Source organism: Arachis stenosperma, chromosome 9 (genome assembly GCF_014773155.1).
Source record: "Arachis stenosperma cultivar V10309 chromosome 9, arast.V10309.gnm1.PFL2, whole genome shotgun sequence".
In the NCBI taxonomy this organism is placed as follows: Eukaryota; Viridiplantae; Streptophyta; class Magnoliopsida; order Fabales; family Fabaceae; genus Arachis; species Arachis stenosperma.
In genome coordinates this window covers 12,794,569-12,938,747 of record NC_080385.1, presented here as the reverse complement: position 1 = coordinate 12,938,747, position 144,179 = coordinate 12,794,569, and the positions used below count along the sequence as shown (strand labels likewise).

The 144,179-nt window shown below is 33.3% G+C and overlaps 4 protein-coding genes, 2 long non-coding RNA genes and 1 pseudogene across 6 annotated transcripts; 4 read left to right on the top strand and 3 right to left on the bottom strand.

Annotated features, from left to right (window-relative positions):
- Nucleotides 1–47,309: 47,309 nt before the first annotated feature.
- On the top strand, nucleotides 47,310–47,888 carry LOC130947507 (uncharacterized). Its single transcript, XR_009072699.1, has 2 exons — nucleotides 47,310–47,534; nucleotides 47,636–47,888. It is a non-coding gene; the product is annotated as an uncharacterized LOC130947507 (long non-coding RNA).
- Nucleotides 47,889–54,725: 6,837 nt separating this feature from the next.
- LOC130949086 (transcription factor TCP7-like) lies at nucleotides 54,726–55,346 on the bottom strand (annotated as a pseudogene).
- Nucleotides 55,347–70,166: 14,820 nt separating this feature from the next.
- LOC130951766 (uncharacterized) lies at nucleotides 70,167–73,605 on the top strand. The gene is made up of 3 exons (XM_057880490.1): nucleotides 70,167–70,846; nucleotides 71,149–71,220; nucleotides 72,221–73,605. Exons 1-3 carry the CDS (start codon nucleotides 70,229–70,231, stop codon nucleotides 72,272–72,274), a joined length of 744 nt encoding a protein of 247 aa, XP_057736473.1. The 5' UTR covers nucleotides 70,167–70,228; the 3' UTR covers nucleotides 72,275–73,605.
- Nucleotides 73,606–96,690: 23,085 nt separating this feature from the next.
- On the top strand, nucleotides 96,691–97,268 carry LOC130948213 (uncharacterized). The gene is made up of 2 exons (XR_009072974.1): nucleotides 96,691–96,920; nucleotides 97,032–97,268. It is a non-coding gene; the product is annotated as an uncharacterized LOC130948213 (long non-coding RNA).
- Nucleotides 97,269–115,097: 17,829 nt separating this feature from the next.
- LOC130949084 (uncharacterized) lies at nucleotides 115,098–115,499 on the top strand. The gene has a single exon (XM_057877911.1). It carries the CDS (start codon nucleotides 115,098–115,100, stop codon nucleotides 115,497–115,499), a length of 402 nt encoding a protein of 133 aa, XP_057733894.1.
- An 8,784-nt stretch (nucleotides 115,500–124,283) lies between these two features.
- Nucleotides 124,284–127,272, bottom strand: LOC130949083 (protein FAR1-RELATED SEQUENCE 5-like). Its single transcript, XM_057877910.1, has 4 exons — nucleotides 126,537–127,272; nucleotides 124,933–126,419; nucleotides 124,749–124,829; nucleotides 124,284–124,475 (listed from the first exon to the last, which is right to left on the bottom strand). The coding sequence occupies exons 1-4, from the start codon at nucleotides 127,270–127,272 to the stop codon at nucleotides 124,284–124,286; spliced, it is 2,496 nt and encodes an 831-aa protein (XP_057733893.1).
- Nucleotides 127,273–130,658: 3,386 nt separating this feature from the next.
- On the bottom strand, nucleotides 130,659–135,848 carry LOC130948657 (aldehyde dehydrogenase family 2 member C4-like). The gene is made up of 9 exons (XM_057877497.1): nucleotides 135,625–135,848; nucleotides 134,032–134,174; nucleotides 132,913–133,296; nucleotides 132,147–132,233; nucleotides 131,905–132,078; nucleotides 131,672–131,809; nucleotides 131,428–131,565; nucleotides 131,282–131,343; nucleotides 130,659–131,050 (listed from the first exon to the last, which is right to left on the bottom strand). Exons 1-9 carry the CDS (start codon nucleotides 135,740–135,742, stop codon nucleotides 130,777–130,779), a joined length of 1,518 nt encoding a protein of 505 aa, XP_057733480.1. The 5' UTR covers nucleotides 135,743–135,848; the 3' UTR covers nucleotides 130,659–130,776.
- Nucleotides 135,849–144,179: the final 8,331 nt, after the last annotated feature.

Here is a 144,179-nt window from a genome sequence, read left to right as displayed (position 1 = left end):
GATTAAATGACGATCCGACTTGTCAAGTCGGGGAAAACAGACCCTCTCTTCAGGGTCAACTACTACATTTTCATTATTTCCTCTCATCTTCCTGATTTAGACATAACCTATGATGCCTACTAAAGATTTCAGCATACTTATTTATGGTTCATAGTTACCAGGGTAACTATAGAATAATGTGTGCAACAAATGAGAAGACATAACATTTTTTCATTTAAAACACGTCGAACACCCAACATAATTTTGGGAAAGCAGTACAACCCGACCAAAGGCACTGATCTATATGAAAGCAATTGAGATCCACAAATACTTGGATCCGACGTCCTTGGAAAGACCGGACTCAAGCAGGGGCGCTATTCATACCTAGGCAAAAAATGAAGCTAGACCCAAAATGAATAGAAACCCACTCAAGAGATCTAACTACTACACCTACCTAATCTCATAGAGGTCGAACACGATAACAACAATTCGGCTTTACCTAGTAACTAACTCCTAAGATATCTCTCACTTATCTAGAAGGAATATCTCAACAACTTTCTTAGAAAAAGAGGAACGGTCATTCACCATCAAAGGTGGAACTACTTTAAAAGGTGGTTATCTATTCTACTATAAATACACTGACACTCTTAGGTATATTAAGAACCCAATCTACCAAACAAACCTGCTTAAAATCCTTGCTAACTTAAGCATCAGAGTCCTTTACAGGTACCACCCCCACCTCTACACGAGGAACTCGGATGGCGGCACCTCAATACCAAAAGAAGTCGGACGCTACCTCGAAAGGAGTCTAAACATCACGTTCAGGTTCAAAAGCAACCCAATTTCAAGTAACCCACATAACAATTATATTTTATGTTAATAGTTCAAATCTAAAATTTAGTATTTATTATTGAATTTAAAGGAAAAAGTTCGGTAATAAAAAATTTTCAGCCAAAATTAGCCAAAATTTTCCATAATTTACTTCATTTATATCACTTAATAATAGTTTTATTTTTTATCCCACTATCTTATTGATGCGTGAGCATCTTTCTTATCTTTTCCTAGTGAATTTGCATTTAAATTATTGAGTTTAATCAAGAATTAATTATCTTTTAGCCATTATAGATGCTACTTTGAGTTTCGTGCAATTTTGTGTATCTTAGGTAGTATTTGGCTGGATTTGATAGAAAGGAAGCTTGCACAAATGGAAGGAGCACAAGAATTAAAGGAGAGGACAGCGAAGAGCGACGCGCATGCGTACCCGATGCATGCGCGTGATTTAGAGCTTTCCATGGCGACGCGTGCGCGTACCCGACGCGTACGCGTGGATTGAAGATTTGTGCAGCGACACGTGCGCGTACCTGATGCGTATGCGTGACACGCAGAATAGACTATCGACGCGTACGCGTGACTGGCGCATACGCGTGACATACGCCACGTGCACAGAACACAGAAAACGCTGGGGGCAATTTCTGGGCCCCATTTTGTCACTCAAGTGGTTCCCACGTTACAAGGCGTGGATTATTTAATTAATTCTGATTCAAATTTGAATTTGAAAATAGGAAAAGATATTATCTTAATTTTAGATATTAGATTTTAAATTAATTAGGAATTAGTTATAAAAAGGAGAAACTTTTTTTCTTTAGGGGGATTCCAGGGGGATTCCATTAGGAAATTCTATACTAATTTACATGCCGCATTCTATGAGCAACTAAACCCCCATTGTTAAGGTTAGGAGCTCTGTCTATTTGTATGGATTGATTTTATTACTTTTTCTATTTTAATTCATGTATGGATTTATAATTTAAGAATTATTTTCGCTCTTTATCTTATGAATTTGGGTGGAACGGAAGTATGACCCTCTTTCTATTTGAGTTCTTGGAAAAGCTCTTTACTTGAACAACAGTTTGAAAACATATTCTCCTAAATTTTAATTATTTGGATTTAACAGGATACGTGACATATAATCCTCTTATTTTTGGATAATTAGAGTTTTTGTGGCATATAAACTGGGATTTGATCATCACCCTCTAATTAGAATTAATTGACCAAGGAATTGGCTGTTGATGAATTTTAGAGGAGACTAGAAAGGTCTAAGGAATTAGGGTCTAGTCACATATAGTTTGCCATAAATTAAATCCTACATGATTAAAATAGTTAGTAAAAAAAAGTTAATCCAGAAAAATAGATAACTCTAAAACCTTAACTGTTTTCTCCATATTTTATTTCCAAACCATTTACTTTACTATTTTAGTTTCTGCACGATTGTTTAATGCTCTTTGAACATCCAACACTCTTTTCTGTTTGCCTGACTAAGCTCATCAATCAACCATTGTTGCTTGATCTATCAATCCTCGTGGGATCGACCCTCACTCACCTGAGGTATTACTTGGTACGACCCGGTGCACTTGCCAGTTAGTCTGTAGTTGTTAAATCACCGCACTAAGTTTTTGGCGCCGTTGCCGGGGATTGACTGTGATTAACAACTATTAGTTGTTTGAATTCTTAGATTAGGCATTTATTTTAAATTTTATTTAAATTTTGCTTTAAAATTTTTCAAAAAAAAAATTCTGTTCTGTCTTCTTTGCTTTCCTATTTACCACATGGTGCGTTTAATCCTTTTTGGTGTTTTGTGCTGAGGAAAAATAATGGAGAGAGATGACATGGGTTACTACTCACACCCGAGTAGTGATTCATATTATGGTGGATGGAGGAACTATCCAAATTTTGGTTGGCAAAGTCAAAACCAAAGAAACTTCAATGCTCCATATTCCAACTAATAAGAGCCACCACCTCCATATTCGTATCAAAAACCACCATCTCCATATTCATACCAAGAATCACCACCTCTCTATCCATATCAAGAACCATCATCCTTCTACCCATATCAAGAGCCACCATCTCCCTATTCATACCAAGAACCATCCTCTTTTTACACTTATCAAGAACCATCATCTCCTTCTTATGCATATCAAGAGCCACCATCTCCTTATTCATCTCAAATACCATCAGATCTTGAGCTTCTAATGAAAAAATTCCTACATAATATAAAGACAAGTGTCAAAAATGTAGAAAAATATGTGCAGACAATGATAAAAAACTAGGAAGAAGAACAAGCAAATTCCTTCCCAAGAGATACAATGCAAGATCCTATGGAAGAAAGTGAGGAAACCAATCAAAGGAGTTTATACTCCAGTGAATTAGAGAACTTTCCACCCTCACATATGGAAGAAGAGGAAGATGCACAACCTCCCATGCCTTTGGTAAGCAATGAAGAAGAGATTGAATTAGAAGAAAGCTACCAAGAGGAAGAGGTTGAAATTGAGGAAGCTTGCAAAGAGGTAGAAGAATTCAAAGAAGAACACAAGGGAGTGAAGCTTGCAAGACCTCTTCCAAAGCCATCACCATCCAATACAACATTCAAGTGGGTAAAATTCCTATTCTTAACCTTTACTTTCCCACTTGAATATGGGGTATTGGAGACGGATGGTCAACTTAGAGCTCTTTGTGGCATTAAGAGTAAGAGAAAGATGGTTAGTGGCAAGAGTTGTCAAGCAAGGTTCAATATGGTTGCATGCTCCAAATTGAAGTGCAAGGATTGGTGTAGAGCTCAATTGAATGGGTCTAGAAGGTTGTTTGGATGTCTCTTTGAGAATTCAGATTGCTTGCCACCCAGTGAGAACAATGGTGATCCACAAGAAGACGGGTGTAAAAGCAAGGTTTGGGACCCTGGAATTCATTCCCACAATCAACACTCTTGGGGCCTTGTCACTTGTTTCAACTTGCTCGAAGGTGTTATGCGCCTAGCTTGGAATCCTGGTGGACATTGGAATTACAAATATTGGTGGAGATTCCTGATCAGTACAAGCACAAGCCACCATGACAAGGAGCTCACCACATGTCCAACTTAAGGACTTTAACTAAAAGTGCTTGGTGGGAGACAACCCACCGTAGTATGATCGCTCCTTTTTATTCTTAGTTGTTTTTCGTAGTAGTAGTTTTCTTACTTATTTGATTTTTATTGAGTTTTCACTATTTTTCTGATCATGCATCTATTTTTTAACAGGAACCGGACACTTAAAAAAAACAAAAAAATGAGCACACGACGCGCAAGCATCGCTGACGCATACGCGTCATACGTGTGTGCGTGAAAAATAAAAGTGAACAGAGAGTCACGCGGGAGTGGTGAAGAAAGTGCGCCTTGCGTACAAATTAGATCACGTGTGTGCGTCAATTACAATTTTGGCACTCCACGCGTACACGTCAAGCACGTGCACGCGTAGATGAGTGAAATCGGCGTAATAGGTGTTTTGGCAAGAAAGTTATCCTGGTGTGGGGCTGGAACTATGCTGGGCGCACAAGCCCCACCATGTGGATGCGTCCCTGATGCGTTCGTGTCGTTTTCCCATCCTGGCCGTCCACGCGTACGCGTCCCTGACGCGTACGCGTCACTTGAGTTCTTCTTTGCTTGAGGACAAGCAAACCTTTAAGTTTAGTGTTGATGCTTTGCTTATGGCTTTTCTGTCTAGCACCAAAGGGAGATGAATGTGCTTCATGAAGGAATGAGATAACCACCAGCATAACTGAGGTGGTTGAGTTCCTTTCATTCTATTTCTCTCCCATTCTTATTGTGTTGTCTCCTATTTTCTGTTGATTTGATTGCTTGCATGATCTTTAGTACTTTTAGTCAAAAAAAATATGCCTCATGTATTGCTCACTAAGCTTGAATTCAAAAGAAAAAAAGAAGTGATATATTGCATGAAGAATTGAGTTTATATTTAAGAGTAGTCTTATTTACTTAAATGTGGTGGTATTATTTGTGATTTTGAATGCATGACATGAACAGTGCATATTTGAATTTGAATCAAAGGATGTTGATGTATAAGGAATAGGAATTTAGAAAATTATTATGACTTCTCTACAACAAACAAAAATTTAATCTTTGAAGCAAAAGAAACAACAAAAGGAAAAGAAACTATAAAAGCAATGTCTAAGACTCTGAGCATCAATGACTAGGGAGGTCAGACATGATTAAAAGTTCAAAGAGTTGTTTTCCTAGTCATATGCTTGTGGTGTGATTGTGTCAAGTAATCCTTGAGACAGAACACTTAGAGTCGAGACCAAGTGCGTTTAACAGAGTATGCCAAAGGCTTTGAGCACCAGTGTCTGGGAGTAACTAAAAGAAAAATCAGAACTTAAAGGAAGTTCCCCAGTTAAGTGCTTGTGGTGTTTCTGTGTCAAGTAACCCTTGAGACAAAATATTTAAAGTCACGGCTAGGCTCAAGGTGAAAAGCACCAAAGAAAAATAAATTAAAGAAAATCATGTTGTGTTCAAGGATTAAACTGGAGTATAAGGATCAAAAAATTCATAATATGATCCGAATTCTAATTCCAAATGACACTGATATTCCTCTGATTCAAAGGAGAGTGAGATGCCAAAAACTGTTCAAAATTACAATGAATAAACCCCATTTTAAGAATAAACTTGAGCTTAATCGAACTATTATTCTCATATAAATTTACATCCTAAGCTTGTATTATTTTGGTTGCTTGAGGACAAGCAACAATTCAAGTTTGGTGTTGTGATGTGTGAGCATCTTTCTTGTCTTTTCCTAGTGAATTTGCATTTAAATTATTGAGTTTAATCAAGAATTAATTATCTTTTAGCCACTATGGATGCTACTTTGAGTTTTGTGTAATTTTGTGTATTTTAGGTAGCATTTGACTGGATTTGATGGAAAGAAAGCTTGCACAAATGGAAGGAGCACAAGAATTAAAGGAGAGGACAGCGAAGAGCGATGCGCGCGTACTCAACGCATGCGCGTGATTTGGAGTTTTCCATGGCGACGCGTGCACGTACCCGACGCGTACGCGTGAATTGAAGATTTGCGCACCGACGCATGCGCATACCTAACACGTACACGTGACACGCAGAATAGACCATCGACGCGTACACGTGACTGACACGTACGCGTGACATACGCCACGTGCAGAGAACGCAGAAAACGCTGGGGCGATTTCTGGGCCCCATTTTGGCACTCAAGTAAGGTGCAGCTCTGTGCCAAGTTAGGCGCGGATCCAGTGAAGCCAAATGGTCCCCACGTTACAAGGAGTTGATTATTTAATTAATTTTGATTCAAATTTGAATTTGAAAATAGGAAAAGATATTATCTTAATTTTAGATATTAGATTTTAAATCAATTAGGAATTAGTTATTAAAAGGAGAAACTTTTCTTCTTTAGGGGGGTTCCAGGGGGATTCCATTAGAGAATTTTATACCAATTTATATTCTGCATTCCATGAGCAACTAAACCTCCATTGTTAAGGTTAGGAGTTCTGTCTATTTGTATGGATTGATTTTATTGCTTTTTCTATTTTAATTCATGTATGGATTTATAATTTAAGAATTGTTTTCGCTCTTTATCTTATGAATTTGGGTGGAACGGAAGTATGACCCTCTTTCTATTTGAGTTCTTGTAAAACTTGAAAAAGCTCTTTACTTGAACAACAGTTTGAAAACATATTCTCCTAAATTTTAATTATTTGGATTTAATAGGATACGTGACATATAATCCTCTTATTTTTGGGTAATTAGAGTTTTTGTGGCATATAAATTGGGATTTGATCATCACCCTCTAATTGGAATTAATTGACCAAGGAATTGGCTGTTGATGAATTTTAGAGGAGACTAGAAAGGTCTAAGAAATTAAGGTCTAGTCACATATAGTTTGCCATAAATTAAATCCTACATGATTAAAATAGTTAGTAAGAAAAGTTAATCCGAAAAAATAGATAACTCTAAAATCTTAACTGTTTTCTCCATATTTTATTTCCAAGCCATTTACTTTACTATTTTAGTTTCTGCACGATTGTTTAATGCTCTTTGAACATCCAACACTCTTTTCTGTTTGTCTGACTAAACTCATCAATCAACCATTGTTGCTTGATCCATCAATTCTCGTGGGATCGACCCTCACTCACCTGAGGTATTACTTGGTACGACCCGGTTCACTTGCCGGTTAGTTTGTGGTTGTTAAATCACCGCACCACTTATCATTCTACTTATCATATTCTTATCAACTCCACTTATTAATGATATTAATTATAATATCATATTCCTTACTATTAGGCATTCTTATAATTAATACTTAATATTTTCTTTTATAATTTAATTTTTATATTTAAGAATATATTAAATAATAATAATAATAATAATAATAATAATAATAATAATAATAATAATAATGGACAGTAATGATAATATATATTAATTGAGTTAATTGCACTTGATTCTTTGTATCCTTTAAGGCATTTAATATCAAATAATGGAAATACGAAAAAATCGTTAATTCTTTGTTTCCGTTAAGGCATTTAATTGTACTTGATTCTTTGTAATATATACATTCCATTAATTCGATTACAATCATTCAAAAATCATGACTCTAACTCCATTGTAAGCACAATAGTGTATAAGCCAAGAAATTTTACAAGAAGTTGCGTTTATCATAGCAAATAGTGAGGCATTTGAATTCGACCTTAATACAGTACCTATGGTAGAAGGTGCTGATGAGGAATTTGAACAACGGACTCACCCAACGAAGTTGTTGTCAGTCAACCAATTTTCAGAATATGGAAAATTGCACTAGCTTTGATGAGGTATGGTAATAAACTGATTTAATTTTTTTTGTGCTTTTATGTGCATTTATAATTATATTATACTAACTAAGTTCATACACATAACATTCATACGTTCGTATACATAACATCCATAATTACATACAACTAACATCTAAAAATTAAATTCATGTTTATTACATATTACATCCGTACACATATCATTTTTTAGTTATTGCATAAGTAACTATAAAGTTAACACAGATGCTTTTAAATTTTATCATAATTGAATTTAAAAAATATCAAATTTTTTAAATTAATTTATTCAATTGATAAATTTACTCATAACATCTATAATTTTATGTTAATAACATCCACAATTTGTACTTATACTATTCATAATTTTATACTTATGATATTTATAATTAATAAATTTTTATAATTAATATTATCAAATTTTAAACTATACGTCTCATTGTATTTTTCAAATTATCTCATACGTGCACTAATAGGTCATTATTTTAATTATTTTAATATTTTTATTTAATATTCATATATATGTTTATTTATTAATTTTAATATGACGAGTTAATAATTATTTTTAAAAATTTATTTTAAATTTTTGTTTATATTTTATATTTTATTTTTTAATAGTCTATATGTAAAATATAAGTTGTATAATAGAAATTGTTAAAAAATTTTAATTTAATTTTTATAATTTTTACAGAGAATTATTGTATTTTAATGGATATTAATGTGATTGAAAGATGTTAGAGATTTGATTTGAGAGAAACTGAAATTGATTTTGGAAAGAATATTAATAACTCTAAACATACAACAAAATAGTAAGTGATAAGGAGGATAAGAGATAAACAAATAGGTGTATAAAAACTAGGTGTTTAACTCTCTTAACTCTTAAGTGCAACAAAACCATATCGTTTGGCTATGCTTTTTCCAATCTCGTATAAAAATGTATTATCCTTCTCTTTCTATGGTGATATGTTTGCAAGTTTAGCAATGGGATCCAATAGCATTATTTCTTTTGGGGGTCGTTATTCCTTTTTTCTTGATCTTTATTTTTTGGTCTGATCTTGATCTTCTTTTGGATGCTTATAAAGATAATAGAATGGACTAATGGGCTAAAAGACCAAAACTGCTGTTAAGGTTCTAGTTTGGCTGCTTCTAGTTGTAGCCCAATATTCTATATGATAAGCCGAATAAAATATAAAAAAAAAAACGCACCCGTTCTCACAAAAACAAAAAGAACATAGGTTAAAATATTGGAAAAAATACCAAAAAAAAAATACTGGAAAAAAAAATAGCAAGGATTAGATAAAAGTGTCTATTACGGTCTTTATAACTAACTTGAATTGATGGAATGATCAATTCATTTATTCACTTCAACAAATGCTAGAATTTAAATTTTATTACAAATTAATCTTTAATTTATAGGATTAAAAAATACTATCTTTATACTAAGATATTAATATGTATTATATTAATTTATTTAGTCAAATATATTAAATTATTTAATAATTTTTAATTATTATTTTCATATAAAGATATTTTTATGCAAACAGTCCTCTTAGAGAAACACCTAATTTGGCACTTCTTTTTTGTCTTTCAAATCAGCCTTCTTACCCACCAAAAACATAGTCAATGTCAAATTTGGATTTGCTGCCAGTTACAAGTCATTGATAAATTGAACCTCGCTAACAAGCTCAAAGTCTCGAATTATGGTGTACGGCAGACACCGAAGGAAATGGAAAATTCAAGAGAGATTTTCCTGACATATGTAACGTACTCCATTAGATGTTCATAAATAATGAATTAGGAACCAGGAACCGGAGATAATTGAGCCTTTTCGTGTAGCAAAAATGAGTCTGAATAAGAATATTACAAAATAAGTGGTTGAGTAGTTAAAACATCAGAATATTTTTTCATAAAATATTTGGTTCATAACTCAGAAAGAATCCTAACTCATGACTCATGAGTGACAAATTTTTTATGAATAAATTGACAAGTGAATAGAAAGTGTCAAATATTTTGAACCAAATTTTTTATTCCCGAAGGTAAACCACTTTGTTCGCAAGAAAGAATCCTAAGCAAATGGATCACTCTTTCTTAGACCTATTCAATAATATTTTCATTAAATACTGCTAAATTTAAAGGATATTTTATTTTTAATCGTGCTCCTATTAGTAACAGCGTTCCAAGGTTTACTATAGTAGTTTTTTATTTTCAAAATTAAACATTAAATTATTTAAATTTCAAAATAAATAAAATTTATTTGAATTTTCAAAATTCAATTGACGTTAAACGCTTAACTCCTAATTAGGGGTGGTAAAGCGGATCGGCCCGTCCCGCCCCGCCAATGCCCGCCCTATAAATGCGGTCCGCCCCGCCAACTAAAATGGGTTTAAAATGGTAGGTCGTCCCGCTTTATGGCGGATTGGCGGGTTGGCAGGTTAGCCCGCTTGACTTTTTTTTTTTTTGAAAAATAAAATTCATTAAAATTAACCAAAAAATAATAATTAAAAAACTAAATACAAATAAAAAATAGTCAAATTATAATATAATTTTTTACTATTTTTTTTAATTTTTAACTTCAATAAAATTGTTCAAAATAATATTTGTCAATAGAATCATTTTTATTTTAAAAAACAAGTCACATAATTTGAGCATATATACGAAATTGTAAAATAAAATAAATAACGTTAATAACTAAAAGAAGAATAAAAACAAAAAATAAAGAAAAAGGTATTTAAAAATTCTATAATTATTAATTTTATAATAGTAATCACTCTTTTATTTAATAAAAGAGTGATTACTATTATAAAATTAATAATTATAGAATTTTTAAATAAAAATAAAAATAAAAATCTTTGACCCGGCGGACCGGCCCGCCCTGCCCCACCAAAATCCGCCAATTTGGCGGTGCGGGGTTGGCTGGTTTTTTAAATTTGGCGGGCTCCAAATCCTAGCCCGACCCGTCTTTTTTAGTGGGTTTAACGGATCAACCCAGCGGGCTCGACCCGTTTTGCCACCCCTACTCCTAATATAATAGGAGTTAATATTTAAAATAGTCTTTAAAATTTGAGTCGCAATTTAATTTAGCCTTTTAATTTTTAATTGACCCAAAATATCTCCTGAATTTTAAGGCGTGACTCAAGTTAGTTTCTCTATTTATTTTCGTCATCGAAAAAATAATATAGTACAATTAAATGACGTTATTTTGCTGTTCGCGCCAAAACTACATTATTTTACTGTTCTTTCCTTACACAAATACCCATTCTTTTTCCTTCTCTTTAATTTGAACAGTAAATCCTCGAGTTTTTTCTCTCTCACACACCTTGGTCCACCATCGCCATGTCTCTCGTCGGATCCATCTCATCGTGTGCTCACAAATCACGTCTCGCCTCTCGCCTCTCTCCTCCATCTTGCCCCCCTCACTCTCTCACATAGTCACACTCACAAATCTACTATCGTCCACTGCATGGTTGCTTTCACGTCGCCAGCTTCTGTGAGTCTCGTCCCGACTCCTGGGCATCTCCGGCACTGCGTTGTCGCCTCTGTCCGTACTGTGTCATCATGTCTCTTTGTTCCTATGTTGTTGAGCATATCTCGTCATCGTCGTCATGTCCTCATCCGGTGGGGCTTGCGTCATGCCTTTCTCTCTCGCCAGTCTTTGCATCTCCGTATTTGGTGTCTCTTTTATTCCTATGCATTTTGTCTTCACATTATCAAGTACGTTTTTAAATTTTTCTTTTTAGTTGTTAGATTATGTAAAATGACATCATTTAATTGTGCAACATCATCTTTCTAATAACTTATGAAGCACAGATACGGACACGGACACGGACACGGACACGGGACACGACACGACACGCGACACGGCGACACACGAATTCTAAAAAGTTGTCAGATACGGGGACACGTATATATTAATAATATAATATATTTATTAAATAGAGATATGTCATAATAGAGATATTTTCAAAAACAACTATATGATATGCATTTCTTCCTAAAGTGTATAGGTATTCAGAAGATAAAATCCTAAACTCCTATGTCTTAATAGAGACAGTAAGAATTTTGTACATCACATGTACACAAAAAAAAAGTTATCTAAAGTCATATTATTTCTCCATCATATATGGTTGATATCTTCATCATTAGAAAAAGTCACTATTTCCAACTCCGGTTCATCAAGAGAAAGGTGAACAACTTCAAGAACACCATTTTCTTCATCAATTGGTGAAAAAGCATCTCCAGCAATATCCCATATCATAGTTTCTCCTTTATTGTATTGTGGAGTTTTTCTTGAAATAAGACGAAGATTAGTGTGGACAAATACTAAATTTTTTGCACGTTTAGGCTTCAACTTGTTTCTTTTTAGGGAATGGATAAAAGAATATGTGCTCCAATTCCTTTCACAACAAGAAGATGAAGATGGTTGCCCTAGTAGCCTAAGAGCAATTGGTTGAAGAAATTTTACTTTACCACCATGAATTAGCCACCAAGACTTTGCATCAACTATGCCTCTATCATTTAAAGAGTCATAATCATCAAAGACACCTCTACCATCAGAAAAATTTGCAAATTTAATGTTTACCTTTCTCTTCTCTTCTTCATTAGGAAAATACCTCTTCAAGCATTTAACTCTCTCATTAGTGATCTCAATATCTTGATGAGGAGAAACTCGTGTAGGATCTTCTCTCAACCATTGGTGGCTATAATACCTATATAATTAGTGTTTAAGCAGAAATTAATAATAATTCAATTATCTTCACTTATAAATAAAAGTTATAAACAATAAATATAAAAAATTACTTGGATTCAATGAATGTGCTAAACAATGAAGAGGTGTGCTACTTTTTGTCCATCTTTAAAATTATATTGAGTGCACAACATTGTAGAAGGATGATGACTCTTATTCATCTTTTCTTTCATAGAGATATATAGCACTTTTTACTTTCTTGATCATTGAATCCCACATCTCATGGACCAAATGAAGAGTAGATGCATCCGTGTCTGTACTTCTTAAAACATCATAAATAGGATTTGTGAAATCAAGAATATAATCAATTTTTTGCCACCAATTTTCACTCAAATTTTTTTTTTGTAACAAATTCAGCTTTGCCAATACTATCTTCCTTGTATGAAGACTACTTCTCACTTATAACCCCATCTCTTTGAGACCTTACTTTAACAACCTAAAATCTTTTGAGCATCATAATAGTAGAAGCAAATCGAGTAGGAGCAACATTAAGCAATTTCAATGTATTAAATTCATTAAAAATAGATAATCTCATATGATGATTAACAATGAAATTTTTTATAAAAGAAGCATCTTCAGCAATTTGAGTAATCCATGAGCATTCTTGATAAACAAAATTATTCTTCTCTATATTCTTAGCTGCACAAATGTCCTTTAAAGCAAAGTTGAAAGTATGAACAACACAAGGAGTCCAATAAACAGATGGAAATTCAGCTTCAATCAATAAACCAACCGCTTTACAAACTGGCGCATTATCAGTCACAATCTGCACTACATTTGAGAGACCGACTTCTCTTATCACATCTCTTATTTGCTTTGCAACATAATCCTTGTCTTTGATCTCATCTGAACAATCTACAGCTTTCAAAAACATAGGCCCACTTTCAGTTACAGCCATAAAATTAAGAAGAGGCCTCCTTTGGGGATCACTCCATCCATCACTTACAATGCTCACTCCCTTTCCACTCCATGAATTCTTAGTAGGTTCCAACATTCTCTCTACATGTTGCTTCTCTTTCTCATGCAAAGTTGTCCTCAATTTATTATATCCAAGAGGAATATAACCATCAATATAATTATTAGCAGCATAAGAAAAAGCTTTAACAAAATACAGATTTTTTGCGAGATGAAAAGGCAATCCAGATGAAAAAAACAATCTAGCAATATGTAAATCTAGAGTCTCCCTTGAATTCACATTAAAAGCTTTCTCCAAAGGTCCAGTAGCTCTTCTTTTTCTTGAATCAAGTTCACTTGCATTAGATAAGGGTGGAAGAGAAATTGACTTAGCCTTTTTACTTTCATGCAACAATGTACTTTCACTATCAAGTTTCTTAAGTTCTTCAAGCTTTGTTGATGTAACTTTTGCACAAAATCTAATTCCTTTTCCTGAAATCTTCAATAAATGTGCTTTTACTCTAGTATAAGAACCACTGAATAAAACCTTACAAAATTTATATTGAAATTCAAAATTTCCACCCCCTTCAATTTTGTCTTTCTTTATTACAAATTTTCATAAAGGCTTATCAACACTTTCTTCAAAATTGTTTTGGACACTCTCTAAACTTATCTCTCACAATCCTACAATAATTTAAGAACCAAAATTATTTTTTTACAATTTAATTTGTTGAACAAAACAGAACAAAAAAAAGCATAGAGAAAAAATATAACCAAAAAAATTATTATATAATAGTAACTAGACTTGTTCAAAAAAATCAAAATCTGGCCTCAAAAGTCAGTAAGTCACTTAGTCTCTTTTATCACAAATAACACCTAAAACATTTCTCTTTTTCATACACGAAGCTTGAACTCTATAACTTAGATATCTCTATTTCTTTAATATTTATTATATTAGACCCAAAATACTCGATCTATTTAACTTGCGGTATGGTCTGAGTTTGTGTTTGTGTCTTCCTTACCAATGCACACTCCATAAATTGTGTTATTTCCACCACACAAAATCTTGAGTGCATCTAAATCTTGTAGTCACAACTCTCGCTTTATTTCAATTTTTTTAATCACTTGATACAGGAATAATTGCCAATGCACACACTGTCCTTTGTGTTATTTCACTTATATGTAATGCCAGGGAAATAACGCAAGTCAATTTTCACATGATGACTTAATGAGATATAATACAGACAGAAATACTAGACAATTTAATTCCAGAAGCACAAAATAAAATAAAACCAAACCAAGGAGATGCACAGAACAAAATAGAAATCCAAAATCAAATGGAAGCACAAAATTGACAAAACAAATCAGAACCAAAGAGAATCACAGAGGGCCAGAACAAAATAGAAATACAGAACTAGAAATTAATTGATGAAAGAATAAACATTCTCCCTTACTTGAAATGGAGAATGCAGAAGAGCACGGCAGAAGAGCACGAGAGCAGGGCAACGGTCACGGTAGAAGTGGTGACTGGGGAGGCGGCGAACACGGCAGCAAGAACTGGAGCAATGACGACAAGTGGTGGCTGGAGAAGTAGTGAACGACAACAAACAGCGATGACAAGCACCGCAAAAGAAGTGGCGGTAGTGAAGAAGAGATGTTGAGATTAAGAGTAAGTGGGTGTGGAGAGGGACGATGAACATCCACGGCGGTGACGACCGGAGGTGGTGGGGATGACTGGAGGTGGCGATAGACTGGCGGTGAGGAGAGGCCGAGAGGGTGAGTGGGTGTGGAGGAGCCACTGAGCCAGAAACGAGTTTGGGGGTGGAGGTGGAAAGTTGGGTTTCTAAGTTCTAACTTTTGTCAAAGTGAAAGGGTAAGGTAAAACTGAGGAGAGCTTTTCAAAATACAATTGGGCCGTGTCTGGGCCGTGTCCAGGCCGTGTCCGGTTGGTTTTTTGTTTTCTTGGATAGGAAACGTTTGGACACGGGAGACACGCGTGTCAGACGAGTGTCTCTGTGCGTTGTGTCCGAAATGTGTCCGACACGCCGACATGGTAATTAAACAAAGTGTCCGTGCTTCATAGCTAATAACAAAAATGGACGGAACGAAAGGTTAACATGAATCACACTTTAAAATTTTAAGGTATAATTTGAATCAATTAAAAATAAAAGGAATTAATTAAATCGAAAGTCAAATTTTAAGAACTATTTTAAATATTAATTCAACATAATAGTATTGAATATGAGCTAATTTTTCACATAATTAAAAAATAACGCCTAAACTTAAGATTTTTTTTTTCATGCTATCGTTTTTATCTATAAAAAATATCAGCTTAAGACGTTTTTAGAGGAATAATTTGATGATAAATTTTATGGTGTCTTTATTATGGTATTTAAATTATCTAATTTATTTTTTAAAATAAAAAATAAATTTTATAAAATTTATTAAATATTATTTATTTACTATTTTTAATAATTTAAGTACAATATGATAGATACATAGTATTCATCTCATTTGATAGTCAAATTCTATCAAATTAGAGAAGATAATATACAATTGAGTTAATTTTTGACTTCGATATCAAAGACAACGAAATCATGCGGGTATTAATGATTTTCACTATCATTTCATGGAATTTGAAAAATAAAATAAATAAAAAATAGACTAACACAAAAAGCCAAAAATACTTTCAATGAAAAGCTTAAAATTTCAGTTTCAATGGAGACATTATAAGATGTTTATAGGTCAGGTTGATTTAAATTTGAAAAATAAAAAAATTCGAATCCATAAAATTTCAATTGATTTAGATTTAAGCTTTTCAATAAAGTGAAACCGAATTGCGATTAAATCCGAGTTGAATAAATTTACGTAATTGGATAATTGATTAAAAATAAAAATAAAAAAATTATATAAATAATATATAATAATAAAAAATAATTGTAATATATTATCAAATTTATACTTAAATAAATATTATAATTTGGCACACTTTAATATTATATTTATTATTTTAAATTAAATTAATTGTATAATTGGATTTCAAAAACCAAAAATTAATTAACATTAAATTTAATCGGGTCTGATCTAATTACACAGAATTATTTGTTGGGTATAAAATTATAATTGTATCGGATCGAATTTTAATTGGGTGATCAAATTATCGATATCTATAAATATTTTTATTTATAAAAGACATTTTAATATAAATCAAAAGTCATTCAAATTGCGTCTTTGAAAATTCAACACGTATTTAAAATAAGATTTTTTTTTGAACAAATGGAGTTCGACATACTGAAGTGGAATAAGGAAACAACATAGTAACAAAACCAAAACAAAAATCATCGTGCAATATCTGTTGTCATCTCCGACATTGCCATCAACGACCAAACGGATCAACCTGACACCATTCCTTGTAACTCAAAAACGACCTATTCTTGATCCCATCAACACCTATCTCACAGCTCTGGAATACTCTGCTATTTCGTTTCAGCCAAATGTTTCAGATAATCGCAAAGAACCCTACCAGCCACTTCCTTTGTTCAGTGTTACGACCAGACACTTCAATCCATCTCTCAAACAGCTCTTTGACAGACCCCAAAAAAGACCAAGCTCTATCAGCACGTAACAACTAAGCGCACCACACCTGTCATGTAAACTCACATCCAATAAACAAATGATGCACAAATTCTATTTTCTTTTTGCATAAAACACAGATGTTATCGCTATGATGTAAGATTTTTAGTCTACTCAGCCTCTCTTTAGTATTGACCCTGCCTACTAAGACAAACCATGCAAACAGTTCAACTCTTGGAGGAACCAATCCTCTCCATATGCTACTAGTGAAACTGTAGCTTGTGATATCCTCCGAGAGAGTCTCTTTTTGCAACACCTGCACAAAAGAATTAGTGAAAAAAAATACATGTTCTGTCAAATTTCTATATAATTGTATCCTCTGTATCAGATGATAGTTTGGCTAGTGGTAGTCGGTCATGAAGTTGATTAAACAACTCTAACTCCTATTGGAATAATTTTCTCCTCCACTGAAAGTTCCATACCCACTCAAACCCATCCCAAAACCCATATTCCCCTATGACAGATCCTTGTTGATTTGAAATAGAGAAGAGTCTCAGAAAACTATCTTTCAAAGAACCACTTAGTAACCAATCATCCTCCCAAAATCAAATTCGTCTACCATTTTCCACTTCCAAAGACAAACCACTGATCATCATATCTCTTGTATGTTGTTTTGTAATATTAAGTTGACAAATATCTTTTCGCAGGCCACCTCTTGATGATAATGGCTGCTTTGACAACATTAAAGTTGGGTTCAATTGGTTACACAAACATACAACCTTCTTCCACAACGGGCAATCTTCCTTCGAAAAGCGCCACCACCACTTGAACAGAAGCAACGCATTTCTGATTAAAGCATCCCCCACTCCTAGACCACCCAACTTTTTCGGAGCTTGCACCATCTCCCACTTCACAAGTGGTATACCGTTGTTCCCATCATCTTTACTCTACAAAAGCCTTCTCTTTAGCACAATTTTCTTTTCTGCAACCGCTTTCGGCATCTTATACAAGCTTAAGTAGTACACCGAAAAGCTATTAAGAACAGACTTTATGAGCACCAACTTACCAGCTTTGTTAAGTGACTTCGCTTTACATAAGCTAAGATTTTCTTCCACCTTGTCAATGATCGGTTTCCAGGTCTTCACAAACCAAGGGTTTGCACCAAGGGAGATTCCTAAGTACCTAACAGGTAAAGTAACTTCAGCACAATCCAACAAACCACACATATTCGTCACCTATTCCTGTTCACAATTAATCGAGATCAAGCTTGACTTATTAAAGTTAATACTCAGGCTAGACATCAACTCAAAGCAACGTAGTAATCTCTTATAATTCACTAGTGTCTTCGTTTTCTGAGGGCAGAATAAGATTGTATTATCTGCAAATTGGAGGTGCGACACTTCTATGTTGTCCCTTTCCACCAACAGTGGAGAGAGGCATCCATTTCTGACTGTCTCACCCACCATCTTGTGCAAGATGTCGACAACAAAAACAAACAAGAAGGGAGAAAGAAGATCTCCTTGTCTCAGTCCTCTCTCCATCTTGAACGGCTTGGTTGGTGACCCATTAATCAACACCGACATAGATGTTGTATTCACACATTCCTTCACCCATGTCCTTCATCTAAGACCAAAAACCATCTTTTGTAGCACAATATCTACGAACTCCATCTCACCCTGTTGTAAGCTTTCTGAAAGTCCAATTTGATAACTGCCGCCTGCTTCTTGTGCAACTTCATCTATTGGACCATCTCACACGCAATGAGAGCACCATCGTGTATTTGTGCCCCTTCACAAACGCCGACTGAGTCTCCCCTACTAAGCTTGGCATCACCGCACGCATTCTTCTCACCAATACTTTGGATATCACCTTATAGACACAACCAACCATGCTAATAGGCCTTAGGTCTTTGATTTCCTTGGCACCCACAAATTTTGGAGCTAGCGCCACCCATGTTGCATTAGCATCCGTTGGTAGCTTCGCACTTTGAAAAAATCCCAACACAACTGTAGTAAATTCCTGACCAATCTCATCCTAACATTTCTTTATGAAATTCATATTGTAGCCATCACTACTTGGTGCTTTACTAGACTCACAATCCTAAATCGCCTCTCGTATTTTCTCAGGCAATGACATCACCTCTAACACTGCTGCCTCTTCTTCATCAATCCACTTTACCAACCCATCACGGATCCCAATCGTAGTAGCCAATTCCTGCCGATAAAGATCTTTATAAAATCCTGTGATTGCAACCTTTATTCTAGACTAGTTCCTCACTAGTCTGCCATTAATTACCAGAGAATCGATTCTGTTGTTCCTCTTTCTAGCCAATGCTAGGTTATGGAAGTATCTAGTATTCTTGTCCATATCACTAGCATGTTTGGATCGAGAGCCTTCCGTCTAGCCTCCACTGTTCCGTCATAACTACCAACACTTATCATATCATCAATCTTCTTAATCTCTTCCTCAAACTTCTTTATCCTGTTGTCCATGTCTTCAAAATTATCCTTATGCCATCTCTTCAGCGGTATCATCAAGGCCTTCAGTTTATTAGTGAATTGATCCTCACCCAAATTCCTCCATTCATCCTTCACCATCCTCAGAAACCCTTCATGTGTAAACCAGGAATCCAGGCTTCGAAAAGGTCTTGGACCACACTCAGCCTTGTATCTTCTAATAACAACGGGCAATGATCTGATAGGCCTCTAGGACCCCCTTTCAACCGAGTATTTGGAAACTCTTCAAGCAATTCCACATTGACGAGAATCCTATCAATGCGGCTATATGATCGGCCTCTAAACCATGTGAACTTCCGAACAGTTAGCGACAAATCCACTAGTTGTAGATCTTGCACCCATTCCTTAAATTCTTCCGCAGATGCCAGTAAACTAACCACGCCCTTCCTTTCCTCCAACTTTAGTATTTCATTATAGTCTCCCATAAAACAAAATGGAACTTGACATAAACCTACAATGTAGCTCAACTCCTCCAATATCACCATTTTCTCACTCCGTACATGTGCTCCATACACCAAACAGAATGCACAGTTAAAGGTATTTTTTGTCAACACACCTTGAACGCATAGCCAACCATCTCCTTTATAACAGTTCAACCGTTTGAACAACAAATTATCCCACATTAACAATAATCTGCCAAAAGCACCTACTGATTCCACATAACCCCAATCTACTTGTCACAACCCCATAATCGTACTACATCAAACTTAGTCACCACCTCCCTCTTAGTTTCAATCAAATCTAGCATATTCACCCTATATTTTTTCTTCAACTCTTTTACCATACTTAACTTTCCATCTCCTCTTAGTCCTCTAATATTCCAACAACCATAAATTATTTACAAAAATGTTTACACACCTTGTTATGTTGTTTGGGCCTGCTCCTCCTGACTTTCTCTTTTTTTGTCAACTCTCTTTTTGCCGCAATTGCGTCATTCTAACTTTGTAAAATTGACATTATGTCTTCTTCTTCGTCATAAAAAACTGCACCGGATTCCACTACTAACTTCCAGATTTCCTTGTTTTTGGTCATCTGTCCTTCCTGTGTAATCCTCGGATTAGCATTTTGATTTGTATCTTTTGCTTCTATTTCGGACACAACATCATCTGTAACCCGGACTTTGACCTTTTCATGTCTCACATCTTCGTCTTTGCCCGCTACTTCCATCACATTCTTCTCTCTTTCCTATAGTTGCTTCCTTTCGCCCCCTGGTTTGCTCGGTCCATTGTTATTTCAACCAACCCCTCCGCTTCCAGCCTTTGGTCATGCACATCCATGTTGTTCGGCCCCGCCACACTGTCGACAACCACACTGCAAGAATTCGGTGCCTGACTTTCGTCTGGCATCTCCAGTCCTTTCCCTCTCGTCGCAAGTCCACGCTGCGCAATGGAGAGGGGTTCGCACATCTTGGGATCAGTGCGATGCAGGAGTAGCGGTAATTGTAGGGTTCCATCCTTCCCATGCTGCAATTCGTCTCTCAAAGAGGGATCCACCCGCCCCGAACCAGACCCCATGATGAACCTCTAACCCAGCCCACAATCCCTGGCGCGCTGGTGTTGTCCTTCTCCCAAACCGAATTCCGTGAAGATCCCCCGACCCGACCCACCTTCCCTGGCGCGCTGCCGTTGTGTCTGCTCATGCTCCCATATAATCTCGTCTTGGGTATGTTGTACAGGCCCACCTGTTTCATGGCCCAGTAGGAGCGCAACATTATAGGATCTTTTTTGGGCTTCCAATTTTTTAAAACCCTGCCCTATTTCTTTCCCCCTTGGATCCCTTCCTCAAGCTTATTGGACCCACTCCCCTTATCAAAATAAAAGTCTATTATCGTTCTTTCCGACTCTGTATCCGTACTATCATCAAATCCCTCACAATCAGCCTCTCCATTAATATCTTTAATTTTGACAGAATCCGTTATCAATTGCAATTGATGCGAATAAAATTGCTCTTTATTGCATTCTTTCAAAAAAAATATCTGGTGTTATCATTCTACCTTTATCTTCATCACCTTCTTTATTCCGTGCTATGATTAACTCAGCCGCCAAATCCCACCCTGCCACCATACCTCTGGCATGTGAAATAGAACTTTCGCACGTTGGCCTTACAATTGCACCTTCTATCAAGCATTTTTTTTCATATATCTCACGTCCCACCTCCTTTACGAACACATGGAAGCCACTAGTGTCTACAGTGATATGCACACATTCCTTAATTACGCCAAATACACAAGTATCAACTAACACGCGGTCAGCACTGAATGACAAGGCGGACTTTGTTATTTCATCGCACTTGGCTACTTCTCCCCATTAACCACCTATTTAAAATAAGATTACATGAATCTCTTTAAATTTACTCACACAAAATAAGATGTATTTAAAATAAGATCACATGAATCTCTTTAAATTTACCCGCACAAAATAAGGGATAATACCTCGCATCTAAAATATGACATTCTAATTCTAATTTCTATACTTCTCGAACCTAGACTCACTTGAATATCAAACTTTTTTCATAATATTAGGGAGAAAAGAAAGCTACAATTTACTTTATTTAATATTTATTAATTGTTACAATAATTAGTAAATATTAAATAGAATAAATTCTGATTATTTTTTACTAAGAGTAATTTTTGACTTATGAAAAAGTTACATTAATATTGTTTGTTACAATTTTTTAAATATATTTTTAACTTTTTAAAAAATTGTTTAAAAATTTTTTTAAAAAATAAAAAAATTTAACTTCTTTTCTTAAAAACTATTTATCATTCCTATTTATTAAAATAATTTTAAAATAAATACTTTTATAATAAAAATTTAAACATAAAATAATTTATAAATTATTTTTTAATATAAATTCTTATATTTTAATTAAATTATTTATCCAAACTAATCCAAATTTTTTTTATTACAAAATATTTTCATTTTCGTAAGTACGGATTCGGAGAAAATTTAAGCCTCCTTAATAAAGAGTTCCACCAAGTAACCCTTAAATCGTTCATGATCACATAATAATAAGGCCTTTTTTATTAAAATAAATAAGAAAAATACTTTAATTTTCTAATTACGCATGGTTGAGAATAATTTCAAAAGTACGCAGTCCCAATTCATGTACGTCATCTACGAAATGGATTTACATACCAATTCAGGGTAGCCGGCCACGAAATGGGGCAAGGTTCTAACTCTTGGACAGCAGACACGAAATGGCACCTCAGGAACAGCATCCGCAAATTGGTGCTATTTCGTGCCTGCTGTCCAAGAGTTAGAATCTGTCCCATTTCGTGGCCGGTTATCCTAAATTGGCATGCAAACCCATTTCATGGGTGACGTACATGAATTGGGATTATGTATTTTTGAAAGAAAAAGTATAAGTGAATAATGAAAATATTAAACAATATAAACAATAGATATATTAGATATTCATTTTACTAGTGTACGGATAATTATTTTAATATTAAAATTTAGAAAATTAATTTAAAAGTGTAGTGTATTTTTATTTGATTAGTAGTTGTTCATATTATTCAATAAAATCATTGTTCATCTAGTATTCTCCTTCTTGAAATTATTCTCAGCGTAATTAGAAAATTAAAGTATTTTTTTATTTATTTTAATAAAAAAGCCTAATAATAAACACAAAAATGACAAGGGGAAAAAGTGTTAGGTTTTCTAATCATTAGCTAGCATTTGAAATTTTGAATGGCTTTTTATGTGAAGCAGCATCCTAGCACGTGGCAGTATTTGAACTCAATTATAAGAATAGTCCGAAGAGGATTAGTATATATATCCAACACACAAAATGAAATAAATTTGAACATGATTTTCTCAAGACAATGAATACAACACAAAAAGTCAAGAATGAACTTACAATAGATAAAAACATTATTGTGTGTTAGTGAGAAAGAGATTGATCATGATGAGAGGATAACGGCGATGACACAAATGCAACTTAATTATAATAATTGTCATTATTTTTTGTGTACGATTTTTGGAATTCCAATTCAGGTTAATCACGGTAGTAGTATCAATCGAAGTCAAATAATTTATTACAATTATTGAATTCGTCAAGTAATAAGCATAAGCTCGTCTCATTCTCTTTCATTTGTTTTGAGTTTATAATAACATTTAAAAAATGTTTATAAAAAACACTTGTTAAAAGAATGAATTATAAATTTTTGAGCTACATTAGCCAAATTTCTAATAATAAAATTCGTAAATCAATTGGCAACGAAAATGAATTCTATAAAAAGCAACAAATAACATTAAAAGTAGAGAATAAGTTCCTTCCAACTAGTACCACTACTCTTCGAGTTGAAGGATATTATTGTTTGATAAAACATTTTTTTCACTATGCATACTTAGCATTATTTATTCAAATAATAGATATGTAGAAAAGAATTGGACACGCCACCAATTAATTCATTACTTGGAGCTCTACTCTTGTCTCGCATTTCAGGTGCTGCATTATTGGAATTCCACTTATTAGATATTTATTTATATCTATATATCTATCTATTAGAAAACAACGTCATTGCAATTTAGAATGACACGTATCTTCATACATTCCATCTTTATCTATTTTTGTATATATACTTTTCATGGGACTACAATTATTGGAGCTTATTTATTTTTTATTATTCCGAAGGACCAGTAATAATGTATATTATTCTTCATAATAAGTTGGCTGGCTGGCTTCAAGATTCTAATTTGCGGGAATAAAAAAAAATTAATCAAAATCAGTGTATGCAGTTAGATCCCAATTATTTTTTCATAAACGAAAATTCTTATCGTATCATCAATAGTTAATTATAAATTTATTGTTAATTTACACGCAAGTAATTTATTGTTCATTTTTTTCTAATTTAATGAATTATATAATTATTTAGTTTTTTCTTCATGCTTTTCTTAAGAGTCATAAACATAAGAATTGATTTATGTTTTTAATTGATGAATGAGCAGGGAATGCATAGGAGTTACTCTAGAATAATATAAATAATAAACTTATTTGAATTTATACTTTAATTTAAAAAAAAAAAAACAACTATTTTTTATTACTTAATTAGTGACCCTGTACACTTGCAAAAATTATCAAATTGATTTGTTTATATTAGTAACACGCATGTGCCAAGCAATTCGTTTTATGGACAGTATGTTGAACTACAATATCTTTCTATTTTTTTTCCAGAAAAAAAAAAAGGAGTATTTTGATAGACACTGCCATGTGTCAATCAGCCATACCATCGAAAATCATGTGCTTATCACATGCTGATTCCCTATTTCCCTTCTATTCATTTTGCCGCTCCCATTTCCATCATCATCTTCTCTTGATTTGATTCCTCATGGGATATTTGGGTCCCTTACAAAATAATTATAATAATCACCTTATTCATCAATTAATTAATTAATCCCATATTTTAATGAATTAGTTAGCATCACGTCAAATGTTTTATCTTTTGTTTTTTATACTTCTTGTTATTATACTTTTTATAATGTCTGAAATATTATTATTATCATAAATGATGATAAAATTATATTTAACAAAAATAAATTTGTTGTATTTATTTTTGCACAACCAACTTTTATATATTTACCGAATGAAATAAGAGAGATAATAACGCTAAAAAATTTTATAGTACATACAATTAATCAATAAAACATGAAAAAAATAATAAATTAAATGCAATAAATACAATAAATTCATCTTCATCAAACGTAATTTTATCATTATAATAAATTGATAATAGTAATATTTCAAACATTATAAAAAGTATAGTAATGAGAAGTGTAAAAGAGAAAAGGTGAATGAAAAAATAAGAAATAAATAAAGAAATTAGTGTATGCGAGTATATACTGGATGTGGAGGAAAGTTCACTCAAAATTCACCGCTCCAATGGGCGAAATTCATAAAAATATTAAAGTTTGCACGTTGCAGTGGACAAACTTCATAATAATTAACAGATTTATTGTTGCAATGGGCAAATTTACTTTAAACTTCAAAAAAAAAATATATATCCTGAAAATTAAAAATGAAATCATTTATTTTTGAAAATAATTAATTTTTTATTTATTTTAAAAAAAATTCTTAATAAGGTAAGAAATAGTACTAACGACTTTTATTAATAATTTAAACTGCATTTGGTTCTAAGAATAAAATAAGATAAGCCATTGAAAATAAGATATAAAAGCTAGTATTTTTATATTTTGTTTAGTAATAAACTAAAACAAAATATAAAAGTCTAATTTATTCACATTTTTTTTATTTTAAAAATTTGAAAAAATATAACAATAAAAAATATATTTATAAAAAATTAATAAAAATAATAAAATAAAAAATAAAAAATAAGTTATCTCTCTTGTTAGTGTCTTTGTGTCTTTTCTGTCATGATGGATACAATACTATTTTAGTATCTCTGGACACAATATTGTTATCTATATTTCATCTGCCAACATGATTTTATATTTCTTGTTTCTGTCTCAGTGTCTTGTACCTATAAACAAATGTAGTTTTATGTATGAAATTTTATTTATTTATTTATTTTTATATATATGAACATAATAAATGATTAATTTTTATTATAAATTTATTTTATATTTAAACCAATATTAACTATTTTTATTTCTTATTAAAAAGATTAATTTCTGATATTTTCTTTTTTTTTTAGAAAAAAAATATTAATTGTGATTGAGTGTGATAGATATACGGGGACTAGGCGCTAAGAGATACATGGGCTCTAGGCGCCAAGTTTAGTAGGTTTGGGCGCTAGGTGCTGGTTTGATTAGCTCGGGCACTAGGAGTTATTCTAGAAGTTTTTCTAATATGTTCAGTTAACTAGAAGTTTCTCTATTCTATTCAGTTAGTTACGAGTCAGTTATAGCTTCTCTATAATTCTAGAAAGTAGTTATGATTTAGCTATAAGTAGTAGACTTTTCTCATTACACTGTAATTATATTCTTCATTTTCACATTATTATGTTATTTTTAATGTAAATTCTCTTAACTTCTTTCTTTCTCTTCTAGTCTTCTTGAAATTTAACAGCTCTTGACTCTCTTCTCAATATACACATAAGTAATGATATCTTCACGGTATCAAAGTTTATGGTGCCGCAGCTTTCGTGCATTTCTGCAGCAAGTCAATCAAACCAGAATTGAAGTCAAGTCGAGAGTACGTGATGACACAAAATTTTGTAGCAACTCCAATATCCATGAAATTGGATGAAAACAATTATTTATAGTAAAAAGATCAAATAAAATCTACAATTAAAGGGAATGATATGTTGAATCACTTGTTAGTAGAAGAAATTTCACAAGCTTTTCTTACCAATAGAGCAATCAATCCTAAATTTCAGAAATATAAAAGGCAAGATGCACTACTCAAATCATGGTTATTAGCTTCGATGTCAAATCCTTTCACAACAAGGATGGTTGGATGTATATTCACATGTCAGGTATAAAAAAGATTAGAAGATCATTTCTCTTCATAAATTAAAGCAAAAGTGATGCAATTAAAAAATAAATTGAGTACTATTCAGATCGGTGGATCAGTAACTATGTGTGTGATGTCCATAAAAAGCACAATAGATGCATTGGCTTCAGTAGGTGAACTGATGAAAAAAAAGTGATTATGTAAATATAATTCTACATGGTTTAACTAAAGAGTATGGTTCAATGGTAACCTCAGTGTTAGCCATATCACAAAGTATAATAGTAGAAAAATTGGAGGCGTTGTTGTTAGCTCATGAAAATATGTTGTCAAGATTTCGAAGATCTGAGTCCTTTGCGCAAGCAAATGTAGCTCAAGACTTGCAGCACTCACAAAGTCCGTCATCATCACAAATGCAGAATAAGTTACAGAATTAGTACAATCAACTATATAATTCGTCAATAAGAAAAAATTCTAGAAGAAGAATGTTCAGAGGAAGTAGAGGTGTGTATGATCGAGGCATAATGTCTCAAGATCAAAAAAGATTACTGCAAGAAAACAACAGCTATGAAAATTATGGTAGAAATCAATATGGCAAAAGAAGAATGTTGCAAAGTGATGGAAGAAGTTACTTAGATACAAGGCTTTAATGCCAAGTCTGTGATAGAGTAGGACACATTGTAAAGTTCTATTGGTATAGATATGACAGAGAATAATCTGGTAATGGTTATAACAACAATTAAATAATTGGTCAACCAAAGACAAACTACAGCAATGTCTTGGCAATTTCCTCAACTATTCAGGATTAAAATTAATATCCTGATTCAAGAGTTACACATCACATGACTTATGATGCACAAAATCTGGCTGAGAAAGAAGAATACATTAGAGATGAACAAGTGGTGATAGAAATTGGCTCAAGTTTGCAAATTAACTATGTTGAAAAAATGTGTTTTAAATTTGATTTGAGCTCTAGATTGCTTACTTTGAGAAAATTGCTTTATGTCCCTGAAATCACCAAGAATTTGATGAGTGTTTATCAATTTTTTTGTGATAATAGAATATTCTTTGAATTTCATGCTAATAAATATTGCATTAAAACACAGAAAACTAAAGAGCTTGTACTTGAAGGAAGAGTTGATGATAGGGACTTGTATAAATTTGGAGCCCTCAATGTTACACACACATACCTACAATCAATATATATATATATATATATCTTCTTTGTAGAATAAGAACAATTTTTTACTTTGGCATGCAAGATTAAGTCATGCAAATCATAATGCTGTGTCATATGTACTTAAATCTTGTAGTTTGTCCTTTTCATTTAATAAAAAAACTTGTTCAACTTGTTGCATTGGAAAGTCTCACCAATTACCTTTTTCATCCTCACAATCAGTGTATACAACACTTCTTGAACTTGTATACTCAGATATTTGGGGTCTAACACCCATTTTAGATGATAATGAAAATTGGTATTTTGTGCACTTTGCTCATGCCTTTTCTAAGTTCACTTGGATGTATCTTATATTAAGTCTAGAGTTCAACTAAAATCAATGTTTAATCACTTTTAACAAATGGTTAAATTACAATTAAACACTAAATTAAAGATGCTTCAAAGTGATAATGCTACTGAGTATGTTAGTTTGTCAAAGATGTTACAAATTAAAAGAGTGCAACACAAATTCTCATGCCCACATATATATCAGCAAAACATGTCAATAAAAAGAAAGAACAGACACATAGTATAGATAGTGCTTACACTCTTAGCTGAAGCTTCAATGCCTACAAAATTTTGGGGAGAGGCCTTCACCACAGCTGCAAAGTTAATCAATCTGTTACCAACACCAGTACTCGAAAGTCAATCACCCTGAGAAACTGCTCGAGAAGAAACCAAACTATGAAAGCCTCAGAGCCTTTGAATGTCTTTGCTTCCCATATCGAAGGCCTTACAACAGACACAAGCTAAAATTTAGATCTTTACTATGTACTTTTATTGGCTATGACACTGCTCACAAAGGATACAAATACCTTACTAAAGATGAAAAAATCCTCATTAGGGATATAGTTTTTGTTGAAAACAGATTTTCTTTTAAAGAATTGAATGAAAAAGGTGTTGCTGATACAGGTCAATCAACTACAGAACAATAAATTGTACAAATACTAACAATTTTTAAATTGTCAACTTCCATACCTATTACAACTATACAAATAGCTCCAGCCACGATCACAAATTCCTCTTCTCTAATTCTATCTTCTCAACCATCAAATTATAATAAACCTCAATTACATACACAACAAGACATAATTATCCTAACACCACAACCTCAGTTGAGCATACGGCCATCAACCTTATTCCTTCATCCTTTAACAAGCATTCATCAAAGATCGATAGAAACATCTTCAATTCCAATCTCAATACCTATTAATGACATAGAAATAGTCCTTTCAATCTCTGAATCTACCTCTATAATTACAGTTGAAAATACTCACCTAATGGTCACTCGGAGCAAAGCTAAAATTACAAAACCTAAAGCCTTTCAAACAAGCTTGGAGTGAAGAAATGTCAAACAGGCTCTCAACAATCTAGAGTGAAAAGCAGCCATCAATCTAGAATATGATGCATTGATAAAAAAATAAGACATGAAAACTTGCGTAATTATGCCCAAATAGAGAAACTGTAGGAAGCCGGTGGGTGTTTAAAGCAAAATATAATTTAGATGGATCCTTGTAGAAGTACAAAGCAAGGCTAATGGCTCAAGAAAATACACAAAGATCAGGTTTTGAATTTATAGAAACATATAACCGTGTTGTAAAATCTACATCGATCAGATTGATTCTGTCCATTGCATTGGTAAATTCGTGGGTAATCAGGCAACTTGATGTTAACAATGTCTTCCTACATGGTGATTTGATAGAAGAAGTTTATATGAAACAATCTCAAGGATATGAGAAAGGAGATCCAGCACTAGTATGTAAGCTAACAAAAGCCCTTTATGGTTTGAAATAGGCACCAAGAGAGTGGCACCACAATTTGACTAATGGTCTAAAACACATTGATTTTCACCCTATCAAGCCAAGTGTTTCAGTGTTTCAAAGCTACAATAATGGGGTAAAAACATTTGTGTTAGTATATGTAGATGACATAATTGTTACAGGAGAATCAGAAGAAATAATAAAGCAGGTGATTAAGAAGCTAAATGACAAAGTTTGCTCTCAAGGACATGGGAGAGCTATACTATTTTCTTGGCATCCAAGTGAACAAAACAGACAATGGAGGCTTAATTCTAACTCAACAAAAGTATATAAAAGAGCTACTATGGAAAGCAAATATGGTGGGATTCACTTCTTACTACACTCCTTTGCCTTCCGCAGTTAAGCTTTCAACATTTGGAGGAGTAAAGTTTCATGATCCACAATGTTATAGGTCTTTGATTGACAACAAATCAGTACTTAACTGTAACAAGGCTTGAGATTTCATACAATGTTCACAAGCTCTACAAGCTCCTTTTTGGAAAGTCATTGGAAGATGGTAAAGAGAGTACTCAAGTACTTGAGTGGTACTGCTAATTACGGTTTGCAATTTGCATCTACAGAAAGAGAATTCGATAGTACTAATAGCCTACAGCGATTCTGACTGGGCTGGTGATTCGGATGATAGGAAGTCAAGCAGCGGCTATTGTGTATTCTTCGGGTTAAATTTAATCTCATGGGCATCCAAAAAGCAAACAGCAGTAGCAAGGTCTAGCACAGAAGTTGAGTACAAAAGTATGGCAGATCTAGTTGCAGAGCTAATTTGAGTAAAAAATCTGTTATGTGAAGTTAAATTTCTTGCAAAGTAGGCTTCCTTGATTTATTGTGATAATTAGAGTCCAGTATTGCTTGCAGCCAATCCGATTTTATACTCTAAATCCAAATACTTTGAAATTGATCTTCATTTTATAAGATATTATGTAAACAGCAAGGAGGTGAAAGTGAGTCACATCCCAAGTGCAGTTCAGATAGTAGACTTTCTCACAAAAGTTATTCTATCTGAGTCGTTTTTGAATTTTAGAAGCAAATTGAGCATTAAAGAAGTAGCAGCAGTAACACCAAAATCACCAGAAAAAGTAACAAGTTTCAAACAAAACAGAAGAAAAGAAAACTAGAGATAATAATAGATATATGGGCGCTAGGCGCCAAGTTTGGTGGATTTGGACGTTTGGCGCCAGTTCGATTAGCTTGGACACTAAAAATTACTCTAGAAGTTTTTTTAATCTGTTCAGGTAACTAAAAACTTTTTTATTCTATTCAGTTAGTTATGAGTCAGTTAAAATTTTTCTATATTTTTAAAAGATAGTTAGAATTTAGCTATAAATAACAGACTATTTCAATTATATTGTAATTATATTCTTCATTTTTATACCATTTTATTATTCTCAATACAAATTTTTTCAACTTTTTTTTATTCTTTTTTAGTTTAACAGCTCTTGATTCTCTTCTTAATATACACCTCAGTACTAATATTTTTAGAATGAACATCTTTATATTTCATAGCCTGTTTCCATCATCTTATAAATTTCATAAAGATAAAATCATATAAGTTATCTAATAAAAAAATCATATAAGTTATATTCATTAACTATTATATTCAAATTAAATCCTATCAATGCAATAACTAAAAGACTAAAACTAATTTTGATGCAGGTATACCAATAGGAAGAGTATTATTATAAAGTAATCACATGTCATAGGTAAGAAACAAATCATATTTGTCTCTTTCATCTATTTCCTAATTAAAACTTTAATATTTCCTTAGGCATAAAATTAATTAAAAAATATTCATATGATGACACAGATAGACTAGATACTCTGCTACAATGCTAACGAATATGACCGTGATTTAAATTTTACACTCTGAATGAGATGAAGTCGTCATATAGTTATTGCTCATTCCTGCTAGAAGTGTGAGTATTTTATTTTTATTTTTTTTAATGATATAAATTAGTACGATTCACATGTAGATGATAGAAATTCTAGGAGGTACAATCAGATAGCAGCAAAAACTAACTATTGGTAATCAATAATTTTGATGAAGGAAAAAATTCAATCAATTTAAAAACATTTTTGAGATGAGTAGGACATTTATCATACTTTTTCCTAAAAGTAAATTAAGATGAGGATGAGAAGTTCATCTTCTTTATATCATGACGAGGTTATTTTTTTAAGAATTCCATTTGTAGAAAGATTCTATACATATATTAATTGAATAATAATGTTATATCAATAAAATATTCAATTTTTAAAATTTATTATTTAAAATTTATTTAGATACATTAATTTTATTGGATAATTATATAAAAAAAAATTAACTATAAATATATTAAAATTAAACTCTTTTTTAAATAGTTTTCATATGACGATATATAAGAGTAAAACAATTTTAGTGGAATGATAATATATATACTATAATTATATAATTTTATAAATTATCTTTAATTTATGCATTCCCTATATAAAATTAAATTAAATTTTGACGTGATATTTTGGAACACTGGAACTGAAAGACTGAAAAATATTTATATCATATCAAATATTATTACTAATAATGTAAAAAGAAAAATATTAATCGATTGAATATCTGTATAATTACTTTTACATTAAACGTGTATATAAATTAAACTATTATAATACATAAATAAAAGTTAATAATGTTTAAAGCTCGCACAGGTCCAAAGTAAAATTAAAAGTGTGTTGAAATATCAACAAATATTTTTCATATATAAGTTATTTTTTGATATAATTTTATACAAGTCTCTTTAACTTAATTTACCTTACGCGTCACTATCTAACCAACTTTTCAATTAACGTGCAAATATATAATTACCTTTTTCAAAAAGATTTCATTTCCGTTTTCAAATTTTTTCGGCGTTTTCAATTTACGTTTTCATCCATATATCTCTGCATTCTCTTTTTTTTCGTTCGTTTTCTGCATTCTCTTTTTTCATTTTTCGCGATTTCTTTCGTTCTCTATGTTTTTGAAATCAAATTCTGAAATCAGTTTTATACAGTTATATCGTTGTTGAAGATAATAAATGATTCAAGTTTAGATTGTCAATTGAATTAGTGCGAATTGGATTATTGTTTTGAATCCAATCAAATGGTTGAGGTGTGGTTCGATTCTAGTTAATGTTTTGATTAGTAGTTTATGATTCTGTAAGTGAATAATGTTGTTTTTGTTTGTGAAAATTGTTGTTCATCGTTGATGGTTCAAATTGAATGTAATGCAAGAGTTTTGTATTAAAGAAAATATTTTTGTGTATTTGCAGCAAATTTTAGTGTAAAACTAAGATATTTATGTGTATTGTTTAAGAATTTTCGGTGTATGTGTACTGATAAGTTCTACATAATTCAACACTCTTTTTCTCCTTCCTCCTCATCTTCTGTTGTTTCTTCTTCTTTTTCTTTTTCATCATCATCATCATCATCATCATGTTCTTCTTCTTTTTTTTCTTATTCATATTTTTTTTTCTTGTTTTACCTTCTCAAATTTTTTATTATTTTACTCTCTTAACAAAAATTTAAAAAAAAGAAGAAACATATAATACTACAAAATTATTTGAAAGAGGATGAATCTACATTCATTCAACTAAAAGAAAGAAAGAAAAGAAGAAAAAAATACACTATTAAAGGAAATATTTTTGTGTATTTGCAGAAAATTTAATTTCAATGTAAAACTAAGATATTTATGCGTATTGTTTAAGAATTTTTGTTATATATGTACTGATAACTTTTGCATAATTCAAAATTTTTCATCTTTCTCCTTCTCATCTTTTGGTGTTTCTTCTTCTTTTTTTTTTCATCATCATCACCAACTTTTTTTTCTTTTTTTCTTATTCATCTTTTTCTTCTTATTTTACCTTCTCAAGTTTCTTTTTGTTTTACTCTCTTTACAAGAATAAAAACAAAAAAATCAAATAAAGGAGAAGAAGAAACACATAATGATGCAAAATTACTTGGAAGATGATGAATTTACATTCATTCAACTAAAAGAAATAAATAAATAAGAAAAAAAGAAAAAATGTAGCATTAAAAGAAATATTTTTATGTATTCGTAACAAATTTTAGTGTAAAATTAAGATATTTATGTGTATTATTTAAGAATTTTTTGTGTTTTTGTACTGATAAGTTTTGCATAATTTAAAACTCTTCCTCTTTATCTTCGGCTGCTTTTTCTTCTTCATCTTCTTATTTTATGATGGTTTCAGTGGCTAAGAGAAGGGGAGGTTGAATCTTAGCCCCCTTTTTGCTTGCTGACACTTGCTGGACTTAGAGGAAGCTTTTCTGTTTTTAGCTCGTCCCTAGTCACAAGACATTTTCATTTTGTCTCGTCACTTGACACGAGACATTTTTTATTTTTTATCTGAACAGTAAAAACAGAATTGAAGTAGGAAGAGAGAGAAGATAACACCCAGATATATCCTGGTTCAGCTGCTAAGTGCAGTGCAGCCTACATCCAGTCTCCATCACAACAGTGATGGAATTTCACTATAATCATCCAGATTACAAATTGTAAAGTGCTAACCCAACTTACAAGGGGATTCCCACAGAATCATGAAACACAACACAGATGTACAAAGGAACTCTAAGACATCTATGGCTTTTTCTTTTAATTTTGCACTCTCTGCCTTTTTCCGCTCTATGGCTTTTTCATACAAACCTCACTGTTTGCCTTTTTCCATGAGACTTAAGACATGACAAAATTAAACAGAAAAATACAAAACAGAAAACATTGAAGGAGAAGAGAAATTTGTTAGCTCAGGTAGCTCTGAAAACTCTGTGTCTTGCACTCTCAAATCTTACTCCTTGCTCCAAACAGTGACTGTTCTCTCTTTTTAAAGAAGAGGGAAGCCTTCACACTTGAAACTAACACCCAAACCAACTTCTTCCTCCTTCAACAAACAGAACCGGTTCGGCCACATAGAGAGAGAAGAGATAACCATGCAAAACCCAACATGCAATTACCTCTAGTTCTTCCTTGATCATCACTCTTCATCAATCCGAGCGCTCCATCCTTGGCTTCCTCTCCAAGATGGATTTCTGGCCCTTGATGCTTCATGATGATGATGACTTCATCTGCTTCAATCTCTGCCTCAACCATCACTTCGCCACTCTAGCTACTTCCTGTGGTGGTTGAGCAGAATCAAAGACAAGCCATGCTTCAAGAATCTCCCTCAAGCTGGCCGAATCTTCATCTTCCTTTTTGAGCATGAAAAAGCCAAGATCTCATCACAAAATCTTACCATAAGTGATGCAAATCTTAGCCACAGCTTACTTTACTTTTTCTTTTTCGTGCCATCATCATGATGGTCTTGTAGCTTGTTCTCCCTTCCTTTCGGTAGCTTACATTTGCTTCTATGGCTACCAATATTTTCTGTGTAATAACCGAAGAAGAGAAAGAGATGGATGAGAGAGAGAAAAGAAAAATTATGAATAGTGGTTAATGAACCAAAAGATAAAGAATAAAAGTGAATTAATTTCCCTTTCTCTTTGCTGACAAGCGTGTAGCCTTGGTGCATGCAATCAAATCAATTTGTCAATTTCTCTCTCATAGTTCCCATGTAATAAATGATAGTTGAATGTAATTTGAAATCCAACACAAGTTTGAATTTTGGATCCGTTGAAAGCAATTTTGCTTTCTTTCTTCCACTTGTTTTGGATCATGCATGAGAACCAAACATGGGCTTATAGCATTAAAACTTATTCTTGACCCAATAATAATTCAGCTTCACTTTGTTGATTATAATCTTTGAAATCAAAGCTGAACAAAATTTTCACTTGGGCTTTGCAACATTTCTTTTATTTTTGTTCGGCCCAATTAAAAATCTTACATCACAAAATTATTAATTAACATATGTTAAATGAAAATTAAATTAATAATTTTGCAATTAAGTATTTTAATAATGTTTGCTCATCACAAATATTAATTTGGAGTTTTCCAAACTCATCATTTTATTTTCTCATAATTCTTTTCAAATTCAGTTTTGAAATTTTTTTCACTTTTTGCGACGATTTTGAAAGATTTTTGAGAGATTTTGATCTTTATTTAAATTTTGAGTGTTGCGATTTTGATTGATAGAGAAGAATTGTTTGCCATAATAGTTTTTACATTATTTAAGAGTTAGAAAAAATACGTATTTAATACAATTTAAACTAAAAAAATTTTTGTTGGATTTAGACCAACTTATATAAATTTATATGATAAAAAGATTTTTATATATATAATAATATTAATTCTTTTTAACACTACAAGATTTTCTGAATCTCCAGCTGGCAAAATGAGATTTTTTAATTCAACAATTTAAGTTTAAAGCATTCAGCTTCTAAGACAATCATTGAAGACAATAAGTACACATCAAGAGACTATATATATAAACGAAAATAATATATAACATTATATATATACCATTACAAGATATATTCTCCATTTATATATTATTTCAATTCGCACCTTCTTTTTCTTTATAATCTAAACATATATTTACAATTATCATGTCAATGCGTATGTAGCAATAACTATAATAATAAACGCGTGATAGGTAATATAATAAATGGTTAAATACGATTTTGATTTTTAAAAGTTAATCAAAAAATTCTTTTGTTTTTAATTTTTTTTTAATATTTAATTTATTTTTAAAATCGTCCTTATTTTAAAAACTAAAATCGTATGGAAGTGGCAGAAAAAATAGAAACAGAAATAAATTATAGACAATTTCTTCTTTTTCTTTTTTTTTTCTACTTTCTCTCTCTCTTAATTTAAAGGAATAGAAATATTTTTTTCTTATTTTTTTATTTTATAATTTTTTTACGAGTAATTTGGTCCAAAATTTTAATATTTAAATAAATTAAAAAGGACAATTTTAAAACTTTATTTTAAACTTTAGAGACAATTTTGTATGAAAAAAAAAGGTTGGCGACGAAAAAATTTGGACCTACATCTTAAAAATCAAAATCGTACTTAACCCTATAATATATACTTTAATTTCTAATAGAAAGTTTTTGGTTCAAGAAGTCCTAGTAATAAATAAGATTGATAAACTACTAAAAATATATTCAAATTATTTTGTTGTTAATAAAAATATTTTTAAATTTTGTTATAAATAAAAATATTTAAATATTTAAAATGTGACAAAAATGTACATTTATGAACTAAGACATTTTACATTAATAGAAAATAGTAATGTAACAAACGAAACATTATTTTTATGTGGCAAACAACACTTTGGTATTGACAAGTAAATTATGTTACACTTTTCTGTTAATGGAATAGGTCTCTGATCATGATTAATCATTTTTAACACATTTTAAAATTATTTAAAAATATTTTTGTTAATAATAAATTTTAAAATATTTTTGTCAGCGTTAAGATATTTTAGGTGCATTGTTGATGGTTAACCTAAATATCAATCATAATAAAACTTTATGAATATACTAAAATGGTACTTTAAAAAAGATATTATGATGGATAAAAAATTACTTTCATTAGATAATACAATTTTTTTCGTTAATTATTAACAGTAATTATTAATATGGAACATTAACCTCACATATATTGCCACTAAGTGTTTATCTATTTTAACCGGACAAATCAGTTCCTGAACTAAAGTACAAAACAATCCACAAAAAATTTAAAAAATTTCAAAACAATCCTTAAAATTTTTTAAAAATTCTAAAACAATTTTTTTGAATTTTTTTAATTATTTTTCAAAATAAACTTAGAAAAATATTCTTAAATTAAAAAATTTATTTTTTTTGGCATAATTACTAAATGCGTGATAGCACAATTAGCTTTATTTGTAAGTCTATTTTGTATAATATTACAACCAATAAATTTTAAAATAAGCTTTCTAAGAACAATTCCAATGAGATATTTTTTGGGTATCATTTTTTTACATTTATAGAAACTGAATTAATTTAAAATTAAAATTTGCATTGGATATACTACTATTTAAAATGATATCGATATTAGTAAAGAGAGAATATATCACTTTAAAAAAATCAAGCAAATGATGTCTCTTGCATAACACATTAAATGAAATAATTGGAAATTATATAAATTTTAAATTGAGTTGAAATCAAAGTACTGGAATGATAAATCTCACATTGAGTCTCAAATCAATTTTTATTTCCCACAAATGTTTATATAGGATTTTATAGGGCTCAAAATAAAATTGAACTAAAACTAAGTATTATAGATACTCTAAGAAACACGAACAGAATACCTAGATTTACTAAGACAAATTTTTTTTAAGTGTTGTAAAGTATTAAAAATTTCATATTAAAATTTTATAAATGAGTTACATTGAACTTATGATTGACCAAAAATTATAAATTTGACTTTAAAGATGACTTTTTTGCATTAGAGGCAAGTTTAAAAGTGTTATTTTCATAAATATTTAAATAAATATTCTTAATTATTTATGTAAAAAATTTAATGTTAAAACAAGAGTTCTCTTATCTTTTCAAACAACACTAATTCATTTTTTTATCATTAAAAAATAATCATGGAATATAATACATATAAATTAAATTAAATTAAAATCTTGTATAATAAAAAATAAATATAATTTTTTTTATTTTATTTTATTTTTTTTTGAAAAATAGTATCTTTTTAAAATTAATTTAAAATACATAGAAATTTTTGTATATCTAAATAATTAAATTTGAAGTAAATAAATAAAAAATTTAAGAAATTAAAATTTATTAATTTAAAAATAATTATATATAAATAATAAAAAAGGACTGTTTTAAAAGTTTTAAAATTTTTAAATTTTTGGGAGACATTTTTATACTTTATTTTATGGATTAATTTGTCTAACTTGTATCTGTGTTAAAGATATAAATATTAATGTTGTCTTTTTTTATCAGCTTAAACTTTTGGAATAAGTAATTTTATTATATGGTATTAGAATTATATGTTCAAAAAGTCTAGAATTCGATTATTGGTAAATTATTAAAATAAAAAAATTAACATAAGACAAATAAAAAAATCTATGTACAAATCAAATAATTTTAAAAGAGATTTTTATTTAAAAAAATATTAAACAATAAAGATATAATTATTAATATTATCTTTTCTATTAATTTAAACTTTAATCGTTATTGTTAATAACTAATGGAAGAGATTATATTATTTAATAAAAATAAATATTAAAAATTATTTTATATATTTTAAATCTTAAAAAAAATCAAAATATTCAATTTTAAACTCCAGAAACTGATTTAAATAATCGCTCGTTCAGCTTCTACCACAATCATTGAAGACAAGCAATAAGTACCCATCAAGAGACTCTATATATATACACAAATAATATATAACAAGCCATCTAGTGTACAGATGTGTCTGTACAGATTTTTGTCTTTTTGTGGCTAAAAAAGCGTGTCATTAAAAGTATTGCTTAAAGAGAAAGTGTTACCCTTAATCGTTAACTTGGCTCTGATACCAATTTTTTAAAGTTGTCTTTTCTTTTAATTTCTTTTTTGAAATTTCTATTAACTCTTCGAATAATTTGCCAATTCATAATAAAAAGTATTGACCGTATTACTAGTATTTATAATTCTGATTTTTCAATCTTATTTTAGTTTATAATATTCTTTTTTGCATGGATTATTGTATATAAAATCTTTTATCTGTTTGTCTTTTCTTTAATATAATTTCTTAAATCCTCAAAAACTTCTTTTGTTTCTACACTTTCTGTTGTTTCTAAATATCTTTTTAATTTTTCAACTTCATTTTCCATTTTTTCTTTTAACAGTTTTAATTCTTTTAAGTCATAATATGATTTTCCAGGCATTTATAAATTTTTTAAGTTTAACTCTAACTTGTTTATATTTATTCTTATTTCTATCCTTTTTATTATAAGGTCATCAATTTCGATCTGAAAATTATTTAATTCCCTTTTATACTCCTTTATTTTACTTTTTAATTTTTTCGCCCTTTTCCTATTTATTTTATTTTCTGGTCTTTCAATCTTTATATGCTTCATTATTTATCTTAAAATTTCTGCAAATTCTATCATTGATTCATCACTATTTTCTAGAGATTCTATTAATTTTTCTAGTTCTTCGACTTCTCTTTTTAACTTGTCATAAATTATTTTTAGAGCTTCAATTGCTCTTTGATTTATTTCAGAAAACTGTAAATAATTCAACCGATTTTCTCTTTCAAAGAGCTCTTGTTTCTTGTCTTGATAAGTTACATATATTTTTTCTTTATTTATTGTCATAATTTAATGTTTAGGGTTTCATTTAATTTTTCGACCTTTTTTGTTAATTCTTTTATTTCAGAATTTTCTTCTTTAATCTTTAACTTGGATAAACTTAAAGGGCTATTAATTTTAGATTCTCTTATTTGAAAATTTGATGAAACTAATTTTTTCTGATGGTTCTTTTAATAATAGAACTGGGTTTTCAATAGCTTTATATTTTGGTATTTCTGTTTTTACAATTTTCTGAAATAATTCATCAACATAAATTCTTTCCCTGTTTTTAAATATTATACTATGATGGCTATTTGTTAAAGCATAATTTATTGCATATGTAATTGAAAAAGGTTCATCGTCTTGTTCCATTAGATTCTTTCTATGAAATTTATAAGCCAAACTTATAGATCTTCCAAGGTTTTCAGTTGATAAAGATATAGCATATCCAAGATGAGCATTGAATTTAACATTTACGTTTGCCAAGTTTCCATGAACAATTTCAATTATTTGATCTATTGGGTCATCAGTAATTCTTTTATCACAGATTGCTAAGCTTATTGGTGAATTAATTCCTTTCATATATGTAGATTTAATTAAGACTTGTATAGTACTAATATGAATCCATCCAATTTTAGATCTTTTTGTTGATCCTTAATTTTCTCAATCTGTTTACTCAATTCTTCATCATTTATCAAAGCTATTTCAAGTTCTCCATTGGCGGATTTTATCTTTATAGGGGCTTCAAGTTGAATTTTTCCATAGTATATTATATTTTTTCTATTAAAAACTTCTTTTAAAAGATTTTGCTTATTGAAATTTTCATTTGATTTGAGATTTAATTCTGTTTTTAGAACAGCCTATCTTTCATTATCTAATAAAGCAGTTAATCTATAATAATCAGATTCTTCTGTTAATTCTAAACTTTCTAAATAATTCATAACTAAGAAATTAGGATAAAGGCGTACCTTTCTCGAGAAAAACTTCCTTTATTTAGTATATTTTACATAAGATGTTTTTATCTCCAGAGGGGAGATTGTAGATACTAACTCCAGAGGAGAGTTTAGAATTGGTTTTTCCTAAGGGAATTCTTCTTCAAACTATAGAATCGCCTCGACAGCTTCCTCCTTGCTCTCCTAGCATATGAGTACTCTTAGCCTCCTGCTTTCTATGGTTTGATGATTTCTACAATTGCCTAAGCAACCTATTTATAATGGTTGGGTCTGATGGACAATTCCCATCCTTACCCTTCTTATGACGTCATTGCTTACGTCATTGTTTATTATCTTGCACCAGCTACATTGTTGGTGCTCTATGACCTAAGCGCTTACGTCATTATGCAATAATGTTGAGAGATGCTTCAGATGTGCTGTCCTCCTCTTTCATTATGTGGCCTTCAGATGCGTTGTCTCCTTCCTTTATCATGTGGGTTGATTCCGTTTCATTATTGCTTTCTTCAGATAACTCTGAGACACATAGCTGGCACTTGTGGTCTTCTCTGTCTTTTATCAAATAGCAGAGATTCCTCTTTATCCCTTCGGGGAGCTTTTCTAAGAGTCCAGATAAGTTGTAGAATGTTGATTCAAATTCTACTAAGAGTCTCATCTCTCTTTCTTCAATTTCATTCCTTTTACTGGACACAAGCAAAGTATTTCTGCTTTTATAATTGATTCTTGTGTGAGATTCCCTTGTTATCTTTTGAGTTCTTTCGAAGACCCTTGCTAGTGTGCTGGCTAGTCTTCCTTCATGACTGTAGATTGTTAAATCTTGAACTTGATCAATTGGTTGAAAATTTCCTGAAAAAACGAACATGAAGATTACTTGATGTGATGGAACCAAGCATTCTTCTTCTTCATTAAAAATAGGTTGACTATTCGTAAATTTTAGGGATATATCCCTTGGATTTACGTTGTCAATCATATTTTTAAATCCCTTTACTGCATCAATAAATCCTGCAGGAAACTCACTAATAATTTTCAAATCATTAAAAATTAAAATTGTATCAATTAATCCATACTGGAAAAACTGATAGGTGTCAGATGGGGAAGCATCTGGAAATATAACCAGCTTTGTTAGCTGTTCTTTGGCAATAGAATAATATCCCAAGATTGTCCTTTTTTCTTCAGTCCAATTTAGGACTATGTTAAGGGTTTCTCTGAGATTTGATCTACAGACCCTTTTCTTTTCCTTGATTTCAGCCCTTGTAGGAATGTTTCTTATTATTCCTGTTCTCTGGGTTTGAATTGGAGCTTTATCTGCTCTTTTTAGGGTTTGCTATAGATGAAGAGCTTCATATTCCCTGAAAGATTCCTTTGCTTCTTCCAGTGTTAAAAACCCTCCTTTATGAATTATCCTTGATTGATGTGTAAATGGTGCTGCTTTTTCCCAGGTATCATATACTCCTTTCATGGGGCCATTATAAATTACATAATATTTTTTATCTTGGGTGGATTTTTTGATAATTTCAGCAATTGTTTTATTTTCTGGAATTTTTTCTTCACCTGATTTTTCCACCACGCTTAGCTGGCTGAACTCTGATGGTTTTGGTTGTTGTGTTGATTTCATTGCTTCGATGGCCTTCTTGAGGGATTGGATCTGTGTCCTTATTTGCTGACAATGCTTGAATTTTTCAAGTTCTTGTTCGTATTTCTGAATTTCTTGATCTAATGCGTTGTAGACGAACTCCATTCTCTTGTTAATGTATCTACAATAACATTTTTGTCACCCTTAATATATTCAATTTTTATTGGATATTGTAACAAAAATAATTGCCATCTTACCAATCGTCCATGATTATAATCAACTTTTAAATTATATCGTATGAAACCTGTTAGATAACTTGAATCTGTTCTTAATGTAAATTCTCTGGCTAGTAAATCAATTTTCCATTTCTTAAGAGATTTAATTGCTGCTAGAGTTTCCTTTTCATGAGTGGTATATCTCCGTTCTGTTGGAGTAAAAGTCCCTGAAATATACTTGCAAAGTAATTCCTTTTGGGAATATTTAGAATCTAGTGATTCTTTTTCTTGTTCCAAACTTTTTATAGCTTTCTTAACTTTTAGGCATCCTGACCAGGTTATGTCTGAAGCATCTGTTTCTACTATTAAGTAGTCATTTTCTTCTGGAATATAAAGTTCTGGAAGTTTTTCACATAATTCTTTAATCCCTTGAATTTGCATACTGTCTTTTTCATCCCATTTCCATTCTTTTTTAGTACTTATTTTTGGAAATAAGCTTTTAGTGTATTCTGTTATATTCTTTAAAAATCCTTGATCAGAAATATAATTTATTCATCCTAAAAATCTTTGTAATTGTTTTCTATCTTCTATTTTATTAGGAAATAAATTTACCTTTTCTAGGACATTTGGCTGAAGTTTTAGCTTTCCTTGAGTGGATAGAATTAATCCAAGAAACTCTATTTCTTGTTTTGCTATTCTTGCTTTCTTTTTGCTAAGAACTAGTCCTTTTTCTTTACATCTTTCTAAAACTATTAATAATTTTTGAAGATGATCTTCTTTATCCTGTTTTGTAAAAATTAGTATATCATCAATGTACACTAAAACAAATTCATTTAACTCTTTTAGATTTTCTTCCATAAATCTTTGATAAATACGTGGAGCTTGTTTTAATCCGAATGGTAATACATTCCATTCATAGAGTAACACACTTGTTGATTCTTTTGTTGGGCAAGTAAAAGCAGTTAATTTCTTTGTTTTTTCGTCTAAACGAAGTTGCCAATATCCTGATTTTGCATCAAGAGATGAAAACCAAGTTGCTCTTTTTATCTTTTCTAAAAAAGAATCTTTTCTTGGAAGTTTATGAGCATCACCAATAGTTGCTTCATTCATCTTCTTATAGTTAATAACCATTCTTCGTTTTCCCCTTTTAATTTCATTATTGTTTTCGACATAAAAGGCTGGAGCTGCATGAGGACTTTTACTTAATCTTATAATTTCTTTTTCCAAAAGATCTCTACATTCTAAAGAGAACTCTTCTCTATCTCTTGCGGAATAAGGAATTTTATTTGGAACATTTATCTCTTTTGTAGGATCTTTTAATTTAATGCTTACTAATTCGCTATTTGTATTTTTAATATCTAAAGGATTTTCAGCACAAATTTCATCCAAAAGTTCCTCTATCTTTATTTCAAGATTATTTTTTGGAATGTTTATCTGAAAGTATAAATTTAAATAACATGTTTCTAATATAGAAAATATTTTAAATTTTAAGATCTTATCTATAGTAGTAGTTGGTATTTTTATACGTTTTGATTTTTGATTTATTGAAGAATCGTGTGGAGCTTTTAAAACTATATATGTTAATTCTTGAATAAATGGATGATATAGTTTTAAAAAGTTATTTCCTATGATAAAATCCATTCTAGAATCTAACATATATATAGATGGAACAATGAACCTATAATTTTGGATAAAAATTTCAGTCATCTCTGTTTTTTGGTCAATTTTATGTATTGATTTGTCAGCTATTCTAACTCTTAATGGTTTCTTTAATTTTTTCCAATCAAGTTTTATATTTGAACTAGCAAAGCATTGTGTTGCTCCAGAATCTATAAAAGCATTTATAAATTTTTCTGTTATTTTTATAGTAATAAATGTGGCATTATTACTCGGTCTCTGAGTCTGTTTCTGAGACCTATTCAAAAATATAGTCTAGGTTATCATCAGATTCCTCTAAAGGTTCCATAAAACAAGACTTAGCAATTTCTATTTGTTTAGTAAGATCTTTTTTATCCTTCTTTTTCGGACATTCATTTGCATAGTGTCCTTCTTCTTGGCAATACCAACACTTACAGTTTTCTTTTTTATTTGGGCAATAGTCACTTTTTTGCCTTTTATTGTTATTTCTTGTTCTAAAATACCTCTTTTTTCTCCAGTTTGGATAGTATTTTTTTTTTCTAAATTGATATTTTCTTTTTCTCTGAAAATTTTTATTAAGCCCATATTTTTTGGGTATCTCTTCATTATCCTGACAGCAAATTCTAATTATATTTGCAAATCTTTTTTGAGTGGCTTCTTGCATACAACGTTCTTTTATTTCCTCTCTTATTGCAGCGGTTGCTCCACCAAAATTATTTTCAATTGTCCCTCTATTTATTTCTCTTATAAATCTTCCCATTATAAATTCATTAGCAGGATATGGAAGTTTTGTTATATACATAATAAGATAATGATTTTTATCTTCTTTTTTTAATTTGTAATAATGTATTCTATATTCACATATATAAGATTCCACATTACATAGATCATATATCTGGATATTAGCTAAATGGTTTTTTGCTTCTTGATATTCCTTATCATATACTTCTTGTCTATGATCTATAATATTTTTTCCAAAAAATTCTTTATATAGAATCATCATTATATATAATATCTTATCATAAGCTGTTGTTTTTGTTGCTAAATCTTCTATTATTTGGTTTTCTATTGATGTCATATAATCTCTTATAGTTCCTTTAGTATGAAATCCTATATAATTCCAAATATCTCTTCCAAACAATTCACTAAGCTTTAGATTAGTAAAAGCTTCTAATAAAAAGGAATTCAACCAATTTTCGAAAATTTCTTTTTCATTCTTTTTACAGTCTAAATCAAGCATTCTTTCTCCTTCCATTTCCTGGATTTTAGGAACGTATTTTGATGGTATTCTTGTATATTTTGAATCTTTATTTATAAACCCTTTTTTAAAAGCATAATTATCAAAACTTGTTTCCCATTTATATTGAGATTGGTTATCTTTAGATGTTCCAGCTTCATTTTTTACTTGTATTGGAATTGCTGGTTCTTCGTCACTTGAATAATCTATGATGTGTTCTTCATTTTCTATATTTTCAGAATTTACTAATTCTTCTTCTATTTGAAATCCTTGTTCCATAATATTATTTTTTTGAGCCATTTTTAATTGTTTAAAAAGCATTGTAACTTTTTCTAATTTTTCTTCAATATTCATAATTTTAGTGGTGGTTTTACTTTTAGATCTGTTATGTTGATTATATTTTGAAATTTTTCTTCTTTGGGATTCTCTTTTTCTTTATTTCTTTGAAATTTTATGGATACTAATATTTCTTCAAGCATATCTACTATAGAATTTAATTGTGGGTTAAAGGTATGATAAAGATGTGGGGATTCATTTTCATGGTAACATTTCTTAGAAATTCCGTGTGAAAAATAAGTTTTTTCAGGTTTTTGAAGTCCTTCAATAAAACTTATAGTAAAATAAAGATTTTGAGAAAAATCATTTTGTATTGATTTTAAGAATTCGGTGTCATTACAATTAACATTAGTTAAAATCATTAATTTTTGATCTATTAATTTTGATAACTTGATTATTTCTTCTCTTAAATCTTCTAATTTACTTCTTTCCATTAGGTGACGCTTTTTTTTGTGAAGAGTTACGGTTTAAAGTGTGATTTTAGAAAGTGTGGTGTAAACAAATCTTTAAATCTGTACCAATTTTGCTCTGTATACTAAAATTTACCATAACAATCTATATATATATAAAATACTTTATATACATTACAAGATATATTCTCCATTTATATATTCTTTCGCAACTTCTTTTCTCTATAATCTAAAAATACTTACAATTATTATGTCAAATGCGTGTGTAGCAATAGCTAATATAATAAATATATTTTTAATAGAAAGTTTTGGGTTCAGAAAGTCCTAGTAATAAATAACAATAATAAAACTTTATGAATACACCAAAATGGTACTTTAGAAAAAAAAAAGTTATGCTAAATAAAAATTTAGTCACCAATTAATTATTTTGTAGAAATACATATTTTATATTAATGAAAAGTATAATTATTCTGTTGTAAAAAAATAATTATATTCTGACATCAAAACTTTAGTTCTTCTGTTATATATGAAGTATTTGATTATTTTGATGGATAATTATTTTGTTAGAAAAAGTATTAGTAATTATTTTGTATGTTATTAATGAATTATAACTCAAATTACATTATTTTTTTATACTCATTTATACGTCACGGATTCAAGTCTCACTCATAAATTAAAAAAAAGTATTTTGTATGTCTATTGTCCTTATATAATAAAATTATATATAATAAATAATATATAGAAGAAAATAAAATAAAATTTACATTTACAATGACCTAACAATTAAATAAAGGCGGAACATATGGGCAAACAAAAAAGTATTGATGAATCTCTAATATAATCTCTAATCTGATAATCTCTAATCTCTATCCACTAGTATCCTGTTACCTCGATTTGCGTTATTCTATATAAATACCAACATCATTGTTTTTCACTAATAACACCTTCAATAATATTCTTTTTTCATCAACAAAATTCTTCTTCATCTTTTCTCCTTCTCATCATCATCATCATCCATGGCTTCACAATCTCATCAAAAGCTCACAGTTTCCACAACATCACCGAAGAGTGACAGTGGCAGTGGGAGCGGTAACGGTAACGGTAACGGCGGTGGGGTCGCCAAGGGACACTGCTTGTGTTCACCAACCACACATGAAGGTTCTTTCAGGTGCCGTTTACATCGTTCTTCTTCTTCTAATTCTTCAACTTCACCCACTTGGATGAAACGTTCTAAGTCCATGCCTGCTAATAAGCCTCCTCCTGTTTCAGTTTCTCCTCAATAATCCTCCTCATCATCGCATGATCCATCATCCATCCTCATCAAATGAATTCATGGATTTTATTATTCATATATATGTGATTGATGATGAGATGTTATAGGCCATGACATAAAACACAATCAAGCTATTTCTATCTATATATATTAATATATAATATTATATATCTGTGTGTATTGATTCATGTACCCTATCTTTTGATTTACTTGCTGGAATTCAAAGTGTGTTTCATGGCTTCTCTGCTCCCTTCTGGTGTCTTAATTTGACTATGCTTTTAATATTTCGTAGAAAAGATCAGATAATTATAAATTTAATGATTAATTGGGTGGATCGTTCAGTTGACTCTTACTCCCTCAATGAACTTGCTAATTTAATTTGTAATTCTCATCCATTGGGAAATAAATCAAGTGTTGGATTGGATCTACCAAGTTTTCATTAGTAATAATTCTCACTATTATGGATTTACATAGATCTTCATCCTGCATACATTTTTTTAATTAAAGAAAAAATATATTTATCTTACATTTAATTTCGATAAAATTTGAACTAAAATCTTATACATATATTGTCCAAATTTCTTGTTGTTGATCACTCTTAGTGGCTTTCGTTTGTGTATATTAATTATAAAAAATACATTAAAAAGCAACTACTAAATTAATCTCTAAAGTAACTATCATATATTTATAAATAAATATATATTATTTAATTTATTTTTAATATATATTTTATATTGATAATTAATTTGATAGGTAATTATATGTATATATTGCGGTTAGAAAAGTAAAAAATAAAAGTGACTATGGTAATTGGACAAAGGAGGACCCTTTACCAGAAGTGATGTTATATTCATATTCATATTCGGGGAACATTATCAACAGCCACCAAAAGTGAAAGTCCTTTTTGCCAGATATCACGGAGAATATATAATTAGTTTCAGTTTGCAACTGTTACTTGCTTCCATAAAATTACATTATAAAAAGCATGCATTTTAATTAGCATGTTCTAATTTCTCTAATAATGTTTTATGGTACTGAGTGAGAAGAAATTAAATTGGAGCTTCTTCATCCACAAGAAATTGGGAAATTATAGAGGGAAAAGATCAGATTCATTTATTATCTGCCTACTACTTATTATTAGTGATCTAGATTCGGCACATTTTATATTATTTGATTTTTTTTTTCTGGACAATAAGGAAACGTTTTGGATGAGTTTTGAAAGGCCTCTAATAAATTTAGGTATGTTACATAGAATATATTATAGTGAAATTGAAACTGAAAATAATAATAATAATAATAACTTGTTCAAGTTTTATAATGACTCAAAACACAAGAGAAACCACTCACAAGCCACCCCTTAAAACAAAAAAACTATGGGCCTAGGATAAAGACAGTGCACTTGTATTATACTAGAATTTCTTCCTTGTCACTTTCTTCGTCCTCAAGCTAACTTGTTTTCCTTTTCATGAATCAAAATGCATTATGAAACGGATCCACTACCACTTAAGCTTTAGTGAATAAAATCAATATCAATATAAATGGATAATGCTTTTGAGTTCTGACCTAACTTTCAAAAGATGTAGCACATAATACAAAATCTTATACGATGCCCCACTAGATTAATCCCATTTTCATTGTCTTTAATAAATAATGATGAAGTTTCTTGGTGCATTATTTGGACTCACTGGTTTTTTATTTGAGAGATATATGAAAATTACATAAATAATATTTTTACACTTTAATAGATATAAGATAAAAAAATCTTATACAACTATCACGATTATTTCGAAAGATAACGAGATCCTAAATAAAAAAAATTATTTTTGGTCCTTGATTTCTACTTATATGAGACTGATTAGTCCCTCTAATAATATTTTTTCTGTATTAACAGAATAAATATATGTGATATATTAAACTGTTAATTTATCCGTTAAGAGCTAATTAGAATTTAGGGGTGTGCATAGTCCGGTCCGGCCCGAAGATCCGGCCCGGTTCCGAACACTTTAGGGGCTAATTTGGTGTGATTTCATCGGGTCTAGGGCCGGATAAGTGTCTCAAAAATAGACCCGGTCATTATTTCGAGTCGGGTCTAGACTATGGATCGGGTCACCCGAAATTGGCCCGGTGGCCCGGTCATCATACACAATTAATATTTTGTGTTATTAGTGATAGATGATGGCTATTATTATGTGGTATTTAAGTATTGTAAACCTTAATATTTTGTGTTATTAGTCATTATATATAAGACTATAAGTTAATATTTTATGTTTAAAATGCATAAGACTTTAGACTAATACATAATATTGTGTTATTTGTATTGATTTAAACATTTGGTGTTATTAGACAATATTAGTATTGATTATGGTTATGCTTTAATTTTAGAGAAAAGTTTGTTCTTGTTATATTTTTCTAAGTGAATTTTACTATGTCAAATAATGGTTAGAGTATTGAAAATTTGAATATTTTTACATACTAACTTACAAGAAGGTATCAAGATAATATAATGTTAACGGCCCGATTTTCACCCGGTTTTTACCCGGTATAATCGTGGCCCGAAAGTATATAAGTTTTATTGGGTCTAGGATCGGGTTCAAGTCTAACAAATAAGCCCGGTATATATTTCGGGTCGGATTTGGGTCACATCAAATCCGGTTTTATCCAGCCCATACACACCCCTACTAGGATTGATAGATTTTTTTTAGTGGAAGTCTGGTTGTGTTTTTTGGTAATTGTTAGGTTGTTTAGGTTTTTTAAATATATTGACTAATTTACTCTATAAAACTGAAAAATATTAATAATTTTTAAATTATTTTTACTTATAAAAATTAAATTGATGATATATTAGCGATTAACGTGTCACGCAGTGGCGGAGCTTAGTTCAGACAAGGGGGGTCATGGCCCCTCAAACTTTTTATAAAAAATTTAGTAGTATTTTTTTAAAAGATAAAAAATAGTTCAATTGACTTAAATACTTTACTATGACTTAAAGTATCTAATAAGTTCAATAAACAATACTCTCTCTATCTTTAAGTTCAAATATAAAAAGTTAGATATTTTTTATTTATTTAATTTAATATTATTTTATATTTTACTATTTATTTAATTTAATTTTTTATATGATAAAAAAATAGAATATTCAATAAGTATTAATATTATTGTATTTGTATAAATTGATAAAAAAAATTCAATAAATATTATAAATTTTAATATTTATCCTTCTAATTTCTTCTTTACATATTTTACAGGATATATATTTAAATTTTTATATAAAATAATAATGAAAAATCAAAGAATTGATACATTTTTTAAGAGAAAGGCTAATATTTAAGAAGGAGAATATATAAATTTTACAATATTAATACCTGTAGATAGTTCTACTTTAATGAATCACGAAGAAAGTGAGGGCCCGATTTGATACTCCCTGCTTCAATGGAGTTTCAATACTCCAAAACAAAAGACAATGTAAAAGTATATATTTAGAGTTTTAAATGACACCTGATTCAATACTCCTGGAAGGTTTGGAGTATTAAAACTCTTTTTAAAGAGTTAAACAAAAGTTAACGTATTTAGAGTTTTAGTATTCTTTAATTAAGAAGAGAGAGAAGAATCATCATTTAATTATTAAGGAAAGAGAAAAGAATTAGCATTAAATTTTATTTGGGTTAAATTTTTTGTTTTAATTTAAATTTATTTTATTTTTAGATTGATATTAAATTATTATAAAATTATGATAAAAATAAAAATTTAAAAGAATTAAAAAGATATAATACTCTTATTATTCTAAATTTTTTTTATTTAAACAAACATATTCATATTATTTTAAAATTAATACGAATAAATTTATTTAAAATTTTTTAAATTTTAAATAAATATATTCATCTTATTTTAAATAAATGTTCTCGTATTATTTTTTTAAAGCGGTTAAACATGATTTTTAAATATCTCAACAAAAGAGATAGTTATATGTAATCTTTTAAATTAATAATATTAGAGTGTATATATAAGTACATAATATCTGAAAAGATTAATAAATCTTACCTAGAAAATATAGTTAGAGATATTTTTTGCTTAAGATAATAAAAATAATACGAATACGTTTATTTTTATCAAATTAAATTATTAATTTAAATTATATCTATCTAAATTTTAAATAAAAAATTTTAAAAATTTAAAATTCAAATATGTGAATAAAATTAGATTAATAAAAAAATAAAAATATACGAATATGATTCAAATTGTACAGAAATAGGAATAAATTTGTCGATAAAAAAATTCATTATTTTCAATGAATAAAAGAAGATAATATATTAACTAAACTTTATGAAATAAATTATCATTTTAAATAAATAATTAAAATAAATAAAATATAAAATTATTAATTAATTAGATTTTATTAACTAATTAAATAACTTATATACTAATAGAGCATATTAAATTTCTTATAATAATTATAATTATCATTTATTAAAAATATATTTTATAAGTTGTAATTAATATGTTTGTAGTTTTGTAAAAAAATATTAATTATTTATTGATTTCATCAATATGCATTAAATGTTAATCTAAATCAACGCAAAGTAAATTAAATTTTAAATTTTAATAGTATTTTTTTTGTTAAAATTATATGGAGTTTTAAAACTCCAAACATCAAGGGAGTATTGTAAAGTGAGATATAACCTTCAAAAGTTCAAAAAATTACATCTCATGACTTTAACCTTAACTTTTTGGAAGAGATCTTGAAAAAAGGTTTTAAATTTAGCAATATCACCCAAACTAGAGAGATGAGATTAGCCGAGCTTATTTTAAATGGGATCCATATCAAAAATATTTTGACAATTATTTTCTATTTGTCCCCCTCCCCCAAAATTTTGTTTCAAGTTCCGTCACTGGTGTCACATAAATATGTTTTAGAGAGATATCATTAACGTAGGGGTTAATAGTCTCACAATATTAAATAACAAGGGCTGAAATGGTTATTTTTACTATTTGGGGCCTTGTGATTTTTTAAAAAAATTATTAGAGATCGGGATAAATATTCACCATAGATATAATTATTTATTTTCTTCTTATTACTTCATGTTTTTGAAAATTAAAAAAATAGTACTATGATATAATATCAAAATTTATATGACCTAAAAATTTATAATTCGATCAACATTAATCCAAAAACAATAATTTTAGCGGCTAATAAAAAAAATCTATCCAAAAAATTATACAAATTTAAAAGAAGCTCTTGCATTAAAAAATATAAGTATATGTTTTATTAATTTAAATTTTTTTAAAAAATAGTATCACAAAAAATATCCTATTCTTACAACATAAATACTATCTCAAAGGTTTTGACATGACTGTAACTCTATGTGAGAGTCACATGAAATAACTTATTATAAATTTTTTTCAATGTTAATAATTCTTTGGAATAAAAAAACAGTGATGTTAAATAGACAAAAAAAATTAAAATTTATTTTATTTAATACTTATTAATTATTACAAACATTAATACTGAATAAAACAAATTTTAATTATTTTTTACTAATTTTTTTATTATTAAACATTTTTGAAGGAGAACGGTATGCCAAACATACAAGCAAGATTTGTGTTTGCACATGCCTCTTATGTGGCTAGTGAAATTCACATGGCCTATTGTATGAAGTCTAACGCACATAGTTGTTAGTTACACATTCAATTTGTAATGTTATTCCAAAAGATTTGTTATATTGAATAAAAACTTGCAAATGATTTTACACGTTTTATGTAGATTTGCATATGTCGTGCAAAATCTTTTGAAAATTTTCCCTTCATACGACCTATGGGGTAGTACAATTCTCAAAGTGGTAAAACTTTTAGTAATGTTGTATAGAACCTGAGACTTGAATCTAAAAGTCTAAGACCACTCGTTAAGATAATAAATTTACTAAATTGACTAATCTTATATTTTTTTATTATATTACACACACGGTGCAACATTAAATTTGTCTGAATACTACTGCTGATAAATTGGTAAATTGATACTCATTAAATTTGTGTTTAATAGTTTATTGATTTACTATCTTAATTTATAGAGTAAAGGACAAATCCGTCCCTGACCTTTTTTTTTGCGGATATTTTCGTCTCCGAGGATTGGAAAATACTTTAATGTCCCTGACCCCTCGAAAAAGTGGACATATTTATCCCTCCGTTAGAGTTGCTCCGTTTGCCCTGACGAAAAACGGTGACGTGGCTCCCGTGGCGCTGACCTGGCCGTTACGAACTGCCACGTTGGATGGGCTTTTGAAAATAGGACGTATTAGTCCCCAGGGACCAAAACGTCTTCGTTTCTCCCCCACCCCCAATCTATGAAATCCTGTAACCTCAAAAAACACTGGTCTTTCACCCATACTATAGTGACTTCAGAAAACAACATCATGATGAACAAGAACATATCATTAACAAGAACAACACATGAATTCTTTCATAAAACCCATATCATTAACAAGAACAATATATGTGAAAGTGAAAGAAATAGAGAGATTGAGAGAGAGGATAGCATTGACTACTCACCACACCACTCACCATCCATCAAGCTGTGCCAAAACCCATATGATTAACAAGAACAACACATGAATTCTTTCACAGGAATTGGAATGTAGTGTGGTGTGTTGTGTTGAGTTGTGTACTCTAATAAATTGGGAACAAAGTTGAGTTGAGCTTGACCACCATTAACACTAAATCTACTAGTTGCACTTGAGTTGGCTGCAACAACAACCAAACTTGTACACTCCATTAGGATTTAGGACATGATGGACGAGAGTAAGTGAAAAACTCAAAAACCAAGCAACCAATAATGCAATCCCATTATCATTACAAAGCTTATTAGTCTCTCCAACTTGGAGAACTTTACTTTCTTTTAATCACAACTAACATTATGAATTTTCAAGCTGCATTTGCACTTGCACACAGCAAACACTGATGATCAAGGTTCTGAAAACTGCTTCAAGCCTTAATCTGCAGCAATTCATCATCATCATAATAAATAACTTAAAACAAATCCTAATTGAATTCATGGACTTCTCCACTAAAAAAACTAAAAACAAAAGAGTCCTAAACCTAAAATTTTCCGGGCCCTTTCGACTTAGAAGCCAGCAAATTCAGATGTCCAGAAAGGTAATTTCCTAGCTTCGCCGCCGAAGCTTCTCCCATGGCTTGTTGCTGCTGCTGATGCCGATGATGAACGAACAAAGAAGCTTGTTGCTATTGAGACACCGACACCGCTGTCGACTGCACAACCATCTCCAGCGGAGGAGCAGCCGCTACGAAACTCCAAATTTGACCAAAATCGGGCCTAGCCGGGAGGGCCCAGAGCCCCGCGGGAGCTCCGGGGCCTACTAAGGACCCTATGGCGGGCCCCACGAAGACGCCATCGGCCTTGGCAGAAGTGTCATCGTCGGTGCGTATGCGCTTGCCGAGTATGAAGGGATTGGGAGCCAGCAAGGGCTTGTGGTCGAGCGAAGACGCTGCGGAGGTTGAGGAAGGAGAAGAGAGAGAGCCAGCACCGCCGCGTACGGAGACGGAAACGGAGGAGAAGCTGGCGGGAGTGGTTCTGGTTCTGGTAGTGGCGATGATTGAGGGCTCGGCCTGGCGGAGGAGCCACTCGATGGTCTGGCCGTCGGACTTGGGGCCGAGCTCCGTCGGATGCCATGAGTTGGAATGCTCCCTTTCTTCCTTCATCCGCTTCACCTTCACACTGCATTTGAAGGATTAGGGCTCATAGGATTTCATAGATTGGGGGTGGGGGAGAAACGAAGACGTTTTGGTCCCTGGGGACTAATACGTCCTATTTTCAAAAGCCCATCCAACGTGGCAGCCCATAACGGCCACGTCAGTGCCACGGGGGCCACGTCACCGTTTTTCGTCAGGGCAAACGGAGCGACTCTAACGGAGGGATAAATATGTCCATTTTTTCAAGGGGTCAGGGACATTAAAGTATTTTTCAATCCTCGGGGACGAAAATGTCCGCAAAAAAAAAGGTCAGGGACGGATTTGTCCTTTACTCTAATTTATATAAGATATCCAGAGCAGTCACATATAAATTGATATTTTTGCATAAGAGATTTTTGTGGAGTAATGAAGACGGAAGAAATGGGTATCTTTGGTGAGGTGGAATATTGTGTAAGCTCCAAAATGTTTCGGGAGTTTGAGTGTGGGTGATGTAGTACTCCGAAATACAGCATTATTGTTCAAGTGGTGGTGACGAATTTCAAAGGAGAATTGCTCATTATGAAAAAAAATTGTGTGCTCTGCAATTACTTGAATCCAAATGTCCTTCTTTCTTGTCAGCCGGTTCCTAAAACAAAAGATCCGTGGAGGGACATTTGTCAGTTGCAGATAAAAGAACAGCAAGCGAGAGATAAGATGGTCAGAGGGTTGTCATTAGAGTTAGGAGATGGTAGAAGAATTCGTTTCTGAGAAGATAATTGGCTACCATGTGGTGTGTTGCAGGATGTATTTCTAAGGCTTTTCTTGGTTTCAAACCAAGTCGAATCTGTAATAGGGGACTGCAGGTTCTGGGATGGGTTGGAGTGAATATGAAACTTTCATTGGAGAATGGTACTATTCCAATGAGAGTTAGAATTAGTTAATCAATTTTATGAAGTTCTAAAATCTGCAGGTTAACAAGTGAAAGGAAGGACAGAATAATATGAAAATTTGATAGATCATAAATTTATTCTATTAACTCATTTGTACAGGCTGAGACTCTCCCAAAGAACATTACGAGTTATAGTTTCACTAGATTTATATGGAGAGGACTAGTACCACCAAGAGTTGAGCTATTTACCTAATTTGTGTTATTTGGTTGGGTCAATACTAAAGAAAAACTTATTAGATTAGGCATTATTGATCACAGGGATATGATTTGTGTTTTATGTAAAAAAGAAACTGATAATGATTTCTACTTATTCATTGGCCATGAGTTCACATGGCAGGTGTGGTGTGCTTGGTTATACGCTTATAATAAACTTTGGTTTATTCCACGAACCATTAAGCATTATTTTGAGAGTTAGACAAAAGCTCTTGTAAAAAATAATTAACGTAACAGGTGGCTGATTGACTTTTTTGCTATCATTTAAAATATGTAGTTGAAAAGAAATGTCAGGATTTTCAGAAATTAAGAAATAGACGTTATGAAAATTATTAACAAATCGATTAAGAGCTATAAAGAATGGGTTAACTTTGTTCTATCTAATTGTTGATGACAATGTCAAAGATAATTACGATTTTTTTTTAGTGTTTATATTATAATTCTAGATTTTCTAAATACTCCATCTTATTAAGCTTTTTATTTCAAAAAACACACATAATGCAACAATTACTATGACCGAACAAAACAGAGCACGCAATGAGGCAGGGATTCGAAAAATGTTGTTAGGGAAACTGGCTTCATATCATTGCTTCTCATGACAAGAAGAGGGATATTTAACAAGGAGATTTTTAGCAAACTGATGAAGAAATCTGCTCTTCTTCTCTTTACTTTCTGAAAAAAAAAAAAAGAAATAGAAAATAGTACATTTCTCTTAAATATTGCTGACAGGTTGAATAAATAATTATACAGGGTCATCAATTATGAAGATAGATGAAGGTGAAATTGATTTGTGTCCCCATGTCATAAAGAATTCAATGCCTATGTAGGTAGCATTTTCTACCATTGGATTAACTTTTGCACCAACTTCCCGCCATCCTAATCATTTGACTAAATAGCCACTCCAAAGTCGTTGCCATCATATATGTTATGACTCATTATAATTGTTTTCTCCACTACTAATTACTAATATAGCTTATTATAAAGGGAACAATACTCGACAGAATTATTTCTTTTATATATCATCCATCTATTATTTTTAGAATTTAATTTTCATATAGTATTCATATAAAATAATTTATACGTATATTTAATTATGTAATAATATATTAATAAAAAATAACTATATTTTATATTGATAATATAAATAATTATTTAAAAAAATAATATGATTATACGATTAGTATATGAATAAAAAATAACTATATGAATAATCATTTAAAAAAATAATATAATTACATAATTATATAAAATATTTTATATTATTAATATATTAAAATTAAATTCTTATCTTTAACCGTAAAATTTAAACTTTGACCATATAATGTTATGAAATATATAAAGTAACACAATATTTATTGAAAATTTGATTAGTTCGAAAAAATTAATTATCCATTTTGGTGTTTTGGTCAAAATAGTCTAATCATTGAGAGATATTGAATTAGTTATCAATGCTCAAATATTTTAAAGTTGGAAATAGTAGTTTATTTTTTATATATTGAATCATCTTAAAGATATTTATTATAAAATTTCTTATAAAATAAAGTAGATATCACTATCCAAGATATTAATTCTAATCCACTTTGAAATTTTCAATCCTTCTAGTTTTTGGACTGATTTCTTGTTAATAAAAATTCAGTCACTATCAGTCTATCACACCTATCGCGGAAATGGATTATTGGTTAGTTTTAAATAAATATCCAAACAAACAAAAGCGCGAGAGAATACCCCCATTAACAAATCAAGCACTTCATTTAATTTAGAATAATGAGATATTTTAGTCTTAAAAAAAATTAATTTATAAAAATATTTTTAAAATTTTATTTTAATAGATAAATTAGATTTTGATTTATTTTTTGAGAGAATAATTATTTAAATTAGTTTTAAAAAATTTTAAAAGTAGATATTTTAGTTTTGAAAAAAATTAATATACAGATTAATTTTTAATTAATCTATTTTTTAGTGTGACTCATTAACAGAGAATATTAAGTTAGTATATAAATTTGCACACGTAATAGTTAAATTTTTTTTTGTTAACATAATTTTTGCACACATTATAAATCAAAGAAAAATAATATATATGAGTCACATTGATGTGTATATTAAATTAGTCTAATATGAAGTAGAAATATAATTAACTTTTTGAGTTAATTGATAATTTGATAATTAAGTTGAGATTCAAAATAAAAATAAAAAAATAATTTTGATACTTAATTTTTAACTATCACACTAAATTAAGTTATATTAAAATAATTTTAACCTTAAATTTTTTTAGAATAATCATTATTATTATTATTATTATTATTATTATTATTATTATTATTATTATTATTATTATTATTATTGATGAGTGACAATATATATACTTTTTATATTTTTTGTTATAAATACATATATAAAAATCTAATAATAATTATTTTTATCAAAAAATATGTAAAAAATTATGATACAGTGTTATTATGTAATTAATAATAATTATTTTATTTTATTTTTTTTATGTGGTGTAATTGATATTAATGAATGTTATTCATTGCACATTTAGTGATGAGAATTATACGAGCATATTTACTTACAATCTTATATAGTACATACACATGAATATAATCAATGTTTAGACCACTTCTTAATATAAGATATTTCTGGTTTGAAGTTAGAAAATACTCAACATAATAAAATGAAACATACAAACAACAAGACATGAAACTAATCAAACCATAATAATATGCTTTTCATTTAAGAGAATATGAGTCTTAGTACATATCTTTTTGTTGAATTTAGAATTGTGTATGTAGCAAGAATGGTTCAATAATATTTTTTTTTTGAAAATATACTATATTAAAAATCAAATAGGTTTTACTTAACTTTAAAAGTTAATTTGATTATAATATCTACTAATACTTTTTTTTCTAATAAATACTTAAAAAATTTAGTGAATCACGCCGAAAAATAGACAAAAAACTGATATGTCTCTCTTGAAAAATAAATTGATACACTTAAATTTTAATCTAGTTCTCAAAATTTTGATATATACAATTTAATTCTCCAACTAAACATTTAAAACTCACATTAATCTCTAATTTTTATTTTATCATAGAACCGTTAACAACAATATATGCTGAAATAGACGGATAACTATTTTACTATATTTTTTTAATAGTTATTTGAAAAAACCATTGAAACTTTTGTATACTAATTTTTTTTTACAAAATATTTAAAATCTTATTCTTAATTTTACTTAAGGTTTTTAAAATTTTTTTAAAAAATAAATTAAAATAAAAAATTTTAATTACTACAACAAAATAGTTAAAAAATTCAGCATAATTCGTTTAATTATTTAATTTTAGCGGTAAAACTATATTGAAGTTAAACAATTTTTTTAAAATTTAAATAAAATATTTTAAATTTAAAAATAAAAATAAAATTATATTCAAATATAAAAAACTAATTTAATATTTTATCTTTAGTTTACTACCATTGTCAGTCTCTAGTTTCTTTGCTGACCCATTCTCCTTGGTTCTCTCTTCATTTTTCTTTCTCTCTTTCAACAGGTGAGAATTTAACTGTGTTAGTCCGGATATGAGTGAGTGAAAGAGGTGACACCGTGACACCAATAATCGGTATGGTTATTTTGGGTGAGTGAATTCGTGCATAAGAACAAACTGCTAGAGAGATTCTTTAAACAAAGGAATTGTTACGGTGGGTAACTGGAGATTGATGGGCTGGATGGAGTTGGTTGGCCCAAATGTGTGAAGGAGGAGGATTCCGAATGGATCTGCAACTCGGGAGGCTCCGTCCGACTTGTTTGTGCGAGGAGATGGGGGTGGTACCTGCAAAGACACTCCGATGCCTAAGTTAGCAAGAGTGTGAGCAGGTCTAGAGAGTATTGGACTTAGAGATACCTGAGGGGTGTCAGTGTATTTATAGTGGTGAACCAATAACCACCGTTGGAGTAGTGCCATATTTTTAGGGTGTTAACCGTCCCATTATCTTAGGGAGGTTAAGATATGGCTCATAGAAGTGGTTAGAGAGATTCTAGGGGCAGTTACTCATTTGAATGAGTGTTTATCCGCCAGCTAATCTCGTGCCCGACTTCTTTAGAACAGGTCGTGGTGAGTACCGACTTCATAGGATGAAGATTGGTACTGGTGAGGTCCAACCCTTTGGATTAGGTCTTATGCTTGATCCTGGGCCTTTATTATTGGGTTAGGGTATGAACAGTGCCCCTACTCGAGCCCAATTTTTTCAAGATTTGGGTTCGAGTATTCTGCTCGGGGTCGTAGCCGACTTGTTGGAGGACCGACGTGATTTTCTGAAACCGACGTGACTTTCCGTGTCCTTTTGGTTCTGACAGTTACGTCTAATCAAGCGTCGTGTCCGTTAGGGATGTGCGTAGGTCTTGATAACGGTGCATTCTCATTAATGACTGCCCCGATTTTACCATTATGTCCCTTAACACGTTTATAAATACTTTCGCTCTTTTTCATTTTTTCGTTTATGCAATTTTTCAAATTTCTTCTTTCTTCGTTCGTGCTGCATTCTTGTATTTCGGAGACTTCTGCTTCTTCCAACCTTCATTTTTGGATAAAGGTTAGCTTTTCTTCTTTCGTAACATGCTTTGTGTTTGCATGCTTTTATTTTGTAGATAGATAGGTTGGTTTGTAGACTTTGGTTCCGTATCTCCTTCCTTTAGAGACCGTGTTTTTTATTTTCCTTTTCTTTTTCTTTTGTAGGTTTTTGTCACCCTTTATAAGAAAAAGAAATGGCTTCCGTAGATGTTCTTTCTCAATGGGTTGATGTCACGGTCCTAGGGGAGAAACCCTTGGTTGACGCCGAGTTTATCACCCACCTTCGTACTCACCACAGAATTTGTACTTCTGAGGAGGACGAGCCAAAGTATGAGTTGGTAGTCCCGGGTCCAGAAGACCGGGTTTGTTTTGGGAGGGCCAATGAGGCGGCCCCTCATTTTTTCTTTATGTATGAATGTATGATCACCCGTTTGGGTGTTTTTCTTCCGTTTTCTCAATTTGAAATGGCTGTTTTACGCCACTGTCGAGTTGCCCCTACCCAACTTCACCCCAATTCTTGGGGTTTTCTGAAAATTTACCAATTTATAAGTCACGCTTTGGACTTTCCGACCTCTTTGAGGATTTTCTTTTATCTTTTCCACATGACTAAGCCCTTCAGTGGGCTAAATAACAAGCAGCAATGGGTGTCTTTCCGAGCCATACAAGGTCGGAGAATTTTCACCCTTTTTGACGAATCCTTCCACGACTTCAAAAATTATTTTTTCAAAGTGCAAGCTGTAGAGGGTCACCACCCCTTTTTCTTGGATGAGGATTCTTCCCCTCGCTTTTCCCTCTATTGGTTGGAGGCCTCCCCTTGTGAGAAGTACGGTCTGGACGACCTAGACGAGGTGGAGGCGGCCATTGTGGAGTTTTTCCGAGAAGTGTGGGGGAGGGCCCCATACTTGGATACTAGAAAATTCCTCCAGGGATCGCCGACTTTTGTTCGGTCGCAACTAGGTAGCTTATATATATGTATATATATATATTCCTTACTTCTGACTTATATCTGCCGTTTTTGAGGTAATGACGACTTGTTGTTTTTGCTATTTGTTTCTTTTGCAGATATGGCAAGGAAGAATGCTCAAGAATCTTACCAGAGAGTTCAAGAGGCTAAAGCAAAGTCCCGAGCTAGGATTGGTGGTACCAGGGCGATCATCTCTCCTCCTCCTCCTCCTCCTCCTCCTCAGACTATGGAGACTCCTTCCCAGCCCATTGTAATTTCTTCTTTAGCTTTGTCTCGGCCGCTCCCCTCCGCCCGACTTCTTTCTGAGCCAGAGAAAAAGAAGTGCAAGACTTTAGAGTCTGGCTCTTCTTTTGATGGTGGGGTTAAGGCGGATGCTCTTGCATTCATCCGAAAGAACATTTATCCTCATATAAGTATGGATGATGTCTCTGTTCGGAACCACCTTACTACTCTGGCTGAGGAGAGTTTTAGGGCGGCGGGTGTTTGTGGCAAGCTCTTGGATATTTTTTAGAAGACTCCTCTCAGCTCTTTGGGGTTAACCTCGAAGGTTGAGGAGCTGGAGGGAAGGCTTCTTTCTTATCAAGAGCATGAGAGGGAGTTGAAGGAGGAGGTCGCCAAGCTGAGGGCGGAAAGGGATAGCCTTCGGGAGAAGAAGAGTAAGCTGCAAGCCCAATGCAATATGGAGGCGGGTTTGAGTAAAGCAGCACAGGAGAGTTATCAGAGTTTATTTCAAGATCTTGTGTCTGTGAAGAAGGATTTGCTGAACTCTCGAAATGCGTATGCCGAGTTGGAGGACTCTGTCGTTGATGGTGCCGAGGAGGCTTGGAGGATTTTCGAGGAGCAGGTCGGAGTTATTGCTCCTGACTTGGATCTTTCTCCTTTAGATCCAGACAAAGTCGTCATTGATGGTGCTATTGTGGATCCTCCTGCCCCCGTAATCGTTTCTGAGTCAGAATTGAAAACTCGGGGGCAGAGGATTATTGAGTCCCCTCCTCGTTCCAAGGACGCTTCGAGTTCTTCTGTTGTTCCTCCGACTTCCTCTTCATCTCCCGTGGTTGCTTCTCTTCCTGATCTTGGTGGCACTCTTCTTGACTCTGGTGGTGGTGATCCGTCTACTCCTCTGCAGAAATAACTTTTTTATGGCTATATGGGGGCTCGGCCTGTGAGTCCTCTCTTTTTTAAACTCTTTATATGTTGTTTGTTGGTGGTGTTTGGACAATTTCTTTTGGCCTTTTAAGGCCGTAAACAAAATATTTGAAAAGTACCCTTTTTAATAAGGGTTTTAAATTAACAAATAAATACCCTTTTTTGGATAAGGGTTTAAGTTACCTTATGCGTGTATGCTTTTCTGATTTTGATTTTTCGAAGTCCCCTTGATCTTTTTCTGAAAACCTTTCCCTTTGGCTTGTCTGTTTTTCTGAGCCCTTTTGTGTAAGGACTTTTCGACAGCCTTTAAACTTTTTTCTAGGTTTTTTCAATCTCTTTTTTGTTATCCCTTATACTCAACTTTGTTTTATTGAGTTCTTATGACTTAGGTTATTTTTGCGATTCGTTTTCTTTTCTACTCGGTTTTTTCCTTTCGACTTATGAGTCGGGATGTTTCCGAGTTTTTTACGATCAACTTTTATAACCTCATTACACCGACTTGTACCTCGTCGTTTTATCCTGACGACCATCTAGGTCGGTTCATGGGATTTTCACGTTTTGTCGAGCTTAAGTCGGCGCGTTTCGTAGAAAGACTTAGAAAATAGAAAGGAGTTTATAAGAGATATTGTAAATGAAAAAAGATCTTTATTGATTGGGGAGGTACCTTCTTGCTACTAAGGGTTTTTAATAGCCTTTTTTTCCTTAGCCTCTACTATGATGCCTCGTTAAAAACCCTTCTCCAGAAAAAACCCTTTGATTTTGGGAAAAAATCATGAAGTTGGGAAAAGAGTACATCAGGGAGTAGAGTTCGCTTTTTAACTGTAGTACCTTTTCATATTACAAGCATGGCACGACCTTGGGAACTCAGTGCCGTTCAGGTCGGTCACTTTGTAATAACCTTTTCCTAAGACTTCCTTGACTTTGTAAGGTCCCTTCCAATTTGCAGCGAGTTTTCCTTCCCCTGATTTGCTGACTCCAATGTCGTTTCTGATTAAGACCAAGTCATTCGGGGCAAATGTTCTTTGAATGACTTTTTTGTTGTATCTTGTAGTCAACCTTTGCTTCAATGCTGCTTCTCTTATCTGGGCATCTTCTCGGACTTCGGGGAGCAAGTCGAGCTCTTCTTTGTGCCCTTGTATGTTTCCGATCTCGTCATGGAGAATTACCCTTGGGCTTTGTTTATTGATTTCTATTGGTATCATTGCTTCTACGCCATAGACTAGTCGGAAGGGCGTTTCTCCAGTGGCGGATTGGGGCGTTGTCCTGTAAGCCCAAAGCACTTGGGGGAGCTCTTCAGCCCAGGCTCCTTTTGCTTCTTGTAATCTTTTCTTTAGCCCTGCCAGTATGACTTTGTTGGCTGCCTCGGCTTGCCCATTGGCTTGCGGGTGCTCCACCGAGGTGAACTGGTGTTTGATTTTCATACTGGCCACTAAGTTTCTGAAGGTAGAATCGGTGAATTGGGTTCCATTATCTGTAGTAATGGAATAAGGTATCCCATATCTTGTGATGATATTTTTGTAGAGGAACCTCCGACTTCTTTGAGCGGTGATGGTGGCCAATGGTTCTGCTTCTATCCACTTTGTGAAGTAATCTATTCCCACGATCAGGTATTTGACTTGTCCTGGCGCTTGGGAAAAAGGACCTAACAAATCCATTCCCCATTTTGCAAAGGGCCATGGAAAAGTGATACTGATGAGCTCTTCTGGTGGAGCCACGTGGAAATTTGCATGCATTTGACATGGTTGACATTTTTTCACAAATTCTGTGGCATCTTTCTGCAAGGTCAGCCAGTAGAATCCAGCTCGGATTACTTTCCTGGCTAGTGACCTTGCTCCGAGATGGTTTCCGCAGATCCCACTATGTACTTCCTCTAATACCTCGGCAGTTCTTGAGGTTGGTACACACTTTAATAATGGTGTTGATATCCCCCTTCTGTAGAGAATATTTCTCACCAAGGTGTAGTGTTGTGCTTCCCTTCGGATCTTTTTAGCCTCTTTCTCCTCTTTAGGGAGGATGTCGAATTTCATGTATTCGACCAAGGGGTTCATCCATCCGAGGTTTAAACCGACTACCTCAAGTACTTCTTGTTTGTCTTCTATTTTTACTACTGAGGGTTCCTGGAGGGTTTCTTGGATCAGGCTTCTATTGTTCCCTCCCGGTTTGGTACTTGCTAACTTTGATAGGGCGTCCGCTCTGCTGTTTAGATCCCGAGTTATGTGTTTAACCTCGGTTTCTGCAAAGCGCCCAAGGTGCTCCAGAGTTTTCTCCAAGTACCTCTTCATATTTGGGTCCTTTGCCTGATACTCTCCGCTTATCTGGGAGGTCACCACTTGTGAGTCGCTGTATATCATCACCTTTGTAGCACCGACTTCTTCTGCCAGCTTTAATCCAGCAATCAAGGCTCCATACTCTGCCTGATTATTTGAAGCTGGATATTCAAATTTTAGGGAAACCTCTATCTGGGTTCCTCTTTCATCTACCAATATTATGCCTGCGCCGCTTCCTGTTTTGTTGGAGGATCCGTCTACATAGAGTTCCCATGTAGTTGGTTTTTCCTCCTGATCCCCTGCGTATTCTGCAACGAAGTCGGCGAGGCATTGGGCTTTGATCGCCGTCCGAGTTTCATATCTTAAGTCGAACTCGGAGAGCTCTATTGCCCATTGAACCATTCTCCCTGCAACATCCGTCTTTTGGAGGATTTGCTTCATGGGTTGGTTCGTACAGACTCTTATTGTGTGAGCCTGAAAGTAAGGTCGTAGCCTTCGTGAGGCTATTACTAAGGAGTAGGCAAACTTCTCTAGTTTGTGGTATCTTAGCTCAGGGCCTTGTAGAACTTTACTGATGAAATAAACTGGATGTTGTCCGACCTCATCTTTTCTTATCAGGGCTGATGAGACAGCCTTGTCCGCTACGGATAAGTACAGGACGAGATCTTTTCTAAACTCCTGGAACGCCTCCTTGCATTCAGGAGTCCATTCAAACTGACATCCCTTTCTCAATAAGGAGAACAGTGGAAGGGATTTTAGTGCCGATCCTGCCAAAAATCTGGAGAGGGCTGCAAGTCGACCATTCAGCTGCTGGACTTCTCTCAAACAAGTCGGGCTTTTCATTTCTAGGATGGCTCTACACTTATCGGGATTGGCTTCGATCCCTCTTTGTGTTAGCATAAATCCTAGAAATTTCCCTGCCTCCACCGCGAAGGCACACTTTGTGGGATTTAGTCTCATCCCGTGCAGCCTTATGGTGTCAAAGACTTGTGAGAGGTCTGACAAGAGGTCGACTTCTTTCTTGGTCTTTACCAGCATGTCGTCGACGTATACTTCCATTAGACTCCCAAGGTGAGAGGAAAACACTTTATTCATCAACCTTTAATATGTGGCTCCTGCATTCTTCAATCCGAATGGCATGACCACGTAGCAGAAATTAGCTCTGGGTGTGATGAATGATGTTTTCTCCTGGTCTGGCTCATACATTGGGATTTGATTATATCCCGAGTAGGCGTCCATAAATGATAAGTATTGATACCCCGAGCTGGAGTCCACTAGGGTATCAATACTTGGCAGTGGATAAGGGTCCTTGGGACATGCCTTATTTAAGTCGGTATAGTCGACACACATTCTCCATTTGCCATTTTGTTTTTTGACTAGCACTACATTGGCTAGCCATGTTGGGTACTTGACTTCTCTGATGAAGCCAGCTTCCAGGAGCGCCTGTACTTGTTCTTCTACTATTAGGGCTCGTTCTGGGCCGAGCTTGCGTCTTCTTTGCTGTACAGGTCGGGATCCCGGATAAACCGAGAGTTTGTGGGACATGAGCTCGGGATCTATCCCAGGCATGTCAGAGGCCTTCCAGGCGAAGAGGTCGAAGTTATCTCTTAGGAGCTTAGTCAATCCTTGTTTTAGAGTTTCCCCTAGGTTGGCTCCTATATGAGTATTTTTTCCTTCCTCTTTACCGACCTGTATCTCCTCGGTTTTTCCTCCCGGTTGTGGTCGCAGCTCTTCTCTGGCCCTTGCACCGCCGAGCTCTATTGTGTGGACTTCTCTGCCCTTTCTCCTCAAATTTAGGCTTTCATTGTAGCATTTCCTTGCCAACTTTTGATCTCCTTTTACCGTTGCTATCCCTGCTGAGGTCGGGAATTTCATGCAAAGGTGGGGAGTGGATACCACAGCTCCGAGTCGATTAAGGGTAGCTCTGCCGATTAAAGCATTATATGCTGACCCCACATCAATGACTATGAAGTCTATACTCAGAGTCTTTGATTTTTCCCCTTTTCCAAAAGTGGTGTGGAGGGGCAAAAATCCCAGTGGTTTTATTGGCGTGTCCCCTAATCCGTATAGGGTGTCGGGGTAGGCTCTTAATTCTTTCTCATCCAACCCTAGCTTGTCAAAAGCGGGCTTAAAAAGGATGTCCGCCGAGCTCCCTTGGTCTACTAGGGTTCTGTGGAGATGGGCATTTTCCAGGATCATAGTTATTACTACTGGATCATCGTGTCCAGGGATTATTCCTTGCCCATCTTCTTTTGTGAATAAAATGGTAGGGAGGTCGGATGACTCCTCTCCGACCTGGTAGACTCTTTTGAGATGTCTTTTGCGAGAGGATTTGGTGAGTCCTCCTCCCACGAACCCTCCTGAGATCATATGGATATGTCTCTCCGGAGTCAGTGGCGGTGGGTCTCTTTTATCCATATCATCTCGCTTTCTCTTCCCATGACCGTCCGACCTTTCTATGAGATATCTATCAAGCCGACCTTCTCTAGCCAGCTTTTCTATCACATTTTTATGGTCATAACAGTCATTTGTGGAGTGACCATATATTTTATGGTACTCACAGTAATCGCTGCGGCTCCCCACTTTTTTATTTTTAATGGGTCTAGGGGGTGGCAGTCTTTCAGTGTTACAAATCTCTCTGTATACATCCACTATAGAAACTTTCAGGGGAGTATAAGAGTGGTATTTTCTTGGTCTCTCGAGACCGAGTTCTTCCTTTTTCTTGGTTTTCCTTTCCCTCTCTTTTGTTGAGGGAGGGAGCCCAGGTCGCCAACTCAGGTCTCTCAACTTAGCGTTTTCCTCCATATTGATGTACTTTTCAGCTCTTTCCTGTATATCACTTAGAGAAACGGGGTGTCTTTTAGATATGGATTGTGAGAAGGGGCCTTCTCTGAGTCCATTGACTAACCCCATTATGACTGCCTCTGTGGGCAGGTCTTGAATCTCTAAACATGCTTTATTGAACCTTTCCATATAGGCTCGTAAGGATTCTCCGACCTCCTGTTTTATTCCCAGGAGGCTCGGTGCATGTTTCACTTTGTCTTTCTGGATAGAGAACCTCATCAAAAACTTCCTTGAGAGGTCTTCAAAACTAGTAACCGACCTCGGGGGAGGCTATCGAACCACTTCATCGCTGCTTTCGATAGAGTGGTCGGGAAAGCTTTGCATCGCGTAGCGTCGGAAGCATCAGCTAGGTACATCCGACTTTTGAAATTGCTCAGGTGATGCTTTGGATCCGTGGTTCCGTCATAGAGGTCCATATCGAGGCTTTTGAAGTTCCTCGGAACTTTTGCCCTCATTATGTCCTCACTGAAAGGATCCTCCCCTCCTAAGGGCGGCTCTTCTCGTTCGTCACGGGAGTTGCGACCTTTGAGGGAGGATTCTAACTTTAAGAGTTTTCTTTCTAACTCTTTTCCCCGCTCCATCTCCTCTTTTAGGTTCTTTTCAGTTTTCTTTTGTCGCTCCCGTTCTTGTTCTAACTGTTCCAGGCGATTGTGGACTAATCCCATGAGTTCAGTTACATGGGATGGTCCCTCTTTCTCTGATTCGCGCCCTTCTGAAGAGTTTACCTTCGGATTTTTTACTCCGGAGGTACCTTCCTTGTGTTGATCATTAATTTCCTGGTGGAGGGTGAAGTCCGCATCGTTATTGCCTGTGTCCAGATTCTCTTGCTCAGAATCTGTCTCCACATGACCTTCTTCGTGGGATCTGTCCGCCATCAGTGGTTGATCTCTCGGGTCCCCAGCAACGGCGGCAATGTTACGGTGGGTAACCGGAGATTGATGGGCTGGATGGAGTTGGTTGGCCCAAATGTGTGAAGGAGGAGGATTCCGAATGGATCTGCAACTCGGGAGGCTTCGTCCGACTTGTTTGTGCGAGAAGATGGGGGTGGTACCTGCAAAGACACTCTGATGCCTAAGTTAGCAAGAGTGTGAGCAGGTCTAGAGAGTATTGGACTTAGAGATACCTGAGGGGTGTCAGTGTATTTATAGTGGTGAACCAATAACCACCGTTGGAGTAGTGCCATATTTTTAGGGTGTTAACCGTCCCATTATCTTAGGAAGGTTAAGATATGGCTCATAGAAGTGGTTAGAGAGATTCTAGGGGCAGTTACTCATTCACATTTGAATGAGTGTTTATCCGCCAGCTAATCTCGTGCCCAACTTTTTTAGAACAGGTCGTGGTGAGTATCGACTTCATAGGATGAAGATTAGTACTGGTGAGGCCCAACCTTTTGGATTAGGTCTTTTGCTTGATCCTAAACCTTTATTATTGGGTCAGGGTATGAACAGGAATTTTATTTCTTAAAATTAATTAAAATTTTCAACAGATTTGTTGGTTTTCTTTTTCTTTATCAACGTGTCATTATTTTTGGAACTCATTAAAATTATACCACCCTGATATTAGGCATATTATTACCCTATACCATTATTTTGACATTTAGGTCTTTTTTTTTTTACGTGTTGACTCAAAAAATACTATTCAAAGATGTACATATAAAATAAAAATTTACGTATAGTTAATTTTAAATAAAACTTTTTTGGTGACTTAATTTTATATAAAGTTAATAATTAAAAGTTATTAAACTTTATACAAAAACAATTTTTTCTTACTAAAATGGTAATATTTAAGAAATAAGTTATAAAAAGTTGACATGTAAAAAGTCCAATTAGTCGGAGAAAACAAAAATAAAATAGACGTATTGATAGATGTATTAGTTAGAATTATAATTATGATGATGATTTATTACGTGTTTGTGCGATACGGAAGGAGACTAGACGACACAGTGAAAGGTACCATTATCATTCAGAATGACCACCGGGAACGGGAAGGACGATTTCGTCCCTTACTCTCCCCTTCCCTCAAACCCTAATCCCATCCCTTACAATTACCATTCTTACCCTTCTTATTCCCCACCTCAAAACGTCGTCGTTCTTCTCCCCCGCTACCACCCCGACACCACCTCCCGCCGCCGCCGCCGCTGCCTCTGCTACTCCGCCTTATTCTTCCTCTTCATCATTCTCGCTGTCGCCGTCTTCTTCATCTACCCCTCCGACCCGGACATCCGCCTCGCTCGGATCCGCCTCAACCGGATCGGCATCCGAGCTGACCCGATACCGGTTCTCGACGTGTCCTTCTCCGTCACCGTTAAGGTTCGTAACAAGGACTTCTTCTCTGTAACTTATGACCGCGTCTTTGTTTCCATTGGGTACCGCGGCCGCCAGCTCGGGGTGGTGGAAGCCGCCGGAGGCAAGATCAAGGCGCGCGCCTCGTCCTACGTGGACGCCACGCTGGTCATTGATGGGTTCGAGGTGATCTACGACGCTTTCTACTTGCTTGAGGATCTTGCTAAGGGTGTTATCCCCTTCGATACACAAACGCGCGTGGAAGGGAAGCTAGGGTTGTTCTTCTTCGATGTTCCGTTGAAGGTAGGTGCTGATTCACTTCTCAATTGAAGTTTTCAGCTACATCTTATTATGCTGGCTTCTGAAAATTGTTTTAATGGTCCGTCTATGAAATTTGCTACTGATGTTACTATTAAGAGACTCATTTGATCTTGGAGTATGGAATGATATATTTGGGGACATGAAATAGGTCACACCATTAATGATGCCTATAATTTTGGGACTAAAATAGGGTTTGCAAGTTCAAATTGCTGAATATTTTCCCCCAATTCTCATGTTTCCTGAGTGGAACTTATTTTGTGATTTTTTTTCCATGCTGAATCCAGGCAACTGTGTCATGTGAAGTGTATGTGAATGTGAAAAACCAGACAGTTGCTCGTCAAGACTGCTATCCTGAGGTTAGAATCTGAAATTTTGTTTCTTCTGTAAGAATGATAGATTGGTCGTTTATCTCTATGTTTGTGGCCAATGAATGATAAATGATTCATTTCATGGCTTTTTTCCTTTCAATAATTGGTGGGATTGCTAATGAGCCTTTGCCGGATGGTTAAGGGGAGGTGAACTAAGGTCTTCAAGTGAGAGGACCCGGGTTCAAGCCGTGGGGAGAGTTGTGGCTATCTTTGCTATTCTTCGCTTTTCCAGGCTGGGTCAAGGGGCCAGCCGGCCAGGGGATTAGTTCGTTAGCTGGTTTGAAAAACCCAGATAGAACTGCTGGATACTTCTTATTTATGCTTGGATAGCATGTTTTGTTTTTCCAAAAATGCTACTAATGTCAATAATTCCCCCATTTTTTTGGCAGCATTTGGTTTGTCTTGTGTTATTAATTACTGATTGCTGATTAAAGTTTTTTCCTAGCTGCGTATTCTACGTATTAGATTCCCTCCTTTCCTTTTCCAAACACCTTTATTTGGGGTCTCTCTTTTAAGTCTGCATAATTATCCTGACTTGGAAGAATTCCGTGCTTTGTGATCGTTTGATTGTACTTGGTATTCATTTTGGTTATCCAGTTTCAAGTTTAAGCCATTTTTTGTTAGGTGGAAGCTTCCTGGATTTTATAGTTGTCTTTGTTTCATAAAATCCAGAGTGCTTCTCAAATACATTCAATACTAGTTCTAGAAGCATACATAACGTAACCGCTCATTTTAGCTTTTGTAAATACCTTCTTAACATTGCAAATAAAAACCGAGTTGTATATGCTTTTTAGTAAGCATCACAAACGTTGCAATCGTTATTATATCTACCACAAACGTTGTGTTGTCCTTGGCTTATACAATTCTTGCTTGGCCTGCATTTTAGTTTTGGCAATGCAAAACCATGTGGCTAAGTAGATAATTTATTCAATGCATTCATCAGTTTCATACAGAAAAACTTTGCTAATCTATTGTTCATTTGCTTCAGTCACTGGGTGATAAGCTGGATCAAAGCACAAATGTTGGAGCTGAAGATGCATGACTCCGTAGCAATCTTTAGCATGCTCTGTTCATATCACGGTGGTGTGTTCTGTTCCTTGCATTAATTTTACCAGGATGTATAATTTTGAATATGATTGACACATGACACACACCCTTGTAAATTCTGATTGACCAAAAATTACTTTGTTATGTACGTATGAGGTAGATGAGATAGGAGCTTTGTTAGTCCAGTGATTGAGAAATAAATTAATTGGTTTTCCTGATAAAACTACGAAAGAATGTGTTTTCAGCAATCATGAAACTAAATCAATTGATATCATGCTTGGTTTAGTTAACTTAGAATCTCTAGTAAAAGAGAAATAGATTAAAAGAAATCGAACCTCCTGGCTTTTGCGGGTACTATTAACTACCATAGTGATTAGTGAGAATACAAAGATAAACATGTGACGCAACCCCCTGAAGGAAAAAAAGGGTTCTACTGGACACATATATTGATCTTCCATTTTGTTCTATCTATTATTTTAATAAAATGTGGACATATCAAAGTCAAGGATTCAGATCCTTTGATTGATCTTGAGCAAGCCCAACTGCCCAAGTTAATGTTAAGAGAGAGAGATAGACACATCATACATGTATTATGAATGCGTATAGTCCTCTTCGAATTTGTAGGGTCCAATTTAGGCATTTGTGTTTATCTTTTTCCTAACATAATATAGTTTAAAACTAACATGGGAGATGATTCTAGCCCCAAAATCAAAGGAAGGTCATTGTAGTGACATGTAGAATGTTCGGAGCTTTGAAATGTCAGAGGTTATAGCACATTACAAGCAAATTGAATTGTGCACTTCACTTTCAATTCGATGGTGGTATATCTTCTTCATGTGTGGTTGATAAGTTGCTATCTAGAATCCAATTTCTGGTTGCTGTCTACTTTAACAAATATTCTGTGTTCATTAATGGGTTATGAGCACTGGCAAAAAGAACAAAAGGTGTGATTTCTAGGTGGTGGAAAACATGCCATTTAATTAATGGGAAAATAAACTTATTACTTTAAGTGCAGATTTATGTTATAAACTTATAATTTAAAGATTAGGTTCTTTTGATATATTTCTTATGGCAACTATTATACTTACAAAAATCTTTCATGATCTATTCCAACAGTGTTATTATCTGTTCTCATAGGCAAAACCATTATATTTGATATCAGTAGATTGAGTTATTTAAGAGACACTGCTTATTGCACCCAACACCTAGTCATGGTTAAGGAATTTTTTAAGAGATGGGCATATTATAAAGTGATTTAACTGCTGATTTATTTTCCAGCAACAGGCATTACATACTTTAAACTGTTCTCCTTAACCATCTTTGTTGTTAACGTCTTGCTTTAGTCATCATATATAAAGACAGTCCAATCGTTGTTTATTGTTTGTGTAAACTACTGTTATCCAATTATATCTGTACTTAAAAAATTTTAGAAATACTTAACAATTGAATCAAAGAATATACTGTAATTTTTTTTTTGCTTAACAAAGATAATTTCAATTATAGATGAAATAAATTACAAAAAGAAAAAGAGCCACTAACGGCTATAGCACTAGGTAAAGTAGGATTTCCCATTAAAACAACAGAAACATTAATAAGAACCTATTTTTCAGAGGAGAGCAACTACAACTAATCAAAAGAAAATTATATAACGAAAAAGAAAGAAAAAAAAAATGATAACTAGATAGATTAGGTTTTATAAAGCGACATCATATTCTTTTTTTTTTAACTTTTTGACATGTCATCCGGACATAAATGCCTTCTAGGTTAAACACAATAGTTAGTTTAGAACAAGTGACTTCCTATGTGACACACTGCCACAAAACAAATACAGACACGGTTTTTGTTAGGAAACTAACTAGGAGTGAAGTTAACTCCAACCGACCTTTACAAAAATTAGTTGAAAGTTATGGCATTTTAATAATAAATGCTGCGATTGAATGGTTTTTCTGCACTCATAAACCTAAATAACAAAAAATTCACAATAATCGTCTCCATTTTAGCACAACAGTATATATAAAGAACTTAAAGAAAGCGTCCATCAAGTCCAAAAAAAAAAAAAAGAAAGCCTCCATCAATGACCCCCCCCCCCCCCCCCCCCAAACACAAAAAAAGCCTCCATAACTTTCATGAACTAGTTGCATAAACTAGTATCATCTCTTCCAATAAAAAGAGAAAACACTAGTATCGTAACAAACTTTGTGATCGAATTATATCACACACAATCCTGAAAAGAAGGGGAAATATATAACATTTTATAAGCATGCCTATTATAGATATATTATAACATTCATGTATGTACTAACTGGAATTAAATACATCTTATAGATCAATGTTCAACCATCACTTAATTTGTTCTGCCACGCCACACATACTCTGCATGATGCTGCCTGCACCGGAATGACCCCGGATGCTGCGACGGCGAGCACACGCATCGCTTCATAAGACCATTCTCTCCGGAGCTGTCGCCGCCACGAGCCTGTGTAGTCGTCATCATTGCCCTTTGTGCATGCCTTGCGGCGGTTTCCAGCTGGAAAACAACCCATCTTCTATGCACCACATCAAGCCCTTCTTGGCTAACATAAGGATCTCCCGGGTAACACATTAATTTGTTTCTTCAATTCTTTTTCCTCCTCAAAACTCTTCTTCGTCTTTACTTAATAATATGCAATATTATTATATAAATATATGACTCTTTTCTCAAGTTAAGAGTTCAAAAAGAAAAGAATCTAGGGGTCATATATATGATGTGTGTGTACCATTATTGTAGAAGAAAAGAAAGAGAGAAGAAAAAAAAGTGGTGCATAAGTAAACGCCTTTTGGAGTTTGGCATAAAGGGCATTTTGGAAAAGATTCTTTTGGGATAGGTCTGTGGTTTGTGTTAAGGCCTTTTATACATACGTGTATATGTATTTATGCAATTATGCATGTGTTTTCTTCTTTTTTTTTTTTTCGTTTTTGTGATAGTGTGTGAAAGAGGGTAAAGCAAAACCAAACATTGTCTTGGTCCAAAACACATACTAGAACAAAATTTTGGTAATAAACTTGTGTGGTGGGACCCACAGACCACTACTAATGATGATGAACATAGTTAAGGCATCTGTCTAAGTTGTAGCCACCTGGGTGTGTTGGAGTGACTCTGGTGTTTGTGATGATCCAAGAACGAACAATTCCTGTGAGGCATGTGCTTCTAAGTTGGATATAAACGAGGATGCTTTCAGAAGCATCACCACCGCCACTGGATTTTACTTTGGACCTATTCAATTTCAATGTTACCCTTTTCATATATGGTTCTGGTTTCGTACTCTCCATTTTTGTTTCGTCGGAATTTATCTTTTAGTGGGTAGAAAACTGACTATAAAACTTGTTTACATATAACCATTCCTTGTGACTAAATTTCATGGTTTGGTATACTCTAGGTAGTCTTTGTATTTGTATAATCATCAGCATATTCAAGTGTTTTCCAAAGCATTAATAAAAATTGAGTGGTTGTTATTATATTTAATTTTTAAAAAATATAAAAATCTAATTTTTAGTTAATCAACATTAATTAACTTAAAATTTATAATTTATGGTGTAGGATTAACTGGTTAAGGATTTATGATTTAAAATCTAAAAATTTAAAATAAATAAAATAATTTTTAAAAATTAACTAATCTTAACTAAAAATTAGTTTTCTAGCATTATTTTTAATTTTTATAGCATATATTGAATTTATATATATTACGATAAGAACTTAAGAAGACAATTCTATTTGAGAAATACAATTAAGCATTGAATACAAACATATCTTCTAACTAAATGAGGTTCGTACCGTATGGGGATTAATTTCTTCTACACTACACTCAATTCTCATTGTGCCTAATAAATGACAATTAACTCCACTAGAACGGAATGAAATATCTGTATAATGAATTATTTATTTGGCCCAATATGAGTTAAAAATAAAAATTATTTATATTTATCATAATTTTAAAAGTGTTTATTCATTTTTGTAATAACCACCACCACATAATCTCTAATTCAAATTTTTTTTATTTTCTCTTTTTGAACCAACAGTAATCCTACCTCAAAACCTTTCACAGTCATCGTTGAACATTCCACCGTTGTGCCGCCGCGTGACCTAAAACCTGTATCAGTGCCGATCAGAACTGCATCGCTCAATTTTCTTCGCGCAGGTCTTCCCTCGCTGACAGTAATTGCTTCGCATCGTCACTGCTGAACATCCAATCGCTGCGTCGCCAACTACTTCGCTCGGCTCCAGGTTAGGTGGTGACTACAGATTTAGTTGATAGCTAGATGTTTATTCAATAAATTTTGATGCGTTACTTGATTGTTCTGTTTCTGTACATCAAAGTTGGATTGTAAAAAATTAGACTCTATTGAACATATTGTTGCTATTGCTGGTTTACTTGGTTTTTTTATTTCAGCATTTAAAATATTGTCAAAATTTTGGCTTAGTTAGTACAATAATGATTCAACATGGATGATTACTTTTTTGGTTCTTCGCGGTGCGCACGACGGCGTCTCTCGAGACTATGCGCAATGGCGGCTGTTGCGGGTTGCGGAACAACACCGTTGAGAAAAGATGAGAATGTCCGAGAAACAAATCCGTGCAAATGGAAAAAAGAATTGGCAGCTTTTTAAATTTGCATTGTTCACAGAATGAAATTCTTATTTAGGTTAAATTTAAAATTAAAAATAAATAATAATTAATTAATTTAATTATTAATTAATTTTAATTATAAAAATATTTTTATTGTATATATTGTACACCAATTATATTAGTTTCCATACTTTTTCAACGAAGAATATTATCACTTGATTCTTTAGTTAGGAATATAAGTTTTCCATTTACATATATAGATATGAAGTTTTATATATAATATATGCTTTTTGTGATGGTCTTTTTTAAGGAGCGTTTGGTATCTTTTTCTATTTTTCAGTCGTTTGGTATCAATATGTTCAATGACAAAATACACAAAAATTTATTTTGGTATAAAATTGCATTCAAAGATGGTAAATAAAAAAGGATGAAAAACTGACATTTTCTATACCCCCATTGAAAGGACAGATTAGAGGAACATACAAGATTGGTTTATGATTTTTCTTTTCCTTAAATCCTTAATTGTCCATGTAATAAGGTTCTGTCTCTTCCATTCAATTTGGTCACTTCAAACTTCAATTAGACCTAAGCAATATGGTAGTTATATGAATAACAGGATAATTCAGTTGAATAAATTGATTGAAGATCAAAATTATACAAATGTTTTAAATTTAAATCGATTATATGTCTGTCTAAAATAATTTTATATAAATTGAATTTAGGTTTTTTTTTTTAAAGTAAAAGCTCAACACAATAGAGTGGAGCATACAAAGCTAGATAAATACCACAATTCTGCTTAAAAATAAATAAACACAACAAGCAACAAAAAGCCCCCATATCATCTTTGGCATTGCCATCAACAACGAAAGAGATCAACACCTGTCCACTCGTTAACGCTAGTCACGGTCATACTGATGATCTCATCAACACCTTTGCTTTTATTCTGGAAGATCCTCATGTTCCTTTCCAACCAAATGTTCCAAACGATGGCACAAAAGCACCTTAACCGCTGCTTTTGATCCTCTGGACTTCTCGGTTCCTCTGTCCAACTTAAAAAATGCTCTTTTATCGACCCCGGATAAGACCATTGACGGCGACACCCTACTATCCAAGCACTCCACACCTGCCAAGTAAAAGCACAACCTAGAAACAAGTGATGCACAGATTCCAACTCATTATTACAGAAAACACAGAAAATATCTTCCTGACTGATAATCTCAAACCGGCTTAGCCTATCCTTTGTATTCACCCTGCTGATCACAACAAACCAAACAAATAGCTCAACTCTTTGTGGAACCAAACCTTTTCAAATGGTCTTCGTGAAGCTGTAACTGGTCACCTCCTCTGGCATCATTTCTTCGTGTAACACCTGCACAAAAGAGTAGTTGAAAAGGCACCTTGCCTATCATATTTCCATACCACTCGATCCTCTCGGTTATGTACTAATTTCATAGGTCTCAGCGTCTCATGTAATCGACCCAGGAGTTCCAACTCCCATTGGAAAAGCTCTCGCCTCCATTGGAAGTTCCAAATCCACTCTAACCCATCCCAAAACCCGCAATCCCCAATAACAGATCCACATTGGTTTGAAACAGAGAAAAGCATCGAGAACTAATCCTTCAGAGATCCACACAGTAACCATACATCCTCCCAAAACCGTGTCTGTCGCCCATCACTAATCTCCATAGACAACCCTGTAACCATATTATCCCTTATACGTTGATTCGTGATTTGTAGCTGACAAATATTCTTCCATGGGCCTCCTCTGGTAGGTAGCACTTGAGTTGATAGGAGCTCATTGGGGTTCAGACTATTACACGAGCATACAACCTTCTTCCACAAATGGCATTCTTCCTTCGCAAATCGCCACCACCACTTAAATAATAATGCTGTGTTACGGATCATAGCATCTCCAATTCCTAACCCTCCTAATTTCTTAGGAGCCTGCACCACTTTCCATTTTACTAATGCTATACCATTTCTACCATCCTTTTTACTCCACAAGAATCTCTTTTGCAATGAGATCATTTTCTCAACAACAGCCTTCGGCATCTTGAACAAGCTCAAATAATATACTGGCAAACTATTTAAGACTGATTTAATGAGCACCACCTTCCCAGCTTTGGTTAGTACCTTAGCTTTCCACAGATTGAGTTTTTCCTCCACTTTGTCTATTATAGGCTTCCAGGTCTTCACTAACCTCGGATTTTCTCCTAGAGAGATTCCAAGGTATTTAACCGGAAGGGTGTCCCCTTTACAACCCAGTAAGTTGCACATACGCTGGACCCACTGCTCATCACAATTAATTGGAATCAAACTGGACTTGTCAAAATTAATCCTGAGGCCTAACATCAACTCAAAACATCGCAAAAGACACTTGTAATTCTTAATAGTCTCCTCTACAGGTGGGCAAAAAAGAATGGTATCATCAGCAAACTGCAGATGGGATAATTCTATACTATCTCTCCCAACCAACAACGGTGATATACGTCCATTCCTGATTGCCTCTCCAATCATTCGATGTAGCACATCAACAACCAGGACAAATAAGAAGGGAGAAAGTGGGTCGCATTGTCTCAAACCCCTTTCCATTTTGAATGGCTTAGATGGTGAGCCATTTACCAGAATCGACATTGATGCAGTTGTCACACACTCCAAAACCCACGCTCTTCATCTATGCCCAAACCCCATCTTTTGTAATACAGTGTCCACAAAACTCCATTTGACTTTATCATATGCTTTCTGAAAATCTAATTTTATTATTGCTGCCTCTTTTTTCCTCAGTTTAAGCCAGTTTACTGTTTCACACGCAATAAGTGCCCCATCATGTATTTTCCTTCCCTTGACAAATGCGCTCTGAGTCTCTCTTACTAACCCCGGCATCACTGCTCTCATCCTCTGAACTAGCACCTTCGAGATAACCTTGTAAACGCACCCCACCATACTAATAGGTCTTAGATCTTTGATCTCCTTCGCACCAACAAACTTGGGTGCTAGCGCCACCCAAGTGATGTTGGTATCTGCCGGTAATCTGCATGTCTGAAAGAATTCCATCACTGCTGTCGTGAACTCAGACCCAATCTCACCCCAACACCTGTTAATGAAATTCATGTTGTACCTATCACAACCTGACACTTTAGATGACTCGCAGTCCCACACAGCCTCTCTGATCTCGGCTGCCGACGACATCTCTTCTAAATTCATGGCATATTCCTCATCTATCTTGCCAACCAAACCATGTCTGAATCCCATCATAAGAGAAGCTTCTTGATGATATAAATCCTTGTAGAAGTCTTTGATAGCTATATTGGTTCGTGCTTGATTCCTGACCTGTCTACCGTTTATTACCAATACATCAATCATATTATTCTGCCTTCTTGCTGAAGCTATATTGTGAAAGTACCTTATATTCTTGTCCATCTCCTTCGCATGTCGAGTCCGAGACATCTATTTCCAATGTACTTCCTTCCTTACATACCATCTCTCACAACAAGTGACCAACGCCTTCTTTCTAGCCTCCATCGTTTCATCATACACTCCATTGCTCACCAGATCGTCAATCTTCTTGATTTCTTCCTCAAACCTTGTAATTTTGTTATCGATCTCACTACAATTGGCCTTATGCCATCTTTCTAACGGAATTGTCAGCGCCTTCAGTTTATCTGTGAACTGTATGTCCCCCAACCCTCTCCACTCCTCCTTAACCATACCAAGAAATCCATCATGTGCAAACCACGAATCAAGGCTCTGGAACGGCCGTGGCCCTCCCCTCAGTTTTTTGTCCTCCACTATTATTGGGCAATGATCTGACAAACCCCTAGGCCCACGTCTTAGCCGAGTCTTTGGAAACTCTTCTAGCCACTCCACATTCACCAGTGCTCTATCTATACGACTGCAAGATCGTCCTCGAAATCATGTAAACTTACGATCAGTGAGGGACAGATCCACTAAGTGCATATCTTGTATCCAAACTTTGAAATCTTCCGCAGACCGTGGTAAGCTAGTTGCATCTTTCCTTTCCTCCACATGTACTATTTCATTAAAGTCTCCCAAAAAACAACAAAGAACCTGACATAGCCCGGCTATATAACTCAGCTCCTCCCAAACATGAGTCTTCTCATCTCTATTATGTGCGCCAAAGACCAACATAAAAGCGCAATTGAAACCACTCTTTAACATTACTCCTTCAACACATAGCCACCTCTCCACCTCATAACAATTATTCATTTGAAAGACACATTCATCCTAAATTAGCAAAAGTCCACCAGCCGTATCTTCAGAGCCTACATATTTTCAACCTGAACCCTCTTGCTCCACAAATTCTTGTAATATCAAAATTTGTCACAACCTGTCGTTTAGTCTCAATCAAACCTAACATATTTAAGCTATATTTTTTCTTAAGATCCTTTACCATTATCAACTTTCCTTCCCCCCGTAACCCCCTAACATTCCAAGCACTAATAATCATTAAAAAAAAATTTTACACACCTGTTTTTTTTGTTTGGGTCTGCACCGTCTCATTTTCTCCTTCTGCTTAGCCACCTTCCTTTTCTGAGCTATTTCTTCATTTTGTGCCTGGAGAATCGCCATAATGTCATCCTCTTCATTGTATAGCATAGCCCCTAACTCTTTGGTCAGCTCCCAGGTCCTTCCGTTTTCCAATAATTGTTCCTTCAATATTGAGCTGTGACTGCTGCTGTCTTCTGCTTCAACTTCAGTATCTTCGTGGCCAACAACATCCTCTAAATTGTCATCATGACCTTGGTTGACAGCCACCCTCCTATCATCTTGAACAACACACTGATCCTTGTAACCATCATTCAAACTCACGCCTCTCTCCCCAATGAGCCCATCTGCTTCTCTGCTTTCGCTGGCTTCCACCCGCTGCTGCTTCACAGCGCCATAACCCTCATCAGCGTCACTATTCGCGGGTATCTCTGCTCCGCCATTCAGCACTCCTACACCGTTGTCCATAGTCACCCCGTCACCATGCGCGAGACAGCCGACAATGGAGGTCTCCGACCGTCCGAGCCTCGCTGTGGCTATCCTTATCATGCGCGTCATTGTCGCCCTCGACGAAGGCTTCTCCCTCAGTGCGCGTTGTTATCGCCTGGCTCTCTCCCTCTACATTTCCAGACCTACACCTAGTGCAGAGGCTGGGCCCCCGACCCGGTTTCTTAACCACGGGCCCGATAGCTACATAATTGGTTGCTGATGGCATTGGGCCCAACGGTGCTAGCTTCCCCTCCTCTATCTTCTTGTTACAACTGGCCCCATGCTTGGATAGGCCACTCCTTTTTGTTTTTTGCTATTGGACCACCTACCCAGCCCATTAAGTTCACAAGTCAAAGTTTTTTCAGAATTTGCCTAATAGCTAATAACGTACATTCCCCCCAAATCATGGAATCCTTGATTTTCACCTGTAACTGATTGATTTAGGATGATTTCTCCGCGCTTGGGATAATTAATGCCATTAATCCATTCATTCAAAATTAATTCTAAAATTACTACTTTGCCCTTGTCTTCTTCTTCCTCGTGTGCTACCATCATCACCATCTCTTCGTCCTGGCTTCCTCCATACAAAACTTCCGTCCCCTGCGTCTCCCTTATGACATCTCCATTGTTCTTCATTCATTGCATATTACACGCCGCATGACCAACCTCCTTCACCAGAACATCAAAGCCTCCTATAGGAATTGTGAAATAGATCCACTCTTGAATCACATCTATTACACAAGTATCAATCTGAACACGTCCTACAGTGAAGGAATTATACAATTCTGTCTCTTTATTACATCCCACCACTTCACCCCCATTGACTTCTTATCGTTTTGAACGTGTTGACTGACCATGCGTGCAATGGAACTCCAAAGCATTCCAGCCACACTCTACGAGTTTCACTACGGTCCGACTCCTCCCACCTTCATACACGGTTGAAAAATTGTAGGAGACTATTCATGTTAAATGTGTATGTTTTCTCAGCATGTGGGACACTATCAAATGTTAAAAGCGTTTTGTATGCTCCTATTTTTCGAACCTGTACAACGTTTGGGATGTTTTTCGCAACCATTTCCTTCAAAGAAGCAAAATTAATAGCCGTCGTCATGCCTCCTACCTGACTTCGCTGCAGCCATTCCAAATTTTCTAACGCCACTATTACTTCTACCTTCTTCGTCAATCCATTTTCGTGCAGGTCCTTTTTAACCTCCTTCATTCTTAGTTCATTTCCAGATGTCACAGGATCAAGGTGCACTGCTTTCGTGCGTGGTTCCCGATTATTAAGGTTTTGTGTGGCAACATTACCATGTCGGTCGGTTATGTTCGTTTTATCCGACATTCTTCTGTACTTAGCTTCTCCGACATAGACAACCTTTCCTCTCAACCGCAATCGATTCATTTCTACTATAGCTTTCAACGTCCCTCCTTTTGTTGTGTACCGAATAAAGGCAAACATGTATATGATCCTATGGGATAGATATATATCATTTATGCGTCCCTTCCAGTTGAACAAAAGGAATAATTCTCTCTTCGATGTGTCTTCAGGAAGATTACTCACAAAAATGGAGAATGATTCATGCTCCATCTGCCGATACTCTTCTCGATTCCAAACCCTAGAATCCTTGTTATGTTTCCTAAACTTATTCCCTATGTGTTTCCCACTCACGCTTTTGCTTTTGCTCTCTCTCTCATCACTAAAAATTAACTAACAAATTAAATTAAATTATACTAATACACGTAAATTAAATTTGATTTAATAGGAGAGATAAAATTTTTCAAATAAATTAAAATAAATAAATTCGATTTACTTAATTTTATATCACCATGTATAAAACGAATGAAAAATTAAAAATAATTCGATTTACATTTGTTTGAAGATTGATGTTAAGACGAGTGCAGAGAGCAAAAAACAGAAGAACAACTTTACAAATAAAGTAGGACCCACTCTTTCTACCCTTTACTCTTGCTATCTTATCAATTCCCACAATCAAATTTTTCATATCAAACTTTATCTCTCTGGCGCACACATAACTATTTAATCTTAATATTTATAAGTGTAAGCGAAAATTCAGATGTAATTAATTTACGTGAATTAATAGTTGAAAATCGTTAAATAATTTAATTGATTTGACTAAATTTTTATCTAACAATTTTTAATTATCAATTTTATGTGAAGTTAATTGTACTTAAATTTTTATTATATTTTTATATAATTTTTAAAATACATTAAATATGTAACTATATTCTTTTGGTTTGGAATTTAAAATTCAAACCCTATTTTTAGAACTCAACTATCTAACTAACCTACTTCAAAATTTGAAATCACATGAAGGAATAAATTTTTTAAAAATATTATAAAGTTGAATCTCGTTCTTAAAGAATTTGAGAAGTATATTTCAATTTAATGATTCTCGTTGCATCTTACAAGATATGTATGGATTTAGAAATATTATCATGGGGCCTATATATATATATATATATATATATATATATATATATAATATTAAAAAATTATACAAATAATTATATAATGTAAGATGCATTACAAAAATATATCGATAAAGAATATATTTTAAAGTACAAAGAATATGTATTTAATTTTTATTAACGAAGTGATCAATTTTTCGTATCATAAAATTCAACGATAATAAAATCTGTATAAAAAATTTCAGCAATTTTTTAATATAATTAAAAGACAATTAGCAAGAAATTCATCTTTCATTTTGTTTCTGAGTTATTCTTCACAATATTTATAGATGAAAAAGATCTCTCAATTGTAACAATTGAAACAGAGAGAATTAATACCAAATAAATCAAGAAGGATGGTCACAAAAAGAAAAATCCATTTTATGGGATTTGAAAAATTTTATTTAATTAAAAATATTAATAATAATACCTTTTCAGATTTTTTTAATATTGTTACTTAGTTTTAAGATATTAGAAATAATTAATATTTAGGTTAGAATGAACTTTTATTTATACTAGACTAAATATATTAAATAAATTTTTAAAAAATTAAACCATATTTAATAACTTACTACTATTAATTTAAAAAAAAAAACAGGGGTGAAAGAACTGCAAATTAATTAACTGATTAATTAACGTTAAATAATAATAATTTAATTGCCCGAATTAGGTTTGAAATTTTAAAATATTAATTAGAAAATATGAATATGATATTTGGACTCAGTAGATTTTTCTGAGTTGGAAAATGTAATTTTCTTCGAAAAATTACATAAAAACGCATACCGGTAAATTAACCGGCTTAAATTTGTCTAATACTGTGCGAGAATAATAAAAACATAAAACTTTAGAAAAATATTTAGAATTTAAAATTGGACACTAATTTTAAGGGTTTGACCCAAAATTGGGTCAAACAGGCCAAAAAATGCTAACAAGTTGAACTAAGGCCAAATTGAGCCCAAACCCAACACTATATAAGTCCACTAAGTGACCATTTCAGCCATTTAACACAACACAACCACCAGCAACCTGAAAAGAGAGAGAGAGGGGGGTAGGTTCCACAATTTACTATTCATCTTCAACTTCATTATTCAACCATAACTTGAGCTACGGTACTCCGATTTATGTACCATCAGAGGCTACGCGAAACTCTCGCCGAACTCGTTAGTTCTATCCCACTTATGTAGGTAAGATCTCAAAATTCTCTGCCCAATTTCCTACCCTTGTTAAATTCGAATTTTGAGTTTTGGTTTGAGTAAAATCTTGTGATTTTGGATGTTTAGATACACTCTAACACTTGATTCCTATTGGGTTTTGACTCAATCAATATTGGGTAAGGTGAGTTTACTCTTAACCTTTGTGAAATTGTGATTTTGATGAACCGTAGGTTGATTAGTTATGAATTATGTGCATATAGCTTAAATTGGTATTGTATGGAGAATGTTGGTGACTTAAATTGCTTGGAAGTGGACTTGGTGACTTGAGAACTTGTGAAAGCTTGGTTGAGGTCAATTTGGTGAATTAATGCATATGAAAATCGGTCAAGATATGATTTCGGTTTCCTCTATGTAATATATAATATTTCTGGACACTTATGCTAGTGATCCATGAGATAAGTTTGGATTGAATTGGTTGATGAACTTGTTGATTGATGATGTATGATAAGTTAATGACTTTGAATAATTTTGATGACTAATGATGGTGATGTTGATAAATATTGTTGAATATTGTTAGAGATATGAATGAGATTGATATTGATGATGTGTAGTGATAGAATAATGATTGATGAGTATGTAAGTTGAAAATTGGTTTAGTATGATATGTTTGATTATGGAGGTTAGACATCATGGGATGTGGATGAAAATTTTGTAAGTTTGGTAAAAGGAGATACGAAAAGGATAAGTTTTTATGTGAATAAGGGTGTGATGTAGTTTTGAATTGGTTTTGGATATGAATTTTGGAAAGTTGAGAATCTTGATTTTTTTTTTGGTAAAAATTAGTTTTTGGTGAATTTTGACAGATCATAACTTGAGCCTCAAAACTTGAAATTGAATGAAAGTTGTTTTAAATTAAAGGTTGTTTTAAGAGCTTTAAATTGATAATAAGTTTGCAGAGAATGATTTTTAATAGAAAAAATTATGACTACTCAAAGTTTGATGCCAAAAACTGAATTCTGCAACATTGAAATTTTTCTAAGTTTTGTACTGGCTGCATACGCAAACTTTAACGCACAACGCGAGCAATCCATTTGGATTGGTATACTCGCGTATGCAAGCAAAGGTCGCGTACGCGACAGTTCATTTTTACTCGTGTGCGTATGCACGGCCGAGGTGTGCGTACGCACAACCCCTGTTTTCCTAAAAAAAATTATTTTTATGCATTTTTAAAGGTTCTCATGCCTTCCAAGCATTCTTTAAATTGTTGTTTAAGAGTATTACCTAGTAATTAGGTCCTAAGCTTAGTGGAGAAGAATTAGTGACTTAAAGACTGCGTTTATTTATAGAGACAGGACACTGAAACAAGGACACAGAGACACAAAATCGTGTTTGACAGAGGAGACATGGAGAGAGACAATGTGTCCAAGGACACTGAATTAGTGTATTTTGTGTCCATCTTGACAGGAAGGACCAGAGACACTAACAAGGGACACAACTTATTTTTTATTTTTTCTTTCATTATTTTTGTTAATTTTTTATAATTATATTTTTATTATTATATTTTTCATCTCAAATTTTTTGAATGAAAAAAAATGAGAATAAATTAGATTTTCATAATTTGTTCTAATTTATCATCAAATAGGATACAAGAACATAAAATTTTGTGTCTCTGTCCTCTATGTCTTGTTCTCAGTATCTTGTCTTGTCCTGTTCTCAAAAACAAACGCAACCAAATAGATGGACTTTTATATAAATTTAGAAGACGAAAACTTAGATTTCTGGTGTACTGAGAATGGATTAGTTAAGAGAGATAACGGATGCACTATAATGACGATGATATAATAAGTTGTGGAAATTATGAATTGATAGTGGTTGAGATGAGTCTGGGACTTGGAATGGAATGATGGATTATTGATATAGTGAATGAAATGATTTTGAAAACCACTTATATAAATGAATTGTGGAAGTGGTGAACTACTGAGAAATGAACTAAATAATTTTTGAAAGCCACTAATCTAACATTTTTTAAGTTGAGATTGTTGAGACGTTATACGACTGGCAAGGATGGTGGGTAATCTCGCTTGTCAAGGTCGCGGCGGCGGCGTAAGGATAGTCGTTAATTCTGCTTACGTTGAGATGTGAGGTCGGTGGCAAGAGTATCCCGCTTGCATCCATTCAGAATCACTATAGTGTGCAGGCACTGACATCCTAGACTGATCCAGGCACGATATCTCGGTGGTTCCCAATATGAGACCGAAGTGTGACGTCTCCATGGAGATGTGTCGGGTTAGCAGTTGAACCGACAATGTGATATCACAGCCAAATAGGACAGGCATTCATCATGTGCATCTTTTATTTGTTTGCTTGCTTTGCCAACTTGTATTGTTTGCCTAATTGTGTAACATGTCTAATTGCCTATCTGAATTACTTGATATACATACTTATACTTGTGCTTTGCTTGTATTGCTACTATCTGTGTATTCTATTGTGATTAAGGAGGTTCGGAAGGTGGTGGCGATGGGATCGCATGGAGGATATGTTGGCGAAGGCTGTGGTATAGCGAAGAATTGTTAGATTAGAAAATCTATTAAGTCAGATTACCCCTATATTATTATGGATTTGAGTTATGTTATAAAGTTTTACTTATGTTTTAAGCCTGAATCTCATGATGGATATGAAATTCTAAGATTGTCTCTGGTGTCCAGGAGTCTTATATCTTACATCACAGGGTACTATTACCAAATTGAGAACCTCTGGTTCTCATTCCATACTCTGTTGTGTTTTTCATATGCAGGTCGCAACCCACCTTGGTGAGTTACTTTGATGGTAACAGAGCGGAAGATCATGGCCCTGTTTTGAAGCCTTTTGATTCTTTTTTATTTGATCTCTCACTTTTGTATTTATTTATGCCTTAGAGGCTTGTTTATAAAAGAGAGATATTTTGTATATGCTATTTTTTACTTTCAAAATTCTGTATTGTCTGTATATAGCTAGCTGGCTTAAACTCCGTGAGCTGTGGTTAGATCTTTATACTATTATACTCTTATGCATCTATATAAGTCTTAATGTCTGTATGTCTATCTTGTGCCTTAAGTTGGTAGTTTCGTGAGAATGTTTTGCGCTTTTTGTAATTTCGCATTTGAGCTTATCTCTTCATCGGGTTTCTAGAATTATTATTCCTTTTATATATATTTATGTACAAGCCTTAGAATTATCGTGACCTCTGATTAACCTTTGCTTTACGGCATGAGATAAGGGTTAGGGCAATTAGGGTATTACAGAGGGGCTGAGGCCTCCACTCCCCCTATGTCTGTCCCTGCAAGAAGGTATACATTTATAAATTTTGGCTTTCAAATTGTCTAATTACAAAAGGGCAGGTATGACCGTATTAATTGATGATCAATTATATCTTTTTTTATTAATTTTTTTAATATTATGGAAAAATAATATTTTGGCGTTAGTATTAAAAGATAAAAACATCCTTTTATCTTTAAGTTGTTTAATTGTATTATAATTATAATTAAAATAATTTTTTTTTATAAAATAATAAAACTCCAACCACAAAATTCATTTTAAAAAATTAAAATATTTTTAACATTAAATTTAAAAATACTAAAATATCCTTTATGTAAATTTTAAAATTACTAGAATATTCTTGTATATAGGAATAATTAATATTATTTGATTTATTAGCAATGTGAATTTAATTTCAATATTAACAAGATAAAACATTTTATAGTTAATTTTTAAAATAACAAAACAACTTTTTAGCATTAATTTCAGAAACAAAATATTCTTTTTGAATAAAGGTTAGTTAATTATAGGGGTAAGTATTATTTTGGTCCCTAACGTTTAGGCCTCAACATAATTTTTTATTTAGAATCATTTTTAATATTTTTTTCGTATTAAAATCATTCTATTTAATAATTTTTTTATTTTATTACTAAATTACTTCTATTCCTATCCTAATAAAAAAATTATAAAATAAAAAAAAATAAAAGAACACGATGGGAGAAAAGAAGAGGGAAAGGACGCGAGGGAGGAGGAAAAGGGAAAAGGGAGAGGGAGAAAGGGGGAAGGGGAAGGAGGGGGAGGGGGGATGGTGCTAGCAAAACTTGGAGCTATTGTCGCCGTCGCCGTTGGGAGTTGCGAGGGAGAGAGGAGACGTGAGCCATTGCCGCCGCTGATCTGTCGCTGCTCCTCGCCGCTGCACCTCGCCGCCTCGCCGCCTTATTGCTGCACCTTTTCGTTTCTGCTTCTGCTTCTACTTCTTGCTTCGGCCTCTGTTTTTTGCTTCTTCTGTTTCTTGCTTCGGCCTTTGCTTTCTGCTTCTGTGTCTATTTCTGCTTCTATTTTTGCTTCTAATTCTGATTTTAATTTGTTATTTTTTTATTTTATTTTTTGCATGTTGATTTTGTTGTTGAATTTGATGTTGTTTAATTTGATTTAGTGTTCTTAAATTTGATTTGGTGTATTTAGTAGTGGTAAAGGTGCTAGTAGTGGTGATAAAGGTGCTCGTGCTGGTGGTGGTGGAATGTATTTTTATGCATAAAAAGTTAAAAGGACGATTTTAATACGAAATAAAATGTTTAAGACGATTCTAAATAAAAAATTACCTAAGAAACGATTTCGATTCTGACCCTAAACGTTAAGAACCAAAACAATACTTACCCCTTAATTGTATTAGAAATTTTGAATTCAAACTTTTGAAACAACTAAGATATCCTTATGATTAATTTTTAAATAACATAACAACATTTTAAGGATAATTTTGAAATGATTAAAATATCATTAAAAATTATGGTTAATTTACTAACATATCCAATGACAAATAATTTTAAAAAGACTAAATTATTCTTATAGAATTAATTAAGATTGTATCATTGTATTAGAAATTAGAAATTTTATATATAAAAAGGATTAAAATATCTTTATACTTGATTTTTTAAAAATTAAAACAACTTTTTAGGATTAATTTTAAATGACTAAATACTTTTTTTATAATAAAGCTTGTTTAATTATATTAAAAATTGTAAATCTCAACTTTTTAACAGACTAAAATACTTCTATAATTAATGTTCGAAAGAATAAAACAACTTTTAGAGGTTAATTTAAAGAAAAAACTAAAATACCATCATACACTAATTTATATTGTTTGATTGTATTAAAAATTGAAAATTTGAATGTGATTTTAAAAAACAAAGATACTCTTGTTGTAGTTTATATTTAGAATACTAAAATACCCTTTAATTATTAGTATGAAAAAGACTAAATTATCCTGATAGGATTAATTAAAATTGTTTGATTATTTTTGAAATTAAAATATTTAATTTAATATTAAAAAGACTAAAATATTTCTTACACTTAATCTTTAAAATACTAAAATAATTTGTTAGAATTAATCTTAAGAGATTAAAACACTTTTTTATAGTAAAGTTATTTAATTATATTAAAATTTATAAATTTTATATTTTAAAAAGGCTAAAATACTTTATAATTAATTGTAGACTCGTATTTTTTTTATTGAATTATTAACTATTAAATCATAATAAGACTTTTTTTTATAAGAAGGATAAAAATTGCTGAGACTCAATGATTCGTAGTCCATGCAAGTAAAAATCATCAATTGCTTTCAGTACATACAACTTGTGTAAAGCTATAATATGTTGTCCATGTCACCACACATTGGATTCTTAGGATAAAAATTGGGTTCATTTGTTAAAAATATTAAAAAGCCATATTTACAAGAGAATCCCAATTTTATCACCTATCTTAATCCTTTAAGCACCTAAACATATTTTCATCATAAAGCTCCCAGTATCATAGTCAAAGTTCAGAGTTCCTTTGAGTTGGTTTAAGAAGTTTTAGTTTGACATATCTATACTCAATTGCTCATCTCCTTTGACTATGGAATCGCCATCAAGATCGAGATTCTTATTTCCTAACGCTAAAAAATAAGGACCCCGTTGCTCTGACTTTTTTTTACGAATAATCTAATGGATTCTGGATTTTTTTAAAAAATGAATAGTTTATTTATCAATATATACATTTTAGGAGAAATTATACTTTTACATGCTATTATATGTTTAGAATAAAAAAAATAATATTAAAAAAGTCGATTGATAATAACCGAAAAATCATTAATTCCCGATTGAACTCCGTATAAAATCAAGTTAATAACATCTGTCCCAAAATCACATGCATGATCTATTATATGGGAGAGATGGAAAAAAATCATTCATAATATAATAATTATACAGAGTAAATATTCTTTTTCATCTCTAATTATTTATTTAATAGGCTTGGTACTATTTAACAATTGTAAAAATTTAAATTGATCCGTATCTAATTGTATATTTGTTCAATTTAAATTTTGTAATCAATTGACATCAGGTCACTTGTTGATATATGAGTAACATGTATACATAAATTTGTCTCTTTTTTAATAGAGATAAATCGATTTTTGAACTTTTGACAAAACATTGTTATTCCATAAATAGGCTTATCATTTGGTGGTTTAAAATTCTTTAGAATTTTTTTTCATTTTTCATTGTCTTTATTATGTGTAGAATAAAAACACAATTTTCTCCTAAAAAAAAAGCTATGACTACATAAGACAGAGATTCTTCTTCATGAACTATGGAGAAAAGCAATGGATTTGAGAACAATTTGTGCTGGAGTCCGATACTGAATTCCACTGGGAGTATAGGAAAAAGGACAAATCAAGGCAAAAAATATTCGTAACACCTACTTGTCATTGTGGTACATATGTAATATTGTTTGAATATAGCACCATAAAGAATCCGAACATACTTTTTTTTTATTGTTCTTATTTTAAGGTAAATTTTTTTATTTTTGTTGTTTTTTAAAATTCGTTGTTGTTATTATGAAGTGTTATTTGTTGTAGACCACAATTTTACATTGTAAATACTTTGCTTGACTTGATAAATATGTTGATTCATATACATATAAAGCTAATGTCAATAAAAATAGAATGGTTAATCTTTTGAAGAAGATAGAAGAAAAGTTGGAATTACTGAAAGTGATGATGGCCAAACAAAAAATTGAAAAAATATTTGGAGGCAAACTAAATGTAGAACACACCACATTCTAACTTAGCTTGGGATTGTACTTGCAATTCTAATTCAATGGATTAAATTGAAAAAAATGTGAATTTGGTTTAGGGTATAAAGTTATGTAAATAGAAAATAATTGCTTAATGTATTATAGTAGAAATTCTTGATTTATATAAAGATAACATTTTATGTTATGGTGCTAAATTTAGTGATTTTCTGTAATGTTATTAGAATTTGAAATAGTAGATTGACATATTACCATATTATATTATGTAATTGCCAAACATTGAATATGAAGTTAACAATCTAAATATTCAAATTTGTGACAATTTGAAATTATACTCCAAACTATGAGTATTTTGTAAAAGTTGAATCCAAAATATAAACAGATTTAGTGATTCATAATCCAAATCATAAGTGTTTTTGCCATTTTAAATTAAAACAAATACGAAAAAAAGATAGATAGTGTCTCTAAATAAACCATGAGTATTTTGTAGACTTTAAAATAAAACCTAATCATAACAATAACATTAACTAAAATAGTAGATAGAGTCTCTAATTAAGCAAAAGTACTACATCTTTTAGCAGCATGTATCTATATAACTAAATAAAAGTACTCATAGCTGGAAGGAGGAAGTTTGTAGGTCTCATTCTCGACACTCTCATATCTATCAACAGAAGAAGAATTATCTGTGACCGCCAAAGGCTCTTCCTCTGGCTTTGGCTTTGCTTGTGGTTCTGGTTCAGTTTTCATTGGTCGATTTATAAGGTGCTCAAAGTAGACAAAAACTTATTTTTGTTTGGATAATTTAAAATGGTTTCACACATATCATTAATTTTTTAGTCATCCTTAAGAATATGAAGTCCAAACTCCACATTTTTTGCCCTTAGATCAAGCCAATAAATTTTCTTGTATTCTGAATATTCTAATCCCTAAAGAGTTCTTTCAAATTCTTTTTGTTGACAAAATCAACATCTATGAATAAAATTACATTTGAATTTTTTAAGTCTCCCAATATGATAAAAACAAGGACAACAAATACAAATATCTATAAAAATTCTTACCACAATTCAATACATTCAAAAGTAAATAACTATAATGCCACATATACTTATCAATGTAAAAACTACATTTTTATCAGTTAAGAATTCTTAACTCATCAGTAAAAACTTTTAAAGTTAAAACCACTTTAGCTTTAAAAAAATCCTAACTCATCAAACAAAGACAATTTCTTAACTCATCAAACAAAACCAATTCTTAAATTACCAACAAACCACACTTCACCACTTCCATTCATAATCACCATACATAACACTCATAAAGACAAGAAAACTAATTTTGTGACCACTATCTCACATATTATACAATTAGACTACAGTAACAAATAAAGTAAGTAGAAGGGTACAAAACATTCCTTACTGTTTCAAAATTTTTTTTAAAATGCAGTCAATATCTTCTCATACAGTGATGCAACACACTTGTACATCCTCAATGTAATACTATTTTGGACGAAAGGAGAAAGTTTTCAAAACTAGGACCAAACGTAAATGACGAGGAAGAGGAAAGAGTTCTATAGAGTAAGCCTATTTATGGAACGATAGTGTTTTGTCAGAGGTTCAGGGGACGATTTGTCCCTATTAGGAAGGAGACAAATCCACGTGGGCACGTTATTGACACATCAACAAGTGACCTATTATCAGCTGGTTGCAAGGACTAATTTGAACAAATATAAAAGTAGATATGAATTGATTTGGGTTTTTATAATGGTTAGGGGACGCAAAATTCATCGGACAAATTATTAGGCACCAAAAAGAATATTTACTCTAATTATATACAAATTACTTGTGCAATGTTCATCTTTAGAATAATAATTTACAAAGTACGGACACTTTTTTGAGTTGTTGTATTACGTGTCGTATGCATTTTGAATATGATACTCATTCAATGCTCGTCCAATAAATATATATATATATATATATATATATATATATATATATATATTCCGTATTCAATCGTGTCTTAATAAAAAATACAAAGTACTTTTTTAGATACACTTAAATACACCTAAATACCATCAAGCGTCAATCGTATCCAACCTTATTATTGACTTATATTCTTAAAATAAATTTAAAAATAATATATATTATTATTTATTATTATAAAAAATTATTTTAAATACTTTATATAATTAAAAAGAATATTAAACATAAATAAAATATATAATATATATTTTACTATTAATAAAATATTAAAATATTATTATATTAAAAATAATTTATATTTAATATAATGCCGTATTCCCGTCTTATAAAAATAAAATTCACGTATTTATATGTCTCGTATCATATTATGTTTTTTGTCTATATCTATATGGTGTTTCTTGTTCATGTCAATATTTATATTTTCATAGATAATAATACAATAAAATTTTTCCTTTTAAAGGTAAAGCCCTATTCCAATTTTCCGAACTAATAATAATCAATCAATAGAAATGGGTTTAATTAATTATAAGATAATAGATAATACTCGACTTTTTAAAAAGTAAAAAAAAAAAAGAGGGTTAAAATTGTAAGTCATAGTAAGGTTCAATATGTTAAATGAATTTTGAAGTCTTTCTTCTCTGAAATTATCTTTAATATTCTCCTTGATTATTCAATAATTTTATTTCTACAAATTTTCTTTTTCACATTGCACAACTAGTCAACTACTCATAGTTTCTCGTACAAAAACAAATAGATAGATCCCATTAATTATTCCATTATAATTTCCCTTCTATATCCTACATTACATATATACCTTTCCCCATTAATTGATGAGTTTCTTATTGTGCTTTGGATTAATAATTTAACATGGAAGAAGTTATACCAAAAGATACCCTTGACCTTTATCAATTTTGTACACTACTTCAAATTATTAGCTTGCAACGCTAGAATTTGCTGCTAAAAATGATGAAACTAAAGTAATTAAGTTTAGCTGATAGAGGAATATTAAAAGATTGGAATAAAGTTAACTTGCATTAGCAGACACAGTTAGTTAGTCAGTTAATTGCCAACAATGATATATTCTGTTGCCAGAGAGAAGCCAGAGAGGAAATGCATGAAAGCTGTGCTGTTGTGTTGGTAAAATTAATTATTAATATAAAATATATATTAAAATATAAAATATAAATAAAAATAAATTAAATTATATATATTTATATACAAATATATAATGGTTGATTTAATTTAAAATAATACAAGGTATATAAGATTTAAATTTGGAATTAGGATTGGCATTATTGAGAGAATATTGTATATATATATATGTAGACCATAGTAAAAAAAATATAAGTACTTTTGTTTCTTCTTATCCCTATACATAAATATAAGTCTAATTCTTAGGAAAAGAAATTGAGTATAAAAAATTGCAAGGGGCTTTCTCAAATAAGAATCTTATTAGTTAGAGTTAGCAATGTTGATGTAGAATTGTAGATATGTATAACGCTTTTAAATTTTCTTATCTAATTTATATTGTTTAGATATAATCTTAAATACTACATACATTATTATAAGTTATTTTATTATATATTTTCGCTATGTATTATAAGCATGTTGTAATAATCCTTCATTAACATCATCCCTTTCGTTTCTCTAATGATAGTCCTAAAATTAAAGAATTTAAAATATCTCTTAAGGGTTCAATAATTATAATTATTAAACAATAAAAAGCACACGATGCGTACTTAATAACATTCTTTCAACGTGATGGACATACATCACCATAAATCAAATAATAATAATAATAATAATAATAATAATAATAATAATAATAATAATAATAAAAAGAAATACAATTTTGACCTGTCAATAGATTTCTAGAGAACCCTGTTGGCGTTGTTGAATATTCAATCTCTTCTAATTTTCTATGCTTGTTTTCTTGTGAGTTTACAAACTTGTAAAAACGCAGACATGTTCATTTTGCTTTAATCGTTGCGTGTCTTTATCTGAGTCAACGAGTTCGCCAACCGAGTCGACTCAGCTGACGCGCCTTTCTAATTGACGCCACCACCTTCCTCATCATTTCTTTGATTCCCTAATCACACTATAAAACCCAACCAACCCTAATTTTTTTCCTCGCTCCAAACACACACCATCAATTTTCTTTCTCACTTCCCTTTGTTTTCTTCATTATTCTTTTATTGTTCCTCCACCATTTTCCGGGAAAAAATTAATTGTATTGTGTCGAAATGAATTCAGTGAAGATTTTGGCTTTCCCATTTCTGAGTTTGTTGATCATTGCAATTTCTCACATGGCCCATGCTCAAGACTTGGCTCTCTCTCCTTCACCTCCTCCCACTAGTGATGGTGAGTTCAATTTCTTGCTTCCATTTTTTTTTAATATGTTGTTAATATTTGAAGCAATGAAAATTCAGTTGAGTTTTAATTAATATTTAAATTTGTTTTTGCTGAATGCAGGCACTGCTGTTGATCAAGGAATTGCTTACCTTCTTATGGTGGTGGCTCTGGCAATCACATACATGATCCATTAATTTTCTTTAATTAATTAATAGATACTAGTAATAGATTAGCCATATTCTTTCATTTACTTTTTCTCTCTTAATATTAGGGTGAGGAAATTCCAGAGTTAATGTACTGTAATTATATTATTGACGAAATTTAGTAATATATAATATGATTTAATTGTGTGACGCATTCTTCTTTCTTCTATATATTCAGTTCTGAAGTAGACGCGGTTTATTTTGGCTTTTCTCTCTGAGATTCTATAAAATTCTTATTTTTGTCGAGGCTATGACATTCATAGTAATATATAATATGATTAATTGTGTGACGCATTCTTCTTTCTTCTATATATTCAGTTCTGAAGTAGACGCGGTTTATTTTGGCTTTTCTCTCTGAGATTCTATAAAATTCTTATTTTTGTCGAGGCTATGACATTCACATATATACATACACCTGGTCAAGTCTAACGAATTTGATTCACAATTTTATGTTAATGTAATGTTTTTTATTTAGATTGCATACGTCATTGTTTGGGTTAGGTGCATTTCTTAGCAGCCACACTTTAAGTATGCTATTTGCCCAGTTGCTACTCTTCCTTTTTTATCATTTATCCTTTCTTTTCTTTTTTTTTAATGCAAAAGAATAAAATAGTTCATTTGAGTTTAATTCTTATTTTAATCTATTCAAATTAAGTGTGCTAGCTTCGACGGAACCAATTCATCCTCCATTCTGGTTATGTTTTACGGTGATGTTTTTACAAAGTTTTTTTTTTTCATTCCTATAATATTTTTCAACTCAGATAGGTCAAAAGACTAATTAACAAGTGACATTAGGACACTTTTATTAAGGTTATTTTTATTGTTAATTAAAAAAAAATTGTGTAAATGTATTATGGGTGCATGAAACTTGTTATATTAGATTAAACTTCTTAAAGAACTAGTGAACAAAAATACTATATATAATTATACTTAAATTATATATTATTATACTATTATAGGATAATTGAAATATCTAATCAGATCAGAGAACTCTTAAATCTTTGGGAGCTTGTAAAGTATGTTAACTTCTTGGGTTGAACCTACTGGATCAAGTTTGGGCCTAGCAATCCTGAAAGCCCAACATGCAAATCAGTATATAAATCCCAAAAGCAGCATGACATAAACCGAAATGGTCCTATGACCAAAAACATTAAAAAAAAACAAAATCTACTTGACAAAAAAAAAACTAAATATTGATGACTCTTTATTCACACAAAGCAGCAAAAAAAAAAAATTGTTTTGAAATTAACTTGCCGGTTACACTTTTTTCCAAGATGAACTTTATTACTCTCTAACAACCCACCCAACATTTTAATTTAAGCAAAAATCAATCTCATCATAATCAGGCAATAAATTAAGTCTAATTAATAATTCATCAATTTAACGATGCACATAATAAGCATCGAGAGTAGTTCTTCTCGTGAGAGTCAATCATCATGTGAAAATTTCACTAATGTTGATTTCACTCTTAATTAATTCAAGATAATTAAGCACCCCAAACCAGAAAAATGTTTAAAAAACAATAATTAATGACAAACTGTTGGCTAAAAACAATTCTATTGGCCTTCTAGTATTTCTCTCCCAAGCCATTAAAAAGTAAAAATCAGTTCACATGGCTTGTTGCTCCAAGTACAGTTCTTAATTATAATATAGAAATAGAATATGATCCACATATGACTCTGACTCTAACCAGGGTAGAAATATTTGGTGAAGTAAATCTTGGGGTAGGGTGATTTTAATTATTTATTCTTATATAATAAGACATTTCGGCTATGTTTGGTTGGAAGGAAAGAAATAGAGAGGAAGGAAATAGAATATGATCCACATATGACTCTGACTCTAACCAGGGTAGAAATATTTGGTGAAGTAAATCTTGGGGTAGGGTGATTTTAATTATTTATTCTTATATAATAAGACATTTCGGCTATGTTTGGTTGGAAGGAAAGAAATAGAGAGGAAGGAAATAGAAAGGAAAGAAAGGAAAGGAAAGAAATTGAGTGGATTGTTATTTCTTTAGATGTGTTTGGATGAAGGGAAATATGAAAGAAAGAAATGTTATAAAAAGACAATTTTATCCTTATAGTATAAATGATATCAAAAAAAGTAAAGGGGTAATATTGGAAGTAGAGAGAGAGATTTAATTTTCTCTCCATTGTTGGAGGGAAAAAAATTGGTGGGTCCCACCAATATTTTTCCATCCATTTTCCTTCCTCTTCCATTTCTCTCCTCAACCAAACAAGAGAAAATAACTATTTGGTGATTTCTTCCAAACCCATGGCAATTTTGTGGGTAAGTTACCCTTGCACATGTGTCTTTATCTCAGCCATTGATCAAAAAAATTTTCAACCTTGCATTAATTGCATTCAATAAATGTGTTCACACTACATTGTATTTTATAGTATTTACATTATACTACATAACGTATTTATATTGTGTGTAATTTGCAAATAGTTGATTTTATAAATGCCTCCCCAAATAGCAAAGAAATCAAAATCTTCCCAAAATACCATTTGAATGTCTACAGCTTCTTCTTCTTCTACCTCTCAGAATACACTTGGAAGGAACTGCTTCTTCTTCATCTCACTGCTTCTTCTCCCCTGCTGACCACTACTCCTTCTTCTCTAGCCTTCCTGTAGTGATGGGTGTGATTTTTTTCCGGCGACCCACTCGCAAAACCTTCCGCAAATACCCTGTAATGTCCACTTCTTCTTCTTCTACAACCTCACTGCTTCCTCTACCCTTCCTATAGGTGACGGTTTGATTTTTCCAGCGACCCACTCGCAAAACCTTCCCCAAATACCCGTATTATCCAGAGCTTCCTCTTCTACCTCGCTGTTCCTCAAACCGTTCCTGTAGTTGAGCGTTTGATTTTTCCGGTAACACCACTCGCAAGACCTTCCCCCAAATACCCGTGTAATGTCAACGCCTCTTCTTCTACCTCATTCCTCTATTTCTTCGTGACTCATCGTTAGTGACAGATTTTTTTCGAACCCCGTCGAAGACCCTGCCTACTGCTTCTTCGTCTAGGGTTATGCGGTCCTTTTCTGTGACTCACAGGCGGAGTGAAGTATTCCGAAACCGTCGAAGAACATAACTCATCCCTTTGTCGGGAACGTTCCGTCGATCCACGTCGATAACCCTCTCGAAAACCATTGTAAGGCCTACTGCTTCTTGTTATAGCTGATTCGTTTCTTTTTGTTGTCGATTTTCATAACCAATTTTGCGTGATTTGTTCTGTTATTCACTTTCTTTAATCACCATTAATCAAAGCAGATTGTTTCACTTTTGAATGCAATAGTTGATAATAGTTGTTCATGGTGGTGTTTAATGTTAATCAGATTGATGGCCAGTGATGCATGCTCCTCAAACACGAGACGATGCAGAGGCGAAGCCGGCGGACAACAGGAAGTGATAGCTGGATGTGCAAGTTCAAGTTCACTGCAACCTATGATTGTAACAGATGGTGTTGCCCCAAAATGCTTCTGCGGAAAATATGCTATTTGTTACTTGTCAAAGACAGACAGCAACCCGAATAGGCTGATTTTTGGATGCCCATTGTTAAAGGTAAGCACCCAATTCTTCATGTACGATCGCTAAGTTTATGCTAAAATTGGCTAAATTTTGAATTTTTGGAATGGAGGTTTAGAATATAGACTTTGGTTATTTTTCCCTAGATCAAGTTGTTGTGGATGTGATTTTTAGTTGTTTAATGGCATATGAAAATGATTTGATTTTGTGAGCGATATGCTGTTAAACTGGGTTGATATTGTATATGATTTGATATTGATGCTGGTTAATTATGAAGAATGATTGAGAACTGGGGAAAAAGTTGATTTCTTGAAAATAGAAGTACCTAGATTAAAAATGTTGATTTTGACATGAATTCACATGGAACCTGATCTGATATAAAAATGGCTTTAAAATTTGAAAGGATTTTAATATTTAGCCTTTATGGATTAATTACATTCACATATGTGTATTAGATTGAATTGGAGTGTTTTGTACCACCATATATTCATTGTGTTCTATTTGATATAGGTGACAGAAGCACACTGCAAATTCTTTCTCTGGGTTGATGACCACATTGTAAGGGTCAGAGCGGGGGAGGCTACAAGGGGATCGGGTGATGAGAAGCAGAATCATGTTGAAGAACATTTGGGAATGGATAACCTGATAGCACATGTAGAGGAAAGAATAGTAAACCTAGAGAAGATGCTGAACAAGAAAAGTATACAAGCAGAGTTGAGGAAGAAGACTAGAGAAGCAGCTGCAAGAGAGATGGAGGCTTCATCAACAAAGTCTAACCATTAGATCAAATTTGGAACCTGAAGCACCTCTATTAGGTTGAGAAACTTAAGAATAATTTCCTTCTTTCAGAATTTTCCTGCTAGAATGTAGACACACAATTGCTTGAAGCTTTTAAAGCAAAAATTGTCGATGTCGTTTATTTGATATGGGCAACATGGTTGGAATTTGATTATGTTTTACCTATAGATACGTATGTGTTTTATGGTATTTATTTTTGTGACTTAGTTATCAAAGTTCCCTACTAATTTCAGTAGCATATGAAGGCTAATATGTTGTAGTAAGTCAGCCTGAATACCAGAAAATAGCAACCTTTTTATTAGTGAAACGAATGCTTAAGATTGCATCATGTTATAAACTCAATCTTCGGCAATTCTGTAAGAGTAGGAAGGTGAAGGGCATGACAATATACACCGATGATTTGGTGACTTCCATGACAAATCATGCAGCCACCACAATAAATAATTGACAAGATCTATTTTTCTTCTTATATACTAGTGTGCAGCATAAATTTTAAGTTGTGAGAGAATGAAGAAGCTGAAAGTAAACTAGAATGTTATGTTAGGCTTTGGAAATTTGTTGAATTGCAACTTGTTAGTCAAGTTTAATTGCTTTCATTTCAGAGAATTTCCTGCATAGGTTTCCATATTCCTAATCCCTTGAACCTAAATAAATCTTAACACTTGTAGTTTATATGATCATGATGAATGGCCACTGCTTTGTTCTAATACACATAAATTGTTCAGCAAAGAGAGCTATGATGCCTGAAATAAGCTAGCCTGTCTGTTAACATAATGGATTTTAAAGGCTTCATCTCATTAGGTATTGAAGTTGTAGATCATCATATTTATACCCTTGCACATGATGTATAATACTCCAATTGATAGATTTGACTTTTTAAAAAACCATAACATCCCATTATTGCTGAATCCTTTGTTTGCTCAATTTGTTTGACTTTATTCACCCCTTCATGCACTCGATTGAATTCCTATTACTCTATTAACCAAAGTAAATGAACGAGTGCTAATGGGTTGATCATTTCAGCGACGTGGCCGTGGATGTAGAGTGCAACCTGGAGTTTGTTTATGGAGTGCTAATGGCTTATTGCAGGTCTTACCAAGTTATCATGTACTGGGTTGCTCTGTTTTTCTTCTTATAAAGTAATATTCAACGAGTATATGGCTTATTGCAGGTTTTACCGTGCACTGGGCTAGGTTCTGCCATCGTCCAACAAAGTAATGGTGTATACAATTGTTCTCCTGAAACCCAGGGCCATCATGTAAGTTTCTCTTGTAACATTGTCCGTTTAAATGTCTGTTTATTTGTCGTCTTTTTTGGTCGAATCGTGTTACATAGGAAAATTTTGGTTGAATTATAGGTCGAATTGTCTCGATTGACGATTATACAGGATGAGTTCTGGTTAGGTATTAAGGTGTAACATAGTATATGATCAAAGGTCATCGAAATTTTTTTTCGCCAGCATTTTTTACTTTAATTAACTGACTATTTAGTCTTTCTGTCATACTTGGGATTGGGCTGGGTCAACTAACCTGGAAAGACATTTTTTTTTGGTAGTTCAAGTCTATCTAAAAGTAAAGTGGGCTATCTATCAATTTGGGCCAGCTACAAAAACAATTAGTGGATAATTCAAGTGAGGATTAATGCAGCAACTGGCTTGAAACCTGTTAAGCCCAACTTTCTCCGGAATTTTAAAAGAAAACCAAGTTTCTCCAGGTAACTATTTATTTCATTCATGTGTGTGTTAACCGTTAATTTGATCAATCTTTATTATGTTATTTCTCACATAATCCTTATACTAGGATGGTTATAAACAGAATAACACCATTATAAATATCCTGTACATGAGGAACACTACATGACACATCGAATTAGATAGATTGAGGTTGTTATGCAACCATTTCTGTTAGTTTTGGCTCTTTCAAACCAATGTAAAACATACAATTGTAAAGACCATTCACTGAAAGAAAAAACACTAGGAATTAACCAGTGTCATAACAGTTCTGGGGATTTCATTAACAAAAAAAAAACATAATTAACTTCAACCGGAATACTAAACATAGAGTTTCAACCAAGTTCCACAATACATGTAGTCGGAGTAGATCTAAATGTCAATTATTTCTAGACAGAAAACATCCCTGCAAAATACTTGAGTGTAGACCTTACTGTGATCGGGTGTGACGTTTCTGGGTATCGCCATGCTCTCCTCACCAATAGATTTCTAGTGCCATGTTCGATGTCATATTCTGTCAACACAAGCTCTCTGTACCTGTAATTGACGAGTAACTCTCTTTCCTTTGAATTGTTCACCAACAAAAGTAGGTTATCATCCACGAATAGTATTGGATTTTCTCTGATGCTTCGACTCGCAAACTTGCAGTATTGCTCTAATATTTTGTTTCCATCGGCGTCTTCATTCAAGTGCCAAATTGCTGCGACATAACCAAATTCATTGTGTGTATGAGCGAGGAGTGCAACTTTTTCCTTGTGGGTTAGTAAATTGTGAACGGTATATATTGCACCTACTGGGATAGACACCTCGCTAAATGATTCATCTTTAACACTGTAACATAAAACAGACTTGGGTGTAGCATAGCTATCTCCTGTACCAGTTATCCAATACGCATGACCATTATTAAAAACAAAGTTAGGGTCAATTTTTTCTACACCAGGGAGACAATCAACGCAGTGAAACCATGTAGAACGCCTTGAACAATATCTAGAGAAAAAAACGTAAGCATCAGCTATGTCCCTTTTGCACATATGTATGATTGTGTATGCATCTGAGTTTAGTACATGACCGAAACCATATACTGGGAAATACGATCTACCGTGGTCCCTGTGGGGGTCGGAAATTTCTCTAGAGCATTGTGTTGTCGGATTCCACACCAAAAGTCTTGTGTCGTCTTGTTCACGGGAACTTGAAACATATGTTTCCCATTTGACACTCCCATACGAAACCACCCATGGATGCCAACTCCGAAGGTTGCTGAACATGCACTTCTTCTCCAGAAGCAGCATTCACTATATATAGTGAATCTGAACCCATTAACAGTAGTGAGTATCCAACATGAAACAAAACATGTTGATCTAACACTTTCTGCCTTTGCATGTGTTGTATGCATGTCTCTGGTTGGCGTAGCTGTCGGTGCCAGAATTTATTCAAGCACATACATCTCCCTACAGCTTTGGCACTACTTCGCAGGAAGATTTCTTGTAGCAGTTCATCCGGAATAATCGGCAAGGGAAGTTGGAATTTAGTCATTTTACTAGACGCGTGTTTTTCGTAGTCTTGGTTTTTGGTTGTGTTTACTTTGTAGTTTTTGAATTGTTGAAGTCTGTTCCTCTCTTTTAAGTATAACCTAATTAGTCTAACTTATTAATTGTGTGAGATGTTGCATCCAACGAGAATTGATATGGCAGAATATTGTATTTACCGGTGTTATCGTAACCTGTTTGAACTAGGTGTTGTACCATTAATTTGTCTCGTCTACCAAAGCTTTTTCCTACCCTAGTAAATAAATTCCGTTGGAATTCCAATAATACAGTATTTAGCTGTTTTTTATTAACTTTTATTTTTTGATATACTCACTAATCTGTTTACTTATTTCCAATTTTTTTTGCCTTATCACAACATTACAACCCCTCATCCTAAAAACCCATGTTACTCCCAAATTAATCATTTCCGCAGATTCAGCATAAAGTATTTCCAATACCTAATTAGGATGTTACCAGCTACCACTGGCATACCCTCATCCATGCAGCACAGGTAAACAACATTCAAGTTTTCCCATGATAAAAAAGTCGTTGTTACCAAATTTCTTACAAATAATGACCGGAATAAAAAAATACTTGTGATGGTAGACTTGTGTGAGACTTGATCAAAAATAAACCCATAGATGTATATACATTAACAAAATAACGAAGTCCAACACCATAATTTACATTCAGAAAATCAAAGCTATTACACAGAATACTAATCGAAGATTTCCACAAAAGTAAACATGTACATATAGACATGGCTATCGAAACACTACTACAAAATATTATTTCACCAATAAACCTTAAATAAAATAATCTGTCCTCTTTTGTCCTACGATGATGGTGTTATCTGGTTCACAGACGAGTCGGAAGAGTCAGATGGCGAATTTCTTCCATACCACCTACTAGGTCCTGCGATTGCCCTCCTACTAGGTCCTCCCACTGCACCTCCCCCCTGTTGACGGCGGTTGAACCTGCAGTAATTTTGGAAAATTTATTATATAACAATGAATATAATAAAGTATGTAGATTTACTTTCCTAAGTAAACAAGTTATTGTTACCTTGACTCGTGAGGACGCGGTGGTGAACCTTCTTGCCTCCGATGCTGCCGGCGTAATAACCTTTCAGTCTCAAACGCAGCCACCTGTTCATCCTTGTTGAAGTGTACGTTGCATCTGTCCGCCAGCCAGTGTTTGATTTGGTCCGGCAATATGTTGGAGGCATATATCTCATCAACGGCTCTGGGCATTTCTAACCGAACGAGTATGGTCCCATGCAAGCATGTGGAAGATACCCCAACCTGCGTAACTGAGTTCCAGCATAAGCCGTGGAGTTGGTCGAAAGAGAGATCTTATCCTCCCCATGTCGGCTGCGTTGATCCAGTAGTTATCACCGTCTCTAGTTGGGTGGATATGGAGACAGTTGTCTTGTTTGTCTATTAAGTACAATCACTGGTTGTGAAGAACGAAAAGTGCCATACAATGTGCTGTGGAATCCTTATATCTTCCTATAGTCAGAGAAACAAAATTAGATGTTAAACAGATTTTGAAAAAAATTAGATAAAAAAACGTAAGGAGAAGTGGTGTCTGCGGCGCCGGAAGTAAGCTTACATCTGTTGGGAATAGGTTTAGGACAAAAGTCTGTTCAGGGCATCTTCTCACGTTCCTTAAGGCACTGACGTAACTAGCCGGTAGCCACCACGAACCAAATGTTGAAAAGTCAATATTGTTAAGAATAAGAAACCATGGAAGGACAGAACCGAAACTTGAGAAGAAATCAATGTTAAAAAAGAACAAACCATGCAAGGACAGATGGTCATGTGTGTGGAAAAAATAGTTAACAAAATGAAAAAAATAGTTATCTGCTTACCAAAATTCTGGCTCCATCTTTGTTTGCTAATATTAGTGACTAGTCTCTGAAGTTGATAGGCGCGGTGAGTGAATTAGGAGAGGGTTTACAATGGTGTTGTCAAATGATTTTCTCTAGGAAGTCAAGTTTTACTTTTAAAGAGGGTAAAACCAGAGGTCACACCGGTTGGAAATGAAGTTGACAGGATATATTGAAGCCATCCATTAGGATTCAAACCTCATCACTCATCAAACCTTTTCGTAAATCTAAACTAAATAATAAATACACATAATAAACTCTAATTGAATTGTATTACTCATGTTTTGGTAAATGTAAATGTAGTTTAATAACCACGCATTGGTATACGTATCACTAGATGAATAAACATAACGAAGGTTACACATAATAAAATTAAAAAATAATAAGTTTAATATGTGTTCATATTTAGGTAAATTATTGAAATCAGTTTACTAAATTGTTTGACAAAATATACGAAATCATGCAAACCTTTCTTTATTAACATATCAGAATGTGCTGTTCCATTCATAAATTAACATAAAGTACTTCAAATAACATAATCATATTTTTTACGACCCAGTAGCTTTTTCAATTTCAGTAAGCGCAACACAAAACGTCAATAAAAAATTAACAGAACGTACTTAAAATAACATAACCAGAATAACTTATTGCACGCATTATAGTATTAAAAGTCTATGCAATGGACACAATTATTTTAATGCCTTAGGTATAAATAACTCAGAGCATACTTCCTAACCCCTTAACCAATCGCTCTTCCTTTTTAGATATTTCGTTGTAGTATTTCTTTGCTGCTTCAAGGACTTCTTGGAATTTCAAATTGAACGGATTCATCACCAGATCAATAGCCAGCCGTAATCTAGTGCTATCATTTACCTAGGAGAAAAAACAAAAGAATTCAGACGCATAGGTTAGATTAAAATTTTGAGATAATATATGAAACCATCAAACGAATTTTATTTTATAACTACCTTAATATTGTAGTTACTCCTCCATTGGCACTCCCTCATCCAGGTTGTCACCCAAACTCCACAATCATTCCTGGTATATGTAAAAAAAAGTTTATTGAAGTCTATAACCGACTTAACTCCTAAGGGAAAAAAAATCATAGCAGACGAAATGGTACTGTAAAAAATTATTATCTTCCGTAACCAAGGCTGGCCGAAAAAGCAATGTATAGCACTATTACAACATCAATAAATATGTTAGCGGTCTCTTTTACTTGTGCAGAAGGAAAATGTATTCATCACACGTTAGCAAATTCATTGATGCATCTCAGTAATTGAGAACTCAACAATCAATAATAACTTGTAAGGTTTCTTACGAGTCATCGTTCTGCTCGCCAATTTCTGCAGGGTGTATTATAGGATACTCTGAAATTACTGGTCTGTGTGTTGTTTGGTTAGCATAGAAGGTGGAGTCATCAAGCATCTCCTCAATAAACAATGCCTGTAATCAAAGTAAAATTTAATTCAGGTGTCAACTCTGGTGTCTGTTTAAGCAATTTAGAATCTATTTCCGCCTATTAGAAATTTTGCAACACTACCATTAGCTTCGCACAACGACGGCGTCTGGTTCTGCTTGAGACGCATGGTTTAGAATCCAGTAATATTAGGTGTCTTTGTTCTATATCAATTACAAGCAGGTACCAGTGCATGTTATCCTCATTCATTGGAACAAAAATCTATCAAAAATATACACAAATAAGTTATATTGGAATAAGCGTTTTTTATTTACATTATCATATATTACGAGAATTAAATTAGAAAGTTACCTTGCATAACGACTCAAACTCTCCCATGTATTCCTCAGCGTAATAGCGTTTCAAAGTCTTTGGGGAGTGAGTCCAATTAAGGGCAAATTGCTGAAATTTGATTTTTCATAAACATGTATAAGATCAATGGAAACCAGGAGATGGAGATCCTCTTAATGGTATTCACTCACCGAAAATGTAGTGGGTAAAAACCACAAGCAGGGAAAACCGGTGTCCTTGCGTGCATCACACATGAGCATGCTTGATGTGAGGTTTATGATCTGCTTCAGCGTTCGTTGATTGACGGCCAATATACAAAAATATAAACATATATTCTCTTGTTAAAATTATTTTATATGTTAGGAGTTTCATTTATGAAATTAACGAAGGCTAATGACTGAAAAATTCATACCTCGTCCACCAATGGTTTGTTCGGCAGCAGAGTATACATGACTCTCCTATTAGCGTGCCACAAGTTTGTCTGTGAAATTATCTCCGAATTCAGTTCTTTATCCTCCAGATCTGAACCAAAGACGTAGGTTACGACTGAAACTTCGTCCTTGCACAGTGCCATATCAGCTGGGGGACGGAACAGAACAGGCTTCCACTGATACAACGAAAACTAAGCCGTTATTTATTAATAGTAAACCAGCACAACAAATCTCTAACACTTACTTAACATGATATAACCCACCGCAGGTATCTTTGCGATTTCATTCGCTAGTGGCAATTTTCTGTCAGCCGGGTTGAAGTAGCTAACATATACAGCCTTGTTTAAGCTACTCGTTATAACTGGTTCTGTAGCTGTCTTCTTTTCAGTACCATCATCACTGAACAAACTTCGGCAAATAACATAATCATCTGGCGGTGTCTGTTCACACTTCGGAGACATTGAACAACACTTTGTAGCCATATGCGATTTTGAATCCGCGGCTTGATGAATGCTTGACATGTTGGATCTAATCTTCTTGGACGAATCCAGATTCCTCTCAAGAGTACCGGACGGCATGCTGAATCTGCTCATGATCACAGGCATTAATGTGGGGCTGAAGTTATCGGGCGGCCCATTTCGAAGATTGATTGTTTGTGGCATAGTTCCAAACACAGGATAACACGTCTTGGTCTGGGAAGCAATCAGGTTTGAAAGTGTATTCATCATCGTCGACATTTGCGTTACCACTTCTTTTAGGGAAGGTTCTACGACTGTAGTTTTACCGAAGTCGTCGCCTATCTCTTTGCTGGCTCCACCGTTAAAATTTACATGTAGTCGCTGGTCATGCATGGTGCTTCCTCGGAGACTATGAGAAACAAAACTTAAAAATATGAATACTTTATATTTGGAATCGTTATAAAAGGACTTCACTAGTTTGTGGAAATGTAATTTAATTCTAACCTTGATGACAGTTCTATCACTTCCTTATCGACAACTTTTCTTGAGATTTTTCTACTTTGTTCCTTTTTGGCTTCGTCGTCTCCCTTTTCTATTTTTTGTGTTGAGCGTCGCTTTCCTCTGGCAGCCATTGGGTGTTTTAGCTGTTTAATTTTTTTGTTTAAAAAAAACATGAAAAATACTGCAACATGTTCAGTTAATGAGTTGCACTCCACTAGCAGGCACAATTTCTTAAAGAATGACAAACATGGTAGGTTGTCCCTACTATTCAAAGGAGTTTTGACAATTGAGTGATATTTGGATTTTGGCCTTTTAATATATCAGGCAGTTTACGTTTCCAGTGTATATTCCTAAATTTTTGAATAAAAATAATTTACATAAAAATCTTTTTTCTAATTGGTAAAAGATAAGGCTCCAACCAATTTTTTTTTAAATTATTTTCGTTTAGTCGAGGTACCGATCCTTTAAATCTATTTGAAGTTATTCAACTCAATACATTTGTTTAATTTCCTTTTCTGTAGTCAAAGCTATTAAACATTTTCTGGTAACCGTCTATTTTTTTTCTTTTACCAATCGGTGACTGGAAGATTTGTTTTAATTTTCGTAATGAATGCTTGTCTCCATTAAGTTGCTCATAAAGTAACATGCTCATATAACAGAATTATGTTTGTTGTTATCTCTTGTTGTTTCACACACTCGGTCAAAGATTTAGTCCGCAACAGAGTTTAATGCGCGGCTAAACACTCGAAAAGGTTAGCATGAAAATAATACACGTATTTGCTGCTAGCTCGAGAAAAGGGGAATTTTTATTCCATTTCCTATGAGTTATATTCCTTTTCATTAACTATGTGTATACCATTACCTGTCTCCCACACAGATCTTTGATTTTTCGTTTGTCATGGTCACTCATCATCTAACTTATGGTGCACCCTAATTTATTGCCTAATGACTTTTTTGCTTTCCACCTTTAGGCCCGTTACCTATCACTTATAGGAGACTGAACTTCCCATCCCTCATCACAAAGCACTTCCTTCCCCGAAAGATAATAACGAAACTTAAAACTAACTATCAGTAATGTGTTTGGAACTTTTTTATTAGTATCATAACATTGGATTTATTCACTCTAACACTGGAACCATTAAGTGTGTGTTTGGATTTCAGTTTGCAAAGGTGCGTTTGCTTAAAATTGATTTTACAAAATTGATTTTGATGAAAAGTAAGTTTGGGTTAACGTGATTTATGTTTGGCAATATTTGTATCAAAATTGATTATAGCAAAAATAAATGTTGTATGGATTATACTACTCAAAATCACTTTTAGATAAAAAATTACTAAAAGAGACATCAATTTAAATTATTTTTTATATACAAAAGCAAAAACAGAACCTAACAAAAATAATATAAAAAATATTTATTATATAAATAAATAAATACAACAAAAAACTATGAAAGAGAGCACTATAAATTTTATAATGTTAAACAATAAAAAATATTCAATAATTTTTCTAATATTACCTGTACTCTTTAATTTAGTATTATCTTGGACTATAAATTTTCACTATTTATGGCTCTATTGTTATTTATAATTAATTTTTTAGTTATTTTGTCAATTTTTATAGGATCATAGTTTATATTATACAAAATTTTGATAATAAACGTAATAAATAATAATTACAATCACAAATTTTACAAAGTCAAAATAAAAATATTAAAAAATTAGTATAAAACAAAGATATAGTGCATCAAAGAATAGGAAAAAAATCATACAGATAAAAAATAATAAAAATTTCATAAAACCAACAACATATATCATATGAACAAAAAAATACAATAAAAATTACATAAAATTTATATGAATAAAAAAATAAAAAAATTTCATACACAACATAAATACAATGTAATTAAAGATAGAAAAAAAGGAATTGATATGAACAAAAAATAATAAAAAAATCATAAAATTAACATTGGACCGTGCGCATTGAACCGGAAACCGGCAAACCATAAACAACATACACGAAGCCGTTCACTAAAATACCTAGCGATCAAACCGTGAACACTAAACCGTTAACATTGAACCGGAAACCGCAAATCAATAAACCATCGGCACGAAGACCATTCAGTATGAGATCTAGTCACTAGACCTGACACATTGAACCGTTCGCATTGTACTAAAAACCGGTAAACAATAAACAATATACACGAAGCCGTTCAATAAAAGACCAAGCGATCAAACCGCGAACCCTAAACCGTCCACGATGAACCGGAAACCGCCTAACGATAAACCATAGACACAGAACCATTCATGATAAGACCTAATGACTAACTTGTACACATTGAACCGTACACATTGAACCGGAAACCGCCAAACGATAAACCAGAGGCACAGAACCATTCACCTTAAGAGCTAACGACCAAACCGCGAACCCTAAACTGTACATGTTGAACCAGAAACCGCCATACAATAAACTATTAGCACGAAACCATTCACTCTAAGGCCTATACCCTAAAACCGTACACATTGGACCGTGCGCATTGAACCAGAAACCGGCAAACAATAAACTATATACACGAAGCCGTTCACTAAAAGACCTAGCGATCAAACCGTGAACCCTAAACCATTAACATTTAACCGAAAACCGCCAAACGAAAAACCAGAGGCACAGAACCATTCATGGTAAGACCTAGCGATCAAACCGTGAACCCTAAACCGTACACATCGAACAGAAAACAGCCAAACAATAAACCATTGACACGAAGACCATTCAGTCTGAGATCTAGTAACTAGACCGGACACATTGAACCGTGCGCATTGTACTGGAAACCGGCAAACAATAAACAATATACACGAAGCCGTTCACTAAAAGACCAAGCGATCAAACCGCAAACCCTAAACCGTCCACGATGAACCGGAAACCGCCTAACGATAAACCATAGACACAGAACCATTCATGATAAGGCCTACTGACAAACTCGTACACATTGAACCGTACACATTGAAACGCAAACCGCCGAACGATAAACCAGAGGAATAGAACCATTCACCTTAAGAGCTAACGACCAAACTGCGAACCCTAAACCGTACACGTTGAACCAGAAACCGCCAAACAATAAACTATTAGCACGAAACCGTTCACTCTAAGGCGTATTCCCTAAAACCGTACACATTGGACCGTGCGCATTGAACCGAAAACCGGCAAACAATGAACAATATACATGAAGTCGTTCACTAAAAGACCTAGTGATCAAACCGTGAACCCTAAACCGTAAACATTGAACCGGAAACCGCCAAACGAAAAACCTGAGGCACATAACCATTCATGGTAAGACCTAGCGATCAAACCGTGAACCCTAAACCGTACACATCGAACGGGAAACCGCCAAATAATAAACCATCGGCACGAAGACCATTCAGTCTGAGATTTAGTAACTAGACCGGACACATTGAACCGTGCGCATTGTACTGGAAACCGGCAAACAATAAACAATATACACGAAGCCGTTCACTAAAAGACCAAGCGATCAAACCGCAAACCCTAAACCGTCCACGATGAACCGGAAACCGCCTAACGATAAACCATAGACACAGAACCATTCATGATAAGGCCTACTGACTAACTCGTACACATTGAACCGTACACATTGAAACGCAAACCGCCAAACGATAAACCAGAGGAACAGAACCATTCACCTTAAGAGCTAACGACCAAACCGCGAACCCTAAACCGTACACGTTGAACCAGAAACCGCCAAACAATAAACTATTAGCACGAAACCGTTCACTCTAAGGCGTATTCCCTAAAACCGTACACATTGGACCGTGCGCATTGAACCGGAAATCGGCAAACAATGAACAATATACATGAAGTCGTTCACTAAAAGACCTAGCGATCAAACCGTGAACCCTAAACCGTAAACATTGAACCGGAAACCGCCAAACGAAAACCCAGAGGCACATAACCATTCATGGTAAGACCTAGCGATCAAACCGTGAACCCTAAACCGTACACATCGAACGGGAAACCGCCAAACAATAAACAATCGGCACGAAGACCATTCAGTCTGAGATCTAGTAACTAGACCGGACACATTGAACCGTGCGCATTGTACTGGAAACCGGCAAACAATAAACAATATACACGAAGCCGTTCACTAAAAGACCAAGCGATCAAACCGCGAACCCTAAACCGTCCACGATGAACCGGAAACCGCCTAACGATAAACCATAGACACAGAACCATTCATGATAAGACCTACTGTCTAACTCGTACACATTGAACCGTACACATTGAACCGCAAACCGCCGAACGATAAACCAGAGGCACATAACCATTCACCTTAAGAGCTAACGACCAAACTGCGAACCCTAAACCGTACACGTTGAACCAGAAACCGCCAAACAATAAACTATTAGCACGAAACCGTTCACTCTAAGGCGTATTCCCTAAAACCGTACACATTGGACCGTGCGCATTGAACCGGAAACCGGCAAACAATAAACTATATACACGAAGCCGTTCACTAAAAGACCTAGTGATCAAACCGTGAACCCTAAACCGTTAACATTTAACCGGAAACCGCCAAACAAAAAACCAGAGGCACAGAACCATTCACCATAAGACCTAACGACGAAACCGCGAACCCTAAACCGTACACGTTGAAGCAGAAACCGACATACAGTAAACCATTAGCACGAAACCGTTCACTCTAATGCCTATTCACTAAAACCGTACACACTGGACCGTGCGAATTAAACCGGAAACCGGCAAACAATAAATAGTATACACGAAGCCGTTCAATAAAAGACCTACCGATCATTCACTGTAAGACCCTAAACCATTAACCCTATCAGAAATTTTTTTCATTTATTTCAATCACTACCAGCATAAATATTTAACTTTTTGTTAATGATTTTCATTTCTCTATAAAAATATAGTTTCGAACTTTTTATATATTATTTTTATTTTGGTCTATAAATATTAATTTTATTAGAGAATTAATTAGTAACATCTATTCAGTTATGTAAATTAAAATGATAATGTAGTATACAAAAATTATTACTGCATATGGTAAATAACCTGTTATGATTCATAGGATATGGCGAGGTTTACGCAATTAAATTCCAATTACGCCTTACTAGATAAAGTTATCACATGTTTTTTTTCAAGAAGAAACCATAAACCGCACCTAGTGGTATCAATAAATAATATTCCAATTAGGTAGGTGATGGTTAGTCTAGGACTACGAGCAAGAAGATGGTGCAATAAAGTGGAGACCATGCTGCATGACTACAAGAAGGAGGAAATGAGTTGGTGGTCTAAGCATAAAAAACTACAACTACAAACTATATGCTTACAAATTCTAACCCATACAACATGGATACTAGAAGGAAGCCCTCAACCATGGCAATCGAATGTTTGAAAATATTTCATGGAATCGATCGAACTGCATTCAGGATGCTGACGCAAGTCCTTCACCGTGAAGTTAAACAGTCCCTGATGGTGATGGCATTTCTACTGTCACTGGAGACAATGGGACTGAAGGGTATTGTGCAAACAGCCATAAAAAATGAAGGCTGGTTTATGAACAGTCTTGCCGATGAATGTGTCATCTGTTTGCAATGCTTACTATCTCAGGAGTTCTCTTGGGTTGTGGAGAAGTCCAGAAAACTCGATACCCTCGGACACGTGCTGAAAACTGAGCTCACGTTATACCAGGTTCATAGGATGAGATCCGTCCTCCTAACTCTAATTCCCGATACCCTATCAACCATTTGATCTAGAATTCTAGGCGACATAACGATGGATGCGGTGTGGTTGGAGTACCAGAGGACTCCTAAAGAACTACTGGGTTTCAACACACCGGACCAGTGCATATCGGTTGCACCAGAGGCATTGAGTAGACATAACAATGGCCGAGGAATGCATATGCAACAAGGAGGAAGGCAAACTGAGCAAGATAAGGGAAAGCAGAAGTACGTCTGCAAGGAGCTGGATGACGCGGAACGTCCAAAGACACTGACTGTATGCTTCGGTCGAGAGTCCATGCCCACTGCAGAGGGCATTGCTGAGTTTTTCTGCCACATGTTTGGTCATGTGGTTTAAAGGGTGACAGTCATGCCTCGGAGGGACAAAGAATCGGGTGATTTTGCTTTCGTTCTTTTCAACGACGCATCAATCCCGCGCATTATCATGGGGGACAAAAATGTCGTTCATCATACCATACAAGGCATGAAATGTTGGATCAGATGGTGGACAGGAACACATTATCGCTGTGTGAATTAGTCATACAATATACGATAAAGGTTAGTGTCTTTTTTTCAAAATAATCTAGTTCCAACAGAAACTTTACTTGTTAAGGGAGATGAAATATACGTTGTAGGCTCATTTTAATATCCAAGTTAGATTATCTTTCCATGTTACTTGATTCTGTTGATAGAATCTTGATGAATCTGGTTCCTTATTCGGCTGTGGTCATGAAGTTTAAATTGGAAATAACAAACCCTACGACCATTAATTAAGTTAATGTCGTTTGGAGTCCTACACCATGTACCTCCCAAACACAAGATATTATTATGTAGTTGGACTTACTGGGACTAACGTAGGAGACATAGCAGGAATGTTTTTTCAACTATATTACTTGAAGTTCACCCTTTTTAGTTGGTCATTTTAAATTCGGACTGGTGTATGTGGCAGACAATTTGTGTATAAGTTTTAATTTTATTCGTGGGCCCTAAAGGTGTTGTTAGGAATAAAAAATCTTTCTAAAATGTCAAGGATTATACACTATGACCAAAAATTCTAAATGACATTTAAGTGGGCCCGTGCGTATAGGATCATTTGCATTCAGTAGCATTGTATTTGCATGCAGTAGCAGTCAATATCTGGTCGATACACCGCTGATAACCAAACATAGACGCAATAAAATAGAAAGCAACATACGCACCATAAATACAAACCATAGTATATCACAAGTGATCACCAAATGTCAAACACATTACATCACATACAAAATAACACATTAAGGATAACATTTTGATTTATTACAATAGACAAGAAAGTTTATAGGTCTGCATAAATCTGTTAATTTGACCCCTGGTTGACAGACGATTCAGGAGAGGTCTGGGGTCGCTGCCGCTTACTAGGACCTGCCTCAGCCCCCCCACCATGTTGCCTCTTGTTTACACTGTAGTTGAGTTAAAAAAATTTAGGCAGAAAACATGATAACGTGAAAAATTAGACCAGAAAATAATGGTCCATTTTTTACTCACCCTGACTGCTGAGTATCGAAATATTGCTGTTGTTGGATCCGGCGGTGATTCCTAAGGAACATCTCAGTCTGATAGACTCTAAGTTGGGCTTCTTTGTTGAAGTAAGCCCCGCACACCGAAGCTAAGCGTTGAACGATATAGTGAGGCAAAACCTTTGCTGCATACAGTTCATCAACAACACACGGAGGTTCATCTTTCCGGTTAATGTCCCGGACGAGCATGTAGAACACTCCCCAGCCAACGTACCTAAGCTCCACACTCAGTAAAGAACTTCGTCTGTACATGCGCCGTATCCTCCCTAAATCAGCTCCCTTTATCCAGAACCTGTTACCGTCTTGCTTGGGTCTGATGTGGAGGCAATTGTCTTGAGTGTCAACCAAATAAAGATCAGTGGTACTGTACCACTTGAAGAGATTCACAATATTAGGCGGAAATTTTACATCATCCTGTGGCGGAACAAGACAAAACCATGGCAACTTAGTTTTCCAAACGTTTTTTAACAGAATCATAACAACGAAAGAAGGCAAAGTTGTGGATATACGTACATCTGTTGCAAATAGCCCAAACACATAGAACTGGTTGTACGATTGTTGAATGTTCCTTAATGCATTAATATACCTAAACCAACATGTAGAAACAAGAAGGAGTAAAACACAGTGGCCCGAAACCATAAAAGAAGGGAGTTGCCAAACATCTTGTGACTCTTTATTTAATTAATATATGCATGCAGTTATTTCAATATGGTCTATTTTATTCTTCACAGATACGGTTGCTATCAAAGGAGGTAGTAAAAATTGAAGAAGATGCTTACCGGAATCCAGACTCCATTCTTGATTAATTACTTCAACGATGGCTGTAGTTGAAGGGAGGGAGATGCCAAGGAAGTTTTCAGATGAACAATAGTTGATTCACGAACGTAACTCACCTTTTTTCATATCATTTGTTTTACTATGTGACTATGTTAGATGAGAATTTATTAATCCTTTTAATGTAAAATTAATCCAAACGTCGAATCAGTGGTAGAGGGTACTTATTATTAGCCAACTCTGTATTATCCAAAATTTTGGAAAACGTAACATAAACTTTAATTCATTTATTATCAAAATGTTTTGAAAATGTGTCGTTTATAAATGTGCAAAAAAATTTTTAGTTTTATGTAGTTTACTAATTTTCATTAAAGAATCTAAATATAAACAATAATAGTTATCAAATAGGTAGTCACAGGCATTTTAAAAAAGAAAAAAAGATACCCAATAATAAGGTTATTTAAAAAACTGAATTTAATTTTAAAAATTTTAAAACGTTTGTTTCGAGTTTCTAGCGGTAATTTAATCTAGCATTAATTTCGATAGGATCAAATGTTGAAGAATTTAATTTTCAAAGAAAATAGTAGTAGTTACGTATAAACCGACTTATTAAATTAATTATTTTACTTAAATCTTAAAATGTGTTCCAGCAACTTTGCATAAATTAATGCGGTTAACAGCAATCAGTTAATAATATCATTTTCCTAGGATTTCTTTTTTTTTTTGAAGTTAAATTAAATTTTATTCAGTATTTCGTTGAAAACAAACTTCGAAGGAGAGGGATTTACGGGGAGTTATTGGGATAGAACAGAATATTTGTTGGAGATTATCGAAAACCACAAGGTTTAAGTAGCTAAATTACTCACTAATTTTTTTTTTTAAAATGCCGCGTTTTTTAACCCCTCATTTTTTACTTTATATTTTCTTTTGATTCACAAGCGTGTAACATAAGTATCCTTCATTAGTCAGTATTCACCTTCCATCTTCCTTCAAAAAAAACCCTTAAAGCAACCCCAACATAACACAGAATACACTGCTGAAGGCATCGACTCCAACAGCTTCGTCTCGGAGAATATGTCAAACAAGGTGAAACTCTATCCTAACTCTTCTCCTGATAGTGGTCGGTTGTTAATCATCATCTGCATGTAGTGGTAATGTACTAAAAATGCAATCGTAGTAAAATCAAATTAAGATGGTTAAGCATTTTTTAAATGATTGGTGGACTGATTTGGGTTTCTGATTTGTTCGTCTGAAAATGATTTTATGCATTTAGGTTTGATTAAGATTGTTCTGTTAAAGATTCAATAGATCACGAAAGTAAACCATTACAACAAAATATAGTTGCACTGTGTGTGGAAAAATTGAACCACCTAGTTTCCAATTCCAAAAACATGCATGTGTGTTGATTTTAAATCAGAAGCTTCGATTGTATGGGTTTTTAAAATGAACTCTGACCTTGTTTCTTTTTGAACTTGGCAACTGTGTGACACTTGCCATAGACGACGACTTTGAAGGACAAGGGTAAGAGAGTCCAAGAGATTGATAACGGTACGACACAGAGCTACAAGATGAGGTTTCTGAAGCCAGTAATAAGGCCTTCAATGTTCAAACTGGTAACTGACATCCGTTTCCTTAACACCTCTTAATTTTAGAGTTTTTGTAATGCTATCGATGTTTTGACAGAACTTCACCAATTTGTAACAGTCATTACCTATAACTCCCGATGAGCTACCAAACCGTACCCCCTACCTGGACCTGGTTGTGCCTGACGGAAGGAATAACCCCTGTCGGTGCTTCTGGACGCAACTCCAAAGTGGAAAAATTGCATTGACTCGAGGCTGGGAGGAGTTCTATCAGATGTACAAAATCAATCTGGACTCCATGCTATATTTCACACACAAAGGAAACTCCACTTTCCAAGTCAGGATTTTTGATTTTGGTGGCATTGAGAACTCGTACCAACTCCGTGATCCTGAAGAACCACCATATGTAAGGATTGGTAATTATGAAATTGCAAAGTGTATCAACATCCCTCCTTCAGCCAGTGCTAGAGCGGTTACGGCAAAGGTCAAAAGCAAGTGGCCTTTCTTTGTGATGGACCTAACTGCTCGCATGATGTCGTCGCGATTATTGGTAAGCGTTAAGTTGTTAAGACATTTTGGTTGAAATATTGTTTTATTGAAGTAAGCGTTAAAGTAGATAATACTAACTGAAATTTCTTGTGTTATAATCAGCCGAACGTCCCTCATCTCAGTCACTTCACTGGTCAGAGGCACCCTCTCATCCTCACACATGGCCACATACAGGTCGAAGCTACATATACATGGTACAGTGGAAAAATGGATGGTAGCTTCGGCGTTATTTTTGGAGGATGGGAGAACTTTGCTTCATTGTGCAACTTCAAGCCAGGTGGCGTGGGTGTCTTCGAGGTGATATCAACGGAGCTAGTGACGATCATCCAGGTTCGATGCAGATAGGATGCATAAGGATGAGTGATTGAAGGCGCTTAGCCCCTGTGTTTGACCTCATTGTCAAAATATATCATGCTAAGACTTTTCCAGTAGGTGTAGAGAGTATTATATGTGTCTTGTTTGTTGAACAGTTATAATGACTTTTTTTTTTGGTGTTGTTAAATTGAAATCAACTTTTGGTATTAACTAAAACAGCATCGCGTTCGCAAATTAATTATGTTTGTGATCGTTTTTTAATTGACTTTTCCATTCTAACTTGGTTGGACAAAACTTAGTTTCTCATTAAAAATGGCAGAGTTACCTTTTTTTTTTTGAAGAGTAGCCAGAATAAATTGATTACTTTGTTGGGCTTTTACGAAAAATTATAAAAAAATGTGGCCCAATAGGTGAGGAAGACAACAACTCCTCAAATTTTTGTAGGTGAAATTCTCTTTATATGTTGGGTTTAAAATTGACACTTTAAGGGGGGGATTTTTCTAAAAAATTGGTTTGGTTTGACATTAAAATGTTAAAGATAAAAAAGTTTGTCGAGAAAGATGAAAACACCGGTAATGTTTGAATGAAGCCGTATGTAACCAGTTTTTTTTTTTTTAATCTTGGTTTAATGAAAAATGTTTTGCGGTTTGATATATGAAATAGAATAGTAAAAAATTAGTTCGGCCCAATCAATGAGTATAATAGCCCAACCGTAGTTTCTTTTAATGACTCTAGGGTGGGTAATTTATTGTGGTTGGGCAAGGATCTCAGCTGGGCCACTGGTCTATCGTGGAGTGTGTGCCTTTTTTTTATTTCTTAAGGGGGCAATTATATGGTACAGATCAAAGGATATAGATTGAATGGGATGTTGACAAGGGGCGAGGATGGTGGATGTAGGGGACATGCTTGGCAGAGCTCTGCAAGCTTGCATGCCAATTTTGTTGATGGGGGAGCCGGCTGATAGAGTAAAATTATGTGGTTCTAATGGGTGGTATGTGGGCTGGGTTATTGCGTTGTGTTTTTGGTCTTGGTCTTAAGCGGTAGACTTGTTTAAGGTAGTTGGGCCAATGGGTGGTGTGGGCTTATTCACTTTGCAGTGGAGATCATGTGGTTTCATTTTGCAGGTCTAGAGCATAGTTAAGAAGAGGTGGATCTGGAAGAGAAGAACGAGAACCATAAATTGCCGATCCTAATGAGATAAGACTTTATCCACATCCAAGATCACACTATCCAACACCAAGCGAGGGTTGTATAAATGGGCAGATTGTCTTCAACCCCATCAACGCTCGTTCGGTTGAGGTTTTCCCTAATTCCACAAATCGTCACAATTAGCGGTAGTATCGTGGATGCCCTGTATTGTCTCACAAGGATGGGTAGTTTCTCGCTAAATCAAAGTGGCTCTATCGTCGATACGATGGTAAGTTCTTCTCGGTTTATGGAATAATTTGTGAATTCATTATATTGGGTTGAGTATTTGGACATGATTTTGTTGGAACATGGATGTTAATGTATATAATTGATTTGATGAATGACTTATTGAGTGTTTTATACCTGATGTGTCTGTCTGGGATTTCAGATTATGTTCGGGTTCGCAGTGTTCATTCCAAGTGTTGCTGGGTGGAATTTTGTGATCCAAGATGCACGTTGGTCGATGAAATTGACAGCCATGGGGTTGCCGTCGCCATTCGGATGCTGGAAACTGCAGTCACAGGTGTCGCCGGAAGCAGTCGTATTGAAGGAATCCACTGAATACCCGAACCCAAAGCACCCAACAAATCTGACCATGAAGGTAAGACAATGGCGTGATAGTTGTAATGTGAATAAAATTTTCAGAGTTAATTGGTTAGTCTATGTTAACACCAAATTGTCGGAGGTACCAGCGGGTGACGGGAAAAAGGTTTGACTGAGAAAAAAATATAGATGCTCGTGTCTGTTTGAATGAAAGTTGGTATGGAATTGTTGGTTTCTTAGCGCTAAGGCATGGGTATTTTGTGGTTTTTTTGTGCACTGGTAAATCCATGGTGAATTCCTTGTGACCCTACTGAGTGAACCGATGATTGAATTTTCGAGGTTGATCCGTTTCCGTCACGAGCACCGGGATGTGGGAAATGATTTTCAGTATCACTCCCTACTGGTCGTTATGAAAACATTTCAAACTTGACTAGTCATTCTTTGCATCAGTCAAAGTGGATCACAATTAATTCATATACGGATTCAGCATCGTACTAGAAAACCACGAAATATCCATGCTTTAGTATTAAGAACTCAGGAAGTGCATACCAACCTTCATTTAACCAAACACTATCATCTACCTTCCTCCGTCTGACTTTTATTCCGTCACCCGTTGGTAGCTCTGACAAAATTGGAGTTGATACTCCTTCCCACTTAGCCGAACAAGGAACGTCTTCTGTAGTCGGCTTGACACACTAAATTAAAGTTCGACAACATGTCATCGGCTACAGACCTCGATAATACTGCCTTGAGTTTTGTCTTGAAAAAAGCAAAATATTAACTAACGATATCTCATTTTATTGCACGACGAGGATGCGCAAAAGGAACAGATGACGTTGCTTCTCCCCCGAGACTTGAAGATGGTGAAGACGAGAAGAACCATTTCCAAACCAACTTAGACACTTGTGCTGGGGTACCGATTCATTTTTCCCACGGAAGATATCCGTCTAGAGGTTAAAAAAAAATGCTTCTTTTTTCTAATTTAGAGTACAAGTGTCCCGGCTGGTGTTTGGGTGCATGCAGTATAGCTATTAAAAGAATACGACTAATGGAACTTTGGTCCATGTGATGTATTTCTTTGAAGTTATATACTTGTATGTAACATAGGCTGTTGTTCTGTATGTAGGTAGAACATTGGGAAAGAAAACTCATGAAGAACCTAGAACCCACAGGCTAAAGGGTAAGTAGCAGTTTCGTGGATCCTTTTTCTTCAGCTTTACTGAATTCATTGATTTTTTTGGTTCATCTATTGTGTATATTTTTCATGATGAGTTTTCTTAATATCAGGTCATAATAGTCTACAATGTTACGGATGCTGGATGACTACATTTTGGAAACATTCAAGCTCTCAATCCCAGGGAGCAAAACCATGCCTATCAAAGTAAAGTCATGCCGTAGTGAAGGATCTGATAACATAGAAAAATTAGCTATTGTACAACTTAAAGGAAATGTCCGCAGTGTTTCAAACATTTATTGTTCCTAGTGTTAAATTTTGTCAGTATGTAAGACTCTAACACCATCAAAATGTTATTGAACCTAATAATCGAAACTATGATATGAGCCATTAGAAATGTGTTGGTGTTTACGAATCTTCTGCTTCATATATCTATATATATTTTCAAACTTCTTTCATACACAGTGTGCCATTTCCCCTTGAATAAAATTTTCAATGCATACAGGAAATCCATAATAACAAAGTAGATTCACAACCTCAACGTTACAAAAGAGATTTAAAACCATGTATGAACCATTAAACCTTGGATAATACAACCCATTCAATTTAATAATTTGGTTGCTAAATCAAATGCACTAAGAAAGGAAACAAATCAATTAACACAGCTCTATTTTTTCAACAGTATTGCATAACCACAATGGTAGGAAGTCCTTACCCCAAATGCAACCACAATAAACAGCACAACTAAACTACAGCAATGTAAGCAAAACACATGCATATTATTCAACATTGTTGTCATCATAATGGAATAAGTACGGAAAAAATCAATTTACACAACTTTAATTGATCAACTGAAATGCATAATCACAATGGTAGAAAGTCGTTACCCAAAAGTCAACCACAATTTACTGCAACGAGAATACAGCAATGTAAGCAAATCACATACATATAATCGAACATAATTATCACCCTAATGGACATATTCATAGTTAACGTAAATAAATACAACTTAAAACTCCTCTAAACCAAGCAGTGACAATTACATTGCGGTCAGTAAATCAGGATAGATCACGCTCTTAGAACCAATTATACTTGCATTGCACTAAATTCAGAAGACTAATTCCTTGAAATGGTCAAAGTGTCCTATGCATCGACGCGAACAATGCCATGTACAATCCTTGTTTGTTGCCACAAGACAGTGACGACGGTAACTGATCTCGGACATCCATCTGCACATGTCGTGTGTCACATTTATCATCAATGACATCATTATCGCATTCATAGTTCGTGAATGAATGTCTCTTGTCCTGTTGTGACTCCTTCACCTGCTGATAACATGATAATCCCCAATCAAAAACTATAATAATGCATACAACCATAATTTTTACGCATGGAGGAGTTTTACGCATAACACCTGTGTTAACGAGTCGAGATTTTTATTGAAAACACCATTCCTGGACGCGATGTCAATGGATTCGCTGCTTTCATGGAGACTCATCTGTTTTATAATTTTTTTTATTTGACAAGAAGAAGTAGATCTTCATTAGTTTACCCGGTTCATGACACGGAAATTAGATGTTTACATTCAAAAAAATTACCTCGACAAAAGTGTTGTCTTTACCCTTCCGGTTCCTCATACCCGTCGTCGTAAACTTCCTTGTTCCACCCTTTTTAAAATGCTGCCCAAACAGAGGAACATTCACAAGTTTAATGGTTTTTAAAGGGACACACACCGAACAAGATTTTCACAGCAGGAGTCTATTTCGAATAAACAAATCGTACCTTGGTATTAGGTCCTGAGTGGTGTTCAGACTTAATTGAGAATGACCTCGAAGAATTAGCAAACCTTTCTGGACTAAAACCTGAGTCCTTGGCTGATGCATTGTCGTATGATCGATTGCGAGGATTACCTTCCACCCTATGCTGCATCAGATCTAGACAGCGCTTGTAGTAATGACCGTACTTGTGGCAATTAGAGCATGCTCTCTTCTTCCTCCAAGAAGACCTCTTGGAAGGGGCTCCTTTGCTTTTGACAACAAAGGGATCGTTGATGCCTTCCACGTTAACATTAGGAGTTGACTTGCCTTGTTTGCGTGACTGCAGGCGGATAACTAAATTGACAAGTTCAGACTGGACTTCATCAAAGTCTGCAAGATCCTTGCAAGCAATATCACACAGCTTGTTGCAATTCGATGCCAACACTCCAACTCGAAACTTTAAGACCCTTTCGATGTCATCATTCACAGGCATTTCTGTGCTAATAAATTCGTTCTTTGCATTCTTTGTCCACCTTTTGTATATCAACGAATCTGGAAACTCAAGTATGTTTTCGAACTTCATGGCACAGAAGATATGACTACAGGAAATACCACGTGATTCAAACAGCTTGCACGAGCACGAGAATAGATTCTTACCTCTATCGACTTCCACCCGTCGATCTTTGGCCGGGTCTCCGAGAGCAGTCACACTGAACTCTACCTTGTCCAAGGTTGTGCTTAGTACCGTTATATTCAAAGCCCCTGCCCTCTGAATCTCATTACGAATTTCCTTGAAAATGTTTCGCGTGAAATAACATGATGCAGATCTTTCATATACCTCCAACGAGGTAAGCATCACTGGCTCTGAGCACTGAGACTTAAAGTCAACTATTAATTCGTTGTTTCTATACTCCTTTAAGGCCCTATCCAGGTTATGCATGAAGTCAATGAGGGTGTTCTTGCGATTAACATAAAATCTGATGAGAGAATTTATACCTTCACAACGTGATGTCGTCCTTATGTAACCGAAAAACTTATCCCGGAGGAAACAATGGGACCACATCTCACGAGTTTCGTACGTCTTTTCCATCCAGGTACTGCCAAGAAGGTTGTGCTTATCCAAAATGGCTGCCCATCTCCGATCAAAGTCTCTCTGGTCGTTGTTGTCGTATATAAGACCCTTAAAATCGCGTAGGAAATTAGGATTCTTTATATTTTCACATGCATTTCTCTGCAGATGCCAGCCGCATAACCGATGGGTCGCATCAGGCAGAACATTCTTGATTGCATCTCGCATGGCAAGGTCTCCGTCAGTTATTATTGCTTTTGGACTTTTCCCACCCATCGCTTCAACAAAGGTTTCCAACAACCACTTATACGTCTCTGTGGTTTCGTCGGATAGTAGGCCGGAGCCGAAGATAACAGTCTGCCCGTGATGATTGCATCCAGAGAAAATGACCAAAGGCTTGTTGTATTTATTCTTCTTGTAGGTTGAATCAAAGGCAACAATATCTCCAAAGCAGTGATAGTCGATAATTGACTACCCATCTGCCCAAAAAATATGCTCCAGCCTTTCGTCACTAGTGAACGTATACTTTCCAAAGAACAGCGGATCATTGTTTGACTTGCCAATCAAATAGTTTATTGCCGCATTGGCATCCCCGTTTTTAACTTTTGCCCGACGATAGCGATCGATGTGGTTGTACAAATCTTTCCGTGTGAAGCCAGCATGATGATATCCACCCTTCTGGAATGCAATATACCCCATAATATGGCAGCTCTTGACACCAAAATTATGAAGATTTTCCACTTGGACTCTATCAGTCACAGTAAGACGACGATTGGCCGATACCAGATGCGCAAATTGGGGTGGCGTCAGATCGTGGTTGTGAGATTCCACAAAACATGATACCTTCCATCTACCGCAGTCGTAGTCAAGCTTTACCCTAAGCCGAGCTGGACACTTGGTTCGCGTTAGTGACCTTGCCTCCCTTGATCTATCATCCAGATCGAGATACCTCATATTTCTCCAGCCCTCTTTGTTGCAAACAAGTTGCCTGCTAATGATTCTACCTTGATTATCCCTAACCACGTCGTCCTTCCTCATTACAAATCCATGCCAACAAGAATAAGCGTTATAAAATTGGCAAGCCTCATCCTCCGTCCTAAACTTCAGGTTCCAAATATCCTCCACCATTAAATCCGCTATTCTTTTTACACCATAAACTTCTTCACTCTTGCTAGTGGAATCCAGCGAATCCACATCGTCGTCATCAGCATCATCTTCTGCATTCGGTTGATAATCGAAATCATCACCCAAATCATTATCAGAATCATTCTTAACATCATCCTCTTTTATGGACATAATTTAACCCCTGCCATAATTTTACCCAAAAATGTCAATAAACAGAGCCAATGGCAGCAACGAAGGAAAGCTAAACTAAGCTGCATGTAAAATTAAATGAACCAAATCCAATTAAACTAACCCAATTGTTTTGGACCCCAGTATTAGGTTTTAATTTCAATTCCCCAAACCTAGCCACAGCATAGAACTGGACAATGTTGCTTTATTTCCAAAATCCAGAATAGCAACCCAACACCGTAAACAGAGAACCGTTGAAAAGGCATAGACTATCATCAAAATTAAACTAATCTGGATTAACAAAAAAACTTAATCGGACATACCTTGATGAGAACCAGAGGTTGAGCTTCAACGGATAAAAAATGCACTGTCGGAGTCGGAGGGAGGTGACCTTTACCTAATCCGACGCACCTAATTCGAAGGCAGCCGAAAAATGAATGTTGGTAAACCAGCTTCCAGCAGCCACAGCTTCAGATCTAGCAGAAGTTCTGCTACAAAATTCTCTACCGGAGCCACATCAGTAAAGAACGTTCGCCCTCTCCTGAGTTGACGTCGACGCCAATCCGACGAAAGCAGAGTACCAGTTCCGGAACCTGTTACTCGAATGAGATCATTCTTGCTAAATGGACACTAAAAATCAAAGAGGGTTGGGTAGTGGGTTCTAGGATAACAAATTCTAGGGTTGGGTAGTGGGTATAGAACGAAGGCGAAAAAACCAGTGGGCAGTGGGTTCTATGCGTTTTCCAGGAAGTGAAACATGAATTAAAGGCTTGTGAGACATGCATGTTGAATTTCAGAAAGTGATGGAGGGTATTTTATAAAATGAAAAACAAGTTAGAGATTATAAATTATAATTATAAATGTTCCTCAATACACTATATAGTATATGTATACAATAATTAATGTAGTATTTGTTATAGTATATATTCATTAAAGGCTTTTGTTATTATCAATGAATGCAATTAATGCAAGGTTGAAAATTTTTTTGATCAATGGCTGAGATGAAGACACATGTGCAAGGGTAACTTACCCACAAAATTGCCATGGGTTTAGAAAAAATCACCTAACTATTTTTCTTCCTATTTCTTTCCATCCATTTTCCTTCCTCCCATTTTCACCTCAAACAAACACACCATTCATGTACACTTTCATCACTTGAGATTCACTTGAGATTCAAAAAGTAATCTATGATAAATGCCTATTATTGTTGTATTATTACGAATGATCACATGCATCTATTTCCTTTAGCGAATTTCTCTACCAATAAATAAGGGTAGTTTTTTTTTTTTTTTCTAGACACACTCGATGCAGAAACTTTTGACATGCTTTTTGAACTTATTTTATATGAATTCTAAATCAATGGTTTTAATTTAAGTAATTTTAAAATTTCTAGAAACATATATTAATTATACATTAGAATATACTGAATTTTTTTTGTAGGCTTATTTTCTGTCTTTTTTTTTATTTTTTTTAAAATCATAAAAATGGAAATAAAAGAATAATATTGCAAATTAATTTCCAAAAAATTTTAATCGAATATTTTTATTCTCAATAACAAATTTTATTATTAAATTAGGTATAATATTTAATTTTGATAAATGAATCAATTGTTAAGTTCAATTTTGATAACTTTTTTTGTCATTATATAATAAAAACATAATAATCACTAAAAGTTTTTCAATTTCTTGTGCCAATTTCTTTATATAGATGAACAATATGATATAAGACTGATTTGTTGAATGCAACAAAAATTTAAAAATTTATTTAATAATTAAAATTTATTAAAAACTAAAATATTTGAACATTTCTTTTTAGAAAAAATTGATTTAAAATAAATATTACTCGAAATGAGAAAGAAAAGTTTAGAGGCCAATAGCTTTATTAAAATTTGGCCAGTACTTAATCAGTAAAAGTAAAGTGAATATTCTCACATCCTTAAATAAAATCTCCCACTATTAAAATCACCTATAATAGCTAATTGATGGCTACAAATCACAAAATATATTGGACTTAGCACTCCTCAAATGAAAATGATGAGAAAAAGAGCAACATTATCGAGAAACACAAAAGTAAGAAGTGAAATCCCTAAGTATATTAGTCTCAAATCCAAATACCATATGTGCTTAACTTTGTATATATTCAAATTTAAGTATTATCCACAGTATGATTTCTGAGTTCTGGGCATGGATATCAAAAACCGTTGCCATTCTTGCAAGAAAAGAATTATCCAATTCGGAAGGTGTTGCAATGATGAAGATGCAAACAATAGTTACGTGTCACTCTCAGCAATTGGATCAAGCAAGTTGAGGTGAAAAGTTCTGTGGATGAAGCTGAAGATGAAAAAGAAGAAGCTCTTTGATTCTTCTTCAGCATCATCATCATCATCGATCCTTATTATGATGCATACACATATTCTCAGAACTTTGACCATGGTAATGCAAAGGATGAAGCAGATAACCTCTCTAGATCTTTCTCTGCTCGCTTTGCTGACTCTTCTAAAGTAACTACCGTTATTATCAACCATAAGGTACTTTAACTAAGGCAATGCCATGCCCAATTTCTCACTTTCTTTCTTTTTTCTTTTTCATTTTCACTCTGTATATCATTCCAATGTTAAATGCTTGCTACATTAACTCTTTCTCTTTTGACACACACTCTTTCCTCTCTTTGTACTTTGTAGTTTATCATCACTTCACTTTCTGCATAATTTCTTAGAGATAGATAATGTATTGTAACACGTTGTAACTGTACGTTGACTTATTAGGATTGGTTAAAGTTGTAGGTGTCTCGATCTTTTAATTATAGGTTTTGAATTTGGATCTTAAAAGATCTGGGTATTTTTAGAATATTATTTTAATATAAATGAACGATTTTAAAATTAAAATAGTGTTAAAAAGAATAAATAAAATAAGACCGATCTTAGTAGATAGATGTATATTTTTTATGGGAAAAAAAAGTTAAATTTTGCCATTTTGTATAACTATTGTTATTCAGTTTTTTTTTTAATTCAAATTGAATTGATACTAAGTATTAGAGTTACATATTTTTCATTTAGTTTTAAATTACTATTTATGATAGATGGTCTTATAAGTGCTGATATAGTATTTTGTGAGATTCAAAATAAAATTGAAATAAAAACTATCACTGAAATGCTCTTAATAATTAAAAAAAATACTTGTAAGATATTAACACATTGTTAATTAGGACTCAAGTTAATTGAATTCTTATTAATGTTTATCTGTTTTTAAATTTCCATGATATATAAATTTCTTTTTATACATACATTTCGTAACACAAAAGTTTGTATAGTTTTATCACTTTTATGACTTTTACTAACACATTAAAAATTCATTACTTAAAAAGGGTAACAGGTATTGTAAAGATACTAGTTAAATCATAATTTTCTAATATAAATGCATAAAACTAGCATAGTTGAGCACCCGAAACAAATCGATTTTAGTTGCGTTTATCCAACAATGCATACAATATGAAAGGGGGAAAATTTTTTCAAAGCCAAGGAGAATTGTAAATAGGAGTTGCAACAGATTTAACTTGAAGGTACTTATGGAGTGCTTCCAATCCATAATCTCTTCCAAATCCACTCATCTTGTAGCCTCCAAAAGGGCAATCAACATCAAAGGCAAAGAAGCAGTTGATCCAAACAATGCCTGCTCGGATGGATCTTGACACTGTGTTTGCAATATCCATGTTCTTCGTTACAATCCCCGACGCTAGCCCATATTTGCTGCTATTCGCCTTTTCAATTCCTTCCTCAATGCTCCTGTTTTTAGTATAATATCAAAAGGTTTAAAGTTTGATTCTTACTGATATAAAAACATTCATTTGTCTTTATCTAACAGTTTAAACTTTTACGAGAAATGATTTCTTAACAAGTTAGGTGAACTTATGAATATACTAATGAAAGGGTCATCCAGATAAAAGAGAATAGAGAGAAGAATTTGCTTTGGTACATTGAGGGTGAAAAAGAATACAAGATGTACTTAATACTTACTTGAACTTAGAAAGCACCATGACAGGTCCAAATATCTCATCTTGTGATATTAGCATGTCCTCCTAAAATGGATAGTGTAAAGCAATTATGAATATTAATAATAAAGAAGGCCAGTTTTCATGTTTCTTGAAGAGTTGAAAATGCACCTTAACATTAGAGAAAATTGTAGGCTCAATGTAGTAGCCCTTGTTTCCAAATCTTTTTCCCCCAGTTAAAAGGGTAGCTCCTTCTTTCTTTCCAAGCTCAATATAGGACAGAATTTTCTCAAATTGTGCCTTACTAGTCTGCAGTTTAAAATAAAAAAAAAAATCATATACAGAAAAGAGTTATTATTATCTAAAGGCTTATTCTCAAATTAATGAAATTATAGTGTAACCATAATTATGTTACCTGTGGTCCTTGCTGAACTTTAGGGTCAAATGGGTCCCCTACTACCCATGTTTTTGCCTTCTCCACAACCTTCTTCTCAAATTCATCATAAATTCCTTCTTGAACATAAACTCTGGAAAATGCAACACATATTTCTCCCTGAAAATTATAAACAGTTACTAGGGACGACCGAGATACTTTGGAAAACAAGAAAAATGATTTCAGGGGTTGAGTTGGAATGAAAGAAATGAAACCTTGTTATGTAGGATACCAAAGAGAGCAAGGTCAACAGCTTTGTCAACATCAGCATCATCAAAGATCAAGACTGGGGACTTGCCACCTAATTCAAGTGAAACTGGTTTCAAATTGCTCATGGTTGCCGCCATCATTACCTTCCGGCCAGTCTCCGTGGAACCAGTAAAACTGACCTATAACATAACATAATCAAATCAAACCTTAGTAAAGCCACAGATGGATAATTTGAATAGGAAATTACCGCATCCACGTCCATATGTGAGGCTATTGCAGCTCCAGCAGAACCAAATCCAGGTACAACATTAAGCACCCCATCTGGGATACCAGCCTGAAAATTACATTCAACATTTTACTAAGTTAAGAATTAGATACTAGAACATTTTATCAAATAAGCTAATATGCCACTTAACGTGACCATTTAGTAGAATAATAAGAGGCACTATCACTTTGGTACTCGAAAAATTTAAACGCGGACAAAAAAGTCCCTAAAAAAATATTATCGATAAAATAAATTTTAAATGATTTAAAAATGCGACAAAAATAACCAATAAATATTATACTTTTTATAAATAACAAAAAAATTCATATTCAGCAAATCGATTACCTATTTGATCATATTTTTTTGACAATAGTTAAATAAATATTTAAAAAATACAGAAAAAAAATTGGAACAAAATTTGATCTTTAGATTTTTCTTTTTATTTTTCAAAAAAAAAATTGGTCATTTATGATAATTTTGTTTTAAAAAAACACTTTGGTATAAAATTACCGATTTTTGAGAATGAAAATATCTTATTTTTCTAATGATACTTGCAAAAATTCGTATTTATAGTATCTTTTGGGATAACATTTTAGTAGTTTGCTCAAAATAATAACTATCAAACTAAATTAATACTTTTAAAGTTTTAAATATATTAAAATAAAACATGCTTGATCAAGTCTCATGACTTGATTGAGTGAAGAAGCTAAGTTTCATGAGCAACTGAAGCAACTTGTATTAGGCTTACCAGCTTAGCAAGATGAGCATAAAAGAGAGCCGAGAGAGGCGTATGCTCGGCCGGCTTGAGGAGCATGGTGCAGCCGGCGGCTAAGGCAGGGCTAGCCTTGGTGAAGAACATGACAGTAGGAAAATTCCAAGGGATAATGTGTCCCACAACACCAACAGGTTCCATAAGAGAATACAAATGAAGGTTCCTAGAAGTTTTGAACACTTCTCCATGGATTTTATCAGCAGCACCAGCATAGTAACGCAGTAAATTTGATGCTTCCGGAACATCCACAGCCTTACACCAACTATATAGCTTCCCTCCATCAATCGTGTCCAATGCTGCTATCTCTTCAATGTTCTCTTCAATTAGCTCTGCCCATTTTAGCATAATCTTTGCTCTCTCCTGTTCCATAATTCCATACCCAAATTAATATATCTTCTTTACCTTTTTTTTTCTTTTTATAAATCTTCAAATTCATGTATTCAATTAAAAAGACAAGTAATTTCAACCAACTAATTAATATTTTGTTTTTGTTTTTTATATTATTTTCTATCTCGATCGGCTAAAAATAAATTCGTCATGAATGTGAGTTCTATTTAAAAATTTGTTACTGGTAAATCAGTTGTTGTATGCTCAAAGTTGGATTCACAATCCCAGCAATTTTTTAAACAGACTAATAAACTAACATCTAGATCAACCTAAGTTAATTTCAACTAATTAATAATTGATATCTCTATTTAACCAACCAATTGATATTTCTAATAATAAGCTTAGCTATTTCCAAAAATATTTTTCAAAACAGCAATGTAGATTACAATTATGAAATTGTTCAAAATGACAATTTTGTCCTCACTAGCAGCATATATATATATACACAATGAAATTTTTGGTGTATCATTTTAAGTAGTCTATCTTATCTAAATAAAGCGTAGACTATGACTTATGCTTTTTTAATTTTTATTAAGGTTGCGTGTTTAGTTTCCCACATGGAAAATTCTCTAATTATGCTAATTTGATATTAATGAGTCATTGACTGAAACTTAGAAATTTATATTAAGGCCACATTATGAGTTATAATAATAATAATAATAATAATAATAGAAATAAAAGTTAGGTGAAGATGTGAAGGATACATACAGCACCAGGCATGCGTGGCCATGGACCAGAATCAAAAGCTTGACGTGCTGCCTTCACAGCAATATCAATATCTTCTTTTGTAGCCTCTGCTATTTCTGTAATCACTTCTTCTGTTCTTGGATCTACTGTCTCAAACCTTTTTCCTTTTTAATAGAAAAAAGGTTATTATCAAGTTAATTCAACTGTTTTAACATTTTTTTAATTTATAAAAACGAAAAACTAAAAAAAAATCATGCCACATAGATACATACTCTCTTTGTTCTCAAATAAGTGTTTATTTAAAAGAAAAAAAATTAAATAATTGTCCACCTAACCTAACACATTAATATTATTACTATTTTTTTAGCCATACCCCTAAATAAATAGACAAAAGAGAATTAAAGAGAGTAATTATTGCTATCAAGAATATTTTTTAATTTTAATTTTAATATATTTAAATGTTTTTAATCAAAATATAAATTTAAAAATAGACATTTATTTATTTGAAAATTGAGAAAGTATAATCTTACGCCTTCACTAATTATTAATTAAACAGCAAAATGAGGTCAAATTAAGCTGCTATGTGCTATGTGCAGTGTTGGTAAAATACAACTTTGATATTTCACCTTCATTGAACCTTTTCGATCATAAACTTTTATCTTTTTTATTTTTTAAATATTTTGAGTTGACATCACTGGTATCCTATTACATCAGCACACCTCTGGCCAGCCAAATGAACTCACTCACCACACCTAGCTGACTTGATGTAAAGTTGATAATTAAAAGTCGTTAGATAAAAAATTTAGTCAAATTAATCAAATTATTTAACAACTCTCAATTATCAACTTCACATGAAGTCGACTGCACTTGAGTTTCCACCTTTTTATAAATATTAGCAAATAAAATGAAATTGTAAAGGAAAAGTATAGGTACCAACATATTATCTGCCAACTTCTGTCAACTCTTATTTATATTTGTGTTTTATGGAAATGTATTCGTAGATGTGTCTAATAATTAATATATTTTAAATACATATATAAAAAGACACATCCAAAAAATATATCTATAAAGACACTTCTATTAAACACAGTTATAAAAAAAACATTTTTATTAGACACATTCACGAACACACTTCTATGAAACACAATTATAAATAAGAGTTGGGAGAAGTTGGCAGATATGCTGTTGATAACGTAACGGAACCGAATTGTAAAATAAGACTTGGGGATGCACGTAAGTCAGAGTTTAAATCTCTTATCACTAAGAAACTAGTTTAAAATATCTTAGCAATAAAATAATATTAAAACTAATATAATGTTATTATTAAGCCAACCAACCACTCCTTCCCATGAATATGATCATCAAGTTCAGTTCAACTCTTCCATGATGATCGATGTCCTCAACTGAAGAATGAAACTATCCAATTTATCAAACCAAGCTAATTAAGGATATTTTTCTATGCCAGGTACGCAATTATTATTAAATTACAATTGGGTTCTGTACTAACTGGAAATTAAAACGATACAGAAACCAATATATATGAATTATTAGGGGAAAAGAATAGAGGTAATTAAGAAAATAAAGAGAGAAGAAGAATGATTAATTAATTAGAACCTGAAACTGAATCCACGAATTCTCCATTGATGAAGAGCTTTGTAAACTTTATCTTTGGAATCTTGAGAAAAGAACCATTATTATTGCTATCATCATTGCCATTGCTGAGATTTGCCATCTCTCTCGAATCAAGCCAAGTATAAGGGAGTGTGCTTGGCTTCGTGTGGAGAGGGAATATATATTTATACACTACATGGTCACTTATTTCTTGTATATGTCACAAGCATTCTAATTAACTAGATATAAACAAATAAAGTAGTTATAACTAGGAGTCTAGGACAATTTTGTAATTTCCCTTCATTTATAAAAATGATTTCATTTTAACCTTTTTTGTCACTTATAAAATTCCATATCTTGAAAGTTCAACAAATTAAATGACTAATAACAAATAATAATTAATAAATTTGATTTTAATTAAAGTTCTATATATTGTTAATAAAATATTTCTATAATATTCATCAAGTCAATACATTTTAGGTTTTTTCTATAAATAAAATATAAATTAATTCATAAAATAAAATTATTATCACCTGAAAAATATGTTAACTCTGGCACACTATTCAGTGATATTAACATATAAATAAAAGTGCTTTGTTGATTAGATTATGATAATACTAAAAAAATAAAAAAAATTGTCTAAATTTATCTTATTTAATATTTATATATTAGTTATTATTAGAATTAATAAATATTAAATAAGATAAATTCTGATTTTTTTGTCTAATTTTTTTATTATCAAATATCATAGATGCATGATTATTATCACAAGTAACACTTATAATTAAAGGAAAATGGATCTTTTTAACATTATTTCAAATTATGTTACCAAATATAATATTTTATTATATAATACTTTTTTAAATATTTTTTTATCTCACTTAAAGAGTATATAATAAAAAAAATCTCATTTTATAATATCAATTAAGAAAAAAAATAAAGAGAATCGATTGTCATATCAATGTATAGTACAAAAATCTATTAGTCAAAACAATATCCAAGCCATAATTTATTTTCCATATAAAAAGATTCCTATATGATATAATGTTTAATTTAGGTAGAATTGATTAATTAGCCTGTAATTCATATTAGTCAATGTTTTGTCACCATCTCGTAGTAATACATATCATTAGATAACTGTATGTGTCAAAAAAAATTATATTTGTTGTAAGATAACTAAATAAATAAATAAAGAAGAGGTAACAAATATAAAGTATGAATAGAAAAATACTACTCAATACTATTGTATTACTATAAAAATAATATATTAATATTATATTAGTAGTATGAGAAGGAAGAAAGTAAAGAAGTGTTTTATATAAGAAAAGAGAGAGATAAAGAATTTGCTTTATTATTGTTACTGCGTATTTGCTTGAGGTTTAACCTCGTATTTATAGGCATGCAAAAAGTAAATTGTACTTCAATCTTTTTTTGATAGTCTAAATTTTTCACTTAGAAAAGTTAGCCACAAACATTAATGGGCATCCACCTCATGCCTTATCATAACACTCCCCCTTGGATGACCATTTAGGATTATTGCCTCATTAAAACCTTACTAAAGGAAAATCCTATGAGAAAAACTTTAGTGAAAGAAAAAGAGTACAATATCCTTTGTGATGGGGACTGCCTCATTAAAAACCTTGTCAAGAAAAACCTAATGGGAAAAAAAACTTGACCAAGGAAAAAAGAGTACAGTCTCCCCCTCTTGTCGACATCATTTAATGTCCCGAAATCGGCACATCCCAATCTCATGTACCAATCTTTCAAAGGAGGATTTTAGGAGTGACTTTATAAATAAATCTGTCAAGTTGTCACTTGAGCGGATCTGTTGGACATCAATTGTCCCTTGATTTTGAAGATTACGAGTGAAGAAGAATTTGGGAGAAATATGCTTTGTTCTATCACCTTTGATGTATCCACTTTTAAGTTAAGCAATGCATGCTGTATTATCTTCAAACAGGACAGTTGGAGCTATCTTATGATCAATCAGTCCACATGATGACAGAATATATTGAATCAGACAGCCAAAAACACTCGCGACTAGCTTCATGAATCGCCAGTATTTCAGCATGATTAGAGGATGTTGCAGCAATCGTCTGTTTCGTGGATCTCCAAGATATAATTGTACCACCATATGTGAACAGGTATCCTGTTTGAGATCTCCCTTTATATGGACTAGACAAGTATCCGGCATCTGCATAGCCAACTAGTTGTGACTTGGATCCATAGGGATAAAACAATCCCATATCAACCGTTCCATGAAAATATCGAAAGATTTGCTTGATTCCACTCCAATGTCTTCTGGTTGGAGAGGAACTATACCTTGCTAGTAAATTCACAGCAAATGATATATCGGGTCTTGTATTATTAGCAAGATACATTAGCGCTCCAATGGCACTAAGATATGGTACTTCAAGACCATGGATATCTTCATTTTCTTCTTTAGGACGGAATTGATCCTTCTCCACATCCAAAGATCTTACGATCATTGGGGTACTCAAGGGATGTGACTTATCCATATAAAATCTCTTCAAGATCTTTTCTGTGTATGTTGTTTGATGAATAAAGATCCCATTTTTTATATGCTCGATCTGCAGGCCGAGACAAAATTTAGTCCTTCCAAGATCTTTCATCTCAAACTCTTCTTTTAGAATTTTTATTATTGTTGGAATCTCTTCAGGAGTCCCAATGATATTTAAATCATCAACGTACACAACAATAATAATGAATCCAGATGTAGTTTTCTTTATGAAAACACATGGACAGATATCATCATTCTTGAATCCATTTTTGGCCAGATACTCAGTAAGACGATTATACCACATTCGTCTAGATTGCTTCAGACCATATAAAGATCTTTGCAATTTGACTGAGTATAACCGTTGCGAATATTTATTGGATAGTTTAGATATCTTTAGTCCTTCAGGAACTTTCATCTAGATATCCTGATCTAATGAGCCGTATAAGTAGGCTGTTACCACATCCATTAAATGCATATGCAGTTTATGATATGCAGATAAACTGACCAAATAACGCAATGTTATCGCATCCACTACAGGGGAATACGTTTCTTCATAATCTATACCGGGCCTTTGTGAAAAATCTTGTGCCACAAGTCGGGCTTTATAGCGCACAACTTCATTTTACCCATTTCGTTTTCTCACAAATACCCATCGATATCCAATAGGTTTTACATCTTTAGGTGTATGGACTACAGGTCCAAAAACTTCACGTTTTGCAAGTGAGTCTAATTCAGCCTTCATGGCTGCTTCCCATTTTGGCCAATCATTTCTTTGTCGATATTCTTCGACTGATCTTGGCTCAAGAACATTACTTTCATGCATGATATTTAATGCCACATTATATGCAAATATTTCATTGACAATTGTCTTATTTCGGTCCCATTTCTCTCCTGTAAAGACATAATTTATCGAGATCTCGTCATTTTCACAATTTTCAGGTACCTGAACGACTTCTGGCGTTAACATTATATCAGAATTTTGGACAACTGCAGATGTCTCTACTATGTCTTTTTCAACATGAATATTATTTACCTCTTTTCTCTTTTGAGGATTTTTATCTTTGGAACCGACAGGCCTGCCACGCTTCTGGCGTGTATTTGCTTCAGTGGCTATTTGTCCTACTGGGACATCAATTCGAATTGGGGCATTTTTGCTGGTATATAAGATTTGGTTATCCTCTTTGTATCGGAAAATGTATCAGGCAATTCATTTGCTATTCTTTGCAAATGTATAATCTTTTGAACTTCTAGTTCACATTGCCCTGATCGAGGATCTAAATGCATCAACGATGATGCATTCCAATTAAGTTCCTTTTCAGGAAGCTTATTCTCTCCCCCTAATGTTGGAAATTTTGATTCATCAAAATGACAATTTGCAAACCGGGCTTTAAATACATCTCCCGTTTGTATCTCAAGATACCTCACTATAGAGGGAGAATCATATCCAACATATATCTCCAATTTTCTTTAGGATCCCATTTTGGTGCGATTAGGTGGTACAATGGGAACATATATCGCGCACCCAAATATTCTTAAATGGAAAACATTTGGCTGCTAGCCAAAAGTTAATTGCATAGGAGAGAACTTATGATAACTCGTTGGCCTCAAACGAATAAGTGCTACGGCATGTAAAATAGCATGCCCCCAAACCGAAGTTGGGAGATTTATTCTCATAAGTAAGGGTCTAGCAATCAATTGGAGGCACTTAATAAGTGATTCTGCTAACCCATTTTGTGTGTAAACATAAGCTACTGGATGTTCAACACTTATTCCATTAGCCATACAATAAGCATCAAAAGCTTGGGAAGTAAATTCACTAGCATTATCAAGGCGAATTGCTTTGATTGGATTTTCTGGAAATTGTGCTTTTAATCGAATAATTTGAGCCAGTAATTTGTGCGAGAAAACAATAAGCACACATGTGACCATCTCGAAGATGCGTCTATTATGACTATAAAATATCTGAAAGATCCACATGGTGGATGAATAGGTCCACATATATCACCTTGAATCCTTTCTAGGAATTCAGGGGACTCAAATCCAATCTTTACTGGTGATGGCCTTAAAATTAACTTCCCTTGAAAACATGCAGCACAGCAAAATTCACTAGATTTAAGAATCTTCTGGTTCTTTAGTGAATGTTCATGGGAGTTTTCAATAATTCTCCTCATCATGGTTGTTCCCGAATGACCCAATCTATCATGCCAAGTTATGAATTCATTTGGGCTAGTAAACTTCTGGTTTACAATGGCATGTGATTCAATTGCACTAATCTTAGTATAATATAACCCAGATGAAAGTGAGGGCAACTTTTCTAATATAACTTTCTTATTTGAATCATGAGTTGTGATACATAAGTACTTATGATTTTCCTCATTCATAGTCTCAATATGATATCCATTTCGGCGAATATCTTTAAAACTCAACAAGTTTCTTCGAGACTTAGTAGACAATAGTGCATTATTTATTATGAATTTTGTTCCTCCAGGAAACAAAATTATAGCTCTTCTGGAGCCTTCTATCACATTGTCTGGGCCAATAATAGTATTAACATATTCTTCTTTTGGCACAAGATGAGTAAAATATATATCACTTTTAAGAATAGTGTGCGAACTTGCACTATCCGCAAGACAAATATCTTCAGAATATGTCCTTGCCATTTTTCTTCAAAGACAAATGATAATAATAATAAAATGAGTAGAAGTACATGCACAATAAAATTATTCACATGAATACTTAACAAACACACATATTAAACTATTCCATCATTGATCAAATAGCCAATATTTCTTTCAAAATCCTCAAAGAAATTAAATATATCATAATAAGTGGTGGAATTTTCAGCATCATTTGAAACGAAATTCGACTCTTTTTCCTTGTCGTCCTTTTTCAAAGATGCCTGGTAAAGATCGACTAGGTGCCTTGGGGTACGACAGGTACGTGACCAATGGTCATTTCCACCACAACAGCAAACACTTATCTTCTGTTGATTTATTCTACCCGATATTTCTTTCTTTATCCCACTTCTGGTGAGATCCTCTCTTTTGAATATAATTCATTTTCCTTCCATAATTTTTCTTGTTATTAAAACCTTGCCATTTACCTCTTATAGGGTAATTTGCCGCATTTACTTCACGAAATGGGGCGGCGCCAGTTGGGCGTGCTTCATGATTCTTTAAAAGCAACTCATTATTGCGTTCAGCAACAAGAAGGCAAGAAATTAACTCAGAATATTTTTTAAATCATTTTTTTGATACTGCTGCTGCAGGAGCACATTCGAGGCATGGAAGGTTGAAAAAGTTTTCTCCAATATATCGGGTTTGAGGAAGTATCACATGATTATACCTTTTTTCAAGGTCTTTCCACAGATCTGCAGGATCTTTTAATGTGAGATATTCCTTTTTCAATCATACGTCAAGATGACGACAAAGAAAAATTATGGCTTTGGCTATATCCTTCTGGGATGTATTATTTGCAGCCTTAATGGTATCTTCAAGATCTATTGAATCAAGATAGATTTCAACATCTATATCCATGATAAATAATTATTTCCAAATATATCATGAGCATTATATTCAAGATGAAAGAGTTTTGACATAATAAAAATTTGTTACCTGAGGTCTTCCTAAAATTTCGTTAGAGCTTCGTGCTGATAACGTGTTGTAAGATAACTAAATAAATAAATAAGGAAGAGATAACAAATATAAAGTATGAATAGAAAAACACTACTCAATACTATTGTATTGCTATAAAAATAATATATTAATATTATATTAGTAGTATGAGAAGGAAGAAAGTAAAGAAGTGTTTTATATAAGAAAAGAGAGAGAGAGAAAGAATTTGCTTTATTATTGTTGCCGTGTGTTTGCTTGAGGTTTATGAGAAGGAAGAAAGTAAAGAAGTGTTTTATATAAGAAAAGAGAGAGAGAGAAAAAGAATTTGCTTTATTATTGTTGCCGTGTGTTTGCTTGAGGTTTAGCCTCGTATTTATAGGCATGCAAAAGGTAAATTGTCAAAAAGGAATTAACTTCAGTATAGGCATGCAAAAGGTAAATTGTCAAAAAGGAATTAACTTCAGTCTTTCTTTGATAGTCTAAACTTTTCACTTGGAAAAGTTAGCCACAAACATTAATGGACATCCACCTCATGCCTTATCACAACAATATTGATATATATTGTATCAATTTATTTTCAACAGAAAACACTCACAAGATTACATATTTTTGGTTTAATATAATTTAAAAAAAATATTTGTACCCATAAATTTTATAAATGTTGACAAAAAAATCTGTTAAAAAAAATCAACGTTGTATCCATTAAAATGGGTTTCGTACGACAAAGCAGACAAACTTTAATTTTTTGTTGACTTTTTAATAAATTTTTAAATTATTCCCACCTTTTATCTTCAACATCAACTTTATCGCCATCTCTTCTTTTCCAAATCTTAAACTTTCACATCTCTTTATTACCATTCTCCTAACCACCTTTATTCTCAACTCTTCTATAATCTTAAGAGAAGAAGATGAAGAATAGAAAGTAGACGACGATTGCAGCTCAGAAACTGAGTTCTGATGCGGTGGTGGCAAGGATTTGATGCTTTCAGGATTCAAAAGGAAACAAAAACTAGAATGAGATGGTGTTCTTGAAGTTAAGCTTCGACTTTTGAGTTTGTGGTTCTTTTTTTAATTCGAAGTGGGTGGCTCTAAAGGGTGGGTTGTTCCGCCTGCTGGTAACACCAACATCTACAATAACTAAACTTCTCACAACAAGTTTCAAGCAATCCATAAGCACTCTTCTTTTTTATTTATTCCATGCTTTCTTGCTTATTATTTCATCCACACATAATTTCTTTTTATTCCACGGGTTATGAATATGATGATTACTGTCATGGCCGAAATTTATGGTGGGACAGGGGAGACAATAATTTCAGTTCCGGCGAATCACTCAGTTTCTGGTAAGACGGCACCATCAAGATTCTGGTTGTGTTGCTGGAGCTTGAATTCGGTAGATCTAAACTCGCCATCATACCGAAGTAAAGGCAATCTATACGTGAGCTTAAGGCAGCACTGGGGCCGCCGCAGGACTTGGAGTGGATGCTGTCAGAGGTGATAATGTTGCCTGGGAATAGACAAATTTTCTGGAGGCCTGTCATTGCCTTCGTCGTCATCGGTGTGAAAAGATGATAGCGCTCGTGGTGGTGGTAATAGAGTAGCAAAGATAGAAAAGGTGGTTAAAGTGGTAGTAATAGAAAAATATAAAAGTTTGAGATTTGAGAAAGAAGATATGGTAATAAAGTTGAGGTTGAAGATAAAGAGTGGAGGTTATTTGAAAATTTTATTAAAAAGTTAACAAAATTTTAAGTTTGAATATTTTTATCGTATGGAATTCATCTTTAATTGGGTACAATATTAATTTTTTTTTCTTTGACTGGTACTTTTATTAGCATTCGTAAAGTTTATAGGTACAAATAATTATTTTTCCTTTTTAGTATAAATGAGTTATAGATTAAGACATTTTTTGTCGCACTACTAAATTTTGAGAATTGGTATTGTTTTCTATTTGTTTAGTACTTTTAATAAATGTTTTACCTTTTTCAAAATCAAATGTGAACATATTTTTTTTTACTTTAACAAGTGATGTTGATTTAATATTTTATTAGATTGGAATATTTTTTATTGTTAGAGTATAATTAAAATTAATTTAGATCAATTAGTATCATTTATATTTAAGATTCATTTTGATGGTTCCTTTGACTGTTATAAGGTATAATTGGTTGCTTAAGATTGTATGCAAGAGTATGGTATTAATTATGAAGAAACTTTTGTTTCTGTTACTCGTTTCACATCTGTTCGAGCTCTCCATGCCATTGCTGCGGTAAAAAAAATAGTCTCTCAGTAAGATAGATGTGATTATGTGAAGAATATATTTTTTAATGGAATTTAAAAAAGAGGGTTAAGTACGATTTTGGTCCCTAACGTAGAGACCGAAAATTTATTTCATTTCCGGCCTTTTTTTTGCTATAAGATGGTCGCGAAGG

Excerpts from the sequence above, each read along its gene's own strand:
- LOC130949084 (XM_057877911.1), top strand. The coding sequence starts at position 115,098 with ATGGATACTAGAAGGAAGCCCTCAACCATGGCAATCGAATGTTTGAAA.
- LOC130948657 (XM_057877497.1), bottom strand. The coding sequence starts at position 135,742 with ATGGCAAATCTCAGCAATGGCAATGATGATAGCAATAATAATGGTTCT. Across the intron at positions 132,079-132,146 it reads CACATATGGACGTGGATGCG|GTCAGTTTTACTGGTTCCAC; the intron begins GTAATTTCCTAT and ends GTTATGTTATAG. Across the intron at positions 131,810-131,904 it reads TTGGTATCCTACATAACAAG|GGAGAAATATGTGTTGCATT; the intron begins GTTTCATTTCTT and ends TATAATTTTCAG.
- LOC130951766 (XM_057880490.1), top strand. The coding sequence starts at position 70,229 with ATGACCACCGGGAACGGGAAGGACGATTTCGTCCCTTACTCTCCCCTT. Across the intron at positions 70,847-71,148 it reads TCTTCGATGTTCCGTTGAAG|GCAACTGTGTCATGTGAAGT; the intron begins GTAGGTGCTGAT and ends TGCTGAATCCAG. Across the intron at positions 71,221-72,220 it reads GTCAAGACTGCTATCCTGAG|TCACTGGGTGATAAGCTGGA; the intron begins GTTAGAATCTGA and ends CATTTGCTTCAG.
- LOC130949083 (XM_057877910.1), bottom strand. The coding sequence starts at position 127,272 with ATGTCCATAAAAGAGGATGATGTTAAGAATGATTCTGATAATGATTTG. Across the intron at positions 126,420-126,536 it reads GGCAATAAACTATTTGATTG|ATATTGTTGCCTTTGATTCA; the intron begins GCAAGTCAAACA and ends ACTGCTTTGGAG. Across the intron at positions 124,476-124,748 it reads AAGACAACACTTTTGTCGAG|GTGAAGGAGTCACAACAGGA; the intron begins GTAATTTTTTTG and ends TGTTATCAGCAG.